The 100,927-nt window shown below is 42.8% G+C and overlaps 12 protein-coding genes and 3 non-coding genes across 23 annotated transcripts; 10 read left to right on the forward strand and 5 right to left on the reverse strand.

Moving 5' to 3' along the window:
• Positions 1 to 1,576: 1,576 nt before the first annotated feature.
• On the forward strand, positions 1,577 to 15,620 carry swap70b (switching B cell complex subunit SWAP70b). Of its 3 annotated transcripts, XM_037254089.1 has the most exons (13): positions 1,577 to 1,592; positions 6,423 to 6,527; positions 9,387 to 9,527; positions 10,812 to 10,985; positions 11,262 to 11,501; positions 11,617 to 11,763; positions 11,893 to 12,001; positions 12,129 to 12,310; positions 13,333 to 13,440; positions 13,520 to 13,686; positions 14,234 to 14,432; positions 14,501 to 14,597; positions 15,157 to 15,620. In XM_037254089.1, exons 3-13 carry the CDS (start codon positions 9,414 to 9,416, stop codon positions 15,273 to 15,275), a joined length of 1,656 nt encoding a protein of 551 aa, XP_037109984.1. In that variant the 5' UTR covers positions 1,577 to 1,592; positions 6,423 to 6,527; positions 9,387 to 9,413; the 3' UTR covers positions 15,276 to 15,620. The 3 variants fall into 3 exon arrangements, with proteins under 3 accessions (XP_037109984.1, XP_037109983.1, XP_037109982.1); XM_037254088.1 differs by lacking the exon at positions 1,577 to 1,592 and having other exon boundaries at positions 4,659 to 6,527; XM_037254087.1 differs by lacking the exons at positions 1,577 to 1,592; positions 6,423 to 6,527 and adding an exon at positions 8,593 to 8,887.
• A 3,702-nt stretch (positions 15,621 to 19,322) lies between these two features.
• On the reverse strand, positions 19,323 to 23,604 carry wee1 (WEE1 G2 checkpoint kinase). Its single transcript, XM_037254760.1, has 10 exons — positions 22,749 to 23,604; positions 22,087 to 22,301; positions 21,488 to 21,554; positions 21,217 to 21,389; positions 20,752 to 21,020; positions 20,583 to 20,672; positions 20,331 to 20,416; positions 20,079 to 20,249; positions 19,829 to 19,974; positions 19,323 to 19,527 (listed from the first exon to the last, which is right to left on the reverse strand). The coding sequence occupies exons 1-10, from the start codon at positions 23,196 to 23,198 to the stop codon at positions 19,443 to 19,445; spliced, it is 1,752 nt and encodes a 583-aa protein (XP_037110655.1). The 5' UTR covers positions 23,199 to 23,604; the 3' UTR covers positions 19,323 to 19,442.
• A 323-nt stretch (positions 23,605 to 23,927) lies between these two features.
• Positions 23,928 to 29,855, reverse strand: znf143b (zinc finger protein 143b). 3 transcript variants are annotated; one of them, XM_037254759.1, is made up of 15 exons: positions 29,750 to 29,855; positions 28,520 to 28,635; positions 27,827 to 28,015; positions 27,675 to 27,755; positions 27,349 to 27,545; positions 27,129 to 27,197; positions 26,918 to 27,028; positions 26,705 to 26,780; positions 26,445 to 26,570; positions 26,155 to 26,334; positions 25,812 to 26,039; positions 25,476 to 25,630; positions 25,224 to 25,337; positions 24,891 to 25,019; positions 23,928 to 24,282 (listed from the first exon to the last, which is right to left on the reverse strand). In XM_037254759.1, the coding sequence occupies exons 2-15, from the start codon at positions 28,623 to 28,625 to the stop codon at positions 24,199 to 24,201; spliced, it is 1,845 nt and encodes a 614-aa protein (XP_037110654.1). In that variant the 5' UTR covers positions 28,626 to 28,635; positions 29,750 to 29,855; the 3' UTR covers positions 23,928 to 24,198. The 3 variants fall into 3 exon arrangements, with proteins under 3 accessions (XP_037110654.1, XP_037110652.1, XP_037110653.1); XM_037254757.1 differs by having other exon boundaries at positions 27,349 to 27,548; XM_037254758.1 differs by lacking the exon at positions 29,750 to 29,855 and adding an exon at positions 29,546 to 29,712 and having other exon boundaries at positions 27,349 to 27,548.
• An 874-nt stretch (positions 29,856 to 30,729) lies between these two features.
• On the reverse strand, positions 30,730 to 32,986 carry akip1 (A kinase (PRKA) interacting protein 1). 3 transcript variants are annotated; one of them, XM_037254931.1, is made up of 6 exons: positions 32,814 to 32,986; positions 32,037 to 32,206; positions 31,731 to 31,805; positions 31,538 to 31,657; positions 31,151 to 31,190; positions 30,730 to 31,010 (listed from the first exon to the last, which is right to left on the reverse strand). In XM_037254931.1, the coding sequence occupies exons 2-6, from the start codon at positions 32,187 to 32,189 to the stop codon at positions 30,910 to 30,912; spliced, it is 489 nt and encodes a 162-aa protein (XP_037110826.1). In that variant the 5' UTR covers positions 32,190 to 32,206; positions 32,814 to 32,986; the 3' UTR covers positions 30,730 to 30,909. The 3 variants fall into 3 exon arrangements, with proteins under 3 accessions (XP_037110826.1, XP_037110827.1, XP_037110828.1); XM_037254932.1 differs by lacking the exon at positions 32,814 to 32,986 and adding an exon at positions 32,494 to 32,807; XM_037254933.1 differs by lacking the exon at positions 31,151 to 31,190 and having other exon boundaries at positions 32,814 to 32,961.
• A 540-nt stretch (positions 32,987 to 33,526) lies between these two features.
• On the reverse strand, positions 33,527 to 35,149 carry rpl27a (ribosomal protein L27a). The gene is made up of 5 exons (XM_037254934.1): positions 35,074 to 35,149; positions 34,474 to 34,537; positions 34,309 to 34,384; positions 33,776 to 33,950; positions 33,527 to 33,700 (listed from the first exon to the last, which is right to left on the reverse strand). The coding sequence occupies exons 1-5, from the start codon at positions 35,074 to 35,076 to the stop codon at positions 33,572 to 33,574; spliced, it is 447 nt and encodes a 148-aa protein (XP_037110829.1). The 5' UTR covers positions 35,077 to 35,149; the 3' UTR covers positions 33,527 to 33,571.
• Positions 35,150 to 35,459: 310 nt separating this feature from the next.
• LOC119123905 (tripartite motif-containing protein 66-like) lies at positions 35,460 to 37,890 on the forward strand. Its single transcript, XM_037253294.1, has 10 exons — positions 35,460 to 35,471; positions 35,601 to 35,636; positions 35,717 to 35,802; positions 36,008 to 36,161; positions 36,243 to 36,293; positions 36,454 to 36,800; positions 37,016 to 37,121; positions 37,193 to 37,267; positions 37,338 to 37,490; positions 37,716 to 37,890. The coding sequence occupies exons 1-10, from the start codon at positions 35,460 to 35,462 to the stop codon at positions 37,884 to 37,886; spliced, it is 1,191 nt and encodes a 396-aa protein (XP_037109189.1). The 3' UTR covers positions 37,887 to 37,890.
• Positions 37,891 to 40,156: 2,266 nt separating this feature from the next.
• On the forward strand, positions 40,157 to 44,227 carry rerglb (RERG/RAS-like b). The gene is made up of 5 exons (XM_037254765.1): positions 40,157 to 40,504; positions 41,158 to 41,214; positions 41,340 to 41,413; positions 42,416 to 42,567; positions 43,187 to 44,227. Exons 1-5 carry the CDS (start codon positions 40,453 to 40,455, stop codon positions 43,473 to 43,475), a joined length of 624 nt encoding a protein of 207 aa, XP_037110660.1. The 5' UTR covers positions 40,157 to 40,452; the 3' UTR covers positions 43,476 to 44,227.
• On the forward strand, positions 43,019 to 43,090 carry trnaa-ugc. Its single transcript has one exon. It is a non-coding gene; the product is annotated as a tRNA-Ala (tRNA).
• On the forward strand, positions 43,868 to 43,939 carry trnaa-cgc. Its single transcript has one exon. It is a non-coding gene; the product is annotated as a tRNA-Ala (tRNA).
• On the forward strand, positions 44,020 to 44,091 carry trnaa-ugc. The gene has a single exon. It is a non-coding gene; the product is annotated as a tRNA-Ala (tRNA).
• Positions 44,228 to 48,335: 4,108 nt separating the features above from the next.
• LOC119124622 (rhombotin-1-like) lies at positions 48,336 to 57,956 on the forward strand. The gene is made up of 5 exons (XM_037254766.1): positions 48,336 to 48,659; positions 55,420 to 55,633; positions 56,778 to 56,903; positions 57,284 to 57,392; positions 57,455 to 57,956. Exons 1-4 carry the CDS (start codon positions 48,638 to 48,640, stop codon positions 57,387 to 57,389), a joined length of 468 nt encoding a protein of 155 aa, XP_037110661.1. The 5' UTR covers positions 48,336 to 48,637; the 3' UTR covers positions 57,390 to 57,392; positions 57,455 to 57,956.
• A 351-nt stretch (positions 57,957 to 58,307) lies between these two features.
• On the forward strand, positions 58,308 to 60,718 carry ric3b (RIC3 acetylcholine receptor chaperone b). The gene is made up of 6 exons (XM_037254762.1): positions 58,308 to 58,541; positions 59,028 to 59,266; positions 59,420 to 59,498; positions 59,580 to 59,673; positions 59,746 to 59,882; positions 60,007 to 60,718. Exons 1-6 carry the CDS (start codon positions 58,424 to 58,426, stop codon positions 60,438 to 60,440), a joined length of 1,101 nt encoding a protein of 366 aa, XP_037110657.1. The 5' UTR covers positions 58,308 to 58,423; the 3' UTR covers positions 60,441 to 60,718.
• Positions 60,719 to 60,823: 105 nt separating this feature from the next.
• psma1 (proteasome 20S subunit alpha 1) lies at positions 60,824 to 63,716 on the reverse strand. Its single transcript, XM_037254764.1, has 10 exons — positions 63,617 to 63,716; positions 62,789 to 62,833; positions 62,604 to 62,705; positions 62,378 to 62,481; positions 62,211 to 62,299; positions 62,021 to 62,091; positions 61,811 to 61,940; positions 61,513 to 61,592; positions 61,305 to 61,409; positions 60,824 to 61,076 (listed from the first exon to the last, which is right to left on the reverse strand). The coding sequence occupies exons 1-10, from the start codon at positions 63,617 to 63,619 to the stop codon at positions 60,990 to 60,992; spliced, it is 816 nt and encodes a 271-aa protein (XP_037110659.1). The 5' UTR covers positions 63,620 to 63,716; the 3' UTR covers positions 60,824 to 60,989.
• A 7,178-nt stretch (positions 63,717 to 70,894) lies between these two features.
• Positions 70,895 to 76,981, forward strand: LOC119124892 (calcitonin gene-related peptide-like). Of its 3 annotated transcripts, XM_037255262.1 has the most exons (5): positions 70,898 to 70,997; positions 72,205 to 72,301; positions 73,431 to 73,574; positions 75,800 to 75,993; positions 76,226 to 76,981. In XM_037255262.1, exons 2-4 carry the CDS (start codon positions 72,216 to 72,218, stop codon positions 75,957 to 75,959), a joined length of 390 nt encoding a protein of 129 aa, XP_037111157.1. In that variant the 5' UTR covers positions 70,898 to 70,997; positions 72,205 to 72,215; the 3' UTR covers positions 75,960 to 75,993; positions 76,226 to 76,981. The 3 variants fall into 3 exon arrangements, with proteins under 3 accessions (XP_037111156.1, XP_037111157.1, XP_037111158.1); XM_037255261.1 differs by lacking the exons at positions 75,800 to 75,993; positions 76,226 to 76,981 and adding an exon at positions 74,386 to 75,426 and having other exon boundaries at positions 70,895 to 70,997; XM_037255263.1 differs by lacking the exons at positions 70,898 to 70,997; positions 75,800 to 75,993; positions 76,226 to 76,981 and adding exons at positions 72,086 to 72,114; positions 74,386 to 75,426.
• Positions 76,982 to 79,437: 2,456 nt separating this feature from the next.
• Positions 79,438 to 100,326, forward strand: LOC119124778 (protein inscuteable homolog). Its single transcript, XM_037255047.1, has 13 exons — positions 79,438 to 79,805; positions 88,140 to 88,231; positions 92,575 to 92,950; positions 93,031 to 93,083; positions 93,286 to 93,409; positions 93,480 to 93,593; positions 96,751 to 96,876; positions 97,965 to 98,136; positions 98,278 to 98,456; positions 98,523 to 98,589; positions 98,773 to 98,928; positions 99,250 to 99,326; positions 99,451 to 100,326. Exons 2-13 carry the CDS (start codon positions 88,173 to 88,175, stop codon positions 99,577 to 99,579), a joined length of 1,632 nt encoding a protein of 543 aa, XP_037110942.1. The 5' UTR covers positions 79,438 to 79,805; positions 88,140 to 88,172; the 3' UTR covers positions 99,580 to 100,326.
• Positions 100,327 to 100,927: the final 601 nt, after the last annotated feature.

Genomic DNA, 100,927 nt, shown 5'->3' on the forward strand with positions numbered 1-100,927 from the left:
GCCTGATGGCGCAAAGATTCTGAAAGTCCAGGCAGAAATTCGACTTTTGGTTTGTTCCGTTAGGATCAATTCCATTAAGGAAAAACTGCGTGTGCTCATAAGAACTGAGAAGTTGCCCTTTTTTTTTTTTCTCCCAAATCAAAATGTTTCGTAAAGACATTCTTTCTTTTTTTTTTAATTAAAAAACAACAACAACACAAATAGAGCAAAGCTATATTTTGCCAGGATTAAAACTTGTAATCTTTCAAGGTGCATTTTCCCCAAGATAATTTTATAATGGACTTTATTTACCATGCAAGGGAAAATACGTACAAATCGTATTTAATGTAATACACTTTTGCAAAAATAAAACTGCAGCTTTATTGGATGAAACGTCACAATCAAACGTTTCATTTGTCCCCAAGCTAAGGAAAAAATGACTAACTGATTTATTACTCTTTACTATTAGTTGTATTAATTTTAGTCTAGTGGATTTCATTTTCCACTTTGATTTTCCTCTCATTGTCCGATGGTGCTCTTGAAGTCAAATCAATTATCATCAAGCCCTGTACATAGTCACATAATTCATTTCGAAATCATTTCAAAATTTGAGACTCTCTATATCACAAGAATTTGCAAAGTCACTTTGCAAAGTTTATTTGAACACATCGGGAGTCGCCAATGAGGAATTGAAAAGGTCAAGACTGGGACAAATGAATGGAGATAAAGAGCTTCATATAATATCTATCAGTTTCATAACTATTGTGAAAAATCATCAATGTCTTTGCGTGAATAAATATAATTAGTAATTTGGTATTCTAAAATCATAATTTGTGTCATTCTACTTTTTTTTTTTCACTACCCCAGGTGACTGGAGAAAGGTGAGGATGTGCGTGATAGCAAATAAGAAATCAATTTCTTACCTGTAATTTCCAAGTGAGTTGTCGAGGTGATGAGAAGATGTTGGTGTCGTCGTCTTTACTCTGTGTGGAGGTCTGACGTTTACACTGAGGACATGCGAGTTTTTATAGAGGCAGCAAGGAAGGGAATGATGGGAAGGGGGGGTACCTGAATGCCAGAGTGGGAGTGGGAGGGGCTGTGGGACACTTGATGTCAAAACATCAACCCCACACGGAGAGCAGAAGCGTCCGTCAAGATTGCGCGCGGGCCTTTCTTCAAAACCTTAATCTGTCTTGAAAGTCAAATTTGAAATCATAACTCTGACTTGGTATCATGAAATCCGACTTTGAAACGTTCACCCTGACTTTAAAGGATCATTTGAAATCCCAACAATGTTTTGAAGCCTTTCCGTGATTTGAAACTCTAATTTGAAATATCGACCATGGCTTTCGACTTTAGCTAACGAATGGAAAAAAAAAAAAAACGTACAATTTTTTTCCAGATTTAACATTAGCATTATTTTTTCAAACAAGCAATACATTCATCTGAATTACAAATAACAATATTCGATTTATTGTATAGTAAGTTAATAACGTTTTTTCTTTCAGTCCCCAGAGTGACTCCGACCGACTGTCCTGTCAATCTTGCCAGGCCTCCAACATGGATTGAGAAGTCCCGGACAGGAAGTTGCGGAATTTACACAGGAAGTCGAAGTAAGTGTGGTTAAAAGCGCTTTCAAAGTGTCACGGGTCATTAAGACGAATACGTGTTGTCGCATGTCTTCGCTCACCTAAAGTGGCCTCATGGAATTTAAATGCCTTTAAATTGCCTGTGTTGCTATGGCAACCACACGCCCCATCGACCTTGTCATCTCGATGCGTGTGAACGGATTACATGATAATGTCAGGGCAACTATCACTTAAGTCTCGATGTCTTCCATCCATCCATTTTCTGCCCAAAAAAAATTCAAAAGGAAAACAATTGCCAAGTTGCTGCTGTTGCCCGCAGCTCACGCCCACCTGCTCACGTTGACGTGTAAACGGTCAACATAAAAATAAGAAGAATGTGTTCCTGTTCCCCCGGCAGCTAAATCTCATTTCCAAGAGGAAATATCGCAAACAGTTTCATAATGAGCACCGCACTTGCTGATTTCCTGTTAATTTCCTCTTTTCTTTTGCTATGACAACACATTTAGGCAGCAACCTAATTGGGCCTAAAATTAGTGCGCCCTCTGCTGGTAACTAAGTAGTAAAATCCAAGCTGAATACATTGCATTGCCTCAAAACATGTTAAGTTTGTTGATGTAAACATGAAATCGATCAAGTCCCACGTGATGAATGATCCTAATAATGTGGAACAGCGTTTTCGTGCGGCCGTCTCGTGTCTTCATTCCAAAACACAGCAAGCGTGCGCCTCGTCCAAGTCCAGATCAACAACATTTATTAATCATATTTAAGAAAAATAATTTTAAAAAGCCTTTTGTGGCCGACGACGTCGTCACCTCATATCATTGCAGGAACTGCTTTTATTTCTATTCCATGTTAATCAAGCCAATGTGCTTGCCGGGCCCCCACTCAAATGTTTTCTTTCTTTTTTCTATTTTTGGAATAGGAAAACTCTTTTATGACACACTCTCAGCTATTCAAAACATTTGACTCACAGTCATCTTACAATAATTTTAATCGGCGCCAATAGCCTTTAAGCCAATTGCTGCTTATGTTTCTTTTTACGTACTTTGGTACATTAGTGAAGCCTTCGCTAAAACCAATTGCAATAATGAGAATGACCTTACTGTGCTTTAAAACACAAACAAGTTAAGATAAATAACAAAAAACATCAAATTTAACCAAATAGCGCAGGCGTATGTGGTCAAGCTCTTTATTTTGTATATTTATGCCTCCATAAGCTTATAAGTCAAATAATGTCATGTGGTCATTATTTTCCACAAAGGCATGCATGTAAATGTGTTTGTGGGCCGGAACCCCGCTGCTTGTGATTGAGCAAGTGTACCTAATAAAGCGTCCCGTGAGTGTACATACAGTGACTGATGTTCCTAGTATAATTTATGGCACCCACCAGGCCTTCCTTTGGGGGGGCTTGGAGGTCACCTTCAATTAGTGGCTTGGGGGGGACTTTACCTACAAATATTCAACAAGTTGTACATACAGATTAATTGGAGGGAAAAAAAAATCTCAATCTTCTCTATCGGAGCAAATCTGGGATCTGTTTCCACGCCGGAGGGTCAGTAGAACACAACGTGAATTGGGAACCGCTGGTTGCCTCCCTCTTGACGGGATATTCTTAGACCCCGCGCTTCTATTTATAGTCGCCGTCTGTCTTTTATTATTCCCCCCAGATTGCAAGGTTTGAATTAGCGTCCGCTATGCGAAAAGCGCATCAATCGCATTGTGTCAGGATGTCACATGTGTCGCATAGTTTACAATTATAAGTTGTTCCAAGGATGGAGGAATGAGTAACGAGCGTATGGATTCCAAGCAAGTTCACTCAGGGAAGACGTCAACATTAGCTACTTTGTCGAGCATGTTTTTAGCATATTTCATTTAAAAGGAAGCGCTTGATGACAAGACTGTTGGAGAATTTGTTTTATTGAATCTGTGAGCTAATTAGCATCCTTTTTTTATCGGTCGTTTTTGTTTTCCGATTAGAAACGTACATTTTGTTCCTAATGAGTCACTCGGAGCTAACGGTAGCCGCGATCCGGAGAGGAATGTTACTCCAAATGTGATGAGGCCGGTTAGCAAAGCCCAAGTCTTTCATCGCATTGTCGAGACGTTATCAAGTGTGATTTATTTAAGAACGGTCTGACGCCGGTTGTGCCATTTGGCCTTTTTTTTTCATGAGCATAATCAAACGCAGAAGAGCAGCAGTAGCACGGCTGCCAAAAGTCAAAAGACAAAGTGTCTGTTTGTGATGCTCCAGTCTATCATTATTTCCACCAAGCCATCACCTCCTGAAAACAGTTTCACATAATGTTCAGAAGCGTAAAACCGGAAAAAAAAAAAATCTAGTTTTGGTTGGAATTGGACATTTCGACCATTTCTTGGTGTCTTTCAATGATGAGGTTGCTCGTAGAGAATTTGTATGATGCTTGAAAATTTAAAGACAGATGACCAACTGCAAGTGGCAAAAGATTTTGCAGTGAAATTTGATGACTCGCCATTTTGATTTGAGAGAATTCCAGTCTTGGCAACATGAAATTTTGTACGCATCATGACTAAACCATCCAAAAAAATCTCCGAAAAGGATCTTTGAAGACGCGTTCCCCAGAATTTAGGTGAAAAAAAGACTGCTTCACAAAGAATTTGTATGATGCTTGAAAATTTAAAGACAGATGACCAACTGCAAGTGGCAAAAGATTTTGCCATTTGTGATTGTTTGCAGTGAGATTTGATGACTCGCCATTTTGATTTGAGAGGATTTCAGTCTTGGCAACATGAAATTTTGTACGCATCATGACTAGACCATCCAAAAAAATCTCCGAAAAGGATCTTTGAAGACGCGTTCCCCAGAATTTAGGTGAAAAAAAAGACTGCTTCACAAAGCGTCATGTAATTTGGGATGCTTGTCTTTAATGAATAGACCCACAAAAACCTTTTCGAAGAAATCCTCTCAAATATCCAACCAAGTGCGCCATTTTGATTTGAATTGGATGAATTTGTCTTGTGACTAAGACTCATAGTAAATGCAAACCAACAACCTCACCTTTTGTCCTGCGATTGTTGATTTTCCACACTGCGTATGACACATGCAGAGATAATAAAAAAAAAACAGATTCCCCTCCATTCGCCAACAAAACACGAAACTATGTTGACTGTCATTTTTGTGATATATTGGTCACAGTTGTTTTTAAGTGAACATAGCTCATATTTCAAGATGTTTTATTGACTTAGATTCCACATCCCTAGCAGCAGATGGAACCCTCCTACCCCCCCCTCCATGGCCCCTTGTGGCTCCAAAAATAGCTCGTTGACTAAAGTTAGCAGCGCTACAGCGCTAAGAATGCACGCCACTTTTGCTTGACGTGACTTTGCGGAATTTTGTTATTAAAAACAACCAACAAGGTTCTTTTATTTTTCCATTTTGATTTACAAGCTCTGATATGTGACCCTGCCACGAGACCCTTGGCTCAGCTGGTTTTATCTTCATAGCGTTGGAATCACATTGTCCTCGTTAGCGTGCCTTTCACCACTTTTTTGGACAAAGTGTCAGATGGAAAGAGCGGGAAGAATTTATCCTCCCTCGTCTTGATCTCACTTGACGGTAATGCCGTCTGAATATTGATGGTTTTGTTTCTGGCGTTTCAAAATAGTTGGAAAAGATCAATTCATGCCATCGCTTCTCATTTCGACTCTTCCTCACCACAGTTGTGCTTACGCAATGACAACGCCAGTTTGCACCTGCCTATCGGGAGCCATATTTAAAGATGGCAAAATTTGTTTCAAATTAGTCAGTTTACAGTCTTTAGCTGAGTGCCAGAGGGAACCCACATCGAGAACAAACTGATGGCCTGAACTTGTTTTGTGCTGTGGAAAACATCCAGACTGGTCTTCCTCCTTAAAAGTATCTCCGGGGCAATTGATGGTCACCGTAGTTTCTCCTGGATGATGGACGGGTTCTTCCAATCCTCCTTTGTTCAGCTATTATTGGAGAGGATAAACAATGCAGGCCAAAGTCTTGATGGAACGATTCGATGAGCTGGCGAGAGTACAGTTTCGATCCATGGGGGTTGGAAGACGCTCCCCCCTCCCTCGGCCCCCTGCCGTCTCACACTTGTGTTTCATATTTGCGGCTTGCCTCACATTCTTTTGTCTTCACGGGGGAGGAAAGAGCAGGACGAGACGTTTGCTGTCACGTAAAATACATTCCGCGTGAAGAAAGCAACGCCACGAAGACAAACATGTCCATTGCTTATTTATCTGTCAAGGCGCATCTTTGACTTGGTGTCCTACTTTGCATTTATCCGCTTGACTGTGTGGATGACTGAGAGCAGCCATTATGAATTTAAATTTGCTAAACAAGAATTTGGACATTTGAGCTTAAAAAGTGAACCAATAAATGAAAAATTGTCAAATTAAATGAGAAAACGATATACAATAAAATAGGAATGGTGAGGTACCGGGTATCAATATTGGTACCGATACCAGCCTTATTTCATTTATAGTGTCTTGTGGTCATTTTACAATCAGGAAACTGAAATTAATTTCATGAAATTTAAAAAAAAAAATTATATTGGAATGTGTAGATCTTTATTTAGAATTATCTGTCATAATTTTTGGGGGAGGAAAATTTTAGGTCTTAAATTTAGATTTCCAATACTTTATGTATATTTTTACGACCTGATTTTTATTTGGGAAGATGAGCATGATTATTCACAAGATTCCTTAATGTACCGTATTTTTCAGACCATAAAGGGCACTCAAAATCCTTAATGTGTTTTCTGTTTTGATGTTGTGTACCGCTGACTTATCACTGTGCTGACTTATATTTTTGTCGACATTTTTTTCCCTCAACATCTGTTTGAGATCCTGCGAGGTGTTTTGAATCATCCTCGTAGACGGTGAAGATACAGTGATCATCTTTTTGCCTCTTCTTCACCAGATGCTTGCCTTCAACACGGCACCCCAGAGGTACATGAATTGTCTGACATACGTAGAATTCCAAATGTTCACGTTTGAAATTCCTCAGAGGCTCAAGGGGGTTAGTTAGACCCTTTCACCCCACTTTTGAACCCTATTATTTCCCAACGTATGCGCACCCCTGCAAGAGTTTAGCGCATTTCTGCTTTGCATCACCAGCCTGGAATGCGGCACGCGAGCCGCAACGCTCGTAACCTCCGATGCGAGGATGTTTGAAACGCCCGAGGCGTGATGGGATGCAGGCGCCGCTGGGGGTGATGGGGAGGGGGACGCAGGGGGGCCTTTGACAGCACACATGTGGCGCGGCGTTAAGCGTTAATGATGCTCCGTCGTCTTGCACAAAAAACTGGTGTGCCGAGCGCATCTGGACGCCACATTGTTGTTGCGCTTTGTTTGGGCTGTGGCGGTGCGCTAGCACGATAGCGAGAGCGAAGCGGGGCCGAGGAAGGGGATTTTACGGACAGACGTTTACAAATCGAGGATTTATTTTCCTAATATTTAAAAGTACTTTTTACCATCAGGAATAATTCGGACAGAACCTAAGGAGAACTATTGTTGTTCCCGTTCAGGCAGTAATTACTTTGATTTGCTTTATAATAGTTTTTTTTTTAAATTATGATTAGTTTTTATTTTGTGTTGGCGTTAGTGTTAGTTTTTTTAAAATCAGTTTATTTTTATTTTTGAAAAGGCTTTGCTATAATTTGATTTTGTAAATTAGTTTTAGGTTCTACTTTTACTTTTATACATTTAGTTTTTTTTTTAAACATATACAATGAACAGACTTTACTCAAACTCTACGCCCCACTTCCCCTAGATATTTGCGTTCATCTATTAGTGCCACAAGGAGTGGGGTGGGTTGGGTTAGATGACCCCCCCCCAGTTGGATGCCAGGGGCCACCGCCCTTTTCCCACTGTCCTCTGTACGGCCCTGGTCTCACAATCAATCGTTTTGAATGATAAGACAACATTCAAAATTCCTACAAATAGAGCCCAGTTGCTGAGGAAGGGGATTTTTCTGAGTGTAAATGGGCCAGCGACTTGATCAACGTGTCACCCAACCATGAGCGTTGTGTCATTGTAATCCACTGAGATCACAATCTGGATGCCTCCAAAGTGTAAACATATGACTCTCTCATAATTTTTTTTTAGCCAGCAGATGTTGAATGTAAATGCATTTATTATACAGTAAACCTTCATCACACGTGAACAATAACAGTTCAGTTGTATTTAACTTTTTAGAAGAATACGTTTGCATTTAGTAGTCTTCAAGAACTTAATGTTTTGAAAGTGTTGTTCACCTATAATTTTCATTTAATTTTAAATCAATTGAAGTCATTCCCTAATGCAAACCACAAATGTGCGGTTGTTCACTCTAGTTAGTTTCATAGAGAAAAGTGTCCTGGTTGACTTTGGCTGGTTGTGCATAAACACCTGCTCGAGGAATTTGGCCAAATGATACCTTTAAACAAAAAGGAAGTGGATAGTGACTTTGGGACACCCTGTCTTCATTGTCTGTCTTCGTTTTCTACTTGGACAATGTGAAATCCTGGCCTGTTTTTGGTTTTCTCGTAATCTTGCAAATTCTCCAAACTTGACGATAACCAAACCTAAAAGTTTTTACGTCTGACTCAGTGTCGGTCCAGATGCTCGGCAAACGCAGCCGTCACGCAACATGAAGCAAACCTTTTGGAATTTGGCATTGTCATTTCCACAATCATGTTTCAAATAATTGATGTCAGATATTGTAGTTTTCCCTGACTCAGAGTTCACCTTGTTGACCATTTGGGTTATTCTCTGGTGTCTGTGCTGCCCCCTGCTGTTCAGACATGCTGCTGATTCAAGGAAACAAGACGAAGGCATATAGTTTAGTGATGTGCATTCCAGTTCTTTTAGGTGAACTGAATTCTTAGAATCAGTTCACTCAAAAGATTCGTTCAAACGAATCGTTCAACGACTCGTTCGTAAACGGGAAGTGACGTCAATTTCTTCTTTGTTTTGTTTTTCGGCGAGGTGGCACCAGCTTCACTGCGCATTACCGACACCTACTGGTTGAAGTCATATGAACTGAAAAAAGAACGAATCACTTTAGGAAGTGATTCGTTCACTCTCGTTCACTGAGAAGATTCGTTCATTTGAACGAATTGTTCACTTACGAGCCAACACTATTGAACATATCATCATTCTGACTGCAAGCAAGAAGGAGGTCACGGAGACTGCGAGTCCAAGTAGTGTTAATTAAAAAGCCGACCACGGTGATGTCTCTGCGGGACGAATTGTTGAAGTCCATCTGGCACGCCTTCACGTCCCTGGACGTGGACAAGAGTGGAAAAGTGTCCAAATCTCAACTCAAGGTAAAACTCAAAAAGCGACAAAGAAACAACAAGAATACGACTTTTTGCGGAACTTGCTGTTAAATTAAAAAAACACCTCCTTATCGGCTCTCCAAAAAAAAGTTGGTTATTGCTCGGTGTGTAAACGATAAAAGTGAATATTTGTTGCTTGTAATCTGGCGGATGGACGACTGACAGTCGTGCCAAAGGTTTGCTGCGAGTAATGTAAAACGACGATTTGTAACGTTTCTAAAAGCCGTTTTGGTACCAAATATCCTCGCAAATGTAATCAGTGCATTAAAAGAAAGTCATGAAACATTTTAAGCTACATGAGCTTAATCAAACTAAATTGGGGGGGGGGGGGGGGGGGGGAGTATTGATTTTAAAACTAATTCAATCAAGACAGTCATCTTTTTAACTTCAAACTATTATAAAATACACTTCTTGGTCAAGTTAGTACAAAAAAATCTGGACATTTAAAAAATGATCACGTTGTTTTTTGATCTTTTTTTTTTTGTAGGTGTTGTCACATAACTTATGTACAGTGATGAGGATTCCTCATGACCCCGTGGCTCTGGAGGAACATTTCAAAGATGATGACGAGGGCCCCGTCTCCAACCAGGGTTACATGCCTTACCTCAACAAATTCATCCTGGACAAGGTCAGCACATCTACTCAACCACCATGGCTATTCAAATTCTTTTTAAATGCCATTTTTTATCATAAAGAGAAGAGCAAGAGCAAAAATTCCTGAACCTTTTGAGTCTGACCTTTGACCTGCACAACTCAACAGAAAAAAAAACATTGAATGTGGAAGTAGAAATAATGAACTGAGATAATGTGGTTGCATTCATTGCCCTCCTGGTTTGTCCCCTGTTGATGATGTCACTGGAGCTTGTCCTGACATTAACACTGACATTTATTCATTCCTGGGACTTACACAGGTTCTATTGATTTTGAGTGACCTCGCTGCGAGCGACTTTTGGTGCTGTCGGGAAATGCAAAAAGAGTGTCATCATCGTCAACCCATACGTGCGCAGATTAAGTGACGCCATCAATGTAGTGAGGAAACCCTAACCCGGTACACAAAGAAACCAGTCATCTTTTGTACATTTGTGTGTGTCCCACTGATCCAACCTGCTGTCTGGCAATGTACACATTGTCCGCATTAATGGAATTTTGAATCAAATATGGCCTCCATTTATACACATCAGTAACAAGAGGACCAGTAAAAAGACAATGAATGGGAAAAGGTGGAAATGCCCTTTTTCCAGGCGACATCATAATATGAGTCTCCACGGAAGTTCGACATTTTCCAGCACAGCTTTGACCAAAAGCGTCCAGTAGAGCATTTTGAATTTTTTTTGTCTAGCGTGCTCACTAATCTTCAAGGGAGGCACCATCCTGGGCTTTTTTGGGTGGAGTGGCACAAGTTTCCACACAAGCCCCACACAACACAATAGTGGTTGCATCACATCCTGTCTTTCTGTGTACTGTATAGTAAGTCTTAGATTACACGTGAGGACAAGAAAACTAAAGTTAGAATAACGTCTACGAGCCGCTTCACTTCCGGCCCACTCATTTTGTAGCCGCATGAATGCACACTCGGCCTGCCAGCCGTCTCCATGGCGACGCTTGTGTTCCCCTCCGTGTTCCTCACATTTTCTCTGGAAGTTCAGCATGATTTATTTTTGCTGTTGTTGTCACAGCTACTTCTCTAAATTGTGCCACGGGAGAAAGATAGAAACCGTCAGCCCAAAGTAAATGGGTGGTGACTGTTGTGTTATTTATTTGAATCATTTTTTTGTGTTGGATCAAATTTTACAATTCAAATTTGAAAACACAGGTAAAAACTTGATACAGTATATTTTGTTTCGGTTTCCCCAACCTGCACAAATGGACTATTATGGGACACTATTGATAACTTTTCAATTGCGTGCGGCAGGTGACGGACAACTTTGACCGGCAGGACTTCGACAGGATGTGCTGGACTTTGTGCTCCAGGAAAAACCTGGACCAGAGTCAGCTCCTCATCTCCAATGAAGATGCCTTCAAAATCTGGTGCATTTTCAACTTCCTGTCAGAGGACAGCTACCCGCCGGTCATCGTCACGGAGGAGGTGAGAACTTCCCGTGTTTCAGTGATGGTTGCGCTCGTGAATTCATTTTGACCCTAGATTGCTCGACGAGTCGCTGATATTTGTTCAAGAACAGGAAGTTGGGAACTTCCTCTTGTGTTACAAATGCTGGAAAATTTAGGCTTAGCACGTTTGTCAAAGTACACTTTGTGTTAATTCAAATTAACTAATTAATTTTTTTTTTTGTGTGTGCTGATTTTTTTTATTTGGGGAATGAGAGTGTTTGAACATCATCTCATTTCACTTCGGTATTTCTAGATGGAGTACTTTCTGCGCAAGCTGACTGAGGCGATGGGGGGCAGCTGGGTGGAGGAGCGCTTTGAGGACTATAAGCTCCAAATGCTCTCGCAGCAGCAGCAGCAGCAGCAGAGCATCAGCGTGTGGCAGCTCATCACTCTGGTAGGCTCGGGACACTTCAGCAAGGGCATAGACAGACAGTCCCTCTCCATGGGCATCCAGGAGCTCTATCAAGAACTCATCATGGACGTGCTGAAGCAGGTCCGTCCCCATTTGCACCATTCCAAACGTGCGGCGGAATTGGACAATTTTATACTTTTGAATTGGTTTTATTTGTTCGATCTAAGCGATTGCATTTCTTTATGTTTTGGTGCAGGGTTACATGATGAAGAAAGGCCACAAAAGGAAGAACTGGACGGAGCGCTGGTTCACGCTAAAGCCCTACTCCATCTCCTACTACGTGAGTGAAGACCTGACTGAGAAGAAGGGGGACATCTTGTTGGATGAACATTGCAGCGTGGAGGTAAGGATAAGCTTTTCTTTAAACACATACAAGAGTGGAGATATGAAAAATAAAATACCATCACAAGTTTTGACAATGAAAACCGGTGCGGTATGCTGAAATGAAGTGTGCTACTCCTTTTTTTTTTAGGCTTTGGCGGACAAAGAGGGCAAGAAGTGTCTCTTCTTCATCAGATCCTCACAGAAAAGTTTTGAAATCAGCGCGTCAGACAAAAAGAAGAAGCAGGAGTGGATTCAGGGTAAGTGGTTGCACTCGTCAGCTTTATGATATTTGCTTCAAAACAACAGAACATACTACCTGGGGGGGGAAGTTAAAATGTCGCCGTATAAGCTCTACACGTGAAGTTAATTTGATCTTCTCCGCAGCCATCCAGACGTGCGTGAACCTGCTCCGAGCTGGCCGTCAGGCGCCGCACCGCGAGTCGCGCCACAAACGTCGCGAGCTGCGCCTCAAGCAGCAGGCCGACCAGGAGGAGCTGCGGACCAAGATGAAGGAGTTGCAGACGGCCAACGAGGCCAAACAGCATGAGCTGGAGGACATGAGGAAGGTGAGGAGGAAGACATCCTCCAGTTTTTGTAGTTCATATAAAGCACAAGCGGTTGGAATAAATCGAGATAGGCGAGCTTCCTCGTGGTGCAAAGCAGCCACGTTGTTATTTCAACCAGCTCTATTGTTCCGAGGTCACAACGGCGCACTCGCTGGCCACATCATGAATACGAATTGCATCCGCGAAGCCCCCCCCCCCCCACCCCCCTCCCTCATCTACGTTGTCATGCAGGAATGCGGCATGAAGCAGGATCGGTCACCTGCTCAGTCAAACACACTTTTCCGGTTTGGGTCCCCAAACTGGACCGTGATTGGGACTCACGTTAGCGTAAGCAATAGAAACTCTCTCAAAAGAAAGTTGTCATCATGACGTGAGCCTCCAAACTGCCCGTTGAGCGTTTTTGATCATCTAAAGGAGAACTATGACAAACCATATTATGACTAACCCTAATCCTGGAACAGATTCTTGTTCCATTATTCACAGTGGGGGCAGGGGCCGCGTAGGAAACAGATTGGGTTTCACCGTTGTTCAAGTGGGTCCGCACTCTGGTGTGCTCACTGGCTGACACACTTTATCTCGGTGCTGAATGCACAAACATTTGGCATTGAGGTGCCACACTTTTGTTCAGCATAGTTGCTGACTGCATGAATGCACAAGGAGAGTTTGTGCACGAGCACACACACACACACACACGGACGTAAATTGAGTGCTTTATTTGTTTGTTTGCGTCCATTGTTCATTGTTTACTTTTCTCTTACGCGTTCTCGCTCACACATATACTTGAAATGGATTGATTTATGTTTTTATTGTCATTTATCTCGCTCAAAAAAGGAAATGAAAATTGAAATGATTTGAACCAATTCAATTCCATGATAAATTCAGAAATGAAAAATGAGATTGAATTATAAAGCTTGGAAAACAAGAAAAGGTTTTTGTCATACTTTGGTCCTAATGTCAGGTCATTTTGATAATTTTATGAAATTCATGAAAAGAAATCCAGTCCATCTTTGCTTTGATGTTAGGCTCTGGAGGAAGCGGCAGCCAAAGCGGCAGAGGAAGAGCAACGACGGCTTCAGACTCAGGTTGACCTCCAGGACCGCTACAGGGTTGACCTGGAGAGAGAGAAGATGGTGCGTGTACGCACGTCGCTGTCACGCTCCGCAAACGCAACATTAGGTACACCCCTGTGTGCGCTCTACATCGATCCAGGTGAGGCAACAGATGGAGGAGCAGGTGGCCCAAAAGTCCACGGAGCTGGAGCAGTACCTGCAGAAGGTCCGCGAGATGGAGGACATGTACCGGCGGTTGGAGGACGCTTTGGAGGACGAGCGGCGCGCCCGCCAGGATGAGGAAACCGTCCGCAAGCTGCAGGCCAGGTCAGCTGGCAAAAATATTACATATCTGTCCCGTAGAGATGATAAATTATTTGATCAAGTCACAACTTATCCATTACACTATTTTAATCACAAATATCTTTGTGTCCCGAAATGTAACTTAGATTCAAATGAAGTCATGTAAATAACAGTTTAGTGTTCTGGGAAGAATGTTGATGTACTAAATAGTCTCCCAATCAGACACAAGTTCCTCTTTGACCTTCCTTCCCTTCTGCTGACGTTAACGTTCCTGACCAGGGAGTGAGTGAGTCGGCAGTTTGACACAACAGCAGACGCTGAGTGTTCAAAGTAAACTTCACACATGAAGAACATCATCTAGGAGCAGCTTTACCTAGTCCTAGATATAATACCTAATGAATTACTCTCTATTAGAATGACAAACATGGCATAAAAACACATTGATTCTAATATGAGTCATTCACTTGTGCATCTAAGATGTTCATTTCATCGGTGCCAGTGCACTGGCCACACAACTTTGTTGCACACTTCTTCTGAGTTCGCATGGATGACCCTTATGTGGTCGGCACAGGTTGCTGGAGGAGGAGGCGACCAAGCGGGCGGAGCTGGAGGAGATCCACCTGAAGCAGCAGCAAGCCATCTCGGAGACGGAGGCTGAGAAGCAGGAGCTGCATAAGGAGCGGCTGGCCAAGGACAACGCCCTGAGGGATGCCATGATGCAGCTGCAGCAGCTGGAGCAGGACAGGCAGGGGGCGCTAGAGCAGTACCAGGTACTCCAAGAATGGATTATCATCTTCATTATCAGCATTGTCATCATGAATGTTTTTGTGTGAGTTAGACAGTGATGAAGAAGCTGGAGGATGCCACCAACAACACAAAGACGTGGAAACACAAAGTAGCCGAACACGAGGGCTTCATTCGCCTCATTCAGCCTGGTAACTTTTTTTTTAACAGCTTTTACTAGATTTCCTCTTTTTTTTTTCCATTTATTATTTTGTTATTTATTTCTTTACAAATTTTGCATTTCTGTGCTAATTTGGAGTAGTTTTTGTCCATTTTCTTTTACAAAAAGCTCACGTTTCATCTCATTTTCTTTTTTGTTTTATTGTTTCTGTATTTTTCATCTTACATTTGTGTATGCCTAATAATTTTTTGAGTGCTTGTTTTTTTAATCTATTTTTCAACATTTGTTTCTAATATTTGTCTAGTGTGTGGTCTATGTAATTCATATTCTTCTTATACTATTTTATTTGAATGTGAGTGCATTTTTTAAAAGTATTTTTATTCTAATATTTGCATATTTTATTACTAGATTATCACTTTGATTCTCATTTGGAGTGTGCTTAATATTACAACTACCTGTTGTAATTCTTTGGTGAGAATACTGTAGTATTATCAGTAATATCAGTATTAGCTCACTGCAATTTTATTTATATTTCATCACCTCATCGATTCCAGAGGCCGTGAGTTTTAGACAAAGCTTTTTTCTTTCAGGGTCCAAAGGTCATCAGATGATCACAAACTGGGGCCCGGCCGCCTTCTCAGACGCCGAGCTGAGCCTGAGGGAGAAAAAATGGCAAGAAATGAAGAACCAGGTGACACAGGCGCAGTAGACGCCGACAACAACAACAGTGCTGCGTTAGCTCACGGCAGGAATACAAAAATATTGTGGGATGTTTTCACATGTGCTTCTCACCTCCTAAATGATAGACAACCAAAATTTTGGAAATGTCAGATTAATAAACATTCAATTAATTGCGTCTGTACCTAATCTAGTGTTCATCTGCATATTTTTGTGACTCCTAATTCAGAGTAATATGTAAATATGTTATTTTTGACTCGTAATGCTTTCAGCATACATGCTAATAATAAACTAGTGAACATTTTAAGAGTGCTGAACAAGTGTTTGTGGTTTTTACATGAAAATAAGAAATGTGGAATAAAAATTGTTAAACTCACTGAAAGGACTTGAATTTGATTACAGGTTTCTTAATTTATATTCTTCCGATTTTTTAAAAATATTTTTACCCTATTTTGAACCCTACTTCAAAACGCTAGCCTCAACCTTAAGAATAAAACTCTAATTTGAAGCCCTAATTTGAAGCTTGTATGACTTCAACCAGTAGGTGTCGGTAATGAGCTGGTGCCACCTCGCCGTATAATAAAACGAAGAAGAAAATGACGTCACTTCCTGTTTACGAACGAGTGAATTGCATTTCCCGTTCATCGCGAGAACGGATCAGTGAGTGTTGACTTTCCCGTTCGCGAACGAGTCAATGGGTCAACTGCCTTCCTTCCCGTGCATCAACGGATCAGTCAGTGAACGTGTTGCGTCTTCCTCCTGGCGTGAACTATGTAAGACAGAATGTCGATTTACGATTTGCCAAGGAAAGAAAGGACGACTCACTGAAACACCATTTCTTTTATGCACGTTTTGTCCAAGCTAACGGCTCACTTCATTGCATGAAGGGATGCGCCGTTATGCAAAAACGGGGAGATTATGCTTCTCTTTGGGTAATCTTTATTTTATAACACTTAAAATAACGTGTATGCATATATACGCCTAAATATTGTTATACATATATCTACTGCAATTTCACATTCGATTGCTGGTTATAAATGTACTTTTATTATTATTATTATTATTTTAATAAACATTAAAACCTGTTAAAACTTCTCTGGTGTTTTATTCCTTGTTTTTATTTTTTTGGGCATGAAAACTAAAATTTGGTTTGAAATCTACTTTTATTATTTTTATTATTATTATTATTTTAAAAAACATTAAAACCTGTTAAAACTTGTCTGGTGTTTTGTTCCTTGTTTTTATTTTTTGGGCATGAAAACAAAAATCTGACATTTGGTTAACTGCTTTATATGACAATATGAATGTGTTTTACGTTGTGTAATATGTGTTGGTGTCCCCCAAAATAAAGAGCAAGTAGTCAAATACACATTCTTGACGTACAAAAAAATGCATAAAGTTATTAGGTGTCCGTGTGACGTCACAGATCAACCAGCCAATCAGGAGGTAGGGGTGAGGGCGGTGTGGCACCTTTCACTTTCAGTTCAGTTTTGGCCATGATTTTTCCCTAATGAAGTGGCCTGTTATTAGGTACACTTGAAAATGGTGGTGTACCTAATGGAGTGTCCAAGTGACGTCACAGATCAAACAGCCAATCAGAAAGTGGGGGTGAGGGCGGGTGTGGCACTTTTCACTTTCAGTTAAGCTTCAGCCATGATTTTTCCCTAATGAAATGGCCTGTTATTAGGTACACCTAAAAATGGCGGTGTACCTAATGGAGTGTCCGAGTGATGTCACAGATCAACCAGCCAATCAGAAAGTGGGGGTGAGGGCGGGTGTGGCACTTTTCACTTAAACCAGGGGTGTCGACCTCCAGTTCTCGAGGGGCCGCGTTCCAATATGTTTTCCAAGTTACCCTCGTTAAGCGCACCTGCGTGAAAAGTTTTAGCCACAAGGTCTAGTCCTCGGGGCCGCGTTCCAATATGGTTTCTAAGTTACCCTCGTTAAGCGCACCTGCGTGAAAAGTTTTAGCCACTTTCACGTTCTGCAGGAGCTAAAACTTTTCACGCAGGTGCACTTAACGAGGGAATCACGGACACTCCATTAGGTACACTGCCATTTTCAAGTGTACCTAATAACAGGCCACTTTATTAGGGAAATACCATTGTCAAAGGTCACAGGTGTCAAGCTCTAGTCCTCGGGGCCGCGTTCCAATATGGTTTCTAACTTACCCTCGTTAAGCGCACCTGCGTGAAAAGTTTTAGCCACTTTCACGTTCTGCAGGAGCTAAAACTTTTCACGCAGGTGCACTTAACGAGGGAATCACGGACACTCCATTAGGTACACCGCCATTCTCAAGTGTACCTAATAACAGGCCACTTTATTAGGGAAATACCATTGTCAAAGGTCACAGGTGTCAAGCTCTAGTCCTCGGGGCCGCGTTCCAATATGGTTTCTAAGTTACCCTCGTTAAGCGCACCTGCGTGAAAAGTTTTAGCCACTTTCACGTTCTGCAGGAGCTAAAACTTTTCACGCAGGTGCACTTAACGAGGGAATCACGGACACTCCATTAGGTACACCGCCATTTTCAAGTGTACCTAATAACAGGCCACTTTATTAGGGAAATACCATTGTCAAAGGTCACAGGTGTCAAGCTCTAGTCCTCGGGGCCGCGTTCCAATATGGTTTCTAACTTACCCTCGTTAAGTGCACCTGCGTGAAAAGTTTTAGCCACTTTCACGTTCTGCAGGAGCTAAAACTTTTCACGCAGGTGCACTTAACGAGGGAATCACGGACACTCCATTAGGTACACCGCCATTTCCAAGTGTACCTAATAACAGGCCACTTTATTAGGGAAATACCATTGTCAAAGGTCACAGGTGTCAAGCTCTAGTCCTCGGGGCCGCGTTCCAATATGGTTTCTAACTTACCCTCGTTAAGCGCACCTGCGTGAAAAGTTTTAGCCACTTTCACGTTCTGCAGGAGCTAAAACTTTTCACGCAGGTGCACTTAACGAGGGAATCACGGACACTCCATTAGGTACACCGCCATTTTCAAGTGTACCTAATAACAGGCCACTTTATTAGGGAAATACCATTGTCAAAGGTCACAGGTGTCAAGCTCTAGTCCTCGGGGCCGCGTTCCAATATGGTTTCTAAGTTACCCTCGTTAAACGCACCTGCGTGAAAAGTTTTAGCCACTTTCACGTTCTGCAGGAGCTAAAACTTTTCACGCAGGTGCACTTAACGAGGGAATCACGGACACTCCATTAGGTACACCGCCATTTCCAAGTGTACCTAATAACAGGCCACTTTATTAGGGAAATACCATTGTCAAAGGTCACAGGTGTCAAGCTCTAGTCCTCGGGGCCGCGTTCCAATATGGTTTCTAAGTTACCCTCGTTAAGCGCACCTGCGTGAAAGGTTTTAGCCACTTTCACGTTCTGCAGGAGCTAAAACTTTTCACGCAGGTGCACTTAACGAGGGAATCACGGACACTCCATTAGGTACACCGCCATTTTCAAGTGTACCTAATAACAGGCCACTTTATTAGGGAAATACCATTGTCAAAGGTCACAGGTGTCAAGCTCTAGTCCTCGGGGCCGCGTTCCAATATGGTTTCCAAGTTGCCCTCGTTAAAAACACCTGCGTGAAAAGATTTTGGTCATTTTCACGTTCTACAGGAGCTAAAACCTTTCACGCAGGTGCACCTAACGAGGGAATCACACGGACACTCCATTACACCGCCATTTTCAAGTGTACCTAATAACAGGCCACTTTATTAGGGAGATATCATGGTCAAAGGTCTCCCTACCGTTCCAGGTCACATGACCGTGGGTGGGTTAGGGTTACCGGGTGGGTGGGTTACCCTCTGAGTAGTTGTGTTGCGGGTGAGTGGGTTACCCTCTGAGTAGTTGTGTTGCGTTCAGGTGCCCACTAGCAGGCCCATTGCAGAGCTGCCAGTCATAAGCTTGTATAAGAATGCTGACGACACACAAACTTGTTTAATGCCCTTGAACTCAAAATGAACCTAAAAAGTTAAAATGTTGCATTTCGACAATGACTTGACTGTCGCAAATTATGTTTGTTGTTGACGGCTGGTATCAATTTTGAAGTGGACAAAATGGAGTGACAAATAATAAAGGTGTAGAATAGAAAGATTTTATTAAATAACTTTGTACAAGTTCCAACATGGAAAAGCGTTGATTGAACAAATATTTAACTTTTTTTATTTAAAACGTATATACAACAAAAACAGTTTAGATGTTAAGGCTGACAGATCGGTTCATTTTTCCGATGAGCCTGGAGGTGCTGTTGCTGGCCAGCTGAGCCTTCTGCAGCTCCCTGAAACACACACAAAAAAAAAGATTGTCAACATTCTGCTACAAACTATTCGGCCGCTGTTGATATGTGTTTTAACAAACGATTTCAATGTTCTAAAAGAAGCAAAATGAACTGCTCGGTGGTCTGCTGATTTTTATTTTTTTCATGCCAATATGTTGCTGGAATTATGACTTATTATATGACACTACTTTGTGGCTGTAAAAATAACACATTCCGACCTACAAACAGAACCAAACAAAAACCGAGAAAGCCCTGTAAGCAAAGAACAACATTGCTTTAAGTTTGTCAAGCAACCAGTCACCTTTCCAACAGAGCGTTTTTGCACTTAAGGGCGTTATTTTCCACTCTCAGCTGGTCCGCGCTACTCTTGATGGTCGTCAGCAGCACCGGGTGGCGAATTAGGTCTGTGGCAGAAGGGCGTCGGGTGGGGTCGGGGTCAATCATCAGCTGGAACACCACAACAGGACAAGTTAACACCGGCATCAGCGCTGTCTTGCACAATCTTTGAGGAAAGGAGGCCAAGGGTGGGGTTACGTATCCCATCCACACACCGTAAGGAGACTGAGAAACTCCGACGAGAGCACTTGGGGGACAGCGGGCAGTTTGCCCTGCCGGATCTCGTGCCAGGCGTCGCCGTTTGTGGGCAGAGCCTCGGCCCCCGCCGCGCTGACCACCGTCAACGCCAGGGCAAAGATGTCAGCCTTGGCCAGGTTGCTGCAGTCCTGAGGAAGACAAGAAGAAGCCACTGAGACTTTGTTGAAGAGAGACAATAACTTTTTTTTTTCTATATTTTGATGACAAACCTCCTGAAGAACTTCATTGGCCAAATATCTGCTGTCACCTTCCTCCACTTGATGATTGATGGCCTGTGTCACGTGACCAAGATCACCTGCAAAGATCGAATAGAATTAAGAACAAAAATATACAGAACTATAGATACACATCACGTCAGTTTGTTGTGGTAATTCTTTGGACTATTTCAGAATATTTAATGAATAGTATTATAAAAACAACTGGGGCATCAACAATAAAAAAAAATAATAATACAAACAAACCAATTTTGTAGACCACATTGGTGTTGAGGCCCTCCTCATCGTCACCCTCGTCACAGCTGCTGACAGCCTTACGGGATATGAAGATGTTACCTTGAAGAAAAAACAAAAATAAGTATCGCAATTAAAACCAATTTCCTGTAAAAACATAAAATGCCTTCAGCCAACTCACTGGGCTTGATGTCCATGTGCACCAGCGACATCAAGTGGATGTACTTGAGTCCGCGGGCCACCTGGAGGAGCAGGTCCTTGAGCTCCAACTCGGACAGGTGGGCGTGGCGCCCCGCATTGTCGGCCACCACGTCTGACAGCGTGCCGCCGTTGCAGTACTCGTTCTGGATTAGCATGTGGCCTTCTTCGGCCCACGCCGAGTAGTAGCGCACCACATGCCGGTGCTGGCCTAGCACGGCGTGAGCGTACACCTCTCGCAATGCGTTTTGTCTGCGGGGGGGAGAGAGGTGTTAGCACAAGCTGCGAACATGCAGGACCGGTTGGTAAGCAACCAAACAGGTTGCGCTTGGGGGGGGGGAAGTACAGTTTTCAGAAATTATTCAGCAAGTAATGAGTTTTGACATTTGTTAAATGAAGGCTCAGCATCCATTATTACATTGACCCGCTTTCAAAAGTCGACACTCACTCGTCCACCGATCCAGCCAAGGGCTTCTTTGAGCGCTTAATGGCGTAGAGGCAGCCGTCCAACCGCTTCACGCACTTGTACACAGCGCCAAACTGGCCGCAGCCAATCTTCTCCAGTTCCAGGAACTCGGAGGCGTAGCGCGACATCATGTTGCTCTGCATCATGGTGACTCTCTGGGGAAGAGGAACACGTTAAACCCAATAACAGACAGGAAATCAATTAAATCAATCAACTTTTATATACATAAAAAAAAAATTAAACCATAAATCACCTTTGATGGTGGCAGGATTTCCTCTTCATACTCAACATCACTTGCTTCCATGTCTTCACCATTGGAGCTGTGTGGCAAACACAACTTCAGTTAATTCTAGAATAGTGTATTTCTTCCAACTTTATATTAAAGAGAGAGTTGCTTCTGCATGTGATGGATAGAATATTTACAACAAAATCCGTACATTCATTTATCGGTGTGGGGGGCAGCAAAGTGCATGGTGGATTGGGGGGGTTGTTCGCAAGCACACGAAAGAGTTCACGAGCAAGCATGAGGTCTTAGTTCCCAGCCATAGGTTGGAGGTGAGTGACCTGCTGTGTAATTACCTGCTTTTTGTGTTCGAATATGTAACAGCAAACCGCCGTTATACTGCGGTTCATTCAGTCACTAAATTACACAGTTTTTGAATTTGGACATGCGCCTTCAGCAATTCAACTTTACTCATTCGCTGGGAAGGTTAGACTTTGCCAAGATCTAGCTTAAACACAGATCTTAAATTCACTCCGTCAGGTTTGTCGGCTTCAAGTAAGCACACCTTTGCTCATATTAGGAAAACTGTGCAAGTGAGAAAGCGAGAACTAAGGAGCAATGTAACATACACATTCCAGTATGGCCTCTTTCTGTTGTTCCTTTGCTGTGTGGCCGACTGGATGAGCAGGGAATCGGGGGTGAATGGGTTGAAATTGACCAGAGGCGTGTGATGTCTCCTGCCGCTGTCGTTGTCTGTGCTTGACTTTGACAGCTTTGCCCCGGAATCGCCAGTCTTAAATAGGGAACCCTTCCCGTTGGAACCCCCGACACAGTATAGAAGACTCTGGAACACAAATGTATATTGGGATAAATATAATTTTAAAAAATTACTGCAATTTATTGCATATCATGAATTGCAAAAAAAAAGTGTGCAAAAAACAACAAGTGGTTGTTCCAATCTACACAATTAGAATGTTGGAAATATGCATTTAAGAAAAGCATACTGCAACAGTTTGGAGTGAAAATGCAAAATGAGCGGAAAAAGGGGGGAAAAAACAGTTCTTGCCTATGACCAGCAGTTATTTTTGCCATAACAGTAGAACTACAGTGCATCAGACTGTTATGCAACAACGCCCACGTTAAGTGGGTCACTGGGTTGCCAACTGACACAGCAAAAAAAAAAGAAAAGCGTTGATGCTTAAACCTAGCCGTTAGTCAGCAACAAAATTGCCACATGACATTTTAGTGTATTCAATTTCATTTAACTCGTTAACGAGAGATTCATTCTCACCTTTGGCGTGTGCGGAGTGTCAAAAAGTCGCAGTTTTCTCAGGGTTTTGTGAGGAGGTGTGTCGGGGCATGTGCGGATCGGCGAGCCCGATCCATCCCTGATGGCACGGCGGCACGACCAGGACGCCTTCTTTGGAGTCGGCGTGCAGGCGGCGAAGAGCTCCGAGCGTGGCGACAGCAACTGCGATGGGGAGCCGAAGCCCTCTTCGGACCACATCTCGTCCCCGAACGACTGCCTCGAAACGGGGCTTCCATCACCGCCGCCGTCTCGCGACATGTCGACGGCGCCGGTTCGCATCGCTGTCGGGGAGTCCAATTCGTTGAAGCCGGACTCGTTGATGTCCTCCACCGAGTCATCCTCGCTTTCGCTCGCCGTAAAATTGAGTCTCAGGCGGATGGGACGGGATTTGGGCGAGGGGGAGTCCTGCCAATTGCTGTTGTAGCTCGACATGCTAGCCGAGTTGTTTTTACTCTTGGTAAAAATTTGGTCGATCACTTTCCCACAACAACCAACGTTAAAACTACCTTGAGTAAAGAAGGTATTCCAGTTCCCAAGTTATTTAAAAAAAAAAAAAGTTTTAGCAGAGTCCGCTAGCCCCAAAAAGGCTGTTCTGTTATTTTTAAAACTCCAGCCCACCACGCTGAAGTGGTCGACGAAAAATGCACCGAAAAACTACCCGCTTGACTCGGGTATGTGCCACAGCTCACCTCGCAGAATCCCCGATTGTAGCTTAACAGGTCACAAATAATCACCAGAAAATTCAAAAATGAAGGAAAAGAAGAAAAAAATATCGTCTCGGTAATCGGTACGAGTTTAGTTTCTTGTCACGCGCGAGCTAACGTACTTCCCGCGACCGTTAGTCATGTGGTGCCGTGCAGCCAATCAGAGCGCAGCTAGGAAATCTGAAAAAATGGTGTTCCACATGAAAGGGGGGGGGGGGGGGGGGTTGACGTCAAAGTGTACGCTTTGAGACCGTTTATAAGTAAACAAAACCTAAGCAAAGTTTCCCCACAACTACATAAATGATATTTTTATTCTATACTACCTATTTAACAATTTTGTATTTAAATATATTGAATATATCATTTCATCCAGGATGAATCATTAGTTTAAGTGATTGTAGTTAATCTTTGGTGAATTGTGTGTGGATATTTATTTACCAGTCAATAAATCCACTGCTTGATGTTTTTATTTATTTATTTCATTACTCTTTATTTTAGAAACAACATTTACTGTACCCTGCACTGTGCATGATCACACCCACCTCTCCATAATCTGTTTGGTTGAGAGACAAAATAGTCCAGTTATCAAAATCCTATGTACACTTAAAAACCTTAAAGTCCATTGCATGTGGCGGTGGGAGGGAAACTTTGAAGGAAGACTTGCGAGTTGGCGTTTGCTTGATTTTTTTTCTTTTAAAGGCTGACTTGATACAGATTCATATCCAATATCAATCCTCCAGTCCGGGCGATTCCCCTTGTTGAATTCTCGAGGCTATTCGGATGGCTTCTTCCAACGACTGCTGATCGCTGAGCTACGGACATCAACAGAAGACAAGAATTCATAAGAAAAGATGCTCTCATTATTCATTAATTCCCTTTGTTTTTGGAACATCTTAATGCCTCATTATGTAGATTTCCTATCTTAACTCTTCTTTATCGTACACAGCCCTTAATGAATCACCTAATCACAATCATAATTAATGAATTCTAATCACCTTAACGTGCCTTCAGAAATTCACGTGGTCGTTTGTTGTGATTTTCCACTAAATGTCACAGAATTCCATTGATGTCGCACTCTTGTTTGCTTAGTAATTAACATGACAGAGTGAAAATGTGTTTTTCCAGGCTAGACAAAAGGCTGAGCAACAAACTTGTAGCCTTTGATGTGACTTAAGCCCCTCGGGTTATTTTGAGGCTTGAAGGCACTTAAGATTTCACTTCTATTGCAGTTTGTAACTGGGGATATGACAAAGGCTAGGTCTCAGATGAAATGAAACGTAGGGATGAGACAATGATGCAATTGAGTAACTCTCCAGCTCATGATGTCAAAAACACAGTTTTGAGCGATTGCAAAAATGGCTTGCGAGCACGTTCGCTTTGCTTCAAGATGCCATTGAACAACATTTCACTGGGGACCAACCTGCACAGCAATGTGAGTGCCGTTGGAGGTGGCCAGTAAGGTGACTGGGTGAACGTCGTCTTGCTCGTGGCTGTAAGTGGCCGCCTCCACACTTTCAAAGGAAGTCATACCGGGTGTCATGATGGCCACCTGCGGGGGGGGGGGGGGGGGGGGGGGGGGGGGGGTAGACAAACATAAACTCAACATTAGTGGTGGGCAAAGTTCTGCAGGGGAATTGAATATTTCTAGTTCATAAATGTACATTTATAATTCTGTCCACTTTGTGAAACTGGCTAACTACAATACATACAATTTGCTCTTGTGCATTATGTTCCATGCATTTTTTATATTTACCTGAGCACCCTGTGTGGCCAACTCGTGGGCTGGGATGGTTATGGTGGTGCCTTCTTGGGTCACCATGGTGATGGTGCCGCCCATGGCTTGTAAGTCTGCTTCAGAGATGCTAACCTGGGAAGGGAAAGAGGGAGGGAGGGATTTAAAACACAACAATAAATTCTGCATTAATCAGGTGTCTGCATATGATATCCAGACAGAAAGTGCAATCACAAAAAAAAAAAAAATCTGTGCTTCGGGCAGGCATTATACCTGCTGTTGCGTCCCGTCCGGCTGCGTCACCAAGGCGACGTGCTGCTGAGCAATAATCTCGGTGGTCTCCGCAGAACTGTTCTTGGAGGAGTCCTCCTCTTCTGCCAACGTTTCCGCAGCCGTCGGGTAGATCACATTGGGGTCGTCGATGGCGTCTGGAAATGGGATGTAGATCATTAACATGTGATTTCCAATGTAATCCTGTAAAACGAGTTTGAAATGAGGCGGGTTTGGGGCTCAGGGTATGTGGGGGGGTTGTCAACGGACGGTGGTTTTCACACTTCTTTATGTTGCAAAAACCAATACCCGGATGCATATGCGAAACTCTCCGCTCACCTGCAGGCGGCTCAAAATAGGCCTCCTGCTCCTCCTCGATGGGCTCCGTGTCATTATGGGCAGTGCGCTTGTGCATGGCCAGTGTGGAGATCTGCTTGTAGGTCTTGCCACAGTGGTTGCAGTTGTACGGCTTGCACGGCGTGTGCACGACGTGGTGCTTGTAGAGGCTCGAGTACTCGGTGAAACGCTTCTCACATCCGGGTACGGTGCACACGTACGGCTTCTCCCCTGAACGAGGAACAAATGACTGATGAATGATTCCAAATAATCTCAACGGAAAACGTGCGAGTTCTCCCAGTGTCAAAGTTGCAATGGACTTTGAAGGTAACACTGTAGAAGTTACCGGTGTGGATCCTCATGTGGTTCTTGTAGTTGGTGGCGCTGGCAAAGGAGCGGCCGCAGTTCGGTTCGGAGCAGTAGTACGGCCGCTCGCCCGTGTGCGTGCGGATGTGAACTTTGCGGATGTTGGAGGTGGTGAAGGACCGGCCGCAACCGTCCACCGGACACTTGAACGGTTTCTCTCCTGCGTCGCCACAGAAAAACAAAGAGAGACTTGTTGAGTCATTAATGTCACGGATGAAATGTAAGAAAAACAAAATAAGACATATTCGAGGCAATTCTTGGATTTCTTACCTGTGTGCGTGCGCGTGTGCTTCTGAAGGTCTCCCGAGGTTTTGAAGGACTTGCAGCAGTTGAGCTCCTGACATCGATACGGCTTCTCACCAGTGTGCGTGCGCGAGTGACTCTTCAGTCCATATCCTTGGGGCAAAAAAACCCCATCTCAACTTTGCACTCTTTCAACAGTTGTTTTGTGACTAGAGGCGAGCACCAAGCCACCCAGTAGCAATTGCGATAAGAAAAAAATAAGTCTAAAGCTGGATGAAAAAACGTACCCGTAGCAAACTTCTTCCCACATCCCGGATAGTCGCACATGTACGGCTTGTCTCCGGTGTGCGAGCGCTCGTGGACCTGCGTCAATGCAAATGCACGTTAATGAGGCTTCTCGTGGGTACGTAAAACAAAAAAATGACAAAAATCAACTAAGTGACAGCTTAGAACATTTCACACTTTTAAGGCAAGATGGCACTGCAAACATATTTCCAAACCTTGAGATGGTGTGCAGTGGTGTACAACTTCCCGCAATCCTCGTGCTCACAGCGGTACGCCTTCTCGCCGACGTGGGCCACCCTCCTGTTCTCCTGACCCTGGAGCACAATCTGGCAGGCGGGGGGGGGGGGGGGGGGGGGGGGGCGAGGGTTCATGAACCATCAAACCAAATAAGGCCTCTCTCTAGAAAAGACTTCTATTCTTCCATACCTGCATTTGCACGCCGTTGTCTGCTTCGACTCTGCCGTAGGAAACCAAAGGATTCTCGATGCTCTCCACCTGAGCAGAAACGATGCCTGTGAGTTAACCCATATCGACAATCCAGATAAATTTGAGCGTTTTTCCTTCCTTTGCGACCAATGCGAATTGCTCTTTGTGCACCCTGCTCTGGAAGAGGAGCTGCTGGGATGGACAAAAGGCTAATGGTCACCTTGGCGGTGTACTGCTCCAGCACGCTGATGGTGTCGGGGTCGATGGCGGTGGCCTCGGCCTGCAGGTCGGCGATGGTGCCGTCGGCCTGGATGGCCAGGATGGTGTTGGGCTGCGGCATGTGCACGGTGTGCTGGATGTAGGCCGTGCTGCCGTCCTCCAGCTGCACCTCCTGCAGCCCGCTTTGCTCGTATGTTTCTGCTTCACAACAGAAGCGTTTAGATTCGTTACTTGCTCCGGCAAATATGGGATGGCTGAGTTTTGCGCTGGCTGGTCTTCATCTACAAGGTCTATCTGGAGACTTTTTGCGAACCTAAATGTCTTTACCTTTGTGTGTGTGTATGAAGGCTGTCGTTCCATCTTCAAGTTGAACTGCTTGTCCATCTTCCAGCTGCAAACTGTCTCCTCCTGGAACATTCAACAAGCATTTCTCAGCAAATCCCAACATACATGACTGGATGAGGATAGCGTGGTGGCACCTGATTTGGCCATGGACACGTGACGGACGTAGGCGGCCGATCCGTCCTCCAACTGGATCACCTGGCCATCCATGATTTGCGCGTCGGAAAAGGTCGGCTTGGTGTCACGCTGGATGTAGGCGGTGGAGCCGTCCATCAGGGTGACGGCCTGCAGGCTTACCGTGTCCATGGTGTCCATCTGCTCGCCATCTGGCGAGGGAACAACTTTTTACTGATGGTCCCTGAACGCAACATGACTAAACTCCATCCGAAATATGCTATTATTTAACTGTACTTTCATTTCAGTTTCATTAGTGACACTTAGGAATGTAAGAAATCATACTTTAAAATTCAGCTTTGTGGCAGTAAGCTGGAGATCTCATCGAATCTAGGAACATATTTTTGGTATCCCCAACAAGTATTATTCAGCCCTGGTGGAGGTCTGCCCTCAATGGTTTTGTTCCAGAGTGTTACTCTATTTTCGTGAAGCTGGAATGAATTGATCTTGTGTTGAGTCTCAGCAGTGGCACAACACACTAACGCCTTTCACGCTGTCATTGTCCCCTCCGTGTGGCTCTTTTGTACAAGGAACCAGGGTGGCACACAGTGTGTAATTGTGTTGTGAGTACATTGAAATAGATGTTGGACCTTTGTTTCATATTCATCTTATGATCTGACACCAAACAAAAAGTCTTAATCTTCCGCTAAGCTCACCAGCCACAGTCACTGCCTCGGTCAGGCAAAGCGTGACGGGCTGCCCGTCGGCGTCTTGAAACTCCGTCATGCCCTGGGAGTCCCGGTTGAGCTGCGCCAAGAGCATGCTTCAGCCGCTGAAACGACACAACATGTGAGTGACGAACGTACAGAATCACGGTGACCAGTCGCCGGTGCTGATAGGGCTAGTTGTCGCTAAGCTGAACATACAAAGGGATTCGACACAAAGTGAAAAGGTTGCTCCGGCAACATAGTGTAGACATCACTGTTCCATTGAATTGTAATTTTGTGGGCATGTGTCAAATATGTTTCAATATGTTTAGGTGTGTTTTAAGTTTAAGCTAAGAGTGGATATTTTTTATATGGTCATTGTAAATGAATATGGAACATATCTCTTGAGATAATGGGGGGGGGGGGGGGGGGGTTGTGTACACCCAACATTTATTTTGGGGGGGACAGTATTAATTGACACACACACACACATTTGATCTTAAAGTTTTCAAAATTAACATTTTGCATGTATCAGACATATCAATACAATCACATCAGTGAATATCACGAATGATTTATATGTACATGCATTTATTTTTCGTATTTGTATACTTTCAAATACTCGAACCAACTAAAACATACATGAATGCATCGCTTGAATAAAGTTATCCTCTTGTTTGCAACTTCTAAAGGCTGACACTTAACCATTTAATCGGTATACCGCCCCGTTTATGCTGCTTTAGGCACTATGCATGTAAATATGAACAAATTGAACACATATATATATATATATATATATATTGTGGCGTAAATATTTGTCACACTCAAGGGCGCACACTTCTTAGCATCCGCACTAACTGCGGCAGCTAAGCACTGGCACGACTTTGAAAGCCGTCGTTCCGGTTAACATGAATATTGTTACGAAATTGCCAACTAAAAGTGTGTTCAAATTCGCGTTCGTAAACCGATTTGGAAGTAGCTCAAGTGGTAAAAGGTGAGCTAAACAAGGTTAGCCGCAGAACTACCGCCGCTTACTCGCGTTTAGGAGGCGAGACGGGCTCATTAATGATAACATAAGCATTTTTTCGCCCGCCGCCAACTTGTCAATGTTATCGACGACGTTAAAAACAACATTCGCCGTCCATCCGAGTAGCCCCAGCCACAGCCAGCCACACCCTCTGGTCGGGTGACGGCAGTGGGAATACTGCACACTGGGTAAAAACCAATTTATATACGAACCTCGGGAAAAATTTCCAACAATTCCTCCTGTTCGACCACCATGCACCAGTGCAGGAAACACTCGACACCCGGAACGTGTATGAAAACATGACGCAAACAGCCATGGCCCGCCTTTACAATGTTCACCCGCATTTTGATTGGCCGATACTTGCGAGGACATCTCCCATTGGCCAAAGTGAATGTCCATCTTATAGACAAATACGTAAAGGCCTCAATGAGTGGTTTAGACCGCGGCTGTGATGCGTCAGCACGCCAGCCATCTTGGAAGGGGCGGCTATGACAATGAAATGGACTGAACTTCATAGAGACAACTGAAAACGTGCCGTTATTTGTGTCAATCAAGTTTATTTATATAGCCCTTGATCACTGACAAGTCTCAAAGGGTTTCAACATGGACTGTGTTGTCAAGGTGATGATATACTACATAGCGATTATGCGTACTCTTACATTTTGCCACATCCATTATGGCGACGCCATCAACGTCCGACTTAGACAGTTACGCGTCCTTTTCGCGTGTCACTGCTCCTTCCCAAAGAGGGTGGACATACTAGTCTCATACACGTTCCCGGGCCCCTGTCAGGCGCCATTCCGCGTCCCTTTTCGTATTGTTCGACGCATTTCAACGTTTGCGTTGTCTCACAAACAGAACGCCATAGCTCGAACACGCGAGGGACGGTCATCGCCCGATGCAGAATCGGTGCGCGCGGCTTCCTCCTGCTAACGATTGCCGACTCGAGCGTCGTGCCAGACGAGTTGGGCGTCCATGTTGAAAACAAGGCCGTGTGGGAAAACAGAAGGGCAGTGTGGGCAATGCAGTCTGACCGACTTTGAGAGCACCTGAACGCACCACGGCTAACTAATGCTGCATTCAAGGAGGGTGGGAAGTCAGATTTTCCCAATTCCGACCATTTTCTGAACGCCAAACATCGTTGATGTCGCTCATGACTGTCAGTTCCAACAAAGACAAAATTACGATTTCATAATTTAAAAAACTTTATTGTGAGGCTTCATTGTCATTTCATGTTGATAAAAATATACAGGCTACAAAAATAGATAATTGACATAAAAAAAATAAATGTTTAGGTTGATGTCACACACACAAGCACACACACAGGTTTGGTTTGGCTCAGTGGTTAAATGTGATGCTGAAGGTATCCCCATCACCGTGGGCAACCATCTTGGTTTGTTGCTGTGTGCCGGCCTGGTTGGATTCCAGAGCCACTTCCACGTACAAGTTGTCCATTGCATCTTGATTCTGGCCCTGAAGAACAGGAGAGAAAGTTCAGATAGTAAAGGAGGTGCCTTTCTTTTGGTAAACTAAACACACACCTAATGGCTATCACAAAGTTGGTGATATCTTCTAAAGATTACACTGTTTTGACAAGAGAATTTCCTCCTCACCAGAACTTCTTTGGTGGTCTCTCCAAAGCGATGTGGAGTACTATAAATAAGGCAGCATTGCAGAGTATGCTCACAAAACATGATTTTAATACTTATAAGACAGCAAGTCCAAGTGTTTTGTTATTTAGCACCTCCAAGTGAAGTACTAGATCAACTATATATTTTTTCATGGTTCATTTGCTTTTATTTTAGTACAATACATAAGATGTTGTCATATCATTTATTGCTTGTGTTTGTTAAAACATGGGAAGAGGGCATTTAAATAAATTAATAGTATATTCAATCACAATTGGAATATTGAAGGGGGGGTAACAAATTATTTTTCAAAATCCTTGAATGCTTCAGAAGCTGCAGTACCCATATTATGCTAAACGATGTTGTACTCACACGTCCCCTGTATTGAGATGGGTACTCATTTCTGGTCGGCCAGATGTGGTCATGGAAACGAGGCACATGTTCCTTCTCTATGATGGAGCCTTGAGCGCACCCCACGGAGTCGTAGAACCTCTGCAACTCACAAACACACTTAAGTCTCATGAAGACTATCTTTGGAGTGTGTGGAGATGATTAGGTTTCTGACTTTGCATTGAATGTGGGACTCCGCCATGAACTTAATGATGCTGGCAAAGGCCTCCTGCAGCTCCGCCATTGTTTTCTGTAAACAAAAAAATACATGATTTCAGTCTAACTTTTTCTGAATGAGGGACTTTGATTTGTACGATACTTCTTCCTGTTTTGTTCCTAGACTTTCAACCAGAGGCACTATTGAACAATGGCTGATGGATGGGAAAGTAGTAATCTGCATTTTTATAGGTTGTGAAGTACTACGGCCCTGTCTCATGGAACAGCAATGGTGTAAAGGTTTGATACGGTCAGCAGGGCTCACTTTGTGGAGGTCCTTGTTGATCTCTGCCATAGATGTGTAGGTGGGCGGCGGCTTGCTCCAGTGCACCTTCCGCCTGGAGGCCCGTTCCAGGAGCTCCAGTCCCAGGCGGGCAGACCTTTGCAGAGAATACTCAAGCCCGGCTAGCGTTGCCATGATAACGACAGGCTCAACTAGGAGTCGGAAACAGCCCAAACATGGTCACTTTTCATTTTTGACATTATGAGAATGAGTTGAATTATTATGTTTGTAATATCAATGGAGGACTTATTCACTCCTTTGGAGACAATCAAGTCTCAGAGCACTGTCCTTTGTTTAAATCAAATGAAAATTAAATAATCCTTTGATGATAATCAAAGGAATTGAGTTTACAGCATCAATTTAAAAAAAATATATATTATAATTTAGAAATACATAAGAAACCGTAATAATCATGTATAAAATGTTTTTTTTTACTCACCCACCGAAAAATGACGAGAAAATGTCAACTCTAAAAGTTATCAAATATTTCATTCCACGTGCATGGGGAGCTTGTAGTGATAGTTAGCCCCGACCTTGTTTTTTTTCTCCGTAAACTTGTTACCCTCACTGGTTTGACAAATCGCGGAACTTTAGTAGAAGTATAGCGAGAAGTTTGGAAGTAGAAATGATGTGATTAGTTTGCTATATTAGCGCGCTGTCACGAAGTCTCGCGCGAGATAATGCGATTAGGCAATTGCGGCTGCGTAAAAATGGAGCGATCTAAAACGTCAGCATGTCAAACATTGGACTAGAGAATACCTTAGCTTTGACTCGTCACCTTGAGCTTCCCAAGTTACACTTCCCACAACAGCAGAAGAGGACAAGAACGCGGACAAGCCTTCGATTTATAAGGCCCGCCTTCCGGAAATGAACAGGTCACGTGCGTGCGCAAGCCTGCGTCAACTTCTCCGCCATATTGGACAGGGCAATTCTATGCATTTTAGTCATGCATTAATATCTTTTCGAAACGATTATCACTTTTAATCTGATAATCATAAATGTTTATTCCTTATATGTGAAGGATGTATAGGAGATAAGCATCAAACACATTTTGTGACGATTTCAGGTGTTACTGTATGAAATCTTAATGACATTAATAACCATTTTACTTTGGCCCCATTTTTTTTATTCTAGAAACATTGTGTAATTTTGTAATGCATAAAATGCACCTTATGTACAGTATGCTTGGAAATTTCTCTTAAGGTTCTGTTGACAAAATACACCTCAATATATTTTTAGCAAATTATGACCACTGTGCCACAATCAGAAATGTTACATTTTTCAAACGTCATGATCACAGCTAGCAGCAATAATTACCAAAATCTTCTTAGAAAAATTAAAATAAAATTTCGACACAACTGGAACACTTTGGAGTTCAAGGTCTTAATTATTTTTTAAAAACATTGACTCATTTGTTGAAACAGAGAAAATCCAATTTGAGGTGGTAGTTAACAAAAAAAGTCTACCATCACTTGTGTATTTGTACAGTTTATTTTTTCAAAACAATGACGAGGCATTTATGCCATCAGCACGCAAGCGCCTCCCACCGCCTTGATCTTCTCTTCAGCCCGTCGGCTGAAGAACTTGGCCTTGACGATGACGGGCTGCTTGGGCAGCTTGCCTTTGCCCAAAATTTTGTAGTAACCCTGGATATTAAAAAAAGGTTTTAAAATCCTAAACGGAAAAAAAACACGTTATAGGCATTGTGAGGCGTAACTCACCGCGCGCACGGCGTCAATGACGGGAGCTGGGCCATCGAGCTTTTTGCTGTGGGTGAGCCTGACCTGCTCATTCACCAGCGTCCACAGCTTGTCCAGGTTGATGGTGGGGCAGTAGGTGGTGTTCCTCTTCAAATGGTAATGTCTCATACCCACCTTGCCGAAGTACCCAGGGTGGCTGAGGGCACACAGTCATTGATTAGAACGCATTTGACACCAAGGTTTCTGATGTCACACCAAGTCCCTTAGAGACAACACACAAATGAACTTGGGTGTGACAGTTTTGTGACATACCAAAATGCGAGAAGCTGCAACAGCTGACATTTCTTCTACAATGTTTGGAGACAACACTGTTGTGAATTTGATTTGCAAATGATGCTCTGTGTGGGTGCCACAGCTTTATGCATTGCACAAGGTGCAGCGCTTTTTAAGTGATCTAGCACTAAAACGCATCACATCACTACTTTTTAGATTTAAAGTGAAAGTCCAGTTATCTTTAAAATGCCAATTTTTAGACATTTCTCCAGGTTACTCACTATTTATCAAAGTTGATCCTGTGGTGATGCATGCCACCAGCATTACCACGACCTCCAGGATGCTTTCGGTGCTTGCCTGTGGAAGGACACCACAAAATGGGTCAAATTCGTAAACACACCGTCTCATTAGGATATTAAGACAAGATAAAGGAGGGTAATTCTTACCAACGCGACCGTGTCCGTGGCTCACATGCCCACGGAGCTTCCTAGTCTTGGACTTTTTTGTAGGCTGTTAAAAGATAATCAGAAATTTACATCAACATGCTCGCTCACATGACATACCACATAATGTGCTTAACAACACGTGTAAAAACAAGGTAGTACGACGTTGCTAGCTGTTTTAAGATCATAAAAGGCTGATGCGAAAATCATTTATTTACCTCTAGTTCTCGCACCAACTATGCTAAGTGGCTAATGCTAACGCCGGTACTGCATTCACCGAGCATGAAAAATACTAATTTTTGTGGCTTTTATCCACTATAACTTTTAAACTTAAGGGCTACACACGCAACGATAAAAATGAAAAGGGATTAAATTAAATTGACTTCAGCGTTCGGCCAGAGAAGGCCCAGCAGCTCTCAGAGTGAACCGACAACATATTGGAAAATTAATCACACTTTCCCAATAAATGTTAGCACTAAGACAAAGGGTCATATTCGTGTATTATTTGTATTCATCGGATGCTACGTGTGAATAGTTCCAACGAAGGATGGGAATAGATTAATGTGGATTTTCGAACACAAGGATGTACACGATAGCACCTACCATCTTTGGAGGTTGATCGAGAGAGGAACGGGATTTGGAAACCACGCGATTTTCTGTGAGATTTGGCACTCGGTAGTAAATAAACGACAGCGACCTCCAGCGGTTGGTTTAGAAAATATCACTTTTAATGATCACCCAATTTAAGAGCCAGTATTTTTTAAACTCCAGTGCCATGAAAGTCCTCTAAATAAATATAAATACAAAAAATATTTCGTTATTTTTTTTACCAAATATCATAGTTTTGTTGTTTCTTTCAATTGTTGTGTTAAAATCGACTATCACAATCTATGAGTATTATAGAAGATGGATGCTCCTTGCCACAAGAGTCCATCAAGGTTTGAAGCAGTAAATGTACATTCACCTCGGGTGTTGTTTGTGAGCACGGAATGCCCCGGAGAGTAAGTGAAGGCATCATTAGCAGGAGACATCTACTTGTGGGGATTTCACCTTTTGTCCAATCAAACTCTTCTGGTTTTCTCCCGCATGAGACTTGACTTCAAACAACATAATCATCATCTCTTCTTCAGACTGGGAAAACAGCAGAGTCTCACAATTTTAACCAGGTAAGAGTGTGAGTAGATCATCAATTTAATTAGATTGCTTTGAATGTATCCAATGATATTCCTGTTTTTCCTTCTGGCAGCTAATCACCATGGAAAACAAACAAACTGATGGAACTTCCCCATCTTGTGAAAAACATTTGACGAAGACTTTACTTCACAAAATAAGGTAACCCGCACAGATTTTTTTCATTTCATAAAAAGCAGCAATTTGAATGTACAAAACAGGACCAACTGGGCTATAACATATCGCCTAGTAATTAATACAGAGTAGCAATTGAATCCTCTGTGGGGAGGGGCAGTGCAACTCTTTGCCCCATTGCAGGAAAACAATTGCTAACTCCTCATCTTACATTCTCTGGCTGTTCTTGCAGGATCCGGCCGGAGGTCAAAAGCGTTCTGAATAATTCCCGCAAAGCTGTTGTGCGATTGGAACGACTGAACCTGCAGCCATTGGTGTCCGCGGTGCGACTGCCGTGCCAAAACCGAGCCGAGCTCTCCGAGGAATGCTTGGATTGTTCTTGGCGGGTGCAAAAATGAAGAATTATAAACACAACAAGGATGATTCACGCCAGGAAAAAAAATTGTTCATGATGAATTTCTTTTCAGAATGAAGTCAATGAAAATGCATCTGACATCCTGGATATCCAAGAGACTGAGGTGAGGGACTTGAGTCACATGACTTGATCATGATCTGAGTCTAACTTATTGCCAAACAGCCTGCTACTGTTTTTGTTATTTTGTGTCATCGAAGCGAGTAACACTTAGAGACTTATTTTTGATTTGCCCATCAATGACTCTTAACTTCAACCTCTGGCAGGATGACATCGCGAGAACATCTTGTATGGAACCACTTCATCCCGACAGCTTTCCAAAAGCGGACCCACCATACATTCTGGTTCATTCCAGTAAATCTGACCCAGATATCTTTTACCTGGATCCTGACCGGGAGCTGATCATGGTGCTTGATCTGGAACCGGAAGATCAGATACAAGAGTTCAAATGTGTCGAGCCAACCCCGGAAACGGTCCAAGACGAGAGCGAGGAGATGGACAGCGAAGACTTCTGCGCTGTGTGTTTGAATGGAGGAGATCTTCTGTGCTGCGACCTTTGCCCCAAAGTTTACCACCTGGCCTGTCACCTTCCTTCACTGCTTAGCTTCCCAACGTGCGTCGTTAGCTAATATTGAGAATGAGAATTGATGTTAAAATATTAACAACTATTAAGTGCTAACAGTTGCTATGCTAATTGATAGCAAGACAGTAACCAGAGTAGATTAAGAGCTAAAGTAGATGAATAAGGACTTTACCTACTGTTCAAAATGCTAATTGATGCTAAATATGCTAAAATGATGTCTAAGGTGAGGTTCTGCTTTCCTGTAGGGGTGACTGGACGTGTACTTTGTGCACGACTGACCACGACCCAGTTGACAACTTCTGCCGCGAAGGAGTCAACGTTCCCTACGCTCTGTCCCACCGTGACCAGAGGGTATAACAATAACGTAGCGTATGATATTGCATTTGGAGGTGTTACCTAAGCATTTATTTTCTCATCTACAGAGATGTGAGAAATTGACATTACTGCTGTACGTTCACCCGCTAAGCGCTCCTTTCCACGAACCTGTCAGTCGTCAGGTCGGTCACCTTAAAACCCTGCCGCCATCTTTTTTCCTGACATTCAATTGGTTCTTTGGATGCGCTTCAGGCGAGGAACTACTACCAGGTTATAAAGAGACCTGTGGATTTGTCGCTGATCCGCAAGAAGCTGGACAAGAGCAACACTCTGCACTACTTCATGCCAGAACTCTTTGTCCACGACGTCCTGCTCATGCTCAAGAACTGCGCTACTTTTAACTATGTAAGTAGTAAAGTATTGTTCTTAGCATAAATCTCATATTTGATGTAAGACCAGGAGGACAAATGAGGAAGGGACTTTGAGGACACATTTCAGTTCTCATTAGAGTCGTGGAGCACAAGAGCTTTAAAAGTCAAGTAATTAGGGCCTCATTAGCGGTGTGATGTTGAAGTCACATAAATGAAACAGGATCTCTGACCTCACTGTTCTGCTCCGGCTTGCCCGCAGCCCGACTCGGAGGTGGCCCGGGCCGGTCGAAACCTGGAGGTGTTTTTCCTGAGCAAACTGAGGGAGATCTTCCCCGACAGGACCTTCCCGTCAGCCAACCAGGACAGGATGGAGCGGGTTCGCCTGCGGTGGCGGCGTGAGGAAGAGGAAGGAAGAAGGACGAGATGTTAGCAAGATGGATGAGCAATAAAAGTATAGCTTTTACAACTTTTGAATTTTGCTTCTATTTGATTTGTAATGTTTGTAACTTTTTTACTTTTTCGTAACTTAGCAAATAGTAGTAGCTTAACACAGCGTACAGCAATGAATCTTTTCGCAAATTATAGCGTAATTCATCGTAACGTATAAGTTAGCATACTAGCTTAGCATATTTTAGGTTGTTGTACCGTAATGTACTATGGAGTAAAGCATCGTAATGTAATTCAGTGTGAATATTGTAAATTTTCTTAGCATAATTTAGTCTACCTTTTTTTTAACAACTTCATTTTCTTCCATTCGCTAACTTTTCAAACAACTTACACGGACGTATGATCATTTGTCACAAAAAAAGCCATGAAAAGACATTCCGGTGGAGAAAGTGTGCTGATAAGACAAATGTGTAAACACTGGCTCTCAGATCAGAGACCAAGATGATGAAGGGGGAGTGAGTGAGGGGCTTTTAAGGTTCTCATGGAGGACATTCAGACACTTTTGAAGAAACTGAGCATAAAATTCTTTTTTTATCTCGACTCGAGCGCCTTATTCCGTGCAGTAAACATCTCAGTCAGGTTTCTTCCTGACCAGGGACGTTCTCTGTTGGGACATCAAAAGGCAGCCAATGACTGAAGCCGAGCTTCATGTGATGTTTACGAGGAGGTTTGCTCTCCTCCCTCGTGTGTCATTCGAGGTCACTCCTTCTCATTTCCTCCCTAAGAAGCAATGTTATGAGACGGGATAAGTATGGGAAGTTTTACTTGGATGCTTCATCTGTCTGTCCGCCAGTTTAAAATTAATAATAGCAGACTTGTGCTGCAACAAAGCCAGGAAGCTCAAATAAAAATGCACAAATAAAACATCAATAATTCCCAGTGAGCCCAAATTTGGGGATAATTCAGGTGCTCTTTTTTTGTTTGTTTTTTTGCTCGCAATTCTCAACTGATCTGTATCCAAGAAAGGACCGCGTTGATTTTAATGGTTACAGCCCGTCGGAATTTTCTTCAAACTTGGACGGATTATCGTCGAGTATGAAAGAGTTGATTTTTTTGAATACGTATATGACATTTTGCTCCGGTCTCGGGGTCACACATGGCAGATTAACCCTTTGAGTTGAATAAACACAAAAGCTGCCAGACAGATTCCTGGCTGTAAAAGTTATGTAACCACACAAAATAGACGACTTCAATCTTTTTCTTTTCCGTGTGGCCCTCATTCTTACCAAAAAACTCTCTGGGCTTAATTAGCTCGCCTCGTGCGAGCGTATATGTGATTTCTAAACACTGCTGAATGAAGCGAGCATGCCATAAACACGTTGGACGTATTGATTTCAACTTTTGACGAGGGCGTGCGAAGGCCGCTGTAGCGTTCGATAAACAGGAACAGAGAGAACACCCAAAAAAGGCGAATGACGTTCGCTTGATTGACTCTGTAATTGAAAAATTCTAACATGGCATGCAAAGAGGCATAAGTACCAATAAAAGCGAACTTGGAAAAGAGTCAAACGTTAAGATTTAGAGGCTACGCGTGCCACTTGTTGGGAACTCTCATGCGGTGTGTGTCGGATGCTCCCATCGCACTTTTACGATGTGAGCCTGGCGTGCCGAGCTCGAACAGTTGCGGTGAAAAAGTCATCCACATTTTTTCCTTGTCGTGTCACCATAAGAAAATTCAATCAATTGTTTTATTATTTCAATAAAACTGACTTTCCTTGGAAGTGAGTTTTATGAAGTCTGGATCGAGGAGAAAGTCATAACCTGGAGGAAAACAGACTGGATCTCCAGACTCTATTTGAAAATCCACGTTCTAAAACAGTTCATTGTTTTCTCATTTGCAAAACGCAACTAAAAAAGCTGTAATGTGCATGCCAGACCACTAGATGGCAATGGCGCACATGTATGTTTTTTGGGGGAAAACGCATTCTTTTTCACTAGGATACAAATGTTGGAGAAAATTGATGATTCCCTGAGGTCAACCAAAAGGTTATTGATCAATTTACTGTGAATCCATGTCTATTTAATATACTTCACCTAATTTTGTTTGGGGATCATTTCAAATTCACTAGTCACAGACTAGTTCGAACCAAAAATAGTGATATTCAATCAACTTTGTGTCAATCTGTGAAACTGGTTTCTGAAACTGGATTCTCCTTGTGGGAATTAGCCAAAGTAAAAGCCCTGGGATTCACCCAGATGGACTGGTTTGGTTGAATTGAGTGGTTAGGCCACATCCGGTAAATCTTCACCTTGCAGAAGGTGCAGGAAGGTGTCATCACCTCACGATCACAGACCTTCTGGAACAAGAACAATTAGGGCACAAGACGTCTCCTCACTGTTTTCCACCAGTGCGAGAAAGGACACAAGCGAGGAAAACAGATGCCGGGAAAAAAGAGGGGAGAGAGAGAGAGAGAGAGAGAGAGAGAGAGAGAGAGAGAGAGGGGGAACGCAGAGGGGAGGAGAGCGCTTGTTTTCCCTCCCCTCGCCTCCCTTCTGTTTTGAGACCTGCCTTAAGTTAAAAGAAATCAAACCAGCGCAGAAGAGCAAGCATGAACGACATCAAGTTGGCCCTACTGGGAAGTCCGGGGGCTGGAAAATCAGGTACGCTTCTGTCCTAAGGAAGTTTTCATTTGCTATTTGATATGAAAATGAATTGAAATATGCCACTTCATAAGCTAAAAGATGGAAATGTATTGTATGCGGATTACTTTTATTTTGTCATAATTTCTGGTATTTCTTATTTTCATTTATTTTAAATTACGTATTTATTTTATACTAATTAAATCTAGTTTTATCCATTTATTTTACGATCTGCTCTTTTTTCTTATAGTGGAATATTTATTTAATATGTACCACTTTTGCATTTGTTTTTTTTGTCATTTTATATTTTATTTACTTTACATTATTTATTTCTTGGATGTTGGCTACTTTGATTTTAGAGTATTCATAACTATGTTACAGATGTTATTGCTACACAGTAAACTAAAATAATGGTTGAGCAACACGAGAGGGTCAAAATTTTTCGTATGTTGTAAAACGACAACCATAATGAAAGGGATTATCAAATGAACAGCTCATTAGATGGTGCAAGTGTGCCTCAAGTTGTGTCCACAGAGGAGCTCGGACATAGCTCAGCACTTGAGCTACTAATTGAAAGCGATGCTCTGCAAAGCTGCAAAGTTGGCCCACAAGCAAAAAAAGCTGACAGGTCTTCCAGTCGCCTCTTTCATGTTCTTTTTCTTCACTTTGTCCAGCTGTCCTCGTGCGCTTCCTGACCAGACGTTTCATCGGAGAATATGCCTCCGACACCAGTGAGTTGACAAAAGTTTGACGAATAAAACAAAGAAGCCAAACTTGTTTTAAAAAATGCCATATTGATATTTTGACTGATCTTTCGTACTATCTTGTATGCGTTGCCTTTTTTGTGTCACTGCAGATTCTCTTTATCGAAAAAGGCTGTCCATCGACGGAAGGCAGCTGAATTTGGAGGTGTTTGATCCCTGCTCGCAGGTATGTTAATCTAGCATCTCCATTTTTATGCTATCATAATTTAGCATCTGTTTTTGCCTTATTATATTGTGTCACCATAACCCGTCTGCTTTTGTCTCCATAATTACTTTTTGCTCTGCCACTTAGCTTAGGATACTTGTTTGATACTTTTTGCTCCGTATGCTATGTTAGCGTACTAGCGTATCTTTGTTTTGCCTGATTTCCTGGTGTCACCTCAAAGGCAAACCACACACCCATCTGCTTCTGTCTTCATCATAGCGGTGGTTGACCTTTTGCTCAGCCATCTGTGTGCTATGTTAGCTTAGCATCCCTTTTTTGTACTCTATGTTCCATATGCAATGTTAGCTTAGCCTCTTTTTCCGCCTAATTTCCCGTTGTCACTTCAAAGGCTTACAGCGCATCCGTCTGCCCAGAACGGACTTAGCAATAATAACAAATTCATTTTCCAATGTAAACAGGAAATGAAACTGAATATTCCACCACTAGATGTTTTACGTGTTAGAAGCCAAACCTCAACCAGAACATATTTCCTGAAATTGGCTAAAAACCCTGCCAAGTAGTTTTCCAATGAGAAGATTGAACATATTGTAAAATGCTTCCAGCCTGGATGGAAATCCATATTTGCTACGTTTCACATAAGCAGACCTTATACATCCAAAATTTCATCAAGCACGGAATCCGAAGCGATCCACGCGAGTATCCTAAGGCCATGTGCTTGCTGCCTCTTGGAAGACAGGAGACACATAACTCACACACAAAAAAACAGCATTTTATTGGAATGGCCTCAGGATCCGGGAACATTGTCCCATCCTTTGGAGCACAAAGACACCTTGAAGTCAGTAAAGTTGGAGGAATTTCACAGTTTGGTTGGTTCAAGGACAGAACCTTCTTGAATATCACCCTGAAGGTTGGGGGGAAAACAACTCCAGGACTTGATGAACATTATGTTAAACAATTTCCCATGGGCTTAGCTATTATCTTCTTTGTGTTGCCTGTTGTTAGCGCTCAGAGGCTAGGTGCATACTGGAGGAACCGGTGGCGTGGGCAGACGGTTTTGTGGTGGTCTACAACATCAGTGACCGCAATTCCTTCCTCGATGCCAAGAACATCCTGCGGCAGATTCGTGAGACGCGCCAGCAAGACCAATGCAAAGGGTCAGAACCCTTCTCCCCTACTCTGATATCCAAAACTAATTTAATTCTTCTTCCATCTAAATGGGTGAACCCTTCAAACTTCACATGTGACATTCAAACCTAAAAGATTCTTGTTTAGACATATGGCGAAAAAAAAAAATAGAGATATTCAGGTTTCCTGCCGCAAGGTTTGAAGACAACAACAGTGGGTGCTGAAAAGCTTTAAAGAACATTAAGGAATAAGCACCGTCCTAGTTCCTTTGAAGCTGTGCACAGATCCTTATGCCAGGATAGATGGTTGGAATGCCAATGCTCTTCTTCCACCCTTACTGAGTCTTGATGTGCTGATTTTCTTGTGGAACAAATCTCAAAGCTCTAAGGATGGTGACTTAGGATGTAGTTGGAATATTCAGAAACAATTTAAGTCTCCTGACCCACTCTGGACATCGACGCAAAGACACGGAATAATCTGGGGGATGTAGCTCAGTGGTAGAGCGCATGCTTTGCATGTATGAGGTCCTGGGTTCAATCCCCAGCATCTCCATTTTCAACATTTAACCATGACTGTATATCGCAATACCCCAAAGAACGGAATAGCCTTCTGGGAAAATTGTAATTCCACACATCATTTCTTTTTCAGAGAGCCACTAGGTGTCCCTGTGTGTCTGCTGGGCAACAAGCAGGACCTGTGCCATGCTCGACAGGTACGCGAGGACGAAGGCCGCTGCCTGGCGCAAGAGAACCGCTGCCACTTCCAGGAAGTGTCGGCGGCCGAGGGCTACCAGGACATCTCCGGCCTCTTCACCCAGCTCATCAGGCAGGTGATGGAGCACCTGAAGTACCGCGCCGACCGTCGTCGCTACAGCGGCTCCAAATCCATGGCCAAGCTCATCAACAATGTGTTTGGAAAGAGGAGGAAGTCGGTGTAACTAAGGGATCACCAACATGTGTAGAGTTTCCAAATTAAACGGCATGACACTTTAAATTGTTTTGCCTGGTTGTAAATAAGAACAAAGGCCAGTATCGAGAAGGGACTGAAGTCCCTAAGAAGGCAGATAACTGTGACTGACGAGTGAACAAATGTCTTGTGACTCGTGACCAGTCCAAACTCTCGTTTGTTGAAAGACACCAGGAAAAGTCTTCAGATAAGCGTTTCAACTATTGGTTGGGCGGATTATTCCGACTATGTATACATTCTCAAAAAGCACCAACATATTTCACTTTACCATTGATAGTACACTTATTTACCTATTTGTAGTTTGCCTATCCCCATCTGATCACTGATCAATCCACTTAGAGTGTGTATCGTACGCTACAGGGAGGGGATGTAGCTCAGTGGTAGAGCGCATGCTTCGCATGTATGAGGTCCTGGGTTCAATCCCCAGCATCTCCAATTCTTATATCGTCAAACGGTATTTGAAAATGGCTGTAGGAGGTAAATGCACACAGACTGTATATCATGAACTCAAAAGAGGGGATGTAGCTCAGTGGTAGAGCGCATGCTTTGCATGTATGAGGTCCTGGGTTCGATCCCCAGCATCTCCAATTCTTGTACCCTAGTGGAGGTTAATGCTATTGTAGTTACCAGTTGATCTTAATGTTAAGTATTCATCTTAAAAGAGCCCCAGATTCACAAACGTGTATGTAATTTTGATATTAATTAAATTTCACGAATAATCTGTTTTTTGTTGTTTTTTTAACACCAGGAAATAATTCCTGACACCCCAACATTTGAAGATTTTAAAGGGTCCCTGACGTCTGATATTCAAAATAGGATACAGACTCCAGGAAATAGTCTAAGGGTTGAGGAATAAGGTAAAAACTATATATTGACTCTAAGAAGGGGGAAAAAAAAAAAAGTATGAACACCGGTCGTCAATCAGGTGGCCGGTGGTTATGCTAATGCTAATGCTAAATTCACAGTTCAACAGCTGTAAACAAGCAAATACTGTACACTTACCAAATAAGCCAACTTCCTCGGTGACTATTCTTCAAGCTTGCTCATTTTTGCCTTGGTCTCAGTATTGGAAGCTGGTTGAATTGTGCAGCCCACAGACAACAATGATTATTGGGTCCTACATTGTTTCTCCAGCATACCTGCAAAGTATGGCAAGTGTAAGTAGATTATCGATGTAATCACATCATGAGATCAATAGATCCATTCGCGTTTGTCTAATAGACCTTATCACACATATATCCGAAAGTCAAAAAGATAAAACAATCCTTTACATGTCATTTGACCAAGGCAAGATAAGTGGCTGACTTTAAACTTCTTCACTATAGTTTGCCGAGTCTAATTTGAAAAGATGAGATTTATTGCTTCGAAGGGAGAGGGAACACGAGCCGTAATTCACATTTTAAAAGGTCAGCTGGAGCAGAAATAGACATGGTGGAAAATTAGACATACTATCATTGCAGTCATTAATTGAATGGCTTTTCTGTTGCTTGGATTAAGAGCAGAGATGTGCCCTTTTGAATAAATAGGTGCCATCTACTAGCTAGCCATTATTTTTAGCTAAATTACTTTTTACAGCATGTAAAACTAAAAAGAAAAAGGAGCAACAATTTAAACAGTTTTATGTTTGTTAACATTAAAACCAGGGTGGTAGTGCAAGAGCAAAAGTTGTAGTGTTGTCTTTTTAATAAGTACTTTTTATATGCAAAAACACATTTGAACGTGCGACACAAGTTGTCCGGTCTGGCCACTAGAGGGCGGCAAAGATTTTCAAGCAGCTTTTTGGCTCCACGACTTGATTCAAACTTAAAACTGACGAATAAAGAGATTAATAACACGACTAGAAAGAGACGAACAATCTGTCTTGAGTGAAATGGATTTTGTGGTAGTGTAACACATCACACTCATGGGTAAGTGACGTCACAATCATGGAGGTTAGCTTAAAAGTTTCTTTGACGCTTTGTTTACGGCCACTAATCAGAATTGAAAAGCGTCGGACAGTCATCGGTATCAGGTATTCGTCATTTATAAATCTTTTACAATTAAATTAATAATAAATCAATGAAATAAATATTGTTAGAAAATAATTAAAAAAAGATACTAAATGTCAAAACAACATGCCATACATTTATAAATACATAAATTTTCTTTTCTACCCCGAAAAGAAATCCTTTATAAAGTCTCTGGGGGGAAAAAAAACATCAAAGATCCGCCCACATGCCGTTTGATTGACATGTAATTTCAGAGACGGCCTGCTGCACAAACCAAGATGTGATTAAAAACACAACACACACACATTTAATGCAAAGCTATCACCTCTTTTCCCCCTATTTTCGCCATAATACTATGCTGGTGTTTCTAATTTAAGTCCCTTCATGTTTCTTCCCCTTCAGCGTGATGTTTTTCCTCCAGACAAGATGGAGACGGCGCCTCCAAGCGTGGCCTTGAAGCTTCAGGTCAGTGCTCTTATTTGGCCCCCGTGAGGAGGAAGAATTGCTTTTGGCTTCGCTGAGGACAAGCCCGCCGACCACGGGGGGATTGGATGGTTGGCGGGACGCAGCGCCAACCAATCAGGAGGGCCATCGATCAGTTCCCCTTAATCTCACAGCTGGTGAGCACATCCTCCGCCGCGCCAATCTCACAACTCTGCAGCCTCCGACAGCAAATTGGATAACTTCCAAAAGACGGTAATCTCTATCGAAATGGATGCGGCTAAATCAAGATTGTTGCCTCGTCTCTTCTCTATCCAGTCCAAAATATTGGCTTTTGGAGAAAATTCAGATCCTGCTGCTCGGTAGACAATTGTCATTAAAGGTCTCAAGAAACCGTGACAGAAAAGACAAACAAAAAATCTGCCATTGGAGATTTTGTTGGATTGTCACAAAATTTCAAGCATCAAAACATTTGAGTTTTCATCATTTCATGTGGGTGGAGAATGGCGGCAATATTTGATGACTCATCATTTCTTCAATTGCACATGGCAGAATTTTAGGAAAATTCAGCCCCCCAAAGCCAGTTTCACTTTGCATCATGAAATTTGGGAGGCAAGTAGACCCACAAAAAAAACCCGCCCATTTTGTTTTTTTGAAGCTGCTCTTTTAGAATAATTTTTCTAAAAAGTCTTTCAAAACCAAACTTTTTTTTTTTTTTACATTGTTTCAAAATTCGAAACAATACAGTATACTGGAAAAATGGATGATAATACATTGTAGGAATTTTTAGTTTTTGTTGGCCAAGCATGGCAGCCAAATTTGATGATTCGGCATGTCAGAGCATTTCTTTTCACTTTCTGTAGGCGGAATGTGTTCCAGAAATCTGAGAATGAAGCGGGGCGCCACTAAAATGACATTGATTGATAGTGTGACAAAAACAGCGGTGTAGTATTCGCACGCACGCGCACGACGGGCAGCTGCTTTGAGGTGAGCTCACCAAACATCGTCTATATTTGTCTCTGCCCTTTGTTTTCCCCCCACACAGGGGACACGAGCAGATGGCCAAAAAGCTTTTTTCTATTTCCACTGGCTGCTAATTAGCGCGCTAACCTCGGATCACCTTTAATGTCAGCCACAGACAGCTCTTAGCGCAATTAGCCTAATGGCGCCCCTGCGTCTCCGAAAAGGCCGCCATGTTAAGCCATGTTATGGTACTGAGGTAGATTCCAGGTAATGTCTATATTTTACTTGACTATTTTTCCGACTTTAACTTCTCCACGCATTCAACAATACAGTCCACACAATTATGATACTAATGCAAAACAATCTAAAATATATTTTTTTAGGTACAGTGCCTAAGTGCTCTTGCCAACTCAGCGTTCAGGCTTGCGTTCAAAATAATGACGCGCCAACCATTTGTCATGGCCATGGTGATTACCAGGAGAAACTATTTAATTAGGCGCATTAATAATGGAGTTAATTAGCTCCCGTGTGGGCCGCAAACGATGATGAGAGGGGGAAAAACCGGAGCTCGGCTTGCACCTCATCAGCTGATTAATTAGCGCGCCGATGCTTGAGCGCCTTGACGGCCTACATGCGATCAGATGAGAGGCCGCATAATGAGAGTACAGTGGGTCGATGGTGCTGGTTAATTAGTGCGACCTGATCCGGGGGCCATGTTGTTTACGCCGCGGCGTCTAATGAGCTCGGCCGAGAGGCTGCGTGGCATTCGTCTGACGTGAAAATCATTGTCGTGTTCCGATAATCTATCTGCAAGGGCTAATAATGCGCTCAATGGTAATGATAAGTAATGACCTCAGCCCACTTTGTCCTATTTAGAGTCTTGACTCAGGAATAAAACGATCCAAAGTACGTCTGCGAGTCCCAAGGCTGTTAGGGAATCTAAGTTGCTTTATTTAATAAGGTCATGTCGATCTGATGTGAAGGGCTGCAGTGTCGCACCACATCCAGCAGATGACACTGTGTTGCAAAAGGTCTGTACGGTATTCACGAAGCCCCAAATTTGTGACGACTATTACACCGGTCATTAATCTCGCACCCCCGGGCGGTACGCGCCGCACACTTCCGACTCCACCAGTGACTTTTTTTCCTTTTTTTGCGTAATGCTAAATATGTGCCTCTAGTAGCCCGATAGTTGACCATCTTTGGAGTGCGACGTTGATGCCAGAGCGCCCCGGAGATAATTGCTGTCCTTGGAGTTGAATAAGCTCATTCTAAAGCACCTCAGGCCGCGGCAGTCCTGGTGTGTGACTGCGTATTGAATAATTGATTCAGGGAGGGGGTGGCGGGGGTTACTATCAGAGCTGAGCATAATGACTTCATATAATTAGAGTGAGAGAGCGAGAGAAGGGGAGAGAGAGAGAGAGGGGTAAAGTTCTAGAGGGGGTGGAGGATGGATGCATTGCACAAAGCGGCAACCTCCGCACATGAAGGAGGAATGCTTGAGCACTGACATCAGCTCAGATAAGATGCAACATTTGGAGGACGCAACATTTGGAGGAGGAGGAGGAGGCTGGAGGGGAGCTGAAGGGGAACTGGTGGTCTGCCCCGTAAAAAAACAAACGGCGTGTGCCGCTTTGCCTCAGACTGAAGCTACTTTCACGCTTGACAAAGTTTTTTTTTTGGAGGATCGATTGCTTCCCGGGACACAAGAGTGGAGACGGTGCGGTGCTTGGAGAGAAGGATGTTGCTGGACAAGGAGGACAGTGAGTGATTATCTCTTTGTGCTCATTTTGTGAAAGTCGAGTGCGGTCGCCACTGTATTAGTTGCAGGGAAGTTGACTCTATTCATGAATGAATAAATGAATACCTTAGACATATTTGCGTGAGTTATGTCTGTAATATTTCTCCCTGTAATGTCTGGAAGACAAAAGTCTGTCTTCTCCAATAACGACCCCAGAAATAACAATGTTAATAATTCCAATAAAAGATCACTTTATATTTATTTTAAATCAGGAATGAAATAAAATCTATGATTAGAGTTGCCTCATGGAAATGTATTTCCACAAAATTCAAAACAGTGTCACAAGGCACGATGTCTTGCAAGACCTCTGCAAAGAGTCAGTTTCGAAAAGGATTTCTTTGGCTTTTTTGTGATGCTAATCACTAGGGGTGTAAATCGCGGGTTTTGTAACGATACGATATCATATCAATACAAAGAGCCACGATATGATATTTGCCGATATCATAAAGCCTGCTGTGATTCATTCACGATACATCACGATATAGAGCTCTACGATCGATATAGAACAATATCCTGATTTATAACAATTCATACGCAAAATCAACAAGGTACTGCAAACTCTTTATTTAGGAAATTACAAAGTGCTTCCAAACGAATGACTTGAAGCCCAAAGGGGAGCGAATTTCCTCGTCTTCTTGGACAGACACCAGCCATAGCACCAGCCCAGGAGCCGCGTAGTTGTCGGCTCCCCTTTCACGTGCCTGCTCTGCTCACAACACAACACGCCGCGCACTGCTCCCGGAAAGAGGAAGCAAGCAACAATGAACTGGATTTCAAAATAAAGTCGCGGCTAATGTCCGAGGTCAAAAACGGGCGATATAGATCGATGTTTACGTAGCATCGATGCCAACAAATCGTAGAGCATTATATCGATTAATCGATGTGTATCGATGAATCGTTACACCCCTAGTTTCAAACTACTTTTAGGGTTTCTAAGAATAGGATTTCTAACTAGGCTTTCAAAACTAGGGTTAGGGTTTCCGACCAGGGTTTCCAAGGAGTTTTGCCATTGCTAATTAGGGTTTCAAACTAGGGTTAGGGTTTCCGACTAGGGTTTTAAACCAAGGTTAGGGTTACAAACTAGGTTTTAAAGCTAGGCTTAAGGTTTCCAACGAGGCTTTCAAACTACTTTTAGGGTTTCTAAGATTAGGGTTTCTAACTAGGCTTTCAAAACTAGGGTTAGGGTTTTCGACTAGGGTTTCCAAAGTTAGGGTTAGGATTAGGGTTGGGGTTAGGGTTTCTAACTAGGCTTTCAAAACTAGGGTTAGGGTTAGATTTAGAGTTAGGGTTAGAGTTAAGGTTAGGGTTAGAGTTAGGGTTACTAACTAGGCTTTCAAAACTAGAGTTAGGGTTAGGGTTTCTAACTAGGCTTTCAAAACTAGGGTTAGGGTTTCCGACTAGGGTTTCCAAGGAGTTTTGCCATCGCTAATTAGGGTTTCAAACTAGGCTCAGGGTTTCCGACTAGGGTTTTAAACCAAAGTTAGGGTTTCAAACTAGGTTTTAAAGCTAGGGTTAGGGTTTCCAACGAGGGTTTCAAACTACTTTTAGGGTTTCTAAGATTGGGGTTTCTAACTAGGCTTTCAAAACTAGGGTTAGGGTTTTCGACTAGGGTTTCCAAAGTTAGGGTTAGGGTTAGGGTTAGGATTAGGGTTGGGGTTAGGGTTTCTAACTAGGCTTTCAAAACTAGGGTTAGGGTTAGGGTTAGGGTTAGAGTTAGGGTTAGGGTTAGGGTTACTAACTAGGCTTTCAAAACTAGAGTTAGGGTTAGGGTTAGGGTTTACTAGGCTTTCAAAACTAGGGTTAGGGTTTCCGACTAGGGTTTCCAAGGAGTTTTGCCATCGCTAATTAGGGTTTCAAACTAGGCTCAGGGTTTCCGACTAGGGTTTTAAACCAAAGTTAGCGTTTCAAACTAGGTTTTAAAGCTAGGGTTAGGGTTTCCAACGAGGGTTTCAAACTACTTTTAGGGTTTTCGACTAGGGTTTCCAAAGTTAGGGTTAGGGTTAGGATTAGGGTTGGGGTTAGGGTTTCTAACTAGGCTTTCAAAACTAGGGTTAGGGTTGGGGTTAGGGTTTCTAACTAGGCTTTCAAAACTAGGGTTAGGGTTAGGGTTAGGGTTAGAGTTAGGGTTAGGGTTACTAACTAGGCTTTCAAAACTAGAGTTAGGGTTAGGGTTAGGGTTTACTAGGCTTTCAAAACTAGGGTTAGGGTTTCCGACTAGGGTTTCCAAGGAGTTTTGCCATCGCTAATTAGGGTTTCAAACTAGGCTCAGGGTTTCCGACTAGGGTTTTAAACCAAAGTTAGGGTTTCAAACTAGGTTTTAAAGCTAGGGTTAGGGTTTCCAACGAGGGTTTCAAACTACTTTTAGGGTTTCTAAGATTGGGGTTTCTAACTAGGCTTTCAAAACTAGGGTTAGGGTTTTCGACTAGGGTTTCCAAAGTTAGGGTTAGGGTTAGGATTAGGGTTGGGGTTAGGGTTTCTAACTAGGCTTTCAAAACTAGGGTTAGGGTTAGGGTTAGAGTTAGGGTTAGGGTTACTAACTAGGCTTTCAAAACTAGAGTTAGGGTTAGGGTTAGGGTTTACTAGGCTTTCAAAACTAGGGTTAGGGTTTCCGACTAGGGTTTCCAAGGAGTTTTGCCATCGCTAATTAGGGTTTCAAACTAGGCTCAGGGTTTCCGACTAGGGTTTTAAACCAAGGTTAGGGTTTCAAACTAGGTTTTAAAGCTAGGGTTAGGGTTTCCAGCGAGGGTTTCAAACTACTTTTAGGGTTTCTAAGATTGGGGTTTCTAACTAGGCTTTCAAAACTAGGGTTAGGGTTTTCGACTAGGGTTTCCAAAGTTAGGGTTAGGGTTAGGATTAGGGTTGGGGTTAGGGTTTCTAACTAGGCTTTCAAAACTAGGGTTAGGGTTAGAGTTAGGGTTACTAACTAGGCTTTCAAAACTAGAATTAGGGTTAGGGTTAGGGTTTACTAGGCTTTCAAAACTAGGGTTAGGGTTTCCGACTAGGGTTTCCAAGGAGTTTTGCCATCGCTAATTAGGGTTTCAAACTAGGCTCAGGGTTTCCGACTAGGGTTTTAAACCAAGGTTAGGGTTTCAAACTAGGTTTTAAAGCTAGGGTTAGGGTTTCCAACGAGGGTTTCAAACTACTTTTAGGGTTTCTAAGATTGGGGTTTCTAACTAGGCTTTCAAAACTAGGGTTAGGGTTTTCGACTAGGGTTTCCAAAGTTAGGGTTAGGGTTAGGATTAGGGTTGGGGTTAGGGTTTCTAACTAGGCTTTCAAAACTAGGGTTAGGGTTAGGTATTTTGAGTTTGGGTTAGGGTTACTAACTAGGCTTTCAAAACTAGAGTTAGGGTTAGGGTTAGGGTTTACTAGGCTTTCAAAACTAGGGTTAGGGTTTCCGACTAGGGTTTCCAAGGAGTTTTGCCATCGCTAATTAGGGTTTCAAACTAGGCTCAGGGTTTCCGACTAGGGTTTTAAACCAAGGTTAGGGTTTCAAACTAGGTTTTAAAGCTAGGGTTAGGGTTTCCAACGAGGGTTTCAAACTACTTTTAGGGTTTCTAAGATTAGGATTTCTAACTAGGCTTTCAAAACGAGGGTTAGGGTTTCCGACCAGGGTTTCCAAGGAGTTTTGCCATTGCTATTTAGGGTTTCAAACTAGGGTTAGGGTTTCCGACTAGGGTTTTAAACAAAGGTTAGGGTTACAAACTAGGTTTTAATGCTAGGGTTAGGGTTTCCGACTAGGGTTTTAAACCAAGGTTAGGGTTACAAACTAGGTTTTAAAGCTAGGCTTAAGGTTTCCAACAAGGCTTTCAAACTACTTTTAGGGTTTCTAAGATTAGGGTTTCTAACTAGGCTTTCAAAACTAGGGTTAGGGTTTTCGACTAGGGTTTCCAAAGTTAGGGTTAGGATTAGGGTTGGGGTTAGGGTTTCTAACTAGGCTTTCAAAACTAGGGTTAGGGTTAGACTTAGAGTTAGGGTTAGAGTTAAGGTTAGGGTTAGGGTTACTAACTAGGCTTTCAAAACTAGAGTTAGGGTTAGGGTTTCTAACTAGGCTTTCAAAACTAGGGTTAGGGTTTCCGACTAGGGTTTCCAAGGAGTTTTGCCATCGCTAATTAGGGTTTCAAACTAGGCTCAGGGTTTCCGACTAGGGTTTTAAACCAAAGTTAGGGTTTCAAACTAGGTTTTAAAGCTAGGGTTAGGGTTTCCAACGAGGGTTTCAAACTACTTTTAGGGTTTCTAAGATTGGGGTTTCTAACTAGGCTTTCAAAACTAGGGTTAGGGTTTTCGACTAGGGTTTCCAAAGTTAGGGTTAGGGTTAGGATTAGGGTTGGGGTTAGGGTTTCTAACTAGGCTTTCAAAACTAGGGTTAGGGTTAGAGTTAGGGTTAGGGTTACTAACTAGGCTTTCAAAACTAGAGTTAGGGTTAGGGTTAGGGTTTACTAGGCTTTCAAAACTAGGGTTAGGGTTTCCGACTAGGGTTTCCAAGGAGTTTTGCCATCGCTAATTAGGGTTTCAAACTAGGCTCAGGGTTTCCGACTAGGGTTTTAAACCAAGGTTAGGGTTTCAAACTAGGTTTTAAAGCTAGGGTTAGGGTTTCCAGCGAGGGTTTCAAACTACTTTTAGGGTTTCTAAGATTGGGGTTTCTAACTAGGCTTTCAAAACTAGGGTTAGGGTTTTCGACTAGGGTTTCCAAAATTAGGGTTAGGGTTAGGATTAGGGTTGGGGTTAGGGTTTCTAACTAGGCTTTCAAAACTAGGGTTAGGGTTAGAGTTAGGGTTAGGGTTACTAACTAGGCTTTCAAAACTAGAATTAGGGTTAGGGTTAGGGTTTACTAGGCTTTCAAAACTAGGGTTAGGGTTTCCGACTAGGGTTTCCAAGGAGTTTTGCCATCGCTAATTAGGGTTTCAAACTAGGCTCAGGGTTTCCGACTAGGGTTTTAAACCAAGGTTAGGGTTTCAAACTAGGTTTTAAAGCTAGGGTTAGGGTTTCCAACGAGGGTTTCAAACTACTTTTAGGGTTTCTAAGATTGGGGTTTCTAACTAGGCTTTCAAAACTAGGGTTAGGGTTTTCGACTAGGGTTTCCAAAGTTAGGGTTAGGGTTAGGATTAGGGTTGGGGTTAGGGTTTCTAACTAGGCTTTCAAAACTAGGGTTAGGGTTAGGTATTTTGAGTTTGGGTTAGGGTTACTAACTAGGCTTTCAAAACTAGAGTTAGGGTTAGGGTTAGGGTTTACTAGGCTTTCAAAACTAGGGTTAGGGTTTCCGACTAGGGTTTCCAAGGAGTTTTGCCATCGCTAATTAGGGTTTCAAACTAGGCTCAGGGTTTCCGACTAGGGTTTTAAACCAAGGTTAGGGTTTCAAACTAGGTTTTAAAGCTAGGGTTAGGGTTTCCAACGAGGGTTTCAAACTACTTTTAGGGTTTCTAAGATTAGGATTTCTAACTAGGCTTTCAAAACGAGGGTTAGGGTTTCCGACCAGGGTTTCCAAGGAGTTTTGCCATTGCTATTTAGGGTTTCAAACTAGGGTTAGGGTTTCCGACTAGGGTTTTAAACAAAGGTTAGGGTTACAAACTAGGTTTTAATGCTAGGGTTAGGGTTTCCAACGAGGGTTTCAAACTACTTTTATGGTTTCTAAGATCAGGGTTTCTAACTAGGCTTTCAAAACTAGGGTTAGGGTTTCCGACCAGGGTTTCCAAGGAGTTTTGCCATCGCTAATTAAAGTTTCAAACAAAGGGTAGGGTTTCCGACTAGGGTTTTAAACCAAGCTTAGGGTTACAAACTAGGTTTTAAAGCTGTTAGGGTTTCCAGCGAGGGTTTCAAACTACTTTTAGGGTTTCTAAGATTAGGGTTTCTAACTAGGCTTTCAAAACTAGGGTTAGGGTTTCCGACCAGGGTTTCCAAGGAGTTTTGCCATTGCTAATTAGGGTTTCAAGCTAGGGTTAGGGTTTCCGACTAGGGTTTTAAATCAAGGTTAGGGTTACAAACTAGGGGTGTAAATCGCGGGTTTTGTAACGATACGATATCATATCGATACAAAGAACACGATACGATATTCGCCGATATCTTAAAGCCTGCTGTGATTCATTCACGATACATCACGATATAGTGCTCTACGATCGATATAGAACAATATCCTGATTTATAACAATTCATACGCAAAATCAACAAGGTACTGCAAACTCTTTATTTAGGAAATTACAAAGTGCTTCCAAACGAATGACTTGAAGCCCAAAGGGGAGCGAATTTCCTCGTCTTCTTGGACACTAGCCATAGCACCAGCCCAGGAGCCGCGTAGTTGTCGCCTCCCCTTTCACCTGCCTGCTCTGCTCACAACTCAACACGCCGCGCACTGCTCCCGGAAAGAGGAAGCAAGCAACAATGAACTGGATTTCAAAATAAAGTCGTGTCTAATGTCCGAGGTCAAAAACGGGCGATATAGATCGATGTTTACGTTTAGCATCGATGCCAACAAATCGGAGAGCATTATATCGATTAATCGATGTGTATCGATGAATCGTTACACCCCTACTAATCACCCAAGCACAAATGAAATATATTGAAACTTGGGAAATACTGATCTGCCATTAAGGTACAAAGTGGACGAGAGCCATTCTGTGTCAACCAATCAATGAAGAGCAACGTGTCTAGCTCCACCTAAAACAATCTGCTCACTGGAGCAAAACTTTCCCTGCAGTGAACCCAAGTCTCTCGTCTCTCCTGTTGCCTAGGCGTGTCCCTGGTGTCCCTCCAGTCCAGAGAGAAGGCTCGAGGCTGTGCTGGCTGCAACGGGAGAATCAGGGACCGCTTCATGCTCCAGGCGCTGGACTGCTATTGGCACGAAGACTGTCTCAAGTGCGCCTGCTGCGACTGCCGCCTGGGCCGAGTGGGCTCCACCCTCTACACTCGAGCCAACCTCATCCTCTGTCGCCGGGACTACCTTAGGTACCATGTCCAGGCACAGACAAGCAATGGACTGGGGGGGTCTAGGGGATCCCTAACCTTAATTCTAACCAACGGACAATTTAGCAGTCCTAAATGAAACCAACAAGCATGTTTTGAAAATGGATTAAGGAAAACCCCAATGCTAGCATCCAGATACTTTATGACGAAGATGAACCAAGTATCAGCAGATAGTTCTGCCCAAAACAACAACATAAATGTCCTTCTTGTTTCAGAACCTACAAAATAGTTCTTAAATCCCCGGCACGTCCCAAGACCACCAACACCTTCCTTTGAGAGGCATAAAACCATCGCTAATCATCATCGCAAGTGTAGCGCTATCTATTATGATACGGTGGTTGTTTCCCGGACGACTCCGCTGAGACTTCTTTGGGGAAATAACGAGCTCAGCGGTCAGCTGCACACCTCCTGATTCGCCGAGCTCATGTGCTGTCGGGCCTGGCGCGCACTCCATCTGGATTTGCTGGCCGCTAAGTCGCTCATTAGCCGCACGCCGCACTTAGCCCAGCAAAAAGCCCCTTTTGACGGTTAAATTGGCTCCGTCGCCTCCTGCTTTTCTCGTCATGGGCCCGGCCCGGAGCCCTTTGAAGAGCGGGATTAGAACCATGTGATTTCTTTTAATTGGGCCATTAGCGGAGAATTAGCATTGAGCCGCATAGCCTCGTTAAAAAGGGGGCAGAGGGAACAGAGCCCACCAGGTGCCTGATGCTCGTTAGATGAGAACACGGCAGTCGGCGCCGCTCTTTTTTTGTTCCCTAGAATGGACGCTCACTCGTTCGTTCGCTTGTTGACCTTCTGCCGCTTGCTGGGACTCATCAAAATGGAGGATTATCATCACATGTGGGGTTCATATGTGTTTATCTTCATGTGTAAAAGCAGCAGCGGTGACGCCACTAATGAGTCACCACAATAGAATTTCAAACTGTACTATTTGATAATGATGACCTACTTCTGTCCTCCATGGCAATTCAAAGTTTGTTAGATAAACAAGTTATGGTTTAGAGTTTAATAGGTCCACATTAAAAAGGGATTTTTTTTTCTTGATGAGGAAGAATAGTATGACAGATGGCCAGACCAGGCCTGGTACCGAGTATGTGACTAACTTCAAGGTGTTTTTCCTGTTCAGGCTCTTTGGCGTGACGGGGAAATGCGCCGCCTGCACTAAGCTGATCCCCGCCTTCGAAATGGTGATGAGGGCGCGCGACAATGTTTACCACTTGGATTGCTTCGCCTGCCAGCTCTGCCACCAGAGGTAACATTAGCATGCTGGTTAGCCATTAGCGTGGCAAAGCACAGTTATGGGAATTCTAATTGGGATCTGGATCTTGTATGTCATTTATGATTAATCCACTGATTAGCATTGCTATGCTAGCATAGATTTGTGGAGTGGTGCTCGGGGATAGTATTCTGCATTTTGCTGAGGGGAGAAGGTTATTATGTTTTAATCATGTACAACTCATCCGTATTTTTCAGTGAATTAAAATTGCTATCACTAATAGAGCGGTTTCAAAAGTTGTCAACATTGACTGTGCTGTGTAAGATGTGTGCATCAGCAGGGACACAGCTTCTGGAGTTTAACAGAAGCTGGTTGCAATAAACTTGATTTCATCATCAATAAATGCCCATATGCAGGTTTTGTGTGGGCGACCGCTTTTTCCTGAAGAACAACATGATCCTGTGCCAACTGGACTACGAGGGCGCGCATCTTAATGGAGAGGCAGAGAGATTGTCGCAGTGACAGGTAACTAAAACGTTCTATTCCATCATGCTCTGAACTGGTCACATTTCTGTTGCTTATTTCAGGTGAAGAGGATGAATGAAAAGCATTTTGGACATTCTCCAGCTCGTTTTTGAACTTTTTGGGAGTGAAACATGTCCGAAGCGATGATGATGTCAACGCATGGACGCAAACTAAAAACAAACTAAAGGAGCAAGCACTTAAAGAATGGCTCTCGAGCTACAAGAGTGCTGCGTGGACAAGTTATCAAGTCCTCCTCTTTGTGTGTTTTTTTTAAAAATAAAACTTTATTTAATGTTGAACTCACACACAAAGAGCAACAAAACAAACACTGAGGACATTCAGCGTTTTCCTCTTGCCACCAAAGATGCTTTCAACTGTGTTTATTTGGTTGTTTTTTATCTCAACTCAATGAATGCCATCAACATAGTTTAGCTAATAATAAGAATGATGTATTAAAGACTTGTGTACTAAATTAACAACTGAAAATTTCCTTAAAGCAAAATAAAGGAATAATAATTCTTGAAATGTAACGTCATTAAAAAAAACAACTATGGACCAAGTTGACAACTGAATCTGTTTTAAGTTTTAGATAAAATAAAGTAAAATAAATGAACAATATTGCATTCAAACTTATTTAATTTAATCTTCAAAATAATAACGTAAAATGAAGCCATAAAAATTAAAAAAGATAACTTGGATAGTATTTTGAATCTGCCATCTTTATATTTCATTATTTTCGAATTTCACCCCCCTCCCCCCAAAAAAAAGAAATAAAATGATTATATTATTACTACTGTTCTGTTACAATTACTTTTATTATTGACCAGTGAGGGCTTTGGAAGCTGAGCGGAATTGTCGTTAGGCTTCTGAGGCGGCACTTTGGCGTCATCTAGCGGCAAGAGTTAGACATTGCAAGAAATAGCTCACTTCCGGTTGCAATAGGAAATCCAATCGAACCAGTGACCACAACAAGAAAGGGAAAGAACCGCCGCAATCCCTTCTTCACGTTCTACTTCGTGGTTGTGTTCGTCATGGCGATGTCTACCTTCCAGAAAGTGACGCTTGCCACCTGCCTCGTGCTTTGCGTGGCCCTGCTGCTTCCCAGGATGCTGTTGTCTCGCGGGAGGAAGGACGCTAGCGGTAGCGAAGGTGCGTCGCTCATGGGACTTTTTATCCCGGCTAAAATGTCGACGTGTGTGTCCAAATAGCTGTCCATTTATTTATTTATTTTTAACAAAGGTTATAAGTAGCGATGGTTCAATCTCCTTGTAGTTACACTCTCCTCCCTGAGGAGGAGGGGGGCGCCAAACGTTTCAGGAGCACCCCTAAGTGCTTTATTGACCTTACGACGTATTTGTAAATTACATTTTTGTGTTTTCATGGGGCTCTTTCATTTTTGGGGCTGTAAGGATGTTACCCGTCCTTGTCTTTTATTGTAACATGTTCGTTTAAAATTAAAAGTCTCATTAACAATGTATGTACAGTAGTTTGAATTTGGGACTTATTTTGTCAGCATTTCATAGAAAATGAGGGAAAACAATGATTTTGCAGTCACTTATATAATAAACATTCCAGAATTATATTTTTGAAGTTAATTTGACTGTGTATAATAAACAAATGGTCTTACACGTGTAGGAGGTCAGTTCCCACCTATGGTGCACCGTCACATGGTCTCGGACGGACGAGGCCAAAGGGTGGCAGCGGGTTCAGGCACCTCGTCCAGGACCCATAAGGCAGAGAGCAGCACCACCCGGGCCAAAGGTGCAGGAGCAGGAGGCGGGCTAGGAACGGCGGCCAAATCCAACCTAGCGGGACAAATCATTCCTGTCTATGGATTTGGGATTTTACTCTACATCCTCTACATCCTCTTCAAGGTCTCTTATTTTACAATGCATGCACTCTTTTTCCAGACTGACACAGTCAGTGTGTTAAAAAGCCATCATGTGAACAGTGATTTTTTTGAATTTAAAGAAAAAACATATATGAAGTTATTTGAGGCGCTGATATGTGTTTGCATGTGTGGTCAGATCACATCCAAGGGGAGCAGTCAGCCTCCATTGGGCAGATTCTCCTCGGTACGCTCAGAGAACACCAAAAGGAAGATCAGTGAGTTATGATACCCACTAACTAGCATCCACATTATCAATCATATTATTAAACAGCTCAAACATGTCATTTCCCCTTTAGCCGACTTTGAGCTGGTTCAGCTGCAGGAAAAGCTGAGGGAGACGGAGATGGTGATGGAAAATATAGTTTCCAACGTGCACCAAAGCTCTGACAGGTGCTTGTGAATAGAAAGCCAGTGCTGACATGCCAGAGATAGACAGTAAACATTTTTGTATCTATGTTGTAGTGCCAGTAAGGGAGTGAATGTGGACCAGGAGAGTCTCCTGCAGCAGCTGACAGAAATAACTCGCGTGATGCAGGAGGGGCACCTGGTGGAGGGCGTGGCAATGCCCAACAACAACCACCAGGGACCCTGGAAAGAAGGTACAAGACTTCAGCGAAGTGATTAGACTTCATGTCTGTCCAAGACCACTCAAGCATATCAAAATATTAGGAACAGCTGTACAACTATATGATGAATCTTACCATATGTTGTGTTGCATCTCAGCTGACGACAGGGATCCTCAAGACTTGCGGGAGCATCCTCGCTGCTGCTGTCAGCATTCTCCTTGTGGAGCACAGACACAAGCCGGGGAAGATGACAGCAGTGACCGGGGAGAGAACCATTCCGTGAGCTTTACAGGCACACACCAAGCCGATAATGAACCGGGTGCCGGTTCGGGAGGTGAGGAGGACCTGGACACAGAGCTGGAGGAGGTGTACCTGAGTGAGGAGCAGCAGAGGGAACGTGAGTACGAAGAGGAGATCCAGCTGGGCGTGCCTGAGGAAGAGTTGGCGGGCGTGCTGAAGGAGCTCGAACTCACCTTGAAGATGACGTCTGTCATGGAGCGAGAGAAAATGGACCGCCTGGAATCGAGCGCCTTGCCCGGCGGCGGTCCCGTTAGACGGCGGAACAAAAAAACAAGCAAGGAGTCTCAGTGACTTCTCACTTGGACGATGTTTTGCTTGAGGAGAAACTTAACAGGCATGTGCCCAAAATTCTGCATGGATTTCACAACCTTGGACTTTGCTTGATAGCAAATGCAAAGTGGTGTCCAATTTTTTCTCAGAGGGCGGCGTCCAGAAAAATCCAAGAATCTCTGGGCCACTATGAGATTCTTTCACTTTTAAGGGGAGCGCTTCAAAAAACTGCACCAAGTATTCAACCTTTTTTCAAAATGCGTGCAAGCTTTCAATAAATATTCCCTATTTAAACTCCACATTTTAAGTTTCATTTTGAATTTATTAGTGGGAACGAGGATACTACAACCTAGGAGCTAATGCTAAATCTTTTTGTAATATGTGACAAATGTGCTGGGAACAAGTGACTTCAAAAAAGGGCCGTTTATTTTTGGAATACAGGGTTCATCCTACCCGTACAAAAGCTCTCACTGACCTATCCTGGCAGAATATGTAGGGGTCGACGTTTTTAGGCAGGTGGCACATCTCTAACATTACGCCTCACAAACAGGAACTGGCTCAGCGTTGGCCTCAGTGTTCCATGGGCTCCTCGGGCGCGGCAACGGCACCGGCGGCGTCGGCACTGGCGTCGGCGTCATCATCTGCGGGCGCAGCCACCTGACACATCAAAAACATTTATCAAACCACTAAGGCTTTCCTTATGTTACTAAAGGCTGAAAGGCTAGAATATCACACGCTAACGCTAACCAATTTTTGACCGAGCAAAAACCCCAAGACAAAAAACACCATCAAAAGTTAAAACAAAACCAACGCAAAATGAAATGACTTCACGGATCTGTAGTAGATGAAATAATGTGTGCACTGGCATGAAATCAACATCACGACCTTCCTCTGCGGCCTCTCCTCCAGACCCTCCAGGAAGGGGGCCACGTCGTCATCGTCGTAGATGATAAACTCCATGTCCTTACCCACAATGCCGATGGAAACATTCTGAAAACGGATTCATAAAAATAGAAGGATTCCATGATATTAAAACGCGAGGTAAAAAAAAGGTAATGTGATAGAGAATCAGTAGGGGGCAGTGTGTACGTACCTTGGTAGTGAGGTCCTGCTCAGAGGGGAGGGTTTCTCTGAGGGCTCTCAGCCCATGCTGGACCAGCTCATTCAGATTACCTGAACATTAAATACAAGTTCAAATGCTCACATGCTAAGAGTTGATATGCCAACACATAGCATGCCATTCATGATAAAAAAAAATATATATATATATCTGGTAAGTATGCCCCACAATGAACAGGGGTTCATTGTACTAAGAGCCATGGTGGTAATGTGATTAGGCGGCCTCCTAAGAAGCTAATTTGCACTATTGTGTTATCTGAGGTGAAGCTCACAGTCTGCAAACTTGTCCATGCATCTCTCCAGGTAAGTGCGGGCCGACTGCGAGCGAGCGCCTATGGACATGGCCTTGCAGTCAAAGTAGTTGGCCGACGGGCACGTCTGGAAGATGTGGGGGCCCATGTCCTGATATATGCAAATAAACAAACACATTTGTGTTCAACATAAGCACGAGTCTTTGGGACAAAACATGCGAGTGGATTTACGTCGTAGCCGGCGATTAGCAGTCCAACGCCGTAAGGTCTCCTTCCGTATCGCTGTGTTGGGATTTGAGTTTCTGAGCTTGTGTCAAGGCTCTTTTGTGAAACCACTCAGCAATCACAGTGAACCCCCACCCTCCTACTCATTTGGGCTGTGCAGGAATTGAACACTGAATCATACTTTTCGTGAGGATACTGCTGCCAACAAGATGGACGAGCCGCGACGTGGGCAGGGGGCGGTCAAAGACGAATGTGGAGTCCAAACACTCTTGACGCATGAAGTTACTGCAAGTAAGAAAAGTAGTTAATGTGTGCGTGTATGATTTTGTTGTTGGTGCTTCTTGAAAGAAACATGCAACCTACCATAGCAGCCTGGCATCTGCAGTGAGTCCAGCGATGGAGATGCCGATATGGTTGTCAACGCGGAGAATCTTCTTCTGGTGGGCCGCCAGTTCTGACTGAGCTCTCTACACACGACACATACAATCGATCGAGTCTTCTATTGAGCGTAACCGATTGCCGTTGATAACTTGTTGCCTGCTGTCAACTGATAGTCACAAAAGGGGGCAAGTCAAAAGAGTCATTGTACCTTTAGCGCTACAAGGACTGCCAGGGTTTTGGATTTGAGTCCTACAGTGGCAGAGCCTTGCTTCACAGCCTCCATGGCATACTCAATTTGATGAATGCGACCCTGAACATATCAGCACCATCGTGAGTGACACATTCGGAATAGCATGTTTCTAATACACACAAAGAGACAAAAAGACAGCTCACCTGAGGGCTCCAGACGGTCACGTCGTTGTCATACTGATTGCGAAACTGCAAAAACAAAACAATACATATTGACACTACCGGACAATAAAACATTATATACAAGCCACAGAGTCTTACATAATTGTCTTGCATTGCCATGTCCCCCCAACTAAACCAAACTGTTGCTTCCAGACGCGAGCACGAGACTTTTCTATAAGGATGGTGTTAAGTTACAAGTTAAATGATTTATAATCGTAACACGAGATGCACCAAGGTACCGACATAAGTACCTTGCGGTTTTGACTCACCTAATTTTCAGAATATAGTGAAAAAAATAAATTGGGCTTTTCTCTATTTTACGCGGCCCTAGGAGGAAAAAATATATACCAGCCCAAGAGTAAAACAAAATGCATGTTAGTCTCCATTTTTCAAAGTTTTGTTGTCAAATTTAGATAATTAAAATCAAAACCGAAAGGACGCCTCAATGCTAACCTTTCACCATCGACCCGCTAAAACAAGTCATCTTGTCAAACAATGCCCAGTACAACGCAGTCTCTATGGACTCAAACATGTTTTCATGCAATCTTTATCAAAAAATAAAATTTTCATTGAGCGTGTGGAGGAGGCTTTGGCGAAGCTAACGTTAGCTCCAGCCGGCCAAGCTGTTTTGCTTACTCACAGTGGACCCAAAGTTGGCTAGCTGGCTAGCTAGCTAACGTTACCTACTGGCAAGTAAGCAATTCTAAGCTCATTTTAGGATAATCTACAAGTTAAAGCGACCCAATGACTTATTAAATGTGTACACGTTGTGTGTGTCATTTTGCCGGGCGACATTTGATTCCCACTGACCATATTTTCGGTTTAGCTTCGCCAGTCTACTTCTCCGCCGGATCCTTCTTCGCTCGATTGGTTTTCCTGACCACAGTGACGTCAAAGGGAAAACTAGTCGAGCTCCGATCTAAAATGACGACACAGCATTTGTGCTTTTTAAAAAATTATATGAAAGGAACCTTAGACAATTCAATTTTTTTTTTTTTACTATTTTGAATAAATAATGTGTGAAATCTTTTCACACTTTTCACACACCATTGAAGTAGTAACGCGTCAAATCAGCGCTAGGCGGCAGCACTAAACCAGAAGAAGACGGCACTTGGGGAAACTATTGAACAATGAAAAAAACAATTCTGGCTGTCCACGCCGCTGGGTTGAAATTCTTTTACAGAATTCAAATGATCTTACACAATAACATATTTTCTGTTGGTGCTAGAGCTCAACCAACAATTGCTCAGTCTTAAACGCGACATTTAACTGATAACTATAGTGTTTCTCAAACTTTTTTTCAGAAGTTACCACTGTAAATAAGCCATATATAATTATATGATACCACTTAAATTTGGAAACATATAACTGTGCAATCAATACTGTCTTTCTACATTTTAATAATTCACACGAGTTATTTCTGTGTCACAGGACTCCCAGTCAATACTTTGAATCAGCCCTCCAAAAGATGACCTTTAAACTGGATGAGACCTACGAGTACAAAAAATAATTTTTTAATATTGTTTTGTTTTCTCCTACATTATTACTTTCAATAGTTTACAATTAAATGAGTATTTTTTTTTATAAATAGCAAATACAAATAAAAATTAAAGCTCTAAACTGCATCAATCTCATCTTCATATAATTATTGATTTCATTTATTATCTTATTTATGATATGGATGAAGTGGTTGCAAATTATAGATTTGAGTAGAATTGAGGCTAAAATTAAAGGACTGGGGGGGTCACTCAAGTTCCCTAGTATGAATCAGGAAGGGTTTGGGAGGGTGTGAGTTGAGGTTTTTGGCAGAGAGAAAGTTCTTTGCTGACGAGCCCTCCCCTGTGCCAACAAGATGGCGTCTGCGGGAGGCCATTACATCAGCGCGCCAGCCTCCTTCCTTTCCCCCTTTTGTGATTGAGATTGTAGGCGCTGTGCTGAGATCAGCATGTTTCATCCTGGGGGCCCTCATTTAAATCTGCCAAAGCAGACCCCCACCTTTTCTTTTAATTTTTAAAATGGAGAGCAGCCTGAGTCACGGTGTGCACTGCCAGCCACGCCGTGCGTCTCAGCTGGCACTCGCTGCTCGGAAGAGAACCAGTAGGTGGGTGGGGGCACACCAGACTCCACTCCGCTCTCCCAGTTTGTGGGACCATTCATGAAATCATCTGTTCCAGACTTTTTTGGTCTCATTGTCTTTCTCAAATATAGCTTTAAGTATCATCTGACTCGACTCAACTCACTTTACAGCAAGCACAAATCAATAAAAACAACTTTTTGATCCATTTAGCTCTCTCTTTTGTCCACCTGTCTACCCTTCTATGTTTTTAATGTCGTCTTATGAAGTGGTTTTAAATGTATTTTGCAAAACAAATAATCTTCTATTTATTGCAAAAATGCCGCATCAGCATTTTGGTCTCACAGGATCTTAGAGAGCTTCCAGAAGATCAATTCTACAAATGTTTGGTTTTTGCTTTCATGTTTTTGTCAAAGGAAATGGGGTGAAAAATCAAAAAACAGATACCAAGCAGTTATTACAAAGCTCATTTAAAAATGCAGCACTCGCAAAAACGTGGAAGACGAGGCGGTACAGACCGGACAAAGGCATTTGCATTTGTTTATTGCTATTCATCTGCTTTTTTACTGCTTTTCACTCAGCACATTCCTCCAATTACATTTGTTGGTGGTGCTGCTGCACTTTTACAAGCAAATCATAAAAATGTTGCTAGCATGTAGTACAGCTCTGCTCCGTGATTACACTAATTAATAGTGACCACAAGCGCAGTGGGCGGGACCGGACACTCCTCTCTGAGTCACAGCCTGGTTGCTGATGAGTTTTTTTTTTTCTTTTCAGTGGCTGCGGTTGTATTTCAAATCAAATTTTAGCGTTTGTCTGATAAGCGGCCAACTGCAAAGTCACGCGAGTGCACACATTGACGTCACGCACTTAAACATACTGGACATGAGCCAGATGTGCAACAAGTGAAAAACTAGCAACCGCAAAGACAAAAACAGGAAATTTTGATGACTGTAAAACCAATTTAAAGTGTATATTTACCGTATATTTTTTCAAGACGGCACAGGCAATAAATATGTCTTGTGATTCGACGTACTACTGAGAAGAGTGTTAACAACCCAAGAAAACTTCAAAAAATTGCCAAGAATATAAAAGAGGGGAAAAAAAAAAAAAATCAACCCAGTGTCTGCCTCAAATTAAGCTAAGCTAAGTCAAACAGTAACGAGGCCATGCAAGTGGAATACCAATTTGAATGGGAAAGGATTAAAAACATGAAAATATTCTTCTTAGTCATCAACACTTAGTTAAATAAGGTTTCACGATGCATGTTGACATATAGCTACGGCAAAAATCTGTTTACGTAACACCAATGTAGCTGTTAGCTCGCCAGCTACGCGATGGACTTTGTTAGCGTCACGGCCCGAGAAGAAAGCGCATCGGAGCGAGTGAGGACAGAAAGGTCAGACGATCAATAGTCACAAAACTAAAGTCCACAAGAAGAAGCGTGCCAGATGAGCTCACTTCATGTTTGGATTTATGGTTATTAGAGGAGAGGCCTTTAGTTGTACAAGGGAGTTTTATAATAATCGTAAACAATCTGAGTGTTACATTGCAATCAATGTCAAAATGGGAACAAAGACAGGAACTAAGATTAGTATGCAGTAAAGAACAGCAAGTAAACCTGCCACAAATTAATTCTAGTGAACGTCTGAAGAGTCTATTGGACAGCCAAAAGAAGCTCCTACCCTCATGTCAACATAGTTCCTGGCACAAAACAGCCACAAGATGGTGCCAAAGCACTATTTTTCTATTAGAAAGGGCTTTGGTTACACAACAGATTTTCTCTTGAAATTCTATACTCAGTAATTTGCTGAAAAATTCACAAATTTGTTTGCTCTGAAACGTCCAAGCCAAAGATACATTTTGACTAAGTAAGATAAGTTTGAAACTGATATTAAAGTACGCTGGAAGTGATTTTATTTTTACCAGGGTCTTATCCGTTTGAGATTTTCCTCCATTTGCAGCAAAGCGGACGATTGCAAGCATACTGTAAGCGTAAAAATCGTCTCGGTGATCCGAGCAGAAAAAAAGAAAAGCGTCGAGCGGGAGATTTTGCCGCAGAGGAAGCGGAATGAAAGCATATTGTTGGGCGCAGGCCAAGCCGTCATAAGCCCATAACGTTAAGTTTCTATAAATACTGCGGGATGCACGCCAAGTTGATCAGGCGTGATTGAAAGCCAAATGACTCCTCATGCCACCCCGGCCAAGTTTCTCTTAAGATGCTTTGGGGAGGAGCCGCTTGCTTTCACACAGTCTGACGCACTGTCATGCGGGATCCGCCGCGTCTTGAGAGGATTTGACGAATGCTCCGTTTGTTGGAAAGCTCCTCGGAATACACAATAGCCTGAAAAAGAAGCACCGAGTGTGAGAAAGCGAAGCACACAGCAGACGTGCTCACTCCGTGCTTTCTTTTTCAGTCTGTTGCGTAAAGTAAATGACCGGTCCTTTTAAAACTCAGCATCCATCAGCGTGGCAGTTTGGGAAAGGACGTCGGATGTTGTGACTCATTAAAAAAATAAATGATTAAAAAGGAGAGACACGCTTCCGGCTAATCGATGGCGAGACGCTAACGGATGAAGAACAGGAACACAGAGGAGACCCTTAGAAGCTCCATTCATCATGATTACACAAGAAGGAATGAAGTGGGCCGCCATTGTGCTTGCCAAGTCAACCGCATAAAATCTTAGAAGGATCCATCGTCCATTTCATCTGCATACGAATAGACTCGCCCTGCTGGCTGGGTGGTGGAAGTGCAGTCAGGAGAGGCCCGACTTCCGCCAAGCCCCAAACGGGAATGCCAGATAGTTGTAATGTGAATTTGAACAGTCCAGACTCTCTTGCTCATAGATCCAGAAAACCTTTTATTAAAAAAAAAGTCAGCAAAGTCCACCTGAAATCTGAAAAGCTCAAGAGAGCATTGCGCGACACAAAAGCCCGAAGCGCAGGAGCTCCAACTGCCATTTAATCAGCTACGAGCCTCCTCGCTGGTGGCAAGCGTCTGATTAGATTTGAAGATGGAAAGACATTAGGTGGATAATGACTTAAGTGCTGGTTCTCCTTGGGAAGTGATTTATCCCAAGCGCCTCGGCTGGGGGCGACCGGGAGGTTTCGTCGCAAGTGCGGGCAACCATTCATAAATCACCACGTGCGCCGTGACCCCGTGACCTCGCTACACGTGTGACGCTTTTTTTGTACTCGTAGCTTCTTCTCCGGCGGGGTTCTTCATCACGCCGCGGCGCAAACACATTGACATCTTCTCGTTTCTCCGTGGGCCGCCCCTGGCGCTTAAAATATTGAAAGTGCCGCCTTTAAATGTTTTTTTCTCCCCTCGCCGAGAGTCAAAGACACATTTGTTAGTCTGCTCTGTGCCGATATCCAACACAAACTAGCTCGCGCTCGTCGTGACGCGTAGGTGGCCATGTCAATCCGCCTATCTATCGTGAAAGCCAAAGGAAAAATAATGGCTACTTGCTGGAAATGATCGAATCTGCTTTCAGAAAATAGATATGAACTGTGTCAACTACTGTAAGTTAAACATTGCTAATTAAAATCTTGCACTTACAATTGCCTCGATATCACAAAGAATCTCAGCTGGGAATGGAAATTGTAGCCAATAACTTCCAAGACGTCATTGCCGACAAACTAATTGGAGCCCTCAGTCAAAATCAATAGGGTTCCGTCCCAAAACTTTAGTTTATCAATCATCTGGAAAAGATGATTGATAATTTGAAGTAGTAGGAAGTCTGAAAACTTGGACCACAAGAGTGTGTACTGGTGCGAGTGCGTTAATCGGCACAAGCGGGGGCTGCTGCTTTCAAAGGTTACGATATTGACTCTTGCTGCAAAGTTGTTTTCTTTTTTAAATTTATTTACAGGAACTGAAGGGGAAGTCTGAAGGAGTCCGGATGGCCTGCGTGGTTCCCGATGCCAATGACCGAAAGGACGACACCCACGCCGGAAAAATGACCAAGACCCAAACACAATTATCTGAATGTTTTTGATATATTGGATTATAAAAGTCATTTCTTCCCATTGTTTTGACGAAAAGATCTTTTAGTAGATGTGAACGCAAACAAGACCCTCAAAGAAGTGGATTCAGAAGGTATGGACAGAAAGTTCACGGAGTGTGAGAAGCAAATTCAAGGTATCTGGAGATGATTTAGCACCTGACACGGGTGAGCCCGCTAAGCTCAATAGCACTAAAAGGCTCATCGTGTCTAATGGGGTTCCTCTATGACGCACGAGCCTCTTCCCTTTTCTGCTCCTCTGACATGTTCATTGGCTTGACAGTGCGGTGATGCCGACTCATGAAGAAGAATTGAGAGGACTGTGTGTGTGTTGATATTTTAACAATGTGGAAGTTAACATTTTAGCATATTGACGTTTTAGCTAGCATTCAGCGTAGCTCCCAAAAGTTCTTATTGAATACTTTTTCGTTCAAACATTGTAGTTAAAGTTTTAACAAACATGTTTTACATATACATTTGGCCCCCAAAATGTACGAAAAAACATTTTGGTGTAGTCATGTGTAGATTCAATTAGCAGTGAACCCCGACAAATAGCCGCCTTCCAAAATGGTTTGCTAATAGATGCCACAAAATCGCTACAAAGTACAACTTTTGTCAAAATAACTTAAATTATTTATTATTATTCTCGAAATAGCTTTACTTAACTAACTTTTGGGCAACATAATTTTGTTGTTTGTTGTTTAACGTGACTCATTTTTTAACATTGCTTTGACTATTTTCTAATGAACTTTTTTTTAATTGTGTGGTTTTAAACCATTTTTTTTGTACTATTTTCGTATGGTTTGAACACTTGAATGTAGTTACTCGTGTTTTAAGTAAGGCACACACGCATGCGGTGGCTGATGAAAAGTTATCGAGATGACGGTGCATGACAAAGCGTTGTGTAATTGCTTTGGAGAAACAGGAACCATCGATTCGGGGTTGGACAACTCGTTTGCTCAGCGCGTGGGCGGCGGCAGCCCGTCCACCCCGTCGTTGTTAGTGGCTCCAATCACTCCATTAGCTCAATAGACTTTGAAGCTTTGCTCTTGTTAGCACGCGCCACACTCGTGTTGGAAGCGGACATGGCGTGAGACCACCAAAACACGCTAAGCAAATACGCGTGTGAGCGATGAGCGATTAAGCAGCCTAGGAAGGAAAGCGGCAATGTTTCAACAGACATTTTAAGACAATGTTTGAACCAAAACTTTTTAATTATAACCTTGGAGTCGTGGTTTTGACCTTTGACCTTACTAATGACCATTATTTTAACACGCATTTTATTGTAGAGTTGTGTGGATTTCTTGAAATATTTGTTACATGTTAAAGGAAAATAATGTTCACCAACACTTTTTTTTTTTAACATGTTCAAAATTTCAAATATTAATCAGAATGTCATGTTCAGAACTGTGGAGACGCATAGAACATATTATTGACATGGAAAAACATAACATATATTTGACTTGACTTTCTCATTTAAAGAATTTAATGTTTGAAGAAACATTTTGGTTTTACAATTCTTTCGAACAAAAATGTTAATGTAATTTTGTGTTTTAACAAGTAGTTTTGCCTTGTTAATATTTTCTTAACATACATTGGCTCAATAGAAGTTGATTTCTCTCTTATGACGCAGCTCGTATTAGCTCGTGAGATGCCGAAAACACGCTATGCCAAAGCCTGCGTCGTGACTCACATCATTGCACAAGTTTATGAATGAGAGCCTCAATGTGTAGTGTAACCCCGCACCAGTAGAGGGCCCCGCCCAAAAAAAAAAAGTGCAGGATGATTTAAACAATGCAACTTTGCCCATTTAATGAATGACATCAATGCAAATGAGGCACATTTTTGTGAATGGAGAGGCACTGGGAATGACGTCCTCGTGCCTCGCTGCCCTCCCATTGGTTGTCGACGGACCCGGCTCATCGCCCCATTGGCTGGGCCGCGGGATAATTAACCACCTCCACAGCCGATGCACAAACCCGGGTGGCGGGATATATAGGGGGCCGCTGCCTCACCGCTGCACGCAAAAACACAGCTTGCAGCGCCTGATCCGGACCCAAAAATCCCAGCATATTTGAGATTTATTCATTTTTGCTGCTTCTCGCCAAAGGTGAGTGTTGACTTTGTGCTGATACGTTTTGTGGTTAACATGATAGCAGTGGGGGCCAAAACTGAGGGAATGAAAAAGTCTGGGGATAACGGTCAGGCAGGTTTGTGTGCGTGTGTGTGTATGTTTGTGTGTGAGGCAATGGCAGCTCATTACACTAATGCACTGGTTCCTCAGGGAAGCTTGGATGGAGTCACCACCTCTTCCTCCCTCTCTGTCATCCCCCTTCTCCTACTCCTCCTCCCTCTGTTAGTAGTTGAGCATGTTGTAACTGACATTTTAAACATTTTAGCCTAGTTCGGTTTGAAGAAACTATTTCTGAATTTTAACATTGCTGGGCTTTAATTCATATTTTACCATAGTTAAGGTTTCCCCGTTTCTTTTAATGACTAATCTTTTTGTGCAGTTAATTTTAGGGGACCTTTAAGAGTAGCATTTTAGCATAAGTGCAGCATGCTATTTTTTTACCATGTTTTAATGAATTTTTTTCTTCATTTTTTTAATCAGGCCCTAACAAAAATTTGATTATGGCTCACACATTTTAAACAAATTTTTTAGCTTAGCTTAGTTGTAATTAATGCATGAAGAAACATTTATAGTAATTATATTTTAATGATAATTTTTAAACTTATGTATAAAGTTAGTCATGCCTATAGATAAAAAAAAAAATAATCAAGAAACATTTTTGCAGATATGTTGACAATTTTTAACTAATTCTCATGTGCAGTTATGTTTTTAACTAACATTTTAACTGTGTTTTTGCAGTGTTGTTTTGCCCCTCAACTTTTTTTTTAACTAAAACTTTAGCATAGTTTTTCTTTACCGAGCATACAGTTACCATTGTCTAAGTAAAAAAACATTTTAACAAATAATTTAGCAGTGTTTTTTGACAAATATTTTAACTAATTTTAGCACTATATGTTTTGTTTTCACTCGTATTTCAGTCTAGTTACGTATATTTCAACTAGAATGAACATTTTAACACACTTGTTACAGTTTTTTTCCATTCATTAAGATGGAGCCCCCCCCACACACACAGACTCTTCATCCTCTTCATGCACACACGCACACATACACAATCCTGCAGCCCACTGCCAGAACTGGCAGTACCTCCATCCTGGTGGGATGCTTTCAGAGATATTAAAGATTGTCCGGAAATATCATTTTTGGGGTGTACGCTTAAAAGTATGAGTGTGTCTGTGTTGTGCAGGGGGGGGTACTATGGTCATGCTGAAGATCTCTGCGTTCCTCATCACATATGCCCTGGTCGTCTGCCAGATGTACTGCTCGCAAGCTGCCCCCGCCAGGTAAGAGTAACACGTCACCCGACATGACCCGTTTGTTGAAATGGTACAAGAATAAGAACAAGCGTGCATCGTGCGCCATAACGGAGCCGGTTGAAGGAGATGTCACTTTGCCGTCAAAGCTAATCCACTTAAAAAGTTGTCGCATCCCATTACGCCAATGTCATTTCCAGGCGGATTACGATAACGTAATAAAAACAAGGAAAGAGTGTTTAATGCAAGTGTACATGGTCATTTGGAATCTGGTGTTGTTGCCCGGAATCTCCATTAACACCCGATTTAAAGTAGTAGAAAGAAACACTGAAGGTAATATTTGGGGGAAAAAAAATATTATTTTTATATTATCATTATTATTATTATTTTATTTTATTTTTTTAATTTACGGATGAATAATGTTCCTTTAAGGTACTATTAGGAAAAAATTTTTCATCAAAAATAAAAAATACTAATTGATGGAACATTTATAATAATATATAATATAACCTTATTTAGCATGGAGAGATTGCAAAAAAATATTTGACACCTTACCACAATAATAAACGTATTAACAGTGTCAATCAAAAGTCAACTTTGTAGATTTGGGTACAGCTTTTGTACTCGGGAGAGTGCAGTTGCACCTAATGTAGTGTCTATGCACGTCTATAGTTACACGAGGTCTGGCAAAAGCATCCGTATCAATATATCTAACGGCAGATGCACATTAAGACGCACGGGCACTTTGTGCAGATTGTTTTTCTGCGTTGGCGGGCGGCCCTTCAAGGCCGACGTCATCCCCCTGCTAGCCGGTGACGTCCCCCCACTCCGGCACCGCGCCACCTTGACCCCACCCCACCCACGCACGCATCACATCCATCCAGCCATCCCATTTGGCCAGGGACCACCTAAGCACACCTCGAATGTACCGCAATCATTTCAATCTTTTTTTTTTTTTTTAACTAGCACACTATTGTGGCTGTTTTAACAAACATTTTTAACAAACTTTAAAAAAAAGATATAAAAAATAAAATAAATATATAATTATATGTACATATATATATATATATTATGTATTTTTTTAACAATAATTTTTGCATCAACAATTTATTTAGATTGGTCATTTTAATTATAACTTAACTTTGTTTGCTACCTGCAGACCGGCGTTGGAGTCCATGTCGGAGAGGGTGACGCTGACGGACTACGAGGCGCGGCGGCTACTCAACGCCATCGTCAAGGAGTTTGTGCAGATGACGGCCGAGGAGCTGGAGCAGCAGCAGCAGCAGGCGGCTGAGGGCAACAGGTACGCCCACGCTCAAATTATTATGATTATAATTAACATCAACAGAATTCTTTAAAATCCCGGGGAACTTTTTCAACACCCAAAAATTCCCATCAAATTTCTGAATTAAACCCACACTTCCACATTTCTTGACCGAATCCAACCATTCCAAATTCAAGTTCCACATTCTACAATTAAACATTTCGATTAATCCCACAACCTTTCAGTTCAATGACAGTGTCCGGCATTCACCCGTAATTTCCACAGAGACTGCATCCTGTAGTTATTGTTGTGAGAGATGAGTGTCAGAGGTAATGCCTCAAATTCAATCACACAAAACAAAGCAGTCATGAAGGCACTCCCGCATGAAGAACTTGCAATGAATTAGTAGAATTACTTTGAATGAAGTGTGCATGATAGTAGCTGGCATGAGAATGAGAAGTTTCAAAAAATAAAATAAAAAGAGAAGTGGGGGCGAGTAGCATTAGATTTGCATGAAAGGACGGATGCGTGAGCATGATGCAAGGAAGGGACGTTTGCTAGCACGAGATAGATTGGCATGCCTGCGATGAACGTGCGAATGGAATGAAAGGGGAAAGGAAAAAAATAATAATTAACAGTACGTATTGTCTAGAATATGCATGGTTGGAGACAACCACAATGGAGCCCCACTGGAGCTCTCAAGACAAGAATTTTCAGTGAAATAAACTAAAATCCGAGAATTCCAGTGGGATCCGATGATTCTTCCTGCATGTTCTTGTTTTATCTCCTCCCGCCTGATCCCACCCCTGTGCATGTGATCTGTATGCATTGTGTACCCCAATTCTGACAGCATGGCCCGGCCTCTAACCAAGCGCTGCTCCAACCTCAGCACCTGCGTACTGGGCAAACTCTCTCAGGAGCTGCACAAGTTGCAGACGTTCCCGCGCACCAACGTGGGAGCGGGAACGCCCGGCAAGAAGCGCGGCGCTCCCGATGGCGAGCGCTACGCCAGCTACGGCGAGACGTTTGACGCCGTCTAACCACCCCCCCGCCCTTTTACGCCGTCATCCTCCCCCCTTGCTATGTCATTACCTCCCGGTCGTCCTCATTGGCCAGAGCATGTTGGCGCGACTTGCCTGACTGACGTGAAGAGAAAAGAAACAGGCGTCCATTTTGAGTCTTTGACGATAGGGCTGGGCGAATTGATGCGAATTGAGATTAGTTTGAAAAGAAGATTAATCATTATTATTATTTTTTTTTAGCTTCTGTTGTCAACAGATTTAAAGTCACATTTTATCCGTGGCAAACTGCGCATTTGGTACCAAGACCACGAATAACCTTCGATACAGAAATGCAATATAACAGCAGGCAACTGTGCCAAGTACATCATCCGGAAGAGTTCAGAATCAATATTTATCTAATCACATGGCAATAACATAAAACTGACAAACTTGATAAGAATAATTTTCTCGAGGAGGAAATAAACTTAAATCAAAAATCGCATTATGGGGGGGGGGGGATTTATTTTAAGGCCATGTCGCCCAGCCCTAGGTCAGACAATCAGATGTTCTTTACTGTTCACCACCAGAGACACCCCATGCACACACACACACACCTACTTTAATCAGCAGGTGCCGCCATGTTCCTTGTTCAATAAACATATTTTTCTACCAGAAAGCCTTAGCTGACTTTCATTTAGTGCGGTAAACTTTGACCCCGACAAACAAATGCTCATTTACTGTAAACGAATGCCTGAAATGAAAGAAAGAAAGACAGAAAGGGATATTTGATGGGATGGAAGGCCCAGCATGCTATACTAAGGTAAGAAATTCAAAACAAGACTACAAAAAAAAAAAAAAAAAGGACACACAAACATCTATTTTTAGTATAATTATATAAAATAGTAAAATAATAATATATCTTTCTAAACTAAGATTTGAGCATAGCTACGTTTGGAAGCCGTATATTTATTTATGTGGTAATTAATAGTTTTGCAGTTATGTTTTAATTGATATTTTTTAAATCAATATCTCAGCATAATTACGTTTTAATTATTTTTTAGACATTTGAGCATGTTTTTTTAAATAATTATTAAAATTAACTGAGAGCTAAAATTCTAGCATAGTAGCAGTATGTTTTTTAACAGCGCTAAAAACAAAACCAGATATTTTGCCTTAGGACAAAAGAGCAAAATATAGAAAAATCTGCTTTGATAAAAAAAAAAAAAAAAAAAAAGAATCTTACCTTGTGAATTTTCTCTGCAGCGTTACAGCACAGAAGCGAGCCTGCAATACAGCCACCTGCGTGACCCATCGCCTGGCTGACTTCCTCAGCCGGTCGGGGGGGATGGGCAACAGCAACTTTGTCCCCACCAACGTCGGTGCCAAAGCTTTCGGCCGGCGGAGGAGAAGCATCGCCATGTGAGCGCCTGGATAGGGAACAACAACAACAAAATACGGTAAATGGACAATTTGGATAACGTACACGATAAAAAAATGTCAGGCAGGATGGGACAAAATTTTCAGAGCATAGCTAGCATTTTAGCAATGTTATATTTTAATGACATTTTAAATATCATTTTAAACTTTTTTTTAGCTTAACAAAAATTGTTATCATTTCAGCATAATTTCTCACAGTGATGGAATCAGCAGTAAAAATTATTTAATTGACTTCTTTTGTGTTTTACACAGGTTGAAACATTGGGGAGTTAAAAAAGGAAGACAAACAACATCAACAAGAACAACAATGGAGCAGAAAAATCAACAGTGAACTGGCCCTAATTTGCATACACTCACATCCCAAAAAGTTTCCATCTTGCTTTTGGCCCGCCAAAAAAAAGCACTTTAGTTTGTGTACACTTCCTGTCTTTTATACATTCGTATAATCGGAAAAAAAAAAAGTGCTCACCAAGTTTTGGCACATCTTCTTTCTCCTCCTATCGTGTAGCATCATCCAGCCCCTTATCAGCCTACCCAGGACTGCCCCCCCCCTCCAAAAAAACCCCAACAGAAAAAAATCCCCCCCCCCCCCCCCCGTGGGCTGTTGTCTCGTGCCTTGATGTAGAACAATTTACATGATTGTACAGTTCTGTGAAGAATGGTGGTGATGATGATGAATATTGTCAACAATATTGTTGGAAAAAAATAAGTTTGAGCAAGATTAAAATGTATTTTAGATACACTTGGGTTTGGGGTACTTGTGTTGTTCTTTGCAGGTTTTAAGAGGGGGGGGTGCCCATTGACCACATGATTATATTTGTATATATTCTAAACACTGTCGACAAAGGATCCAATAATAGCATTAGAAGTGATGTGTATGTGTGCGTGTGTGTGTGTGATGTATGGTTGGACACAAAACGACGCACACACACGCACACACGCGAATTATGGGCAAAATAATAAGTGCATGGGTAATTGCTGAATAAAAAAAGGCAGTGCAACCTGCAATCAGACTTGTTCTTTTTGCCACTTCAGAATACAGAAATGCACTTGATCATCTGAACAGTTATCAATATACAGGGAAGACCAAACAATTGAAACTGAGAGCCGCACACTTCGGAAATCACAATTTGTTTTTTGATATGACAATAAAACAATAATACACAACAATCGTCTCAAAGACGATCATAATTGATTTTCCACAGTGGTAATCAGAAATTGTTTTAACAAGGTAGGAAATAGATAAATATAATAAATCTCTGCACTTTTTCAAATGATCACAGCATTCCTAGGAAATCACAATGTAGCATCACTGATGTTTATAACGAGCTTTTAACAATTGAGGGGCAACTATTCTTTCAGTAAAATTTTAACATTTTGTTTTAATTTTGAAATTTCCTACAAGTTAAAACTTTATGCCATGAATAGAGGTTAGTCAAGGTACTACAAAAAAATAAAACATGGACGTCATGCAGTGCACTGGATTATAGTCATCTCATTTGCAACACACACTAAACATTCAACAATTGTTTTCCTCATCATGTCGCTTTTTATCAAATTTATCACCATAAATCATTGTTTCGTTCCATTTTGGGTATTCAAAATTAATCGCGCAGTTTTTTCGGATGGAAAACGCCAGGCTGGGCGTCAACCGAGCAGACAAATCGGGCGGGGTTGTCGGCAAGAGTGTTTGCGCACTGAGCGTCATAACGAGCTCATTCAATAAGGGTGAAATTGCAAAACAGGATATAGTTGATCCTATTTGGGAGCACGGATGAGCGGCGAGTGTGTGCCCGAGCGAGGGCAGGAAATTTGTCGCTATCGCTTCCGAAAACCAGAGCGTGAGGATGTTATTTTGTAACGGGCGGAAAATATTTAATAATGATGGCCTAGGGGAGGTACGCTCACTAATTGAAATGATATGCATGATTAATAGGTGAAGCCAAGCTAGCGGTGAACATGAGGAGGGGGTTCGCTCGAAGCCCCTTTTCTCCCCGTCTCGACGTCCAGCTGGAGAAGAGCCACAACCACATTGGGGATCCGCACGGAAACTTTTCCTGGACGACACAGGCGGAGGACAATTATGTACATCTGATATCTACGTTTGGGTACTTTGTGGGGACGGGTGTGGGGGGGTTAACTGGAAGGAAGCTTGGTGGGTCATTCCTTCGGTTTTGGAGCTCCTGTCCCAGTCAAGGCCGCAATGGCGCTGATAATGGTACACAGATGCACTACAAGGGGGTCCTTCACATGGAAATCAAGTTTGTGTAGGAGAAATCAACCCCCAACACACCTCGAACCGAGTCCAAAAGTGTGGACGACCCCAGTCTCATTCCCAGAATCCAACACCACAAAAACCATTTCCAAACCAGAGGCGTTTTGGAAGTTGCGTGCTTCTCTACTACTTCTGCAAATTCACTTAACCCCCCCCCCCTCTTAAAAAGCAGCTTGCAATGAGCCGTAATTGACTGTGCTTGACTTAAAATACAAAGACCCAAGACATAAATTGTCATAGGAGACAGTATGATGAAGGAATGATACGATTCATGATACGATGCGGTTTGTATCAGTCAACCCGGATCATGCTAGCATTCCCATCAGCTAGCTACTTAAATAGCATGTTACACGTTTTCATCAGTTTGTCGCTCGAAATTCAGATTTTGGCACGAGATTGGAATTTGAATGGGCAGTCTAAGTCAAGAGTTGCGATTGCATAGCTCCAATGTTCTTACGTCGCTCGATAGCGACGTAGCTTTTAGCGCGATACTTCGACCCAAATCCGATCAAAGTCCAGCAGCAGCAATTCTTCTGTAAATATTTGATCGTTTCTTCCGTGTTGCTCAACGTATTCTTGAAATTCGGACTTTGGCACATAATTGAAATTTGCTGGTATACCTAGGACTGTAATTCTTCCGATAAAATCGAGCTAGATGCCAATACTTTCCAGTTCCATTCACCAGGAAATGACCCGAGCGGATATTAGCTATTCACGTTAACATTTACGCTAACATTTATAGACTCGACAGTAGGTGCGAGTATGTGGCCACGCAATTGTTCAGTCGCTACGTAAGCTAATTCAAAGCAGCTGACTACCGTTTACACTTGAACTTTCCTTCGCCGTTTGAAAAGCCCCCCGTGCCTCCCCGCTTTTTCCACACGGGTGTCACTTCCAAGCGTGAAAGCAGACACCGGTGGGACAAGTCAAGGCGGTCCAGGTCCAGAAACAACAAAGACTCTGACCCCACGTCCCCCCCCCACTCGTCTGCGTGCGATGCTTCCCCAGGAAGGTAAACAAGCTTTTCGCTTGGTCCGAAATGGGATTTCATTCTGCTGCTGTAGCACTTTTTCCTCCATCTTTTGCAGCCCCTCCTTTGCGTACTTCTCCTCCCCTTTGCCCACACATCTGGAAGCCAGCTCCTCATTTATTTATGTTTTTTCCCCCCCTTCTTTCTCTAGAGTCTTACTTTTTCCCCCAAAAAAAGTTCTTTACCTTGTCGTGCAATTACATCTCACTATGCAATTACACTGAGACTTTCTCCCGCCCCTTCAATCTGCAGCAGTGGCGCTGCTCACATGGCAGTAGACGGAAATAGAATAGCTTCATGTCTGTTTGGACCGTGGCCCGGCACAAACTATTCTCCGCCACTTGACTGACAGTAGGATGTGGGCTTTCTACAGCCGGGCCAGTCTGCGCAGAGCTTTACTCCGGCAAGGCCATATAACGCGGCTCCGGGACGGGCAAAACTGAAGAAGACAGAAGAAGAACCGAAGTGGCGTCGCTATGAATCCCGGCGGGAACACTTAACCTTTTTAGAGCACGGAGCCGGCCGGGGTGAGTTCAACGAAAAGTTCACTCGCGAGCATGTCTGGAAGCGGCGACTTTTGCAGACTGTAAACATAATACAGATGTTAGCGCGTGTGTCTTATGTCTGACTGGAGCTTTGAGGAAGACTTTTTCAAACTTTTGAAGGAAATTTTGATCCAATTTTACACTCAACTTGTTAAAATTGTGTTTTTACTTTTTACTAATAACTTGTTTTTAGAATTGTCTGATCAAACATGCTACTTTTTTTTTTTTACTTAAAACATTAACTGTAAGTTGCTTTTATTGATTTATTTTTAAAAAATCATTCAAGGAGGTACACCGTAATCTGCACGGTGGCCTAGTGGAGTGTCTCCCAACCTTTATCGAGACAAGGTACATAATTTACATTGAAAAAAAAATCTCATGGCACACTACAAAACAAAAATAACAAAAAACAAGATATTCTGAAGTAATGATGATCTTGTGTCACTTTACTCACAAATATATTAACTTGTTTATTTGAACACAAATTAATAAACAAGATTGAAGATTTTAGATAAATTTCCAACCGATTAAGTGAAATTGGATAATTTCTCTCCTCTCACACGGGGAATCCATAAATCTTTTATCTGCCAACTTTTTAAAATTGGGCTGGGTGTGAGCCCTTGAGAATTTCGCCAAATTGTGCTGCCAAAATCGGTTAAATGAGGAAGATATATGCGACTTCTGGCAAGGACTATTTATTTGCAGTCTGGATGCAAAGAGGTGAGGCACAGAGACTTCAGGAGTGTCCAATGACATCACAAAAAGATGTTTGATTTGTGGCTCGTTGCTTTTTTCTTTTTTTTTTTTTAAAGTAGTTGCTGGCAGGGGGGAGAGGATGTTCCCACAAAGTCATTAAGTTGACAAAACTGAGTAGTCCTGGCTTTGTCACGACGCCTTAGCTGTATTTCTGGTTGCCATGGTAACAAAGGCTGTACTCAGCATTTGCTTGTGACAGAACCACAAAAAGTATTAACGCTTTCACTTTAGTTGTGTTTTCGTTGTACATTGGCGTTTATAATTCTAACCACTGGAAAAGAAAAAAGGCCAAGACAGTTTTTCAAGGGTGCCAATTTTCAATTTGTCTGGCCCCTTTCATGACATCACCAGTGTACATGATTGCCATTTTCTTCTAACACCAAAATGATAGCTCAGCGCACAGGACACGTTTCCAACTTTTAATAAGACTGTCGAACAGCGTGGAAAAGGAGGGGGTGGAAATTTTGGCTAATTTGGCTCAGCTCATCCATGTCGTCGTCCTTAGCCAATCACATTACAGATTGTTCATTGGAGGTTCCTAAACTTTGATGAAAATTAAACAAAGCAAATGTCTGATTAGCGCAACGTACATTTAGGGTGTGTCTATGGGCATTATCTTACACGCTCGAAACGATTTGAACTCCAGGGCAACTTAGATCAAGAGCAAAAAACCATCCTGGTGTTTGGTCTGTGAGTCTGGCTGCTGTCTTTTAATCTCGACAGATGACATTTGTACCCCCACTGGCGTCCAAACAGAGCCTCGGAAGATTTATTACCGTGATCACAGAAAGTCGGTTCAACTGAAGTACCGTCATGACAATTGATGTGGGATAACACAGGCTGGATTTACACTGCACGGCTTAAGTGAACCAGTTTTGATATGTAGCACGTGAAATAGTACCTACAAAAAAAATTATAGTTATGCCATTGATTTGGAATTAAGCACTTGGACCGGCAGTGTAAATCCAACCTAAATCGACTGTAGCCATGACGTGATTTAATTTGTGAGCAAAAAATATGGACCTACGTATTCTTGGCGCGTATGTCACAAAACGGGGCTTCACCGTGGGCGACGTCGGACTCAGCGTTGGACTCAATTAGGAGAGTGCTGGTATAAATTTTTGCGTAGGTGTCTCCGATATGGCAGCCGGCGCGGCTCTCCAAGGCCGCCGAGCGAATCAATATCCGACCCGCTTGAATTAGAACGGCGGCTTCGAGCTCCTCCGTAGAGTGACCTGCTTTTTCTTTCTGCTTTTTTTAACTCTACAGCTTAACCTTACTTCTGTCTATAAGTTAATTGGACTGAAATCTACCGAGGTTGCGCTTGTCGCTCGATAGACGCCGACGGACGCCTCGTGACTATTTGTGAGATGTGTCAGGGTGTATCTAAAAAAAAAAACAATTAGTTTGAAGTAGAATGCATGGATTCTTTGTGATATTTACTCCCGTTGACCCCCATGTGGTTCCCATTTGGCGGCTTGCTGAAGATGCTGCCGGGAACCGCCCCGAATGAAACCTCCTTGAAGTGGTGCCTGTGTTGCTGGCCCGGTGGATCGTCCCTCCCATGTTTCCCTGTTTTAGCCGTTTTGCCTAAACGCTCCCACGCGGGGGACCGGCCCACCTACTTCAACCCCGCTGTCTAATGCCAAACAGCTGTGAAGTTGCCTCGTGAGCATTAAGCGACACCACGATCGGGATGAAATTGAGCCTTTGCCACCTCTTCCCTGATCAATGTCAGCAAAATGTTCAAAAGTCCTTGAAAGATTATCACGGGCCATCAACTGGTGTGAGGTCTGTTGGGGAAAACAAAACCAATATTGGCAGCCGACTTTCACTTACCCGTGAATGCGTGTGGCGTGGGTGTTAATGGATGCTCAGCCTGCCTATAAATTACACGTATGGAAGCGTGTTTGTAAACGGGGTCCCGGTGACATGTAATGCTGGGGCCATTTGCGAGACACTCCGTCTCGCTTGAAGTAGTCGTGCGACATAAATGCGAGTGAGGTTATCCGGGAGCTTGATTGAGAAGCCAGAATGATGGCGAGGATGGATGGAAAATGCGACAAAAGCCTATTGGGTACTTTTGTAGCATTTTTAGCCATCTCAGACAAAAGCTCAAGATGGCAGATAGATTGATTGACTTAATTACAAAATTGGGTAGCGTTAGGAACAGAAATTTGTCCTGTACTGGTAAAAAACATCTCAAAACATGATGTCCACTCACGCACATGATCTTTGCCAAAGAGAACAAACCGCAGTCCATCTGGGAAAGTCGAACTTCGAAATGAGAAAATTACCAAGGGGCTTGCTTAACGATAAAATCCGGCTGCAGTCATTTAGTTCTGGGCGGAAGATTGTGGCTTCTTCAGAACAATAAAGATCATAAAGAGGCACCCGAAGCATACTTGAAAAAGTTAAATGGTCTTTTATCATAATAGAACTGCTCAACAGGCTTTACTTGCTCCACGTCCAACTTGGAGGCTCCAGACAGGTTACTCTCGAGTTTACGACTCAAAAACCTTTGGCAAGGTTTTAAAGACGAGCGAGGAGCAGCATTAATATTGTTTTTACACGACATATTTTATTGCTGCAGCCGCTCTCTGTGTGCACGGGAACTGCCAGTGGTTTCCCAGCTCAGAAACAAAGATGAAAAAAATATGCGGACAAAAAACCAAAAAAGCCAAAAGTGGCTGTTCAGACAAACATATTAAAATAAAAGCAAATATTTTACAATCCAGCAGTTTTCTCATCCCTGACTCCGTTATGAAGTCACAGTTTCTTTGTGGAACTCTCCCAATGACACGGGAAGCGAGAATACGTTAAAGGAAGGTTGAAAAATGCGCCGAAAAGGAAATTTGTCTTCCCTCAAAACATCCCAAATCAATTGACAGCTTTCTTTGACAAAGCCTTGTCCATGATGAAACTTTGAAAGTTTGTCAAATTGGAAAAGAAATCCAATCAAGACTCAGAGAGATGAATGGGACCAAGTACAAATCTGATGACTAAGCACATATTTTCATCAAGTATCTCTGCTCTTACGTTACCTTGCCGGGCAAAGCAGCGATCTTCCAAAGAGTGAATACTGATTGGATTGTGAATGATAGCTAGAGTTAACAGGACCCACAAACAAAACCTCAGATTCTAAGGATCTAAACTTTGACCAATCAATTAAGAATGTTGAGGCGAACAAGGACAAGGTGTGACCATCTCTACGACAAAACCGATTGGCTGGTCGACTTCAGGTCTTGCCATCACCGCATGCCAGACGTGGTTGAAAAATCAACACGTCTCAAAGTTGAACGCTGACGAGGATCTGCTAAGGTCACAACAAAGCTTCTATTATCCGAAAGAAATGAAGGAAGCCGGAAGGTATTTCGGTTGGCTCGTGTCAAGTGCTAAATTGCTGTTTTTGCAACCGCAAAAGTTCTGCTTGGGCTAAAGAAAGCAACGATGGCTCAATCTTCAACAAATATCTTTCTTACGCTACGTTTATCTTATATTTTCAAGAATGCTCTGAATTGGGAGTCATCATCGAGGCTTGAATCCTGGCAGTAAAAAAAAAAACGACTGCGAATAAGCTTCGCTGGCAACTGTGTGAGGTGTGTCTAATGCGCCACTGCTGTTTTTAGATTGTCGGTTGCTCAGCAAAAACTGAGGTAATCCTTCTGGTTTTGACAAACGTCCAGTCGTTTCAACCCAAAATGCATCGCAGATATGTTTATATCTCCTCTAACCTCTATGTTGAGGTTTCTCAACAGATGTTTCAAAACACTGAGACTACTTTTAGCGCTTTGCCACGTTTAACTCGGTTTCCCATCAAGTTTGCTGAAGTTAAATTTAAAAATAATACTCAACAGACATCTTGACGATAAAACTCTGTGAGCGTAAACACTTTTGCAGCCTGCTGAGTGTAAAGTGCCGCGGGTTGATGACAAGGGCTGTTAGCAACATGTGCGACCACTCGCTACGGCTGATTACAACTGCTGCATTTAGGCGGCCGGGCCGTTGTGCCTGCGTCCAATTTGGTCCGGATGACTCTCCCCTAATAGCCGTGTGTGTTGCCGCCTCTCCGAAGGCCTCATTCATTATTAAGCAGCTCCCGATGGCTGGCCGGCGGTCGCTTCTCCGGTGTCACGTACCCATAGTGATCCCGTTCCCCGCACCCAATCCGGTTCCCAGAAGTTCCTCGCTCCTACTAGAAAGTCTTAGCCGCCTCATCAAAATGAATATATTCTTAGCGGAGCAGCTAGAATGCATTTGGATATTTCATTGGTCATGTCTCAGGAGGTATGGTACCGCTTTGTTTTTATTAGTATGATTGAATTTGAAGCAATGAAAAGACTTGAGTAGGCGTGCGTCGCTAATGTTAGCTACTGGTGGTAACATTGAGTACTCCGTAGAGATCAAAATTGAACATTATCTTTTTTGAAGAAGGTAAATTTTTAATGGCTCTCCTTCGGCAAGTGTGTAGTATGGCATACAGTTTGAAGTTCAGGGTTCGATTCTCTGCTACACTTTAATGATGATTAGCATTCCCGAAGTCACTCCACAATGTTGTGTACAGCTAGTTCATTGATTTGTTGCTTCAATTAGCCTCACAATCATACGTTTAGTAAATCCTTCTTTCATCCTTAGTCGTGTTCCAGTATATTCTGATGTGAACACCCCACAATGTTGTGTATTAAATTCTTATACTGAATTGCAGGGACTTATTAGTTGCTTCTCGTCAGCCACAAATCATAGGGAGATAGCATCTTTGCTGATGATTAGTGTGCCATTTGACTGTAAGGCATGATCGCTCCACGATGTTGAGTGTGTGTGTGATTAATTTGCCATTTATGGATTTGCTGCATTTCTCTATTATTGTCATTTTTTTTCCCCCTCCATATTATCATTACAATGCTGCCAGGGGAAGGAATGCAGTTCGACGAGAATAGAATGGCAAGGCCTTACAAGGCCATGCGGTTGTGTCTCCAGCTTGGACCTGAAAAGGTTTCTGTCTCAGAGACCAATAAAAATGTATTAGACAGAACCAGAACAAGACCAAAAGCAGACCATCCAGTGCTGAATAGCTTCTGTACAATCTGATGTCACGTTTGGGGAAACAAGTCTTCTTATGTTGTCTATTTAGGTATCAAGGTTGAGATACTAGATACTATTATCAATAAGAATTGATTAAATGCTAGCCACAATGCTAACCATATTGGAATGCAGTAAATGACATGAATTATGATAAATACGGAAAAGGGCATCACCCGCGCTTATTTGTCAGCATCGTCCTCGTTTAGAGGCTTCCCCTGTCACGCCAGTCTGACACATGTCAGCCGCTCGCCGTTGATTTTCCACCATTAGGTTGCAGGAGGCGGACGGGGCGTGTTGTTAATGGCAAGATTTATGTCGCCGCATCGCTCAAAGTGAAATGACGGCTTCCCTGCCAAACTGGGTAATTAGCGGGGAATTGGGATAGATACTCTATATACATTTTTAACATTTAGTCTTGGCTGGATTTCTCCAACCCACTTTCAATTTTGATGCCGTTTATACACGACAGTGACCAGGTCCAAATATCGGCTTTTGCAGTTCATGCAATAGGGAGCTCCATGTCAATGTAATCAGTGGAATGCAGAGTATTTAGAGTCCTTCAGATAAAGAACCAAGTGATACTGTAAACAGTCCATACAAAAATGCAATTTGTTTGTGTCAGGAAAGGAGTAAAAGCAGGACACAGTCTGAAAGAGTTGAATATTAAAAATGGCCTCCACCCTGTTCTTCTTTCAGGGCATAGGCTTCATTTGAGGCAAGACTGTGATTAGTTTGAAATCTTCATGTCAGTCAGTGGTTTGTCACAGAGTCTGCGAAGACTCGTTCAAGCTCACCACAGAGCTGACATGAAAGCAACTGAGCATTTATTTTTATGCAGTGACTGCTTGATCGTGACTAAGAGAGACTGTGAGCTCCCTCCGCAGTGTAAATTCTACTTTTTGAGCTTTCTTTGCCACTTGACTTGGTTGTATTTGAAAACAAACAAAAAAAGGTGAAAGGCGGAAGCAGAACACCATGTAGTGTTCCTAATCTAATGATAACACACAAGGAAAATATTGTTCATCGATAAAATGGGTTCAAATTAATTTTACACTGGCCGTTTTGGGTCTCACTTCTCAGTTTGGGAAAATAACTTCCCACTTACACGATTACTCCGCTTTTATACCAAAAAAAAAAAAATGCATGCAAGTACGAGAGTCATTACGGAAGGTACACATGCAACGAGAGCTTCCAGCTTTAGCCGCCATGCGACATGAAGCCAAAACAAAAGTGTCCTTTGTTTGGTCCACTTTACCGCCGACACCGCAGCCCACCGGCGGCGGAAACCCGCAGGAAAGGGTAGCTCGCGTTTCAATGCCGGACATGAAAAGAAATGTCTTCGGTAGTATGGAAATGAGCTAGTGTGCTGTGAAAGCTCTCTCATCTTTGAAAGAAAATCCACAGTTGTGTAACATTTGCGGTTTTGGTGACATGCTGGGATGTTCAACAAGCCACCGGCTTTGCCTTCACGCAGTTCTGGGTATGCTCTATTTAAAACAAACACTAAGGGCTCTATTTTTGTAGAGAGCGCACGTGCGCTTGGCATAAAAACTGGTGCATCTTGATTTTTGTGAAAGTTTAATTCACTGTAGTAGTTGGCAGAGTGCTTTGCGCCATGGTGGACGTATAGCGGACCAAGGTTGGTTCCTTTCACACGACCCTGGCAAACCTCACAATTTGGTGACTGAAAATGGACTAGACTTTAGACCAGCTAAGAGCAGGTCTAAGTTGTGGCGCAGGTGGTGTAACGGGATCTTGGAGATTGTGTGCTCTACTGACATGAGTGGAGGCCGTTATCGTGTTTCATAAATTTGACAACAGCACCTGATACATCATCGGAATCAATTCATTGTATTTCTTCTGCATGGTGCCCAGCGATTCAGTTTCTGCTTGCGGATAGAAATCTGAACAGCTTCCAGCAGTTCCCACAAAGTCTGACGTATACAACGTGTTGTTGTGCGTAAGTGGGACACACTGTCACTTCTTACTAACTATCGGTTTGTAATTAAACTCCACAGTAAACACAAAATGAGTAGCCGCCCTGCACGATATAATTAACTAAAAAGGATTAGAGATCAGCTCTCCGGAAGGCGGCAGCAACGAGGGTGGGGGGGTGGCTCAGAGTGCATCCGTGGCATCTCCCGCTCGAAAATGGACTAATCCAAATGGGATTCATCGATAAAAAAACGGGTGGAATAAAGTTGCGGCACTTAAGGCTCAAAGTAGTGCTGAGAGAGAAAGAGAGAGAGAGGCCCTGGCTGGCAGCCAGCCAATAAATTAGAAGATAAGAAATATGATTCCACTGGCGCACCACAGCAGCGACTCCTAACAGAGAATTGTATTCATAATTAAATTAGTTGTAGCCAAAGAAAGGCTAGACAAGAATGGGACACTCTGTAGCGGATCAATAAGGAGACATTCAAGTGGATGAGCCACTTGTTTCTATTCCTAATTAAAGATGTTTCCTTCGTGTTCCAGGTGATTATCTGAAGCGGAAAGGTGGACGAAAGAATGGCAACTCCGCAATGCAGCTCCAGGCAGAGCAGCTCGCTGTCTTCTTCTCCCAGCAGGCAAGTAGGAAGGGTGAAAGGAAGGCCTCACGGACACTTGGGGCTTGGCAGTGGATCTTTATTGTAAAAACGTCCAGTGGCCAAAGCTACCACACGAGTGGCTGATGCAATACGAAGCCCCATTTCCATCATACAGTAAAGAGCGATTCCAAAATGGAAATGAATACATCAAGCTCCAGTATAAATGATAGTCCCACCAGGGCTAGCAATTCGGTTAGCATCAAATACATTTGGAGAACTCTGTCGTCCAACATAAACGAAGGATGTTTCTTTAAAAGACTACATCGGAGTATACGGACAAACACTGGACGGTCGTCGAAAACAAACACCAGATTGACAATAACAGTAATAGGTGCTAGCGTGTAAAATAACACCAGCCTACTTTGGTCCCCTTTGGCCCCTTACAATGTAGCAGATTTGAGGTATGTGGTTTTGCGCCATACCGAGAGTATGAATGGTCATCATATTGTTTTGAGCAGTTTGGATTTGGACAAATTCCGGGAAGTCAGGATGGAATTTTTGGGCAGTGTATATTTTAGGTGCCACCAAAAGTTGACACGTCACCCAACGCCGAACCGAACACATCCACTGAAAATGGAAAGAACAAATCATACATGGATTGTGTATGTCCAGTTTTAGAAATTAGGGTGGAGACCTTAGCTAAACATTTACAAATACACTTGCGACCACGAAACATCTGTGTGTACAAAACATGGCCCAATGGTCACTTTAAATATTTCTGCTTTTGGATAAACTATCAGCCGGGGGATTCACTGAATCACCACCTGGGATGGGATTTTTTTGTACAGAGCTTGAGCGCAGACTCCAAAAAAGAGCAAGAGAAATGACAGAGATGATCACATCCATGCGTGAAAGCCGGCAAAATTGACTAGATGCAGTTTCCTGGCTTCACTTGAAAGGTCAGCCGACAACATCTGGCAGTCAAATGTCTGCCGTGGCTTGCCATCAAGACCGAAATGGGTACGGTATCCAATTACCACGTGGATATAAACTTAGGGCGGGATCAAATCAAAGTGGGGCTTCACCATTGGTACCATGTGCTTTTACCATCTTCAACGGCTCATATGTCTCACAGAAAGACCAATGGATGCTAGAGACACTGGCCGGGGGATTTGAGCTCCTCAGTGAATGCAGCTGGAGAATCTTTGGAGACTGCGAAGGCAGCTGCAATCTGTATTGGCATTGCTGTGAAAAACACTCTTCTCTGGTGTGTCATATTTACAAGACATATTTTCCATTTACAAGGATCTTCACTCCCTTTATCATTAAATTGACTTCTTTTTGGATTTGTCTTGGGTTCTCCTCCCTCAGTCCAAACCAATCCACAATGATTTTCTTTTCTGGCCACATTTCCACTTGGGCTGCCATGCCGGACGCACTTCTTCTGTGGTCTTTTTGCGAATGTGACATTTGGCGCCACAGCCGCCACGAAATATATATCTATCACATCAGGAGTGAAGAGTTGCTTCCTTCCTCCCTAATCCAAAATTGCTTTGAGAGTTTTCAACTGCTCGGTGAGGACTGTACCAAATGTGAGTCGAGTAACCAACACCAAGAGACATATAGAACTGATTTTCAGTGTACGATTACAATCAAGGAATTTCTTCTCACTGTTCTAAGAGGGCAACCGTAACTATGATCTCGTCGCCACTGAAAACAAATTTGACAGTCAAAGTCTCTTTGATTTTGACCATTATTTGTTACTTGGTCTCTGCAAAGAGACTGTCCATCATTCAGTTGACTCAAAGCCAAGATGGCTGAACCTTCACTCGTGATCTATGAAGGGTTCTTGAAACGCAAATCAGCGGAGGGCTGAGTACGTTTCCAGTATGAATGTTTTGGGGCGACCACACCCCTCCCTCAGTCGCAAATTAGTTCCAGCTGCGCTTTAACCGCCATACTTGAACGACAACATCTGCTCTGCTGCACACCTGCCCATATGCCGCAGGCTAACTCCGCCACGTCGGCTGACAGAACTTCTGGCTCCGAGACGGATGGTCGTGGTGTGTTTTCATGCACACTCGCTGTTTTTAGCCACGGATGCACTGACTCATACACTGGGAGGATGTTTGTCAGAGAAGTGCCTCCTCTAGTTCAAAGTGATACACTAGGTTGAGGACTTGGTCAAGTCCAAAGAACAAGGCAAAGGGCTTAGACTTTAAGATGACCTGCCTAGATTGATAATCAGTCCATAGTCTTGGATCACCCAAATCAGCCGGGATTGATCCAAGCCAGTGTAGACAATGGATGGCAGAACTAAATTGGTTAGTCCATTCACTATCCTGCACCAGAGTTCTGGAGCGGGGAAACATCATGTGACTGAGCAATGATTCATCATCAGGAACAATACCAGAAGTGCAACTGCTTCCAAAATGAATCACTCACAGTTTTTATTTTCTCACAAACAGAAAATCCTTACAGAATTAAGTCTTTCCTAGAATCTGGACACATTATATCGTCCGGAATGTCTTGTTACGGTGAATAGAAACAACTTAAGGCCCCAACCACCTTTCGGCAGACCGGACCGCACATAACCCTGCTCCCCTCCACCTGGCGAACGTTTGCTAGTGTAAACATTGGACCAGAGTCTACTATTAAGTTACCTTTAAGGTTTTTCAAGCGGAGAATGTCCGTAAGCCACCAAGAGGCGGGACATTGCCTGAATGTGGAGGTATTCCGCAATGTCTTACCCTAGCAAAAGACAGATAATTTGCTTGAATTTCAACCTGAACTCAAGTATCGATTGGGAAATGAAGTGGACTTGGGACTCTTGGAGGTCCTATCAGGGGTGTAACAGAAACAAGGTGTGACTGTATGTCAGGGTATTGAGACTCGTTTCTTCTCCTCTGTTGGATTGATTGTGTTTATCTCCTTCAACTTTATTTTAAGTCACACCAGAGTCTGAAAAACGTCTGCTGTCATTTAATGAGTCTCAAGGTAGCCAGCGGCTGATTTCTTCCTCTCAGAGGAAGAAGACCGGTATTACAGACGACGTAGCTGCCGAGAGCCCTCTCCGAGGCCGGCATGTAAATATTTGTTATGTTTGTCAAAGTGAAATGCACCGCTTCCCCTCCTTTGGAAAACAGACCTATTATTATCCTCATCATCGACGATTTGCGGCCGGCGAGGCGAGTAAATCCAGCCTGGCTCATTCTTTTGCGATGATGTTATATAATGTGTGGGAAAAAAAATGGTTTGAAAATGGCCAGCTTGCTTTAGGTGTCTCTAAGTGGTTAATCGTATGAAATGATGCCAAAGTGAGAGCTTTCCCCCTCGTCGGCCACAACGAGTGCTCATCGAGATCTCTAGAGCGTGACTCACTCGCCGTCGCGTTCATCGAGAGGTTTGCTGACACGATTCATATTTGAGATTTTCTTCTCAGGGGAGGAAGTTGTGTTGTTAATTTGAATTAAATCTGAATTATGTATCGATTTTAATTATAGAGTCATGAATTTGATTTCAATATTAAAATGTACTAAATGATTGTGCGACCTCTGGGGTTCCACTGAAGGTATTAATGTTTCCTAGTTTTGAGCCTTTGGTAGCTCTCTGATTGGCTCAGGGACCACGGTGAGGCGAGTTTGTTGCCGTGGAGGGTTGGCGGAATTTGTTGCTTTTCTCACTAAATGAGACCTTTGCGTGACCCAAAGAGAAGCCCACATTGATTTGCTTTCATAAACCGCTGGCTGCCGTTAGGTTTGTTAGTGGATTCGACAGAAATGGAGCTGTGTTTTTTGTTTAATGATTCTGTCGTGTGTAGTCGAAACCTAATAGCCGGCCGCGCAAACGTCATGCGTCCAGACAGCTCGCCGATGGAAAATGTGTGTTTGGCGAACGCACGCCACCGCGATCCTCTACGCCCGCCGTCAATGTGGCTGACTACATCTGGTGCACGGGGATGAAAATGTGAGATTTTGTAGGCATTGAGCCAGCCACTTTGAGGACTCCCCAGGTACCTGGACTCTCGATTGCCCTTAAGCTGCAGTTAATTAGGCAAGTATTGACGTGTTTGCCTGGTGTGACCACTTGTCGGCCAACGCAGACACCAGTCGTGGATTCTTGCGAAAAGCAGCTTTTGTCAAATAGTTAGCAAAAATCTGGTGGAGGTAAGAATTACAGGAACTCTGCCAAGCTCCATCAATCTATTTTCAATACCACGTGCCTTCATTTTGTTCATCTGGAATACGCGGAAAATCCGTACTAGCACAGGGAGAAAAAGTAATATCGAGAACCCAATTCCACAAAGCAAATTAAATTTGAGTGTGTTGACGTTGGACTAAATGCGGGTCACTTACTTTTTCCTGTGGTTGTTCATCCAGCAGCAGTCGCATGCAGTGCCTGCAGGTGGACTCGGTCCAGCGCTGGATGGAGGACCTGCGTCACATGACGGAGGTGGAGTGCATGTGCGTGCTCCAGGCCAAACCCATTGAGGTCGAGGACGACGGCCAGCAGACCGAGCTGATTGTGTCCGCCGGGGCGGGGACGGGGGCGGTGGGGGACCACGTGGCCCGCAACAACCTGCAGACGCTGCTTCGTCGGGCCCTCGTGGTCAGCACCGAGTTGGGTAAGATGTTCCAGCGGCTGGAGAAGGGACGCTGGCAGAGGGTCCACAGTACGGCGGTACGAGCAAACTGCCACGTGCGCTCCCTGGTGCACGAGTACAGCGCAGCACGCAGCACGCCGCCCGAAATGCAGAAGGTGATCTTGATGTTGGGCTCTTTGAGCACTCGACTGGTGAGGTCAAGTCACTCATCCGTGTGGTTTTGCTTCTGTTACAGTTTGAGACGTCTCTACTGGAGAAGTGCATGGAGCTGACGAATATCACAGAAAGGTACAACAATCTCAATTTAAAAGTGACGTCGGTGGCTTTCACGGAAATTCAAGTTCCAGTTGAACATCATCCTAAAGAATCATCTTTAGTTACGTGGAGACATCTCTTTGGCCACTTATCTTTCCAGTAAACTCTGACAATGCAGAATGTGTGTCCATGTTCTGACCAGAGCATGTCCATTTATTGCCACTTTTCCCTGCAGGTGCATTCACACCGAGGATGAGTTCTTCCTAAAGTCCATGAGAGATGCTATCCACGAGATCCTGACGGATGTCAGTGAATCATTCAGCAATATGATTGACATGGCATTAGCTAATGAAATCCAGGTTTGCAATTGTAAATTACAGACAAACGTCTTTTCGGCTTGATTGTCACATCTTTGATGTCTTCTTGCAGGTTCTGATCAAGCAGATTGAATCTTCCGACAATGTCCACACCATCGGCAGTGCCATCAGCAACCTGCTGTCCCTTACCCAGGATGGACCGCAGCTCTGCAGCATCATCGCCAAGGTAATGAGAAGACCAACTCCAACTTGAGCCCAGGGTGTCCACATTAAAGTCACATTGGCTCAGTTGAAATCTGAGCCGAGTCGTTCTAAGCTATTTTGGCCATATTGGATTGGGAAGGATTCCAAATCAACGAACAATCTTTTGGTGTCTTTAACAATCTACGGGTGTACCCTGCCTTTTAAGTGTAAGAGGTTGTTTAACTGCAAGATTAGGCAGCATATCAAACAGTGAGCCTCGATTGGGCGGGCCATTAGTTAGCTGGCCACTTCCAGGACACACACGTACACAGATTGTAAGATCAATACTGTCAGTTCCCATTAGCACAGGGCGTTGATCACGTGGCTTAGTTGTGTCTACTCATCAATCCGCCCCACCTTAGAGAATGGTGGACAGTGGGAGCTCACCTTCCGATAGCCGTAATACACACACAAAAACTAATTAGCTAGCTAATTTAGTATTTACACCATTTAACATGGGCACAACTTGAACATTTATTATATAAACGTTATGTATTTCTTTGTTATCTCTCATAAATAGATTTAAAGAAGATTTAAAAAAAAAAAAAATCACTTCACTTCAGTCTCTCTTGCCACCTACACACACACCCACAAACACACACACAAGCACACACGTTACACAACATAGTGCGTAATTTCTGGAGAGTGTCCAAGCTTCTCCAATCCTGATTATCATTTTCCGCAGAGGGCGTACTTATCTTCTTTTTTTCCTCCCTTTCTCCCGTTAAATGCGATCAGATTTTTAAATGCTGGGAAGGAGAGCTGATATTTCTTCTTTGGTGACACACAGTACATACATTGAACATGGTGAGTAACATCGTGACATAAATTGGTGAGTCAGTGTGCACATTAAGTAGACTGTGACTCAAATATGACTTGTAAGATATCTATAGTTGTATTTTGTAAGAAAAATATTGTAGTGAAAACATTCCTGAACTTGAAATGGCCATTAGGATGGTCAGGAGGAGGTTTTACATGGTAATAGTATTTAGGGATGGTCACTATTAAGAGTCACTAAGCAATTGAGAATTTATATTGAAAATTAAACAAAAAAACAAATTTAGTCTTTGTTTGAAATACATTTTAGCGCAAAATAATACAGGTTCAAAATAACTGTTGTATTACCAACAGTTGTTGGAACACTATCAAGTAGTTCAACAACAGCACAATACATACAAAAAAGACCAACAAAAAAAAAACGCAAATGCGTTGTACTTACCGAAAGTAACGTAGCTACGATCGGTTCTTCAAGATGAGGCCATGTTGACGGTCCAGTCCACTCAAAAGTTGAACATTTGGTGTTTTATTCAATTTTAAAGGTGAGAATGAACCTTTTAAACACATTTCCTGAGCGTAATTTTGACATTTTGGCTTAATAAACAAACTTTTGGTCAACTCGAATCGGGTAGCTAGTTAGCCGTCGGCCATCTGAAGATCCACCGCAAACGCGATGACGTCACACACCTGCTGCTTTTTATCTGCCAATCAACAATTCAACCGTGATATTATTCACTGCATTTTGTCTTACCTGGCAACGCACGCTGGTGCTGAAATCTGATTGGCTAAGAGCGTTGACGTAAACAAAGTATAGGGGTAGCGCCCGTGAGGAATCAAATCAAGAAAATGGACTATCGGGATCAATAAACAAATTTAAAGTGTACCAGTGACATATTTGAGCAGTTTTATTTTCATTGCAGCAATAACAAGGAAGCCAGATATTCATGAATAATTCATTTTACGTTTAAGAGGTTGCTCTCAGTCCCAAGTCTTGCTTTTAAACATTTTAAACCACAATAATCTTAGTCTTATTTTTTTTAGGGTTTTCCGCTGAGTTATGTTGCTTGGTTGCATTTTCAAGGTTCGGGGATTTTGTTGGTTATTTAAACCACATACAGTGACTGTGGATCAAAAATAGACTATGACTTGTCCATCAGGAGTAAACACATTATAAAAACGGTTTCTGTGTGTAAATAAGAGTTGATGTGACATTTTGTGCGCAACGAAGCGTAAATGACAGAATTACATGCTGCATTATTCCGTTGGTGCAAATACGCCGCTGCAGAGGCATTTTTAGCTGTGTGCGTGACGATGTCTGGGTGAAGTTTTCGGAAACGAGGGAAAAGTTGCTCGATGACGTGTGAAAAGCAAAGCGGCCATGCAGGTGGAACAAACGACAAAGTAATCGCATTACTGGATAGTTCTCAGCAGGATTCAAGAAGCAAGTCTTTTCTTAACAGCATATTTAGAATTAGTGTAGACTAAGAAAAAAATATATATAAGCCATCTTGAATCCATCCATTTTATTTAGAATTGCGTGATGGTTGGTTGATATTCAGTGTGACTGGTCTGTAATTAAGTATTCAACTATGTCAACTGTATTAAAGTTATTCAACCACGGTACTTTCAAGGGGGGCCCCTAGTTAAAATGAGCTTGGTCAAAGTTTGCCTCACACGTATTTTTGTTTTCAGCCAGACCACATCCCACAATGCACTGTGATTGCAACATTCTGAAATGGACAAAGAGCCAAATGTAGCTAAAAATCATCTATAATGAAGGCCTATGGAAACATAAAAGTTAAGGGAAGCATTATATTGCGAGGGCCACCAGCTCATTGCACATTTACGTCAACAGAAGGTCCCGGAATGACCCGTCGGCGACAACAAAACATTGAAATTCATCACGTTGGATAAACATTGCATATTTCATGAAGTGAAAACAGTGAGAAGATGATGAGAAGCTAAAAAAAAAAAAAATCGGCAACATGTCCATGCAGACACACTTCCAGGTAGTCATCTGTGTGCAAATAGGTGGAATTACCTGGTGGAAGGACAGCCATTATCCTAATAAGCCCATTAGAGCTGTCGTGCGTTGTTCACCATGTGGAGTGGCCAATCACGCTGCCCTCCACACCCTCTTTCCTGTTTGGATGATTGGACAGCCCGGATTCTGGGCAGACCACTGTCGGACAGTTTGCTCAATCTGAGAAGAAAAAAAAAAGATTTTGGATGAACCCTAACATTTCTCACTTGGTCACTCAAAGTCAATTTCAAACAGAGGGATCCGTGCAAGTGAAATGCTTTGGTGCTTTAAAAATTTTATGGTCCAAGGGTTCAAGCAAACATCTTTGAATGTCTGGCAGGAAGGAGCGGTGGTGTCATTGTTCAAGATCTGCCGGCAGGATCGTTTCCAAGGCCTCTACGCTCACGCTCTGAGGACCGTGGCCTCCATCTGCTGCGTGGAGGAGGGCATCAAGCAGCTAGACAAGGTATTTTTATCTTATACCTGAATATTTTTTAAATGTAAGACTGAGGGGAAAAACAAAAGCTTCCAGGCGTGACAAGTCTTTTGAAGCAAAGTCCGCTCTCGATGAGCGAGGCGTCGTCAGGGGAGCGTCCGTCCGTCAGCCGCGTCCGCTCAGCCTCGACAAACACAACTGTTGCCGTGGAGGCCGCCGGTGATGTGCAGGTGCTGTTTATGAGCCGATACGCTGCTTGCTTGCATCAACCTATTGGGACTTGATGGAATCATAACATGGAACTTGATGACTAACAAATTTCAGGAGCAGGCCAGATGATTGACAGATACTTTGTTCTTTTAGGGTTGGATTTGGGATTGCCGTTGATCCCGCAACGCGAAAACCTGTGGCTATTATAAATGGATTGAAAGCTAAAAATTGCCTCTTCAGTCAATGCAGTTATGTAAGGTCAACTCCGAGATCAGAAAGATGCTCTTTTAGGGAGGAACCTCAGAGGGGGGGGGGGGGGGGGGGGAGATAACAGGGGGTGTTCACACGTCACTGCTGCTGACGTCCACAGAGACCAAAATAGGGAAGTGTCCTTTAAACGTGGGCGCACCGATGCTCATCAGCGGATGAGAGTGACAGCTGTAGATGAATTATTAAAGTGACTTTCTAAACTTTTTTACCCCCAAAGTGACGGTGCATTATATTCAATAATGAATTTAAGGGTAAGGGTAAGAGCCAAACAAATTAATTTGATCATTCTGGAGCACACAATAAATGGATGGATATATTAGTCATGTGCATTTTATCAAGTGTATAACAAAAAATTATTGCATTTTTAAATTAAATTGTCAAGCTATTTGCTCAAAAATTGATGTAGTGCATAAAGAAGCACAAAGCTAATGTGATGTGCAACACTGCCTCCACGTGGAGAAACCTTGAATTGCAACTATATTTAAAAAAAATTAAATTGGAGTCGTTAGGAATGAAAGCTACAGAAAAGCTACAAAATTGTGCAAATTTTTTTATTATTATATTTTGATTATGCCACGCAGAAAAGATTCCATTTAAGTCCGTGGTGTTGATGTTGGCGGATGCTTGGCCCCAAACAGGTTGACGGCATCCTGTGCCTGGCGGACATCCTGACGGACGAAGGCAGCGCGGAGGCGGCGCGGGCCGAAGCAGCGGCGGTGGTGGCGCAGATCACGTCGCCGCACCACACGTCCACGCAGCACCTGGCCAGTTTTCTGGAGAGCATGCACGACATTGTCACGGCGCTCATCAGTGAGTGAGCAAGCCTTATGCATCATGCATAAAAAAAAAAAAAAAAAACTGTAATATTTCGGACAGTTTGAACATTTGGGACGTGTACAACATTTTAAGATTCACCGATCTGAACTTCGAATTTTTTTCCCTGTCCGTCAGACTTGTGCGAGAGCGCCTCTTGTGGCGAGGTCTTCCTTTTGGCGTCGGCTGCCCTGGCCAATATCACCTTCTTCGACAGCATGGCCTGCGAGATTCTTCTGCAACTCAACGCCATCCACATCTTGTTGCAGGCTTGCAAGGACCGCCAGCGAGTAGACACGCCCTATTCTAAAGACCAGGTGCGACACCCCCATTCTTACAGAATCAAAATAAAATAGTGCTGACTCTCAGTGTTTCCATTTTAGGTGGTAACAATCTTAGCCAACCTCTCCGTTTTGGAGCAGTGTGCGAGTGAAGTCCTACAGGAGCAAGGTAATAAAGATTCAAAATGACCTGACTGTAGTGCATGCAAGCTCCGCAAGATGGCAGCATTGTGCTATATACAGTCATAGTTGCCGGCAGCCGTGCAGCTTAGACTTGAAACAACGCACACGTTTACAAAGTTATGTTTGCCTTTATCTGTTTTTTCTCTCTTTATTTTTAATATCTCGGCAGGTGTGGAGCGACTGCTGCTACTATTAGGCGAGAGGCCGTCTTCCTCCAGTCCATCCGAGGGCGCCGCCTGCGAGCGCGTGCAGCAGAAGGCCGCTGTGACATTGGCGCGCCTCAGTCGGGACTCGGACATAGCCCAGGCTGCCATTCAGCTTAAAGGTATTTTGGTCGATGGTTTACAGTTCATTTAATTCCCCCCCAAAATCACTCCCAGTTTTGTTGACTCACACAAAATTGAGTGGACAGTCTATGAAAACAGGACACACGAGATAGTTTCATGACCCATGCACAAAATTGAATAGGAAGGCGGCCATTTTGTTTTGAAGCCGGCATTTAGCACTCAATCAAGGTGAATTACTCAACTGGCACATCGTGTCAATTATTCAAATTAAATTCAATCTATTCTCAGATTACTTTAAACGTAGCGGTGATGGTGATGACGAGATTAATGTCTGCAAACTTTTCCTCTGCTGCCTTCAGCTGTTCCACGTCTCATCGAGCTGTGCCGATCCCCCACGGAAAGGAATAACAGCGACTCAGTCTTGGTCGCTTGCCTGGTTAGTAATTGTTGTGATTTCAAATGTGTCATTCTGTCCATAATTTGTGTGTCCGTACAAACGTTTTTTCATTCCCGCTTGTATGGTTCACGTATACCTAATATTTTGGCATCGATGTGTGCAGGCGGCCTTGAGAAGGTTAGCATCAGGGTGTCCGGATAGCATCGAGGCGGCCGACTATCAGCAGCTGATCAAACCGCGCCTGGTCGACTCTTTCCTCCTGTGCTCCAACATGGAGGAGAGCTTTGTGTGACGCCAATGTGCTAACGTGCATCAAACGCTCGAGAAACGATAAAACATTGCTCGACCAGAGACATTGTGCATGAGTTCAAAAAAATATGACATAAATTCACAGGTCAAATCAGGACCCGGTTCTGTGAGTCCATGTCCCGTATTCTATTTATTTATATTGTGTATAGATTAGAATCTCGATTTAAAAGACCCAGAAACAACAGACCCTAGATTCAATAGACAGAAAATAGTCCACACAAAATGCCACTTCTAAAGCAACTATTTCAATATGTTAGCCACTTTTTCAGGAGTGTCACAATGATACAAAAAATTTAATTCAAATTTTTTTGTTCCTAAGAAGTATAAAAGTACCAGTGTACCAAGGATAAAGTTGTAATATAAATGGATGAAAGTTGTAATATTATGTATATGGATGAAGTCAAATATTTCCAATAAAAAAGTCAGAATGTTACTAATATAATAGATCAGTATTTTAATTTTGATAATAATTACGATATAAAGTTGCAATATTCCAGTCATACAAACCACTATATTTGCATAACTACATTACAGTTAAAGATCTTGTTTCCACGGACGGTACTGTGTTTTTATGACGACTGCGTGCATGAATCATTGCCATTGCTTATATTCTTACAGCACGCAGAATTAATCCACTTCCTGTAAATTTCCATTCATATTTCTTATGATCATACGTGCTACTGGAATTTGTTAAATTGCAAAGGATGTAATAAAGACAAGCAGCTTTCAATCTGGCATCTGTGTGATAAGATGACGCGATATTCCGCATCGGACTTCTTTTTCCGATTGATTAAAAGAAAAGCGTTTGGGTGACTCGTGCAGCTTCGTTGCACGCTCAAGGGTCAACGTGGCACTTAGCACATATTCAGCAGTATCAATTTTTTCGCATCCCATGTTTTGTATTTTTTTTGCGTTTTTCCAGGATTTTATTCAATTTTTTTACTAGTAGTTTTCTTTTCTCTTACATATCTGCATACATTATTAATTTAATATGTTTGCCTTTTTTGTAACATATACAATGTTTTTTTTAATATTGGAGATACTGTTTCTCATGCTTTCCAAATATGTTTTAAATTTGGTGGTATTCATGTATTTTGTCCAATATTTTATTTTTTGTTGCCATTATTGTTGCATTTGTCATTTCTTTTTTCTTGTCTAAAATTTTCTATTTTCTTGTTTGTATTGCTCTGTAAACTCCTCGTGTCCTAGTGTTTTTTTTCTAGCATTTTTTCTTTTGTCTGATTTTCTCTCTCCTTTCTGTCTAATATTCATCTTATATTTTCAGACAGCATGTTCATGTCATTTTGGTCCAGCATGGCTTTGAAAAGAAG

Source organism: Syngnathus acus, chromosome 6 (genome assembly GCF_901709675.1).
Source record: "Syngnathus acus chromosome 6, fSynAcu1.2, whole genome shotgun sequence".
In the NCBI taxonomy this organism is placed as follows: Eukaryota; Metazoa; Chordata; class Actinopteri; order Syngnathiformes; family Syngnathidae; genus Syngnathus; species Syngnathus acus.

Excerpts from the sequence above, each read along its gene's own strand:
- LOC119123905 (XM_037253294.1), top strand. Across the intron at positions 36,294-36,453 it reads TGGATATCCAAGAGACTGAG|GATGACATCGCGAGAACATC; the intron begins GTGAGGGACTTG and ends AACCTCTGGCAG. Across the intron at positions 37,491-37,715 it reads ACTGCGCTACTTTTAACTAT|CCCGACTCGGAGGTGGCCCG; the intron begins GTAAGTAGTAAA and ends GCTTGCCCGCAG.
- rpl27a (XM_037254934.1), bottom strand. Across the intron at positions 34,385-34,473 it reads CCACGGACACGGTCGCGTTG|GCAAGCACCGAAAGCATCCT; the intron begins GTAAGAATTACC and ends GTCCTTCCACAG. Across the intron at positions 33,701-33,775 it reads TCATTGACGCCGTGCGCGCG|GGTTACTACAAAATTTTGGG; the intron begins GTGAGTTACGCC and ends TTTAATATCCAG.
- akip1 (XM_037254931.1), bottom strand. The coding sequence starts at position 32,189 with ATGGCAACGCTAGCCGGGCTTGAGTATTCTCTGCAAAGGTCTGCCCGC. Across the intron at positions 31,191-31,537 it reads CATCTCAATACAGGGGACGT|TACTCCACATCGCTTTGGAG; the intron begins GTGAGTACAACA and ends CCTTATTTATAG. Across the intron at positions 31,011-31,150 it reads AGACCACCAAAGAAGTTCTG|GGCCAGAATCAAGATGCAAT; the intron begins GTGAGGAGGAAA and ends CCTGTTCTTCAG.
- psma1 (XM_037254764.1), bottom strand. Across the intron at positions 62,482-62,603 it reads CAGTCCTTGTAGCGCTAAAG|AGAGCTCAGTCAGAACTGGC; the intron begins GTACAATGACTC and ends TGTCGTGTGTAG. Across the intron at positions 61,410-61,512 it reads AGCAGGACCTCACTACCAAG|AATGTTTCCATCGGCATTGT; the intron begins GTACGTACACAC and ends ATCCGTTTTCAG.
- rerglb (XM_037254765.1), top strand. The coding sequence starts at position 40,453 with ATGAACGACATCAAGTTGGCCCTACTGGGAAGTCCGGGGGCTGGAAAA. Across the intron at positions 40,505-41,157 it reads TCCGGGGGCTGGAAAATCAG|CTGTCCTCGTGCGCTTCCTG; the intron begins GTACGCTTCTGT and ends CACTTTGTCCAG. Across the intron at positions 41,414-42,415 it reads TGTTTGATCCCTGCTCGCAG|CGCTCAGAGGCTAGGTGCAT; the intron begins GTATGTTAATCT and ends GCCTGTTGTTAG.
- LOC119124892 (XM_037255261.1), top strand. The coding sequence starts at position 72,216 with ATGGTCATGCTGAAGATCTCTGCGTTCCTCATCACATATGCCCTGGTC. Across the intron at positions 72,302-73,430 it reads TCGCAAGCTGCCCCCGCCAG|ACCGGCGTTGGAGTCCATGT; the intron begins GTAAGAGTAACA and ends TGCTACCTGCAG. Across the intron at positions 73,575-74,385 it reads CAGGCGGCTGAGGGCAACAG|CATGGCCCGGCCTCTAACCA; the intron begins GTACGCCCACGC and ends CAATTCTGACAG.
- ric3b (XM_037254762.1), top strand. The coding sequence starts at position 58,424 with ATGGCGATGTCTACCTTCCAGAAAGTGACGCTTGCCACCTGCCTCGTG. Across the intron at positions 59,499-59,579 it reads GAACACCAAAAGGAAGATCA|CCGACTTTGAGCTGGTTCAG; the intron begins GTGAGTTATGAT and ends TTTCCCCTTTAG. Across the intron at positions 59,674-59,745 it reads GTGCACCAAAGCTCTGACAG|TGCCAGTAAGGGAGTGAATG; the intron begins GTGCTTGTGAAT and ends TCTATGTTGTAG.
- swap70b (XM_037254087.1), top strand. The coding sequence starts at position 8,792 with ATGTCTCTGCGGGACGAATTGTTGAAGTCCATCTGGCACGCCTTCACG. Across the intron at positions 11,764-11,892 it reads ATGAACATTGCAGCGTGGAG|GCTTTGGCGGACAAAGAGGG; the intron begins GTAAGGATAAGC and ends TTTTTTTTTTAG. Across the intron at positions 13,687-14,233 it reads GTCCGCAAGCTGCAGGCCAG|GTTGCTGGAGGAGGAGGCGA; the intron begins GTCAGCTGGCAA and ends TGGTCGGCACAG.
- LOC119124622 (XM_037254766.1), top strand. The coding sequence starts at position 48,638 with ATGTTGCTGGACAAGGAGGACA. Across the intron at positions 48,660-55,419 it reads GTTGCTGGACAAGGAGGACA|GCGTGTCCCTGGTGTCCCTC; the intron begins GTGAGTGATTAT and ends CCTGTTGCCTAG. Across the intron at positions 55,634-56,777 it reads TGTCGCCGGGACTACCTTAG|GCTCTTTGGCGTGACGGGGA; the intron begins GTACCATGTCCA and ends TTTCCTGTTCAG.
- wee1 (XM_037254760.1), bottom strand. The coding sequence starts at position 23,198 with ATGTCGAGCTACAACAGCAATTGGCAGGACTCCCCCTCGCCCAAATCC. Across the intron at positions 21,390-21,487 it reads AAATCCTGCCACCATCAAAG|AGAGTCACCATGATGCAGAG; the intron begins GTGATTTATGGT and ends CCTCTTCCCCAG. Across the intron at positions 19,975-20,078 it reads AGTTTCTCAGTCTCCTTACG|CTGATGATTGACCCCGACCC; the intron begins GTGTGTGGATGG and ends GTGGTGTTCCAG.
- znf143b (XM_037254757.1), bottom strand. The coding sequence starts at position 28,625 with ATGCTCTTGGCGCAGCTCAACCGGGACTCCCAGGGCATGACGGAGTTT. Across the intron at positions 26,781-26,917 it reads CCACTGCACACCATCTCAAG|GTCCACGAGCGCTCGCACAC; the intron begins GTTTGGAAATAT and ends GCATTGACGCAG. Across the intron at positions 26,040-26,154 it reads CCACATGAGGATCCACACCG|GGGAGAAGCCGTACGTGTGC; the intron begins GTAACTTCTACA and ends TTCCTCGTTCAG.
- LOC119124778 (XM_037255047.1), top strand. The coding sequence starts at position 88,173 with ATGGCAACTCCGCAATGCAGCTCCAGGCAGAGCAGCTCGCTGTCTTCT. Across the intron at positions 93,594-96,750 it reads TCTGCAGCATCATCGCCAAG|GAAGGAGCGGTGGTGTCATT; the intron begins GTAATGAGAAGA and ends AATGTCTGGCAG. Across the intron at positions 98,590-98,772 it reads TGAAGTCCTACAGGAGCAAG|GTGTGGAGCGACTGCTGCTA; the intron begins GTAATAAAGATT and ends ATATCTCGGCAG.